We start from the raw sequence: 144,179 nt of genomic DNA, 5'->3' as shown, positions 1-144,179 counted from the left end.
GGATTATTTTCTTGGTCACCAAAAATACTTAACAGGGAGGAAATGTTAATATAAGTGTGAAAATCTGGAACTGAAGTAAGAAAACAGATGTAACTCAAATTAGCAAATTATTATTAAAGTATTGGTTAATAACTAGTTGTAATTGTTCAATGATTAGTCACAGTGCTGCCAGCTGAAAACAACAAAGAAATGTAAATACAATGACAGAAAAAAAAAAAAAAACTAGAAAACAAAAAGCTAACAGCATAAGTATATTGATCAGACAGGATCTGGCACTATAGCTTCCTAAGACACTCTAACTAGCGTTTCCTACCATTTCATAAGGAAATTTAAGTTTGTTAAATTTATCCTGTGAATCTAACATCGTGACTTAATTCCTGTTTTCTGCAGTAGAAATTCTCTATGGGCAAGAACAGGACTGCAAAATTAGATTTTAAAAAAAGAAAACCAGGGAGAGCACAGAGTTTGAACCTATAGTAGTGACCGGGACGTTTGGGTTCTTAACTTGCCTTTCTGTCAAGGACACCCAGCTATTCTGGGATCTTCATCCTCTTTAACTGAGCCGATACAATATTTACGCAGGCATGACACCAAAATACGTTTCAATAAAAATATATTTGAACTAGCAAAGCAAAATTGCTTTAAGCTTTTGATCTGCCTCAGGGCTCACATCTCTGAAAGTCTTTTCCTTTCAACAGTTGCATTCAAAAAGGCAAAGATATACAGTTGACGATTCAAGCTGAATGACACCACGATAAACTATGGTTTCTTGTGCAGATAAAATACATCATAAATCGGTGCAACACTTACCTCATTTTAAATATTACTGTCTCCTTTTATCAGGTAACACTATATGACCTCCCCTTACCTCCCTTCTTCCCATATTTTACATGGGATTTTAATTCGGTACAATGATCACAACCAGAAATTTTTCTTAAATTAAAATAGGATATATGGCTTTAAAGGCTTAGGTTATCTGATAGACAGATTTAATTAAAAAAATAATAATAACAAGGGCAGACTGACTTCGGATACCCAGTAAAATGTGGCAATGACAGAGTTACGTCTATTTTCTTTTAAGCTGCACTAAAACTCTTTTTACTCAACTGCAATTTATCGCATGATTTAAAATGATTTTTCTCAGTTAAACTGATAAAGTGGAACTATATTTCCAAAAAGGAGATATTTTTGTAGGGAGTGTACGGCAACATAATACGTACCAGTGAACTGCTTGATTTACACCGCCAAGTCTCTAGCCAGAAGTTATCCTTTTTCTGGATACTAAATTTGGATTACACTCCCCAAACTATTAAATGCATTAAATGGACTAGTATAAAGCCCGATTATCAACTACGCAGTTTTGGATTCCTATCCTGCATCCCCCCAGGCCTGTGGTAGCTGGCTGAGGCAGAGGAAGCAGGGACTCCCCCTGGCCAGCAGACAGCCGCGGGGACTGAGGCGCCTGCGTTCCTCCGGCTTCCCAGAACCTGGCCGCCCGGCTGCTCTTGCTTCCACAGCGGCCCCTGAGCAGGCTTACTGCTGCCATTCCAGCTACATCTGTCTTGTCTATCCCCGGGGCCGATCACTCACGCAGGCTCTTTCCCGTTTGTCAGTTGCTTTTATCTGAAACTGGCCTTGGGAATAGAAACCTGTGGACTCAGCCCCCTGACTCCGGCCCACCATCACGCCTTCTTCTGGGTCCTTCTCCTTCCAAAACACCTCAGCTAGAAGCAACACAAAGACTCTTAACCAGTTCCTTTCCTCCCGAGGTCCCTGGCCACCGAGATCTGAAGATTATTTCACACAAGCTTTGGAGGAATCGCATCTAGCTGAAAATCTCTTTATTACTTCAATCATATTATTGTTATTCCACACAAGGTCTGCTTACTCATGTATCCTATTTTCGTGTACTCTTTAAAGTAAAAATAAAATGTCATTTATACACTCCTATTTGGAGACCCTGGGGGCGTAGTGGTTAAGCTCTATGGCTGCTCACCAAAAAGTAGGCAGTTCAAATCCTTGAGGTGCTCCTTGGAAACCCTACGGGGCAGTTCTACTCTGCCCTATAGGGTCACTATGAGTCGGAATCCACTCGATGGCAATGGGTTTGGTTTTTGGCTTACTGATTTTAAGGAGCCCTGGAGGTGCAGTGGTTAAGAGCTCGGCTAATAACCAAAAAGTCGGCAGTTGGAATCCACCAGCCGCTCCTTGGAAACTCTGTGGAGCAGTTCTCAGTCCTACAGGATCGCTATGAATCGGAATGGACTTGGCGGCAACAGGTTTTTTGTTTTGGAAGTAGGGCATGCTTTGGGAGGATTTTTCTAATTAGCGGTGATGGATTTGTGTTAGTATATAGCAAGTTCTATTTCACCACCCCAGGCTCTATGTAACCATACCATACCTGCCTTGAGTTGACGTTGGGTTAGTAGTGCTATGTGTATCCTTGAAACAGAATGAAGCTAACTAGTCCTAACATACTCCTCTAACAGCTATTCCAAACCTGTATTTTTCAAGTCCCAACTTGACTCAAATGTTGATGCCCAGGCTTGAACACTCCAGCTGGTCCTTCCCCCAACTGCTAATCAGCATTATCTCTACACTATAGTTTTTCTTCCTTTCTGCCTCAAAAATATCAGTCCTTTTTTTCACACAAATACATCTCTCCACCTGTGCTTCCTTCCTTCCCGCCCCTACCTCCCCCAGGACTTTGTATCATCCATCATCTGCTCGGGTGCTCTCCACTGAGTCCTTCCACTATGCCTTCAAATACACATGGATCTAGTTGGGGAAAAAATTGCTTCACGTGTCCCTACCACACTCTTCCAGCTCCTTTTCCATTTCTATCCTTTTCACTCCTGTAAACTCCCTGAGCACCCATTCCTCTCCTTCTCGGGCATATAACTCACTCATCACAGGAGATCTGTAAACCCCACAAAAGCAGGGATTGAGTCTGCCTCATTCCAGGCTGGATTCCCAGAGCCTAATACAGTTTCTGGCACATATTAGGTATTCAACAGTATTGAGTGGATTGGATAGTTTAACTTAATACATGTTTCTTTTATTCTCTTACCGCTTTCACTCCTAATAATCTGGTTTCCACCCTTCCACTCTCATGAAAATGTGCACTCATCCAAAATACATGCATGCTATGTACTTTCTCAAGAATTACTTACAAATCAATAAATAACTAACTAGTTTAAAGAAAAAGATCTGCCTTGAGCATTGTACTCTTTTAAGAACTACCTATATGGAATCAAATTGACAACAGAAACTCGAAAAATCAGACAGGAACCTTAGGTGGCAATGACTTTGTGTTAATGAAGGAGAAACAATTCAGAAAAGGAGGGTGAGAATGGTTACACAACTCAAGAAATGTAATCAATGTTCCTAAATGTACATATAGAAACTGTTGGATTGGTGTATGTTTTGCTGTGTATAACAACGACAGCAAAATAAATAAAATTTGGGAAAAAATATGCTAATAATTTTGCAGCAGTTACTTACAAACCAATAAATATTTTCTCAGCCCCCGATCTATCTGACTCTTAAGAATCTGATGCTGATGATGACCCTTTCCTTGGGAACCCTCCAGAATTTTGGTTCTCCTCCTGCTCTACCCACATTGTCTGCATCTCATCTCTCCAGCTAAACTAACCCCACCGTGTACACTCGAACTTCCTTGCCTGGAGTGTTACGTTAATCTCCCATCTGTGCCATCCCAAGGCACATTGAACATTATCAAGACACTAATTTCCTCTGTTCAGAAATCTCCAAAGCTTCTCACTGCTGGTATTATTAAGCCTAAACTGCTTATTCTGGTATTCAACGCCTTCAAATCTGTACCCTAATTTCTCCAGCCATGCCTCCCAAATTGCTTACAGTCAGTCTTATCTACTTACTAAGACCACAAATGTCTTATATTTTTTTACCTCAAATTTTTGCTTAATGTTAGTCACCTTGCCTAGAATGCTTGCCCTTCCTTTCAGTCTATGCAAATTTTATCTTTTAATATTCAGTCCAGATTACGGTTTCTTCATTAAGGGCCCCGCAGAATTCCAAAGTACAATGATGTCCATTTGAACCATCACTTTAAAAACTAATCATATACTTATTTTATTTTGTTAGTTTTAGAATAGGTAATACATTCTCAGTGTTCAAAATTCAAGGGTCACAAACATGTATACAAAAAAAAAAAAAAAAAACTCCCTCCCAACTATGTACTCCAACCACCAAGTTTCCCTCCTGGAAACAACAAATTTATCAGGTTCTCGTGTATTTTTCCAGAGATATTTTATTAGAAGCAAATACAACTAATTGTAATATATTTAGCATTTGTAACAAACAGTGTGTATGTATCTAGCTCTCCATAAGTATTTAACATTTTATGTACTTACATAGTATCTTCTATTTATGGAGACTATGCTTTTGGCTTCTACACATAAATGTCTGTTACACAAGCATCTGTAGGCTGATCGTACAATTCTTTTAAGTTTGGGATAGACTGTTCAATGGAAGACTGAATTTCTACCACCTTCCCTCTCAATTAAGAAGGCTAAAAAAACAAGCAGTACTTTTTTTTAAACACTTCCTCCACCTACGAAGCTATTAAAGGATGAGATCACATATGCAGATGTGCCTTATTTTACTACTATAGTTTAATGTGTTCCAGATACAAGCTCGCATTACCATATTTCCTTTGGTTCTGATGCATGTGCTGATAGAAAGCTTAACAGAATCACTGATTTGTCATGTATGATTTTGTTTCGTTTTAGGAACCTCCCATTCCTGCAGCATTCCAAGTTCACTGAAGGCATGTTTTGCTTGGAAAGTGTTTGTCATAATGGCACCCGTCTCCATTTCACATTGCATCTATTAGAAATGACAAGAGAGCCCACCTATCTTGTCACTGTTGCCTAAATCCCTTAGTTTCCTGTAATCATTTAGATGTGTATACCAAACTGTGAAATGGTAAAGCCTTAATATGATTTCTATATGAAGCATTAATACCTAAAAGAAGCCAAGGACTAAATGCAGGGTAAGTTTCACTTAGAGTTAATCACTGTGCCCAGCAGCACTACTTTAAAGTATTCTAGAGGACATGATAGAGTAGATAATTTTAGAATCAAGTGTTTTATTTGATCAATAGTGAGCCAAATCAGGTAAACTAGAATCTCTCAAAATGCATTCATTAAAGAGTCTTTAACTATCAGAGTAATGGTTCTCAACGGACCAGACTAAGTGGACAGGTGCCAGGTTCCCCTCCCCCGCCTTAAGAGAATCTTAATATACATGCCATGCACTTCCCTTGAAATAGGATATTTCTTTCCAATTAATCATGTTTTATGTGTAAATCAATGCCCAAGGTTTAAATATTACTTACAAAGGACCAATTTCCCTTAGGAAAAAATTATCTTGTTGCAATAAATAAAATTCTAGTTTTTAAAAATTCAACTAGATTATTTTCATCTATGATCAGACCACACCAGACCCATTGCAATCGAGTTGATTCCACCTCCTAGCTACCCCATAGGACATAGTAGAGCTGCCCCATAGGGTTTCTAAGGAGCAAGCTAGTGGATTCGAACTTCGGACCTTTTGGTTAGCAGCTGAGCTCTTAATCATATCAGTACTGATACTAATTAGTATTTTAGGCTTAAGAATTAGTAATTCTTTAAATCACCAGAAGAGTAACATAGTTTCTAATTGCTATTTTCTTTAATTAAGGACATTTCCTTCCCACTTAAGCACTATCTTAGTTATCTAGCACTTCCGTAACAGAAATTCCACAAGTGGGTGCCTTTAACAAACAAATTGATTTTCTCACAGCTTAGGAGGTTAGAAGTATGAATTCAGAGTGTCACCTCTAGGGGACTGCTTTCTCTCTCTGTTGGCTCTGGAGGAAGGTCCTTGTCTCTTCAGTTTCTGGTCCCTGGTTCCTTGGAGATCTCCATGTGTCTTAGGTTCCATCTTACCCCATCTCTGCTTTTCTCACTAGTTTAATCTCTTTTATATCTCAAAAGAGACTGACTCAAAATACTGCCTACACTAATCCTGCCTCATCAACATAACAAAGATAACCCATTCCCAAAATGGATTATAACCACAGGCATTACCCCACATATTTTGGGGGGACGTAATTCAGTTCATAACAAACACACAAAAAATACTTTTCATAAAATTTACTTTTACTCCTGTGGACCTTTCGCCCAGAAGAGCTTCATAAGCATAAAATCCATAGTAAATTACAAAGAATTCAAGTGAGAGTGAGGTGAAGTAGGAATCAATTATTCTAGATTAAGTTTATTTTATATCCTCAATATTGATAAATTCCGTCTGGAATTTTTTTTTTTCAGACTTTGGGTATATATTATCATAAAAGATTTGAATATTTACCAACAGAGAAATTAAGCTACATTTAACCATTAAACACATTGTTCGAGTGAGCTGTTAAGACACTCTTGAGGTAGGTTGGAAGCATTTCGTTTTGATGGGTATGATATATAGCTAGGGAAATACGTGTACCCAAATAATTACTCTGTCTTTGAAAGAGTGGCCTATTTCGAAGTAGAATGGCCAATGAGACTGGGGTTGTCAAATGTGCAGGAAGTAATTAAAACAGCAGAGAGTCCCTTCTTTACTGGCTGTTTCTGGATTACATAGAGATTATGAAGAGAGACGAGAAAAATGACAGAGCAGTCTGAACAGCCCGTCAAACTTTCTGCTAAGAAAATTGTTTTTCTCCATGGGTAAACTTTCTCACGTACACTTACTGTTGTTCTTTTATAGTGCATCCGTTACAATTTTGGGAAAAAAAAATACCTGATTTCTACATTTTAACAAAAATATAGAGAGAGAGAGATGCTTGGTCCCCAAAGGACCTGTTCCTTGTTTCACTGGCATTTAGTAATCCTCTCCAGCCTCAGTTCCTTTGGTTGGTTGCCATCTGGCATTTTGCCTTTGATTTTATGAAGAAAACCCCCAATTGTTTCTGCAGCTGTTATCAGTGCAGTCTGACCTGTTGTGAATGGGGATAACAGGGGAAATACCTCCATGACTTTCACAGCATTGCATTCGCGTAGCTCTCTTCCCAGACTCCGCATTGTGATTTTCCTAGTATACATTCTTCAACACAGATGGTGACATTATTAGACCTTTGGTTCAAGGAAATATAAAATAAGCAAACTCTTTCCCTCAATGATTGTTTATACATACCATTGTGAGTCTAAGAAGGTGGGACCTATTAATTCTGTACATATTACATACATATATGATTGTTCTTTTTTGTGGTTGCTGGCACTGCTTCTAATTATACAATTTTCCTCTACCTCAAACTAACTGTTTTTTCTATCTACAGTCATGTCTATATCTTCTGCACGACCTCATGCAAAACGATAATTTTTGCACTGTACTCCCAGCAACCCAGAGGGAAGAAATGGGAAAGATGGAGGGTGGGTGTTGTTATGGGTCTAGTTTCCAGAGCTCTGTATCTATCACCCTCCCTTCAACCAGGGCAGCTTTTCTTTAATTGGTTTCATAGACTGGGTAGCCGATAACATTCCACTTGAAGAAGGGATTTCACTACTGCATCAAACCATGAGCAGAGGTGGTGGTAGGCCAGTTCAGCCCATCGGTAGCTGAGACATTGTAGCTGAACGGGCCTTTATAAGCTATCTCACCTCAAAAATAACCCCCCTTGTGAAAAACTGACTGCAGTTTCCACTTCTAGCTCTACCTTCTTTTTTTTTTTTTTTTTTTAAAGAAAAAGCATTGAGAACATCAGTTTTAGGCAGCTATAATAGTGTGGAAGGGAGAACACACTAAGCCATCCATTAGCAATTCATGCGAATGAATTTATCTACTGCTCAGGGGACTTAGTGATGCCTGGAGAAAACCCAGTAAGCTTGGTTAGGAGAAGGGCATAGAGTAATGATCTCTGAGTCACCATTTCAGGGCAAATCACTCTGTGGCTGGGGAGTGGAACAGAGGAGCCTGGAAGAGAAGGAACGAACCCTGAGTGGTAGAAGGCAATGACAGAAAACCCAGACTCTGGTAGCTGAAGTTGGTTGGCCAACAGAGCAGTGGCTGATGTCTACTAAAGATGGGGAACACTTCATCAGACCCTTCCCTTGACCAGCCTGTAACGGCCCTTCCTTCAGACCAACACAGATTTTATATATATATATATATATATATATATATATATATATATATATATATAATTCTTTATTCTTCTGGTCATGTCAACTGTGAATATTATAGTTCTAATTGATTTTTCCTCTGAGTTTTCAGTTGTGGCTAATACAAATATTACTGCCAAAATGTATTCATCTTGAGTCCTGACTCTTTTATGAATCCTGTCCATTCTTTCCCCAAAGTCAGGCAGGATCATTCTCAAATCTCTGCACAAAATCTGTTTTACATATTGACCTTTAGTACTCCTATTTTTGCACAGAAAGTTACCACTAAAGGGCCATCTAGGGAGTTAGAATAGAATGTAATGCTGTAAATCCTTCATTATATTCTCTGTACAGCAAGGTAAGGTCAGAGAATTCGCATAATGTCCACAATTTGTAAAACGAAGTCATTTATCATTACATTAAAGTGATAAGTAAGCTTGAGTCATGGCCATGGCTCACTGTGTGCAAATTGTTATTCCACATCTCCAGGCCTGCGCTGGAAGAAGTTTCCTTTAACCACACCCCCATACACACAGTAATTCTGTGCTCCTGAAATGAGGGTGAGCCTCGGTTAATTTGAAAGCCAGGTCTGCAGACAGCTTAACTTTCCAAAAGAAGAAAGTAACAAGACTGTGTGCTTTATAAGTAAAGTTACAGTAAATGTCAATGAGAGTAGGAGCTAAAGGACAGGTGGCAGAGAATTTGAGTAAAAGGAAACCGCAACTCTATCTATCATTTTCTAACCAATTGTTCCTGCGTTTATATATGAAATTCTCAGCTATGCATAGTAAAGTTATCTAATCCGTTACAGTTGGTAAAATGCTTCCACATGCATGTTTTCCTTTCTGCAGGCCGTGATTCCTGAACATTCTCAGACCCATCCTAGAGGGACCCAGGATGGTATTTGAGGCTGAAGAATGGCCCTTGAGCTTCCAACACTGCAGGCGCCACCTCCTGAGGAACCGGCCCTCCCAGACGCCTACAGCCGCGCAGGTCCCCGGCGGTGCGTGTTTCCGAGCGCACACGGTGTCTACTGCGTCTAGCAAGGTCAAGTCCACACAGGGAGCCGCTGTATAGTCCGGCAGGTAAGAATCTTCTCTCCCACCCAGTCTACTGTCTGTCACGTTCACAAGAAGCTACCCCGGCATGCAAACACCTTTCTAAAGTTCCCAGCGCTTTCTTGGTGCAGGCATCCGATGCCTTGCTGAGTGTTCTATTCCCTTGATAATCAAATACAATTAAGGCCAGCTCTCCGCTGTGGCTGTGCGCCTCCGTCCGGCTCTGGTCGCGGCTTCCCGAGGCCACGGCGTCCGCGCTGACCCTGGCTCCCGGCTCCCCAGTCCCTGCGCGTCTGCCAAGGGACCGACGGTCGCCGTAGCCTTTTCCGGCGCGTTGTTTCTTTCTTTTTTTTTTCCCCCCTTCATTAAGTAACCAGGATTTATTTTCTTTTCTCTATCAACCGCGCACACACCCAGAGCTGTAGACCCTGTCAACCTTCTGTGTTCTCATGTATTTCTGATGGGACAGGTTCAAATAAAACGACAAAGTCAGAGAAAACAAACAGCTCGGGGCGGGCTATTAGTCTTTTTTTTTTTTTTTCCTTTGCTGGTGGTTGTAATTCTCTTCTTGCTGGGGGTGGGTATTATATTAGCAGTTTTGTTTGTTCTGTTTTGTTTTGTGCCCAGTGAGCGTGAAGGTGGCAGCAAGGAAGCCCGAGCAAAACCGCTCCGACTCTGAAGGAGTCCCTGTCCCGGTGTTAACTTGTCAGCTTCCTTTCCTTCCCAGTGAGAAGAAGAGGGGGTTTTCAGGAGATAGAGGGAGATCGAGAGAGAGAGAACTGAAAAGAGCTTCCGCCAAAAATCAGTCACTGCCTGGAGAGAATGAGCACTCCTAGGTTCTAGTTCTTCCCCCGGAAAACTCCTAAGTCCCCAGACTGAGACCAAGAAATGTAATATCCCGGGAAGGTCAAGGCTCCAGAGGCACCACTGACGGAGGGACAAACGCCCTCTCTCCGTGAGACACCCAACCTGCTTTCTGTTCCGAAGTTGGCTCGGCGTCCCTAAAGATCCGTGGGGCCAAGATTCCTTGGAAGACACTAATGGTATTGAATTGTTGGCTCCATGGGTTGAATAATGACCAACATCAATTGAGAGTGGCATGGAGCGCCCCTTTCCCGACCCCCACAGATAAAAATTGGCTGCGGGAGGCAAAGGAGATGGAGGGTATCGTGAGCTGCAAAGTGCATCAGGTACTTCGTGGAAAGGTTGCAAGAAAGGAAGGCAGTGTGGTTAAAGCCATTCATAATAAAGAAATCTCTTAGGTGACAAGGAGACAGAGGTTTCAAACCAGTGGCTGCAAGTACACCTTATGCTTCTATTAAAAATAATTTTATCATCTCAACACCCAACCCAAAGTGAGCCCCAGTGTAGGTGCAATCCTCCCCTCTAGAGTGGAAGACCTAGGAGAGGCTTTGTTTTTTACCGCTGTGTCTCCCATGTCCAGAACAGTGGGCACTAAACAAACAGTTGCTGTTGGGTCTATTCTAACTCACTGAGACTCCATGTGTTACAGAGTTTACAAGGCTGTGACCTTTCAGAAGCAGATAGCCAGGCCTTTCCTCCGAGGAGCCTCTGGATGGATTCCAACCACCAGCCTTTTGGTCAGAAGTCTAACACCAGTTTTTGATGCCCAGTGACTCTGGCACTAAACAAATACTTGTTAATTTAATGATAGAAAGTTAGAAACCCTTCCCCTCCCATGGCCACTATGAAACAATGGAATTACAAACCAAGACAAATGAAAGCAGGGATTGTCAGACAGGGATTAAAACAATGTTTACCCACAGCTCCGGAAAGAACTATGGACCCAGGAAAATAGGGGCCCAACATCTTCACCTAGAGCAAAATCACACCTGGATTGGTGGGTGGGTTCTTCCAACGACCCTTAGGCTCCCGGAGAGAAGTGATACTGGGGAGGTAAGGCTCAACTGGAAGGTGACATAAATAGCAATTTCTAAAATTAAATTTCTAATCCCAAACTGCAGAACTTTCAAACTACTTGTTTAGGTATTGGACGTCTAGAGGATTTAAAACACAGCCAACAATTAAAAGGGTTTTGGAAACGGATCTAGTAGGAGAACTGACGATCTCAGAGCTTTGGGTTCAGACTCCCACTGGGCTTCCAAGCTCTGGGTCCCTACTGGCAGGGGAGGCCCCCAGGCGAACACCCACGTTCTCTCTGTCTCTCTTAAACTAGGTTAGACAGTAGACTCCCTCCGCGAAATTCGTGTGCCTTTCCGAGGCCCCTCCCGACCCCAGTCCGCATCGTCACACCCGTCACACAGCCTACCCCGGCTACTGACCAAGGGCCTGTGCAACTGCCAAAACGTGTATAAAAGAAGCTCTCCCAGAAGTGGGTTTCTTCTGTTCTCGCAATGCTTTTGGCAGATCCTCCACGTTTTCCAGGACACTTGGGAGTTTGGATGTACATTTTCCTTTTTTGCCAACTAAATTCGAACCTGTTAACTGGGTTATGCACTTCCCACTCCCGGTCCTCCCTCCCAGCCCAGAGCGCTTCCTTCTCAGTCGTCGGGGAGGAGGGATGCCCGCCTTTGCAAATGTCAGCCTTTCCGATCCCACGCGGGCGGAACTGCCACCTAGGGTGTGTGTTGCAGAAGCGCTGAGAGGCAGGTTGGGACAAAGGAGGAGCTGCGCCAGGCACCCGCTTTGGCCTGTCACCGGCAGTGCCCGGTCCTTGTGCGCGAGCGGGCCTCGCAGGGCTGCGCGCCCAGACTCGGGACTGACCACCTCCCATTTCTAGACCTCGAGAAAAGCACCTTGGAACTCATCCCTTCGACCCGAGGCCCTGGACGGCGGCTAGGAGCCGGTGGGTCTGAGCCCAGGTTGAGGGTGGGGAGCCCCGGGGGAGAGGAGCTGGAAAATGGGAAATCCGTGTCTGCTGACCTTGAGTTATTCCACTGTGATTTTAAGCCGCAGCGAAGTTGGGTGGTTCCGACCCCCCTAGTCGTTGGCTCGGACTGCTGCTGGAGCGAGTTATGGGTGTTAAACAGGTAGGTACACGGGTAGGGCAATTCATTAGGCAAGAAATGGGTTAGTTGTTTATTATCCATAAACATTCTAACCACAGCAACCAATCATAAAACCGCGGAAGGGCCTATAAAGTAAAGCAGCAAGGAAGCCTCCGTGGGAAGGGAGGTCTTAGCAATTGTTCCCGGGTGATAAAGGCTCCAGCAGAGCAGAGGCAGAGAAGCGGGGAGCAGTAATAAAGAGATACATCGGGAAATCATTTCCTAGGTGGGGATCACGATGTCTCTAACTTGGACTGGGAAGAGAAAGTTGGGGGTGATTTGGAAGGGGGTGAGGAGAGAAAGGAGGAAATAAGGACTAAGGCGTGGAGGGTAACAGTGGGGTCACTAGCTAGGTTGATGCCAGCAATAAAAGCTCTTGATTAAATGAGGAAAACAATTTTGCCCTTGGATTTTTGGCAGAATACTTAGTAACTTACCATGAAAGCAGCCTAATATTTTATTGAGGAGAAGAAAAGTCCAAAACTGGCATCATTCGAGTAGCAAAAAAAAAAAAAAAAAAAAAAGACTTTACCTTATGGCTAAGGTGCTTTTTAAAATTCTCATTTGAAAGAAACCATTAGGAGTTAGTCTCAAACAATTTTTTTTAAGGTACAAAATCTGGGGTTTTTGGGGGGATGTTTCTTAAAACAAGCTTTAAATGGTCATTGCTTATTTGATATTTTAATATATTAAAAATGATTCAGTATTTATGCTCACTTCTGAAAAACTAATTCAAGTATATTGTTTTCAATTCGCTTCAGAATCTATCACCCAGAAATCAAGTTATTGGTAAATCTCTTAAATGGAATTTAATAAATACATTGGTTTGGAAATTTATTAGGAATAGTACATTTATAAGATAGTGGTATGTATATTAATGTCTATCTCAGAGGTTTCCTATTTCTCAGATTTTTAAAACCTTTTTATTGAAGTTTAACAATTTAAAAAGGGACACAACTCATAAGTGAAAAATCTTGATAAATTATCAAAAGTAAAACTATGCATAACTACCTGCAAGAAAGAGAGCATTACTAGCACCTCAGAAGTCTGCCTTCATGAGACAGATGTTTTTAAAATCCATTTATTGGATTTTTGTTTTTTGGAGGAGTTACTTAAATTTTTTTTTTTTTTTTGAGTACTGAGATTTCTTTCCAGTATTGGTATTGTGTGTGTTTCCCCCCCTTTGGGATTATCTTCTCAAAAATAAAAATAAAATGTTTTGAGCTTTCCTGTGCTAAGAAAGGAACAAAAACAGCCTGGAAACCAATTTTTTTCTTCCTCTGACAACCCAGCACCCCTTCCCCCAGCTTTCCTTATGCCATTCCGGGAGACATAACAAACAAACGATTACATGTTGGAAAACACATCTGAAAACAGAAAGGGTCACGTTACCACCGAGTCCTGGGGAACATTAATCTGGTGTTTGGAAAACAGTTGACAGTTGAAGGTTGGAGTTTCTCTCTTTTCTACTCTTGGACTAAGACACACACACACACAGAATGAGAGAGAGAGATCATTCCAGTAAGAATACAAGGATGAGACCACTTGGTGGCCTTTTTGCTTCAGAAATACACTTCGGAGGCTACCAATTTTCTAATCCTGATTTTAAAACAAACAAAGAAAACTACAAGGACTACCAGAGACCCTTCAATGGCTTGAGTTCGCTTTGACCTAAGTATGGAGAGGTGTGTGTGGTGTTCGAAAATAATTAATATGAATAGTGTGAAATGACCACCATAACGCCATGCTCCTACCGCCTGAGGGGAGAGTTTGCTGGACGAAAACCAGTCCCTTTTTTAAAAGCTAGGAGAAGGTGAAAGTTGATCGCCTGACCATTTGCTTCACTACAACATTATCCTAACAGCCCCCCCCCCCCAGTACCCCGGGTTTGCGCGATACTCCTTTCCCTGACTAGGTTAGGTGCCAGGAACCCACGGAAGTAGCTGTGAGGTGAGCTGGGTGTCTAGCACCCCGATATTTGCCAGGTAGGATGAACGCGAAACGAGACCTGAAGCGCATACCTAGGACCGCCAGCTGGAAATGCCACACTGAAAACGATGATGATAAATTACAATGGTAACTGCAATAGCGAACATTTCTAAAGAAACTCCCAGATCCTGGTGTCTCTAAAACAGAATGAAGTTGTGAGGCTGGAGGGTGGAGGAGGGAGAAGGCTGGGAGGCGGGGGCGGGGGGTGGTGCGGATAAAGACGTTTAGAATCAAGCAACAGTTTTCCAGAGTTTTAAAAGGCCTGGCTAGCTACTTCCGAAAATCAGACAACAAACCCTCCGACTCACAATGGGCCTGGGCCTGCGGGCAGCCGATTATGGGGATGTCGTAGCCCCGGGCAGCGTTTAGTTGTGCGTCGCCTCGCCGTGAGCCTGGGGCAGACTCGATGGCAGCTAACAACAAGGTCACCTGACCTTGAGCGTGCCACTGTAACCTGGGTGGGATTCAGTTTCCCCAACCACAGAATGAGACCGGATGCGCTGCTCTGGCTTTCTCTGATCCGTGTGCCACAATTAAATCATCGCTGGGTGACGCGATCGTTCTTCTCCCCCGGCGCCCCTTGCTTGTCTGTTAAAAGTGCAAGCGTGGATTTGCATCTCGCGAGGGGACTCGGGTGGCAAATACTCCTGGCTGGGAGATTTCGCGCCAGGCGCCCGCAGTTAGCCTGCCTGGGGCCTGCGTGGCAAGGGCGAGCGGGCGAGCTCTGCGCCCCGCTGTCTGGGCTGACGGTGATTGATGCGCTGGTGTAGGAGTCGGCTGCAAATCCCGGTTGTTAAATTATGCCGGGAGCTGCGGCAGGGTTAACGCGGGACTGCCCAGTCCAGAGGATCGGTCTTGCCCCAGCCGTCCTACTCGGTGCTCTACAGCTCCAGGGCACTGGGATTGCCTCGTTGGATTCAATTTCAAACCCCTTGGTTAACTGAAAAGCGTATCCTCTCTGTCCAGGCTGCAGGCCCCTAGGGGCTCTAGACCGCCTTCTGCTGCGGGTCCTGGCGCCCCCGTACCCAGCAGAGCTCCGGCCTTCCCGGGGGCACGGGGTGCCAATTCTCGGCCTCGCCCGGCCCCGCGCAAGGACAGTGGCGACCACCTGCCTTAGAGTTCAACAGCAATTGCTTTGATTGTAGGGGGTGGGGGAAAGGGTGTTTGCCTCGGGGAATTATCCCTGATCACGTACATTAAAACGTGAACTTCTCCAGGACCCGGCAACGGCTGCGGTCAAAGCCCCCAGCGCCAGGCAAGCGGCCAAACTGGGCTTCCTATGAAGGAGTGGGACTGGCTTCATCCGGTTACAATATGCTTTTTTCTTTTAAGCAATGAGATCCTTGAAGCGCTTCTCTTGCCATTCACTGTTTTCACCAGGCTGCTGCACCAAAACCTGCGAAGGCCTCACTGAGCCGAGCCGACGCCTCCACCAGCCAGGCCTCCGAGCGAGTTCCTGCCGTGGGACCTCTAATGTGCTGGGTGGATGCAGAGTGGTCCTTGTAGGTACCTTCCCGGTTCATTTCTCAACCCAGCAGTTCGAAAGTTCCTTTTATAACTCTCTCCAAAGAAAAACACACGACTAAGAAAGATTGCAAAGCAGTAAACTTGAAATCAGGCACCAAAGTTTGGAAAAAATTTCCCTTGAGACTAGGGGAGGGTGAAACACCCCCCTATAATTTCTTACAACTTTGTCATTGAGTCATCGTGTATGCTTCCCCTAGCCGGAATTCCTGGCTGACTTGGATCTGTAAAGGGACTTGAACATGGCCTTGAAACTGAATGGGACAAAATGGGCCGTCCTTCCCCTCCCTCCAGCGTTAAATCCTCCCCTCCCCCACGCCATTCAGCACAGACGCTGGAAAAGCTGCCAAGCTCTAGGCACCAGGCAGGCAGTAGGAACGGCGAGATAAAGGATGTGGTGGTAAGGTCTTAAGTGTTAGGCAGAGATAAAGTCCCGGAATCTTGGGGGGATTTAGCTCGGCTCCACTGCTACAGCAAGTTGCTTCTTGTTTCTATCATCCCCGCTTCCCACCCACACACGTACCTGCAGGGAGAGGAAGTGGGCGGGAGGGGGAGTTGGAGAAAAAAGTGAACCCCACCCCTTGCGGTTAAAATCTTCTGAGGCCCGGCGATTTGCTCGGTTCTTTTTTTTTTTCCCTGAAGAAAGAGTGGTGAAAGCCACCAAAAATCAAAAAACCAAACCCAGTGCCGTCGAGTCAATTCCAACTCATAGCTACCCTATAGGACAGAGTAGAACTGCCCCCATAGAGTCCCCAAAGAGCGCCTGGCGGATTTGAACTGCCAACCCTTTGGTTAGCAGCCGTAGCATTTAACCACTGCGCCACCAGGGTTTCCTGAAAGCAACAGAAGATGCTAATGAGAAGGTCCGGGGCTACAAAGCTGCCTTTTTCAATCCTCCCTTACTGGTATATTTTTACTCCCAAAGTGGTAACGACTTCAAATGATTTTTCTGTAGTTTGCTCTCTTCAGAACTACATGTAAGATCATTAAAGGAATCAGGTATGGTTTGTGCTAACCACTTCCCAGAACACTGTTAAAGGAAAAAAACCCAGAAAACCCAGTAAAGGAAAAAGGGAACTAAAAATTTTCTTAGCGGACACATAAAATTTGAGATAACCATCTACAAAACTCTCAGGTTCTTTTTATTAGAGCAATTACAGTGAAGATTAAATTGCCAATTAAAAAAAGATTTATCTTTGTGTTTTGCAACAGTTTTTCTAAACTGATGGCGCTTGATTATGAAATTTTGCAGAAAAATATTGCTCTATCAAATAATAGCTGACATGACAGCAAATAACATGTCTGGCTTTTACCCAAACACAATGTTGTTTTGAAACAAAGCGTTTTTAACGACTTAGTAGCATATGCAAAGCAGCAAATAACACAGCTATATTTTGAAATAATCTGAACACATTCCCTTCTGTGAAATGAGAATTCACCCCCATTTAAGCCAAGAAAGAACAGTCAACTCTTTGGGTTAAACAACTTTTTCTTCCGAATTCCCAGATGTGAATTGGAAAGTAATAAATGTACATTTGCAAGACATCATTAAAAATTGAGATTAAAAAATGGTGCATAATCTTCCTGGTAAAACACAATTTATGTACATTTCATATCTGACCATATGAAACTGTCATTTATAAATTACACACTTTTATAAAAGAACATCACTTACAGGATACGTATTTTTAGCAAATTGGAAGCATTATGCTTAGTTTAAGCACATATTGTAATATCGCTTACCTTATTTTTTTCTTTTAAAACCTTCTAAAAAAAATTAGGGATCTTTTTGTTTAAACAACAAATTGGATCAAAATATAAAATCTGAAGGAGTGAGCTATTTGAAAATCTCTTGGAAACTTTGGAGGTTATATTCGTTGGCATTTTTTTCTCACTCTTATTTTGGTATTTAAAAAAAAATTACGTGTGAATATTTGGGTGACCCTCACTATGGATTTTTCATGCAAGCAATATACATTAAAATAAAAAAGAAAACCCAACCTGCTGCTGTCGAGTCAATTCTGACTTATAGCGACCTTTTATACATTAACCGCCCCCCCCCCAAAAGAAACCCCAGTGCCCTAGAGTCGATTCCGACTCGTAGTGACCCTACAGGACAGAGTAGCGCCTGGAGGATTTGAACTTCCGACCCTTTGGTTAGCAGCCATAGCACTTAACCACTACGCCACCAGGGTTCCCCATTCTACGCATTATTTATACATTAAAACATTAGGCAGAGAAAAATTAATTTCAAAACTTAATTATTTTAAAAATGTTATAAATTGGTACCCAAATATTCACACGTAATTTTTTTTAAGCTAAATGTAGATTTATTTTTGTCAGAAGGATAGAACAAGTGTGATTAGTACTATATTGTTGATGCTAAAAGGCAAAAGCCTTTTACCTGTGAAAATCACCTATTTATCTTCTCTCAATTTTGTTAAAAAATATTTTGAACATAAGACTGTGTGGTAAATATTAATATTGAGATCTTCTGAACAAGACAATCTTACAAGGGAAGAGACACCCCCCTACATATTCACACCCCAAACATCCAATTCCCAGGACACTAGGAATAATCTTTTTATTCCATTAAAATGGCCACTAACCTTATTAAAAAAAAAAAAAAAAAGTTTTAATCTCTTACCTGAAGGAGGCTTGACAAGGTATCAGGAATGGAAATTGTGACTGTTCCCTGTTGTCTATTACAGTACAAGGTTCTGTGCTGTGTCGCCTTGGTGAAGGCTGAGGTAACCATGTCTGACTATTGCCTCGGGGGACCCTTACGAAAATGAGACATATAGCTGGTCCAAGGAAATGCTGTAGACCTTAACTCGGGAGATATAGTTGAGAAAAGAAAATTCTTTTACAAATGCTAAAAATAATTACAATGGCACTCTATAGTTTTTGTGTGTTTGTTGTATGTCCATATTAATGTTACACTCAGTCATACACATACGGAAGAAATTATTGTATTTGTACAAATGTTACCTAAACTTTTTTGAAAAGGGACAAAAATCACCTTAGGAAACAATTACATTGCAACTTCCACTTTCAAAATCTGTGTGACTTGAATATTTTAATTCATAACTTAGACCTTTCTCAGCCTGAGAAATTTTAGGCTTCTTCAAAGCTGGCATTTTAATGTTTTCTGTTGTTCTGTGGGCCGTGTATGTAAGGCTGCATTTCCATTGATTCTGTCAAAGTCAAGTCATTATTTGTTTGGATTTAATTTTTATTTGGGTGTGTGTGTGTGTTTTGTTTAAAAGTATGAGCTCTGGAGAAGTTTCGATTCTATGCAACATAAATGAGTTTTATGCAGTGGATATATATAGTTTCAACTAATAAAAAACAAGATCTGTGTCTCAGCAATATATTGTTAAAACATGTTAGGTATTGTCACCCTAAGATCAGCTTGATTTGAAAACTAAGTTCTTTCATCAAAATGCTGGCCTACTGTTTATATGTGTATTTATTTTGCTGATTTTAGAATGGAAAATAACCATCCTGAGAGAGAAATTTGAAGCAGATTACCTAGTGATTTTTTTTTTCCAGCTTTTAACCTTTGAGGTGCTAAAACATAGTAATGTGTTTGGCTTTTTAAAATGTAATTTTCGAAAGAAAGTCTCAAGAATCAAAAAGACATTGGAATACTCTCCTTTAAAAATGTGATATAATCATTTTTTCATCACCACCCTTAACATCCAGAGAAATGTTTGAGTCATCAACATTCGAGGCTCCCTGAAGCAGAAACATGAAATATAATTTTGGAAAAGCAAGCAAGAAAAAAAAAATGTATTCATGCCAATGCATACGCATATTCTTTTTAAAAAGAGGGTTAATACAGATTCATAATTTGGGCTGCAGAGAAAGAGAATAGCAAGCATCACAGCCCAAAGCAAGAGGAAAGCTAGTAATGAGTTTTTAGACAAAGTGGAGAAGGTATTTTCCAGGGTAGATTTAGTTTTGTGTGGGGTAGTTGGGCTGAAGGAGGCAGGCTCTCAATTATCTAAATTAAATCACCTGGATTATCTGTCTACAAAGAGCAATAATGACGTTTCCTCTTAATTAGCTATGTAGATACGTCTCTAAATGAGAAAATACACCCACCATGTACTTTTGAAATAATTCACAACCTTCATTTTAGTTAAGAAAAATGTTTTGTTAACACTGTATTATGACTGCATTTTCCATTACATTCTCTCTAATAACAGCCTTTAAAAGGAATGTATCCAGGCTCAGTTCATTGTTCACTTAACAACTATCTATTGACCACTCACTAAGTGCCAGCCACTGTTCTAGGTGCATCAATGAACAAAACAAAGTACCAGCAGTCGCTGGGTGGCTGGGTGGGACAAACAGTTAAGCGCTTAATTACTAGCCAAAGGCTTGGCATCTTGGAAGACAGGCCTGGCAATTGGCTTCTGAAAGCTCACAGCCTTGAAAACCCTACGGAGCAGTTCTACTCTGCTCACGTGAGGTTGCCATGAGTTGGAGGCAACTAACAGCAAGGTGGAGTTAGGGCAATTCTTTCAGAAGAGTATGGAAATTAATCATGGAAAAAAAAAAAAAAATCATTAGGGGGGAAAAAAATCTTGTACTTTTCAAGTTGTCCACAAGGTGGCGAAGTGTTTAAAAGTGGCAGCTTAGTGTGGAGCAAAATTTGGTGCGAAAAAGACTATTATTATGAACTTTTCTGCCATATTTTGTTGTAAGTGTCTCTTTCTGGGTGCTACAGCTAATAGCTAATAGTCAGAAGGCACCCTGCCCCCAGTTTTACAAACCGTTCTCCCTTGCCAGAGGCCCAGCTCTTCAAGGAAAAGAGAGAGCCAGCTGCATTTCACAGGGGCCTGTCTACGAGATCCCAAGTTTATCTCATGAAAATTCCCTCTTTTCCTCCCCATACTTCTCTGGGACCCCAGTTGTGTGAACTATAGAGATCTCTCTAACGGCCTGAACATCTGGGTCTGCACAGGCCCCCACAAAGCCTTGGGTGGATTTTATTCAATTTGCCTACTTAAGTGTAGGTGTCACACTACAATTTGCTTTATCGTTACTGTTTTTTGTTGTTCAAAACACTAACATCTTAGAATAACATCCATGTACCAACATACGCATACATGCAGTCATGCATATGTTTTGTTTTCAGGGACCCCTGAAGTGAGACCTAACACATTCAAAAATAAAATTACTTAATTTAACCAGATCTCTTCTTTGGAATAGAATTGCTCTATTATTCCCGCTTGAAACTGGAATATTATTCAATTGTTTTATATACCAAAGAGATACAAAAAGTCTTTCCTTCTTCGAAAAGTGGTTTGTACAGGAGGTAGTATTTTTTGCTGGACAATTTAGAGTTTAAGAATTTGGTGTGTGCTTTTTGAGGTTCGAACCTACCCAGTGAATCCATGTGAGAAAGACCTGGTGACCTGTTCCCGTAAAGGGTACAGCCAAGAAAACCCTATAGGGCAGTTCTATTTGGTCACATGTGGTCACCACGAGTCAAAATCAACTTGATGGCATCCAAAAACAACATCTACCATATGGAGTCAGGATCTTTGTTTCCAGATGGGTGTTCTTTAATGTAAAAGTGAATGTTAGAGGTAAATATTTCTCTATGTGAAAATGCTCTCTCCAACAGGACTGTGTGTTCTTTTCCAATGTTAATAGGACATTAACATTTTAATATGTGTAAGATATAGTGGAAAATTGTCCCCTTACAAGTTCCTTTTGGTCATTGTAAAAAAAAAAAAAATAGTTCCCAGTATATTTGAAATGAATGGATCACAGAAGAGTTGCTCTTTTTGGCCTCCGAGCTGGGTATCAGTTATGAATAAACAAAGAAAAGATTACTTTATACATAACTTCGAAATCTCGGTATGTCTTCTGGTAGGCGCAGTTGTTTTAGTTATCAGAATTCTAGGGTAACTGTTGTTTGCTGGAAAGAGAAGATTTAAGTGGAGCTCCTCAAAATAGAATCGGGAACCTGTTCATATCTGCTGTGCTTAGCTCAGGGCCCCCTACACATAGTTGAATTGTAGTAACTGTAATGATGAGTAACAGTGATTTATTTCATGGAGAAATCATTTATACAAAAATTAATTTTAGATCTTATGTAATTGAGTCAAGGTTGTGGTATGGTTTTACTCATGAAATATCCATTGTTAATATGCTTTTAATTGTAAACAATTCTCCCTGTAGTTAATTCGAACAGAAAGGGACAACTTAAAGACGTCCAAGAATATAAAGAGCTCTTCAAGTGAAGACGGCAGTTGGCTGGTATTCATCCGCAGTGAGGGCAAAACAAGAAGAAGCCTCAGAATGAAGCACAGGGAGACTTGGGGACTTTGTGTTAGAGAAAGAGAAAAGAATTTTAAAGGAATAAAATGTGTGAACTGATGGAATAGATTATAATGGGAGCTCATGGAATCTCCTACTCTTGTCTTTAATAATAGAATGGAAAATCAACAGTCTGGGTTTGAGATCTTTACTCTTCCTTTCTTTCTTTCCTCCCCCTCCCTCCGCTCCCAATTAACTGTGCTTTGGATTGCATAACCTAGGAATATAGCTTTGTTGATGTCAGGTGCCCTTGAGCTGGTTCGGACTCATAGTGACCCTGTGCACAACAGAACGAAATACTGCCTGGTTCTGTGCCATCCTCACAATTGTTACTATGCTTGAGCCCGTTGTTGCAGCCACCGTATCAATCCATCTTGTTGAGGGTCTTCCTCTATTTCGCTGACCCTGTACTCTACCAAGCATGATGTCCTTCTCCAGGGACTGGTCCCTCCTGATAACATGTCCAAAGTATGTGAGATGTAGCCTCGCCATCCTTGCTTCTAAGGAGCATTCTGGTTGTACTTTTTCCAAGACGGATTTGTTTGTTCTTCTGGCAGTCCATGGTATATTAAGTATTCTTCTCCAGCACCACAACTCAAAGGTGTCAATTCTTCAATTTTCCTCATTCATTGCCCAGCTCTCCCATGCATATGAGGCGATTGAGAACACAATGGCTTGGGTCAGGAGCACCTTAGCCTCAAGGTAACATCTTTGCTTTTCAGTACATTAAAGAGGTCTTTTGCAGCAGATTTGCCCAATGCAACGCATCTTTTGATTTCTTGACTGTTGCTTCCACGCCTATTGATTGCGGGTTCAAAAAACGTGAAATCCTTGACGACCTCAATCTTTTCTCCATTTATGATGATGTGGCTTCTTGGTCCGGTTGTAAGGATTTTTGTTTTCTTTACGTTGAGGTGTTATCCACACTGAAGGCTGTGGTCTTTGTTTGCTGAAAGTGAAGAGGACTTGCAGGAATATAGCTTTAGTGGTTTTAAAGTAATTCCATGACAAAATAATGTCAATTCTCTAATGAATGTATTATAATGAAATTCTATTCTAGACTGCAATCATTTTTTGTCACTAACTTATTTCCTTTTATTAAAATTTTACTTTTTATCTCACAAACATTATAACCACAAGAGCAGAACTCATTAAATTTTTTTAAGACTCACAAAATCTCAAATTCTCAGTGAACCCAGGTTTTCATCGTATTTTCTACTCATCCTACTCAATATACAAACATACTTTCTTCGTAATTATAATTATTCTATACATCCTATTTAGGTTTTTTCCCCTCAATATTTTATTATAAATAGCTCCCTCTATTCTTGAATAGTTTTTATATTTATCTATTTTAATGGCTAAACTCCCTTAGATTCTGTCCTTAAACATATTCCTGCCCAGTGTTTCTCATCTCAGTAAGCAGGACCACCATCTGCCTAGTTCTTAAAGAAAAAATCTAGGAGCATTCAATTTTCTGTATCTCTACTGCCACCACCCTTTCCTAAGCCTTCACGATCTTTTACTTGAATAACCCCCTAAATCTTGCTAACTGGTCTCCCTACTTTTCACTCTCGCCCCAGCTTACCAACCTGTTCTTCACACAGCAGTCAGAATGATTGCTTTTAAAACACAAACCACATCACATCATTCCTCTTTTAAAAACCCTGCTATGACGTCTCATCTCACTAGAACTAACATCCAAACACCTTATTACCACCTTCTAGGTCCTACAAGATATGGCCTATGCCTTCTTCTCTAAAGCCTTTCCCATCTATGGTTTCTCTCATTCATTCATTCATCAAATATTTACTGAAATTTTCTTATGTTTTAGTGAGTCTTCCTTCATGGAGCTGGCATTCTATTGTATATGGGCCAACCTTGTTTAGGCCTCACAGTCTTTGCATTTGATGTTCCCTCTGGGTTAAAATGGAGTCCCTGGGGGGTGCAAACCATTAACACACTTGGATGCTAATTGAAAGGTTCAAGTCCACCCAGAGGCACCTCGGAAAAAAGGCCTGGCAATCTACTTTAAAAAAAATCAACCATCGAATATCTTATGGAGCACAGTTCTACTCTGACACACACGGAGTCACCAGGGAGTTGGAAGTGACTGACAGCAACAGGCCTGGTTTTCTTGTTTCTTCATTAAAACACTCTTGTCCAGATCCTCCCATTGACTGAAGCTCCTTCTTGTCCTTCAAACCTCAGTACAAATGTCACCTCCAGTTTATCCTCTGAGGGAAATTGTTAGGTCACTCTAAAAAAGTTAACCTGAGAACTTTATTTGATTCTTACATTTTCTTTACATAAGACAAGGAATTTGAATGCCTGTCAAAGAAATATAATTTCATAATTTCAGAGAAATTAGTCATATATTGACAGTATCCTTAATAATATTCTTGTCATCAGCAGCATGCCTAAACTGAGTCCTAAGCCAGGAAAGATACTGAGTGGAGAACCTTTGGATTGTTTATATTTTTCATTGCTCTTTGTGCTCTAAAATCATACAAAGGTCCTTTTTTTTTTTTAATAAGAGGTGTTAAGAAGCAAAGCATTTCTGATGTCACCATATTTTTCCTGAACTGCAAATCCCTATTTCCAAACCCTTTGCCTGCAGCTCATGACTGGGCCGTTTGTCCCTCAGATTCAACGTGTCCAAAGCGGAGCTCCGTGCCCCGGCCTCCTCAGCATGTTCTTCCTTCCGCAGCCTGCCGGGCGTCCACCTCCCTCTTCATTTCCTCTCTCCTCTTCATTCCACTTACCAGCTGAGAACTTCTGAAGCTTATATCCACGGCATTTACTAAGTCTTTTGGCTTTTGGATAGACCTGGGTCCAGTGCTTTTTTTTTTTTTTTTTTTTCAAAAACTAACATTCCTATAAAATAAGGTACAATCGAAATGATTGTGCTATCCATACTGAAATTTTTTTAAAAAGGAGATTAGTCTGGGATTTACTCATTTTTAAATGTAAGATTAATATCCTTTACCTCTTCTTTGCTTGAAGCAAGATTCAGCCAGACCACCAGCACTGAAATAATAGTAGACTATATTTTTAGTTTTGTTTTTTGTATGTCAACAGAGCTGTTCTAGTCTGAGGGCTTTTAAGATAACAAGTAACTTGACAGCACCTAACAACAAAAAGCTATTATTTAAATGAATATTCTTATTCCCACTGTTCCCCCTCTCCACATGTACTTACCCACACCCACACTTATGTATCTATCTGTATCTGGAGACCTGGCGGCCTAGTGGTTAAGAGCTTGGCTGTTAGCGAAAAAGGTCTGCAGTTCAAATCTACCAGTTGCTCCTTGGAAACCGTATGGGGCAGTTCTACTCTGTTCTATTAGGGTTGCTATGAGTCGAAAATGACTTGACGGCCCCTAACAACAACAACATCCATATCTATCTGTAAACAGGTATACATATACATATGCATACATTACTGACAGAATATCCAGGTGTCTCTAGCCTGTGACCCTTGAAGAAATCACGTCTGCTTCCTCACAGGATAATTGTGAAGATTAAGTGAATGAAGATAAAGCTCTTGGCAGAGTAAAGGCAATAGACGAGTAAGAGAAATGGTAATTTTGATTTTATTATCTTTACTGTCCATCGGGAAACCCTGGGGGTGCAGTGGCTAAGTGCTATGGCTGCTAACCAAAAAGATCAGCAGTTCAAATCTACCAGGAGCTACTTGGAAACTCTATGGGGCAGTTCTACTCTGCCCTATAGGGTCGCTATGAATAGGAATCAACTGGATGGCAGTGGGCTTGGTTTTTTGGTTTTATTGTCCATCAAATATCACCCAAATCTTCCATTGATTTCTGAAACTCAGTTCCCTATGGTGTTGACCAAACTGCAATACGAGTTCTTCTACAAGCATCCTGAGTCACCAAATACACTTTTAAGCTGCAGAAAGATTGTTTCCTCCTGGAGCCAGTGCTCTGCTGTGCAGCAGGGTGCAAATATCCTCAGTCTCGCAGAATGGTTTTCATCACAGATACCAACTGGAAAATAATTTAGAGATGTTTTTGATTGGAAACAAATTTTGACCCTTGGTGCATTACATGCAAAATGTTTCCACTGCAAAGTGTTTAAACTTTTACTACAGCGTTTATCACGTTGTATTACAGTCACCAATAGGGTGACCACACATTCTGGTTTACGCCTGTTGTCCTGAAGTACCATCTGGTTTAGCATTTTAGCACTCTCTGAAGTGTCCTGGTTTAAACAATAAACTCTATAGTCACCCAAGTTATGAGGCAGGTGCTTGGCTGGAGAGACTGAGGAGCACTGGGTGGTCCTCAGCTGACTGTGGGCCTGTTTGAGCAGTCGTGAGGTAGTCGTGAGGTGGTCAACCCAGTGGCCTCTGGCTGATCTGCATGCAGATATGGGGCCCTGGTGGCACAGTGGTTAAGAGCCACAGCTGCTCACCAAAAGCCGCTCCTTGGAAACCTTATGGAGCAGGTCTACTCTGTCCTTTAAAAAAAAAAAAAAAAAAAAAGTTGGCATTGACTTGACAGCAACAGGTTTGGGTTGGTTTGTGGTTTAAGGGCTGTGAGGGGAAACTTAGGTGCTGAGGGCCGAGGGCGGAATCAGTAGAGGAAAGTAAGGAGGACCTCGGAGACTATGGCTCAGCCCTGTGAGGAGAGATTTCCTCTTCTCAACTCTGTGAAGAGTACAAAATATTCTAAGACAGTGAGGACTGAGGAGAATTAGCACCATTTTTGCTCTTTTAGGGCTTGTGGTTATAAGCATATTAAGAGATGGTGCCCTGGGGAAGGAAGCGAGGGCAATGAGACACAACTTAAAAGAGGCTTTGCAAACCTAAACCTCAGAGAAGTGAGGAAGCAGCTAAACCTGAGTTTCTGAGAACTCCAAGAAATATTCAGCTGGGGAATTCGCCTGGATCTTAATCAGCAATGCAAAATGTAATTTGGTTTAGCAAAATTCTAGTTTTGAGTATTCCATTTACAGGGCCAATTACAAGCCATCCATTAAATTGGAATTTTTGGTAAGCAGAACACCTCCTGTCCGGGCAACAACAGGAACTGGCAAGAAGAAAGTTTTCTGAACAGACAGTACCTTGATTTTTAGCTGAAAATTTTTATTGTGAAAGATTCTTTCAATTTAAATGGGATGGTATCTTCTTACAGCCAAGGTGTGTTACTTTGACATTTTTGAATATTTGGTTTGAGAACACTTGCCAATGTCAGTTTATTCATTCCACAAATATTTATTTGACCCTACTATTTTCCATGCAAGGGGCCCTGGAGGCGCAGTGTTAATTGCTGGGCAGCCATCCGAAAGGTCAGTGGTTTGAACCCACCAGCAGCTTAGTGGGAGAAAGATGTGGCAGCCTTCTTCTATAAAGATTTACAGCCTTGGAAACCCTATGGGGAAGTTCTACTCTGACCTATATGGGGTTGCTATGAGTCGGAATCTAGTGGCAGACAATGGGTAACAGGGGTATTTGTCATGCGTTGTGCTGAGTGTTCACTGCAATGTCAATACACACATCTGCTCCCATGGTTTCTTCTATCATTTCTACGCTGAGGACTTTCCCACAATATTATCTCTAACCCTTGTCTCCCATCTCAGTATTGTATTACATTTCTAAAGTGACTGCAGAATGCCTTCCCATATTTATCCTATCTGTACATTAAATTTAACCGGATTGAAAGGAAATCCGTTATCTTCTGCCCATAACTTCCCTTTCACCACCGCGTTCCTCCCAACCTAACCAAACTTGTCCTTCGTCTGGATGCCCTTTATCTATAGTGGCAACACCTTTTTCAGACTCTTCTGAGTAATTTTTAACTACCCCTCACTGCCCCACAGGCAGTGGTGTATCAAGATGATTTACTTCCAAAATGTCTGTCAAACATCTCTTCTGTAACTTCCATTACGAATGACAATGCAGAGTTCAGATTTCTGTCATGTTTTACTTACAGAATCACAGTAGCCTCCTCACTAATTCCCTTAAAGTACTTTCAGGTGCATCTCTATATTTTAGTTTGGCATTAGAAAGATATTACCAAAACACAGATCAGAAACTACAGTTTTCTCCTCAAAGATCTCCAATTGCCTATAAAATGAAGTACGAACTCCCTCTTTTAGTGTGCTCTGTCTCCAACCTACATTTCTCAGTCTTTCATTCCACTACATCCTTGCTCCCACTTTACCCTCCAACTCTACCCAGACCCACCCAGTGCCGTCGAGTCGATTCCGACTCTAGTAGGTTTTTTCCTATCCCATGGCCCCATGCACTTTATTTCCATGGCTTTAATCATGCATTTTCCTTACCCAGTAATGCATCTATTGACAAAAAATTCATCTTTCCACACTCAGTTAGTCTTAACAGCTTGCTCTTTCCTACAAGGAAAACCTGGTGGGGTAGTGGTTTAGAGTTCAGCTGCTAACAAAATGTTTGGCAGTTTGAATCCACCAACTGCTCTTTGGGAACCGTATGGGGCAGTTCTACTCTGTCCTATAGGGTCACTATGAGTCGAAACTGACTTCATGGCAATGGGTTTTTGTTTTTTCCTACTAGGCTTTTTTTTTTTTTTTTAAGTTCTTTCAACACATTTTCTTCTGTTATTCATTAAGGTTAGTAATTGTTATGGATTGACTTGTGTCTCCCAAAAAGATACACTGAAGTTCTAGCCCCTGTGTTTGTGACTGTGACCTTGTTTGGGGGCATAGGGTTGTCCTTTGGAGATCTTAGGCTCCTTCTTGTAGTGTCTTATAAAAGGGGAGGACACGGAAACAAAGTCACGCACAGGGGAAAGACATCATGTCTACGAGCCAGGGGAGCTAAGAAATGCCTGGGACCACAAGGAAGGACCTTCCACTACAGAAGATAGAGAGTACAGCCCTGCCGAGGTCCTAAATTTGGGATTCCAGCCTCCAGAAATGTGAGAAGATAAATTTCTGTTCTTTAAAGTCACCCATGTTGTGGTTTCTGTTACTGTGGTCCTAGGAAACTAAGACAGTAATATACAAAAATACTTGGTAATCGTTGTCTCTTTTGGTTCCCACTAATGGTCTTGTGATCCTCCAAAAGCCACGTACCTTCTCTAGGCCTCTGTAAAATTGTGGTGATATATAAAAAGCATACTTTGTCTCACACACTTTGAACATGTTATCGGGAAGGACCAGTCTCTGGAGAAGGATGTCATGCTTGGTAGAGTAGAGGGTCAGTGAAAAAGAAGGCCCTCAACCAGATGGATTGATACAGTGCCTGCAACAATGGGCTCCAGCATAACGATTGTGAGGATGGTACAGGTCTGGGCAGTGTTTTGTGCCGTTGAATGTTGGGTTGCGATGAGTTGGAACCGCCTTGACGCAATCTAACATCAACAACAATATAAAGCATTATAGAGTTGTATGTGACTACGGCTGAATTTCGCCCACCAAACCCTTGAGGACAGGAGGCAGTTTTCATCATTTTTGTCTCTTTCACTGTACCTAGTAAATTTCTTCCTTGTACAAACAGGGCCCTCTTTAAGTGCTTGCTGATGTGAATACTTCAGGAATTAAAACTTCACTGTGATGCAAAATCATGCCCTAATTTCAGGTCATGTTTTAGGTACTTGGGGGCTATACTAAAGCCTGTTGCCACTGAGCGACCCTATAGGACAGAGTAGAGCTGCCCCACAGGGTTTCCAAGGAGCAGCTGGTAGATTCAAATTGCTGACCTTTTGGTGTGCAGCTGAGCTCTTAAGCATTGTGCCACTAGGGCTCCTTGGGGGCTATAGTGAACTCGAATATGTATAGGAAAATATGCATGGCAGAACTTGAATGTGTGAGGAATGAGATTTCCCTTAAAGTTCAATGGTGAGGAAGCACAAAATGGATCAGAATGGCTTTAGGAGAGCAGATCTCCACTGTGATGTGATTGGCTATATTAAGGCTTTAATAAGTTGATATAATTACAATAGAAAGTATTACAGACATTCTGAGTCAACGAAAAAGGAAAACAGTAAGGAGGGGTAAAAGTTTTTCCATTTAACAGTACAGGATAGCAAATGTTGGCAATATCTAGGGGAGAGTGATCTTAGCTATCAGAACTTAAATGTGCAAAGGCGCCTCTAGCGTGAGATGGATGCATTTGGCTATTTCAGTCTGATACAAAACATCAAGCATTTGATTCAGGCAACTTCCCTTGCTCTGATTCCATAATCATCAAACAACTTTCTGTAGGCTGGTGAAGAGGAAAATGTAATGATCACATCCATAGTTATCACTGAAACATTTCCTTTGGCTCTGGATTTAAAAATCAATCTCATGGAAAGTGCATTTCCTTGAGGTGTGTTGACAAAACCAGATTTCTGAGTCTTCATGGCTGTGAACCAGACCCAAGACCAACAGAAATCTGTCATGGTAATAAACGCCACCCTGTGAGTGCTGTTACAAGGCTTTTTCACCTGATCCAATATGACCTTGGCCTCATTTCTCCGCGTTATTATTGAAATGACCATAATCTTTTTTGGATGGCGTTTTGGAAAATACTACGAATTATTTTCTTTGTTCCAACATTAATTAAGGAAATTAATTATACGGTAGGAACGGGAAACTCTAAAATGAGATAAAATGAATAACCAAATTCCTTCCTAAACATGATGGCCCCGAATGCATTTTGCAATATAAAAATATTTTAAAATTTTATATATATATATATTTTTTTTTTTAGGAAAAATGGTGTAATGAAGCAGCTAAATTGCAGTAATACTAAAATTTGCACACATTGAAAATAGAGACAACGACATGGAAATTATTTAACATGAAAGCACTCGTTGTACATTTTTTTGTTTTGATAAACATAGGCAAATCTATTGTTCGATTTTTATAAATGTCATCTTTGGATGTTTATTATACCTTCAAGAACATTTCTGTGATGCTTTTGTTGGAAGAAATTCCTTTTTTCCTGAACTCTTCTGGACAGGTTTTTTAATAAGATGATAAGCATTGGTACTGCTGTCTGAGGTGGTTAATTAAACACAGAAGCAAAATATGTACTGTATTCACCACCTAGTAGCTAGTGATATTCAGTAATTTGGTTTTAGCTAAACATGCCATTGATTATTTTAAAATATAAGTACACGATTAAGTTTTAAAAAGGTATATTAAGTTGGACTGCAAACTTGTAGTTTAATTTAAAAACTCAATTGCAAATTAGGTCATGCTAAAGATTTAAGAAGTGTTTTTTCAAAATCAAAAAATGGTTTTACTTTTTAAAAGAGCTTCATCTTAATTTTTTAAGTTAAAAACAGAAAAACAAAAAGTAACCTGAGATCCCAGAATTCTTTTTTTGATTATTGTAATTTTTGAAATACATTAGGGAGAGGAGACATTAGTAAAACAATTTCTTCCAATAGCTTCCTTTGGAAAATGTCAACAATTTAAATATTTAAAAAATGATTAACTACTTGCAAAGAGACTGAAAACAATATCTTAGGTAAGTGTGTCCGCAAAACATACATATTTCTGATTCAGACTTTTAAGCTGTCAATACTCGAGAGACAATGCCATTGACGTGTACCTGGCCCTAGTCCTGCCGGTTAATTTTGTCCCTGGAGAGTGGTCTTAGGCGACAGAGTGGCGTCCGGGCTTCCCAGGTTGTTGTACTGACAAACTGCAGTGGTGGTAAAGTCAAGGATCCTGACAAAATCTCATTAATCATTTTAAATTAAACCCAACCTTCCTGTCCAACCATGCCAAGAAGAAAGCCATTTTTTTAAAAAACAAATGGAAATTTTCCCAGTAAGGATTTGGTATCTCTCTCTCATTGGTCTTTAATTCAATTAAAAAAAAAAAAAAATTAGACAGAGATAAAATAAAACAACCCACTTCTGTAAGCTTGAAAACAAAACATTTGTCCAGTTTTGAGTTAACTGACTGACCAAGTATCTTTTAAAAAAACAAAACAATTTCGAAATAACATACATGGAAACATTCTGGGAGGAAATTTTACTAGTTAAAGTAGGGACACAATTCTTCTGAATAGGTTCTTGAATTCATTTTGTTATATCTAAAATATACAGCCCTTAATAATATTTTAAAGAAGAAAAAAAATTCATTATCCATAATATTTAGTATATTTTGTTCCAGCCTTTTCCTTCCATGCATAGGCTTTTCCTTTGTTTTATATAGTGATGATTGTAATCTGCTCACACACACACGCACACGCACGTATGTGTATGTATATATATGTACAAAATACATATATATATATATATATATATACCTAAATATGCACACTTGGATATCCTTTTTAATATTTATTACTAGTATGAGTGTTTTCCCGTTTTATTCACAAACATCATGGCTTCATAGTAGCATATCTTGAGGACGTAGCCTTGTCTACTTGAGCAATGCCTAGCTTAGTGTCTGGTGCGTGGTGTGCAGTCAAATATTTATTGATTATTTCTTAGAACAGTTGTAAGATTGGGGCATTTCAGTTGTTTCCACGTTTTCTTTTTAACTAAAAACAATGACCTGATTAAGGATGTAATATGATCTATTCCTTATTTTGGGTAATTTTTTTAGGATGGGTTCTCAGAAGTGGACACATTCACTTAAGAACGCTTAAAAAGAGACTGTAGGCAGTTGTGTTGTTAATAGTGGCATTTAAGAAAAAGTTCACTGGAAACATAGGGTAGGTAACAAACTTTGATTAGAATAAATATGTTGCTACTTTCAATATTAAAACTTCTGAATAGGGGTGCTTTCATTGAGCACCATAAAAATAACATTGTAAAAAATTTAAAAGGCTAATTCAGAGAATAACAAAATCAATGACAAACTCTTGAAGAAAAACAAACTTAGACAATCTTAAAGTAGCAGTGATTCATCCAGCTATGTAAAATTGGAAATGCTGGAGAGATGAATTTATATCTAGAATACTGCATAAGTTGAATCTGTCTTAATGTATACTTTGGTCGGGACACATTTTCTTAAAGATGGAAATAGTAAAGGCGTCTTTCTATATGCTTGTACAGAAAATGAACCAGAACTTAAATAACTCCATTAGATTTATTGAGAAAAGTTGTGGGCCAAGATCTCAGAGGAACTGAGAAGGGTTAAAAAAAAAAGGGATATTTCCACCTGCAAGAACTGAGAAAGTGGCCCTGAAGGAAAAAGAACCTGAGAGGACTTTGAAGGATGAATACACACATTTCAACAGGTAAATACAGGGGAGGGGTTAAGAACATTCCAGAAGAAAAAAAAAGAGCAAACGAATGGAAAGGTGAAAATACAGGGTGCGTCTAGTAAATATCGAGATTAACCTGTTGCCATCGATCAACCTGTTGCCATCCAGTCAAATCCGGCTCATTTAGAAAGTGTTAATTTTCACAGCATGTACTCAAGAAAAACTCTGTAGTGATAAATTTAGAGGGCTCTAAAAGTTTTAAGCAATTTTCTCCTTTCCTTCCTTCATTTTTAAATACAATCTATACCTTAGAAAACTAACTGGTGACTGTGTATAGGAAGGACTTACTAGCAGTACCCAGCTGGTACGTTTTTTTCTGGGCTTGAAACAGCACAGCCCTTAGTGGGGAAAGAAGGTGCAAGCAGGTCTGAGTTGCAAGGAACCATAAGTACTCTCGTGAGTTGCAGTAGAGCTCAGATTTCACATTGGGCATGAAAGTATTTAGCTAGAGACAATGTCAAAACCATTAGCATTACTGTAATTTTATAGCCTCCAAGGAACTCAGTCCTAAGTAGAAAAGTTAGACTCAGAAAGGCTTGAATATAGATAAGAAAAAGTGTTTACATAAAAAAAAAAAATGGGCTGCAGTAAATACAAGCTCAGCATTCTCTTGAAACTCTCCTTTAGCTCTTGGGATTCCTTTCTTCTCTGATCTTAGAATTTTGATGAATCCTCTTTTTAAGTCTTATCTTTCTCTACCAAAACCTAAAATGTTATGCTTCCCAGCTATTTCTTTTATTTTACTTACTCCCTAGGGGAGTTTACTTTTCCCATGCTTCAAAAAAAAAAAAAAATCTTTTTTTTTTCACTCTGCATAATAAACTTCAGCTACTAATATGATCCCTGTTACCTGATTAGGGTCCGTGCCCTGGAGCAGTCGAGCCAATGAAACATACTCCAAGTCAGAAAGAGTGAGCAAGTTTATTAAGGGGATGGATACATTACCAGGGACTCAGCAGCAACACAGGCTGTCTCTGTGGAGTCCCAAAGAGCAGTTCTACATTAGAGCTTATATAGACTCTTACAAGGGTTACAAGTGTCTTTGTAGTCCCCTGCCAGACATTTCTTTGTTATGCTAAAGATATACATATCTGATACCTGGGCTCCAACTTTCCTGTGGGAGGTCGTATGCCACAGGTAGTCCCGCCAGAACAAAAGGTTATTCACATCAGTTTAAAACAAAGAACAAAGTCATTAACATTTTGTCAAAACAAAGTCATTAACAGAGGTATGTGAGGAGGCAGGCAGAGCAAGAACAATTTATAGGTTTATCATGGCCTTAGTTAAGCTCTCAGTTGCCCATTTTGAAAAAGGAGAAAACATGCTGGGTGGTATTGGGGTCACATCCCCAAACTTACATATCCAGGCTTCACCTTTTTTTTTTTTTTTGAACTCTATACTTACTCTCCAGCTGCTCTCAATGAATGTTCTATTGCCACTTTAAAATTGAAAATATGCAAAATTGGGATTATTATCATTCCCATTTCATTCCACTGGTTGCTTCTCCTACTAGGTATCTTTGATAACAAGATCACCATCCTCTCAGGTCCTTGTATTATTCATTAAACCCTGCCAATTTCCAGTGTTTTTTTTTAAAAATTCATTCCTCTTCTAAAACTTCAGCCTCTTCCCTAGTGTAGGCTTTCCAATAGACCTAGCAGGCTGGGAGCAGTCCTTGGCCTTAATAAGATCACATTCTGATGAAAGTGATGGGCATGTAGAAAATTATAGTAGAGTTATTATAATAAAGATACAAAAAAGTGCTGTGGTTCACAGAAGCAACAGCAATTAACACTCATGGTATGTATGATAGAAATTACATTTGAGGCAGATCTTAGATGATGAGTAGGAGAACTTTAGATACAGAAGTGAGAGAAGGATATTCCAGAAAGAAAGAACAGCTGTGCAAAGACAAAGACAGACCGGATCGCACTGAGAAATGTTGTTACGGATGAGGCTTTAAAGATAAGACGAGGCCAGGCTGTGAAGATTCTTGTACACCATGCTAAGGAGGCTATATCTCATTTTGTAGGCAGAAAAGAGACATCAAAAGACTTTAAAGAGATAAGTGTCAACAGAAGATGTGTGTTTTAAAAGAGAAATCTGATGTACCTGAAAGAAGATCCAGTAGTTCCCAACCTCAGGTGTGTCTTAGGCTGGGTTTTTAGAGAAGCAAAACCAGTGAAGCATATATATATATATATATATATATGCATGTGTGTGTGTGTGTGGAGAGAGATTTTTATCAAGGAAATGGCTCATGCGGTTGTAGAGGTGGGAAAATCTCAAGTCTGTAGGTCAGGCTGGAGGTTTCTCCTGACTCACATAGCTGCAGAGGATGACAAATTGCAAGATTGGAAGGTAAGACAACAGGCCACTGGCTCACAGGCTGCTAAGGGTGATGAATCTGAAGACTGGCAGGTAAGCTGCTAGCTCAGTTCCCAAAAACCAGAGGTCAGATGGTGAGCCAGATACAGCCAGTGAGCTTTGCCAGAAAGCCCACATATATTGGATGCAGGCCACACCCTCAAGGAAACGCCCTTTGAATTGATTGGCTACTTATAGCAGATCACATCATTGCATAGCTGCCAAACTACATTGTAACTGCCAAACCACTGAGAATCAGGGCCCAGCCAAGTTAATATACAACCTTGACCATCATAAGGTGATAACTGCCTCCCCAGCAGGCACTTGGAAATATGTGGGAACATCATTTGTACATCATGATGACTTGGGAGTGGTACTGGCATCTAGTAGGCAGAATCCAGGCATGCTTATGTCCTACCTTGCATGGGCAGTCTCCTGTAATGAAGAACATACTTCCCAAAATGTCAGTAGCATCCTCACTGAGAAACACTGAATTGCCAATTTACTATATAAATATTTACTATTAAGTCTTTTCGGAGACAGAATATTAAAAAATTTCTACTTAGCTAGTTTTACAAATAACCAGGACTAAATCTCTATTCATTAGGCATAAGAAATAGTAAAAAGAATACTGCTCAATCAGGGGGTGGTGTTTCTACTTCAAGTCATGACCAGGTAGATCTTTCAGACCGACCCTCCAACAGATAAAACCATAAGCTCTGGATGAAATATAAAAATCAACTACCTGAAAATAAGGGAAAGCAATCAAAGGAAGGCTGATTCTGTAAGGGAGAGAACACTTGGAAGAAAGGAGAGCATCAGTTGAGTTTCCCACTTTTATAGCTTTTAGCCAGAGGGTAGTGCCAAGTCTGCACCACGTAGAGACCTATAGTTTTGTTGGCTTAAAGAACCATAGAACAGAGTTTGGGGCAATGACAGCTGCTAGAAAATGCAAGGGGGAAACCCTGGCAAGGAGAGAACCAGAGAAGAGTACATGCACAAGACAGACTCCAAGTAGAGGAGCCAGGTTATAGAACTGAACTGAAATTTCAGTGGCCACCAGATACAGGGGAGCCAGAGCTTGCAGCCAAAGTTCAGCCAAACTAACTACCTGTTTTTTTCTTTCTTTTTTTAAGTGTTTGGAGGAACATATCAGAATTTAGGGCTTCTACATTTCATTCACTAGGTTCAAGACACAATATAAGTTACTCAGCATACAAAGGAACAGGAAAATGTGACCAAATCTCAAAAGACAATCAAAGAAGACTGACACTGAGATGGTCCAGATATTGGAATTAGAAGATAAGGATTTTTAAGCAGTTATTTTAACTATGACCAAGGATATAAAGGAAAATGTGCTTCTAATGGATGTAAAGGTAGAAATCTTAGCATAAAAAGAAATATAAAAATCAACTAAGTGGAACTTCCAGAACTAAAAAACAGAATAATTGAAATAAAAAATTAATTGAATGGGCTTAAAAGAGAGTTATAAAATTGTCAGTGAACTTGAATATGGATCAAGAGAAATAATTCAATCCAAAGATAAAAAAAGATTCAAAAAAAGAAATCAACAGGGCCTCACAGACCTGTAGAACAGTATCAAGAGGTCTAGTATATGTGTAATTGGAGTCCCAGAAGGAGAAAAAGGAGAAAATGGGGCTGAAAAAAATATCTGAAGAAACAAAGCAGCCAGAGAAAAATTACATTATTATATACATGGGAGAACAATTTGAATAACTACTGACTTTTCATTGGAAACAATGGAGTGAGAAGACCCTGGAACATCTTTAAAGTGCCAAAAGGAAAAAAGAAACAAAAACAGTCAATGAAAATCCTCAAAATATTCAAGAAGGAAAACTAAATATTTTCAGATAAAAGAGAACTAATTACTTAATTTCCAGCAGACTGGAACTGTAATAATTTTTTTTTTTTTTAAGTTCTTCAGGTTGAAAGGATTGATACTAGAAAGAAACCTGAATTTTTAGGAAGGCATAAGGGCATTATAAATGATAATGTGAATAAAAATAAAATAGTACTTCTTCCTTAATCTACTTAAAAATGCATATGACTGTTTAAAGCAAATTATAACATTATATTTTGGAGTTTAGAAAATATATGTAATAAGAATTGTAAGATAAAGGATGAGGGGAGAAGGTAAATAGGACTATACAGTTACAAGATCTCTGTATTTTATGTGAAGTGGTGCAACAGTAACTGCAAAAAGGCTGCATAAAGTTATATAATAGTGGCTTGGTTTACATAACTATGCATTTGTGAGGATTTGTTATACTACTTAAGCATACTAAAGATTTATATTTACTGTATGCAAATTTTACCCCCCCAACCCCCCCCCCAAATCTCTAGTTAATGCTATGCAAATTGAAGTCTTTAGGAAAGCCATGTACTGATGTTGACCTATATCAACGTAACGTGGGGTTGATGGATGGGTAGATACATGATGAAGCAAATACAGTAAAATTTTAATTATAGAATCTAGGTGGTGAGTATATAGGTACTATTTGTAAAATCTCAATTTTTCTATGTGTTTGAAATTTTTCATAAGAAAATGTGGGAAAAAAGAATATTACCAATATATTTGTAATGAGATCAGGGTGGGGGGAAGAAAGGAAAATAAATTAGGGAATAAGGGATACAAAAAACAAGAGAGATAGTCAAACTAAAACAGAAAGGCAGAGAGACAAGGATGGAAAAAAACGCAGAAAAGATAGGAGAGAGTAAGCAAAGGGAGAGGGCAAGTTCCCATTCACAGGACAACAGGAGCCACAATAAATAATACCACTACTCTTTGTCTTTGAAATTTAATCAGTTTTTAAGTTAAAAATTAGATTTTGTCATAGAATTCAAATTTATGCACATATGAAAATTATTTAAATATATGCTTTAGAATATTAGAAACTCTATTGTCAGCCTAAAAGTCCCTTTTAGACTTTGTCAGTCTAAAAGAAGGATGTCATGCTTGGTAACGTAGAGGGTCAGTGAAAAAGAGGAAGACCCTCAACAAAATGGACTGACACAGTGGCTGCAACAATGGGCTCAAGCACAGCGATCATTGTGAGGATGGGTGTTTTGTTCTGTTGAACAAGGCGTCACTATGAGTCAGAACTGACTCGATGGCACTTAACAAAAACAAAAAGCCTGTTTAACATTAAAAAATTGTTTGGTTACCTTACGTTTTATCCCTGAAAAATCTGTACTGCATCATTCCATCGTAATATTACCAACCACTACTGACTTAGGGCCAAATCTTAAAGGAAGCCTGAGAAAGAGAGGGTTAACTGTGCTGGCAGCTGAACAAAAGATGTGTTAAAAGATTACTATCTAGAAGTTGACATGAGGAAAGACTGAAACAACCCATGAATTACAATCTCCTTCTTGGTGTTTTTCTAGTCCCCTGCTCCTTTGCAGTCACAGCATGTACAGAGGAGCAGAGCGTAACTGCTGTTTGACCTTCCTTAGCCCTCCAAAGACGGCGATGTAGTGCTGAAGATCAAGTGCTCTTGTGCTATATCCCATAATAAGTGATGCCAAGGGCTGCCGAGAGGACTCCATCTTGAATATCAGCAGGTTCCATCTTAGGTTCCAGATGCCCGTGCAATCTAATTAACATACACTGCCATTCTGAGAAGTACCCTCCCCTTGAACGAAGCCCACCAAATATTCATTACTCTACTGTCTCCACTGAGCCCATATAAGCCCTAGCCTTGCTTCCCTTTTGGAGAGGCTTAGATCCCCGCTGACTCCTTTTGCTTGACTCAAGCAAAATAAAGCTTGCTGAAGTTTGTCTTTCGCGCGTATTCTTACTCGGGAAAAGACAAGAACCCTTTGTGTCAGACTGGCAATTGGTAACAAGCCTCTGGTACAGAGTTTCTATATTCCTCAGTCCCCTCCCCCCCATAAATAGCAGCTATGCCCATAACATAGTGTTTAATTCTAAAGCTGATGTTTTTTACTTAGAGGTATTTCCAGGGAATTTCTGAATTATGATATAAACTCATTGCTACCTATTGTTCTAACGCTTTGTATTTTAATTATTAAATAATTGCTAGTTAAGATATGGAAACCCTGGTGGTGTAGTAGTTACGTGCTACGGCTGCTAACCAAGAGGTCTGCAGTTCGAATCCACCAGGTGCTCCTTGGAGACTCTATGAGGCAGTTCTACTGCGTCCTCTAGGGTTGCTATGAGTCGGAATCGACTCGACGGCAGTGGGTTTTAGTGGGTTAGTTAAGATATACTTGATACATTTGCTCTTCATTAAGCAGTACCCTTCCTCTCATTACCAATCACATGACACCTGTGAAGGCAGAGCCCATGTCTAGGCATCCCTGGTACGTAGCACAGTGCTTAACACATGGTAGGTCCTTCACAGATACTTAATGAATGAATGCAGAATGCTTTCACAATAGCCCTTTCTCAACTGATTCTGTACAGAGATCATCAGGATTGGGAGAATGGTAAAGTCTGACTCATTACTTGGATACAAGTAAGAAAAGATTTACTAAAGCTCTGATAACGTTTTGTTCTTGTTATGCAAATTCTAGATTTTAACATATTTTGCTATCCTAAATGGTTTAAGGACTAATCAAGACCTGACTAAAGCAGAAGTTTTAAGAATAAAAAATCAAATGATATAAAAATAAGTGCTAATTTGCAAAGTCATATAGTAACAAATAAATACCCTTTTCAAAGTTCAAAGAAAAAGGAAGTTGGTATTGCAGTCTATCTGAAGTCAGATCCAACTTTTACACAGACAATAACCTCAGATCAGAATCAAATAAATACGGAAGTCAGTTTGAGAGAAAAGGAAAAACTTTAGTTAAAATCTTTACAATAAAATAATTATGATTATAAATCTCTTTAGTTAAATATGTACACATTACATGGTATTTTAAAAAAGAATGGAACTGGGCATAGTTTTTCAGGCAAATCTAATGCACAAATACACCGTCTTCTAAACTAGTGTCAGTTTTACATTCTTAAATAGTTATGTCAGACAATGGCTCTGCTTTGTGCAAAACATGATAAGCAAAATTAAGAAAAATTCTGCAAAATTCTTTAGTTTCCCAAGGAAATTACTAAAAAAGAAAGTAGTAAAAGAAAAACAAAAAGGTTGTACACTCAAGCTTGATTGTATACAGAGGCTAGAATGACCAGCACTCCCCTAACTCCCGTACCTGCCAGATAAGTCCTGCAGCAGTTTTAGTTTGAAGTTAAAGGTCGAAGTCCTAGCAATTGTGCTTTTATGCGGCCACGTGGCCAATTAGGTAGATGTTGTCATAAAGGTGCCCTACAAAATCTTCACTGATGTTTTGAGCAGCACGACGGGTGTTTCGGATAAATTCTCTTTTTGACATTTTATTCTTCACATGAGGGCTAGTGAGGTCAATGGAAAGGAGAATCAGAGAGTAGCACAGCACATAGACTGCATCTAGAAGGAAAAAGAAACACTTCAAATTATCAGCTGGTTTAAAAAATACAGTCCCCAATGGGGTTATATAAAGCAAAAATGTTCAAAATTCCAAGTGATCAAGACCAGAGCATAACCGAGCAGAGGGTAACCACCCCATCCAGTCTGCCTGGGAGTTTCCCGGCACTGGCACTGAAAGCCCTGTGTCCTGAGACAGCTCTGGGCGCACAGGGATGGATGGCCATCCTAACTAAACACACATTCAGTTATATCCAGAATTATGAAATTCAGCAAACATTTTCTTCAATTAAAAAAAAAAAATCTAAAAAAACTTGAGGAGTTTATAGTGAAAAGTCATTCTATATTTAAAAATTTCAGAATTGGCTTTATTCGTATTTTTGATTTCAAATGTGATATTCCATTCAACTATCCATAAAATACATCTGTACTGTCACTATATTTATCTTCCCATTCTAAAAAATAGTCACAGATTTGTTTACATAGAATGTTTTTACAGAAAACTAATTTAATTTGAAAGTATTTTTGATAATTTAAGAAGAGACTAACTTGGAACTAGAAAATTAAATATAAACAACTTACAAGATTATTGAATATTCTCATTTGAGAAATGCATTTTAATGGCCTACAGGATTTACATATTCATTTCAAAAGTAAATATTTGGTGAAAAGATTGCTATATCTGGGTACCATGCATCAAAACAATTTTCTTCTTTACATAGTCTCAGGGTAATATTGGATGTTTAATACCAAAACAGTATCAAACATCACGATGTTCGCTACTACTTCTGATAATTACCTGATACTTGGCTACCACTATGGTGTTTACATCCGGAATCCTATAGTCTTAAGAAAACTAAGTTAAACATTATGTCTTGTAAAACATGTTGAACATATTTTGTAATCTCTGCTTAATAAGATGAAAAAAAAACCCAGTGCCGTTGAGTCGATTCCGACTCATAGCGACCCTAATAGGATAAAAAAAAAAAATAGGATAAGCACAATAAAATTTTTCAGATGAAGAGATGTGAACTTGTATCAAATGAAAAATATGTAGGAGACTCAGGCTACACGCACATACACAAACACACACACATACATAATGAAAACTATTGGCATTAAAAAAAAAACTTAGTAGAGAAATTCCAGGTGTTACCTAGGCAATATGTGGATTACTAAAAGCTTTAAAATTTTTTTTCAAGTTTTCAATTAGACTAGTATAAATATCCAAATTTCAAACATGAATCATTTTAAAGAATTTACATAGCTAAGTCTACCTTTCTTCCTAAAACAGCATATTTACTATATAAAAAACAACAGCTAGGCGTACTAACGTACTCCTTCTACACTCCCATACATGATGTACTCTGTAGAGTCACTGCTACAACCAGGAAAACAAGTATCAGGAATTATCACAAGTACTCTTCTCTATGGTGAGAAAAATGTCTCATACTCTACTGTTTTTACCTGGAGACGGGCAGAAAGGAAGTATTTCACTCTGATATTCTTACCAGGACTAAGGCCAAGTTCTCGCATTAAATCAGGGTTACAAGCACAGAACCTATGTGAGAACTTTGTTATAAGAGTTTCAAGATACTCCCCACGCTCTTCAGGGGCATGGATATGACGAAAGAATTCTCTCAGTGCATTTGGCAAGAATTGGTTTCTAAAATTATGCAGTGTCACAAGGTCATCCAAGACATCTCTCCTGGTAGAAAGAAAAGAAGACATGGCTTCAGTTAACATTTTTCTACTAAAAAAAAGAAAGTGTTGAAAAATCATAAATTATCATTTTTAAATGAATACACTTTATTATTGATTACCAGATCAGCTAATCCTGTAATACAGATGTAAGTCTTAAAACTAAAAAAAAAGAATTTAAGTATGATCATTTAAGAAATTAAAAATTTTTTAAATCTTTTAGGGATAGATTATAACAAAACAAGGTAAAGCTAGTGATTTAATTATAAAGTGAACAAAGGAATTTTGCAGTATTAAAAAGGCATCTTCAAGTGCTTTCTTGGCTAAATCCATATAGCAACAGAATTCTTTAATTAAGAAAATAATGAGATTCTCCATCTTCCATACCAATCCATATCATCCAAGGTAACAAGTGTTTGTCTATCTTTTATGTTAACATATATGCAGTGTCTACCACTTGTCTGCCAGTTTGTTGTACTGTGGTGGCTTGTGTGTTGCTGTGATGATGGAAACTATGCTGCTGGGATTTCAAATGCCTGCAGGGTCACCCAGCGTGGACAGGTTTCAGCAGAGCTTCCAGACTAAGACAGACTAGAAAGAAAAAATTGGCCAGTGAAAATCTTAAGAATAGCAGCAGAACATTGTCTGATACAGAGCTGGAAGATGAGCCCCTCAGGTTGGAAGGCACTCAAAATGTTACTGGGGAAGAGCTGCTTCCTTAGAGTTCATCTTAATGATGGGGATGGAGTAAAGCTTTTGATTCATTTGCTGATGTGGCATGACTCAAAATGAGAAGAAACAACTGCAAATATCCATGAACAATCAGAACGTGGAGTGTATGAAGTATGAATCTAGAAAAACTGGATGTCATTAAAAATGAAATGAAATGCTTGAAGATCGACACCCTAGACCCGGGTGAGCTGAAATGGACTGGTACTGGCCATTCTGAATCAGACAATCACATGGTCTACTATGCAGGGAATGACAAATTGAAGAGGAATGGCATCGTGTTCATTCTCAAAAAGAACGTTTCAAGATCCGTCCTGAAGTACAACACTGTCAGTGATAGGATAATATCCATACGCCTACCAGGAAGACCAGTTAACACGACTATTATTCAAATTTACTCAACAACCACTGATACCAAAGATGAAGAAATTGAAGATTTCTATCAACTTCTGCAGCCTGAAACTGATCAAACATGCAATCAAGATGCACTGATAATTACTGGTAATTGGAACATGAAAGTTGGAAACACGTAAGGACTGGTAGTTGGAACATATGGCATCGGTGACAAAAATGACACTGGAGACTGCATGATAGAATTGTGCAGGACCAATGACTTCTTCATTGCAAATACCTTTTTTCAACAACATAAAATGGTAACTATACATGTGGACCTCACCAGGTGGAATCAAATCAGCTCCATTTGTGCAAAGAGACAATGCAGAAGCTCAATGTCATCAGTCAGAACAAGGCCAGGGGCTGACTACAAAATAAACCATCAATTGCTCATATGCAAGTTCAAGTTGAAGCTGAAGAAAATTAAAACTTGTCCATGAAAGCCAAAGTATGACCTTGAGTATGTCCTACCTGAATTTAGAGAATATGTCAAGAATGGATTTGATGCATTGAACACTAATGACCGAAGACCATACGAGTTATGGAATGACATCAAAGACATCATAAATGAATAAAGCAAAAGGTCTTTCAGGAGGGTAGCATATGATCAAGAACTGATGGTACTGAAGGAAGAAGTCCAAGCTGCACTCAAGGCATTGGGGAAAAACAAGGCTCCAGAATTGATGGAATGCCAACTGAGGTATTTCAACAAACAGATGCAACTCTGGAGGTGCTCACTCATTGTCATGGATTGAACTGTGTCTCCCCAAAACATGTATCAATTTGGTTAGGCCATGATTCCCAGCATGTGTGGTTGTCCTCCATTTTGTGATTTTCCTACGTGTTATAAATCATAATCTCTGCTTGTGGTTAAAGGGGATTAGGGTGGGATATAACACCCTTGTTCAGGTCACATCCCTGATCCAATGTAAAGGAAGTTTCCCTGGGGTGTGGCCTGTACCACCTTTTATCTTACAAGAGATAAAAGGAAAGGGAAGCAAACAGAGAGTTAGGCAGAGAGTTGGGGGACCTCATACCACCAAGAAAGCAGTGCCAGAAGCAGAGTGTGTCCTTTGGAGTTGGGGTCCCTGCGCGGAGAAGCTCCTAGTCCTGGGGAAGACTGAGGAGGCCAACAGACAGAGAAAGCCTTCTCCTGGAGCTGATGCCCTGAGTTCAGACTTCTAGCCTACTGAACTGTGAGAGAATAAACTTCTCTTTGTTAAAGCCATCCACTTGTGGTATTTCTGTTATAGCAGCACTAGATGACTAAGACAATCTTCTATGCCAAGAAATTTGGAAAATAGTCAACCAAGTGGAAGAGATCCATGTTTGTGCCCATTTCAAAGAAAGGTGATCCAACAGAATGTGGAAATTATCAAACAATATCATTAATATCACACATAAGTAAAATTTTGCTGAAGATAATTAAAAAATGGTTGCAGTAGTATATCGACAGGTAACTGTCAGAGATTCAAACTGGATTCAGAAGAGGATGTGGAATGAGGGATAGCACTGCTGATGTCAGATGGATCTTGGATGAAAGCAAAGAATACCAGAAAGATATTTACCTGTGTTTTATTGACTACGCAAAGGCATTCGACTGTGTGATCATAACAAATTATGCATAACATTGTAAAGAATGAGAATTCCAGAACACTTAAGCTCATGGAGAACCTGTACATAGACCAAGAAGCAGTCATTTGAACAGAACAAGGAGATTTGCATGGTTTAAAGTCAGGAAAGGTGTGCATCAGGGTTGTATCCTTTCACAATACTTATTCAATCTGTATGCTAAATATATAATCCGAGAAACTGAACTATGTGAAGAAGAATGCGGGATGTAGATGACATAACCTTGCTTGCTGAAAGTGAAGAGGATTTAAAGCACTTACTGATGAAGATTAAAGACTGCAGCCTTCAGAGTGAATTACACCTCAGCATAAAGAAAACAAACATCCTCACAACTGGACCAATAAGCAACATCATGATAAGTGGACAAAAGATTAAAGTCGTCAAGGATTTCATTTCATTTGGATCCACAATCAATGCCACTGGAAACAGCAGTCAAGAAATCAAACGATGTACTGCATCAGGAAAATCCTTTGCAGAAGATCACTTTAAAGTATTAAAAAGCAAAAATGTCACTTTGAGGACTACGGTGGCCTGATCCAAGCGGTTGTATTTTCATTCACCTCATATGCACGTGAAACCCGGACAATGAATAAGGAAGATGGAAAAAGAATTGATGCATTTGAATTATGGTGTTGGCGAAGAATATGGACCATGCCACGGACTACCAGGAGAATGAACAAATCTGTCTCGGAAGAAGTATAGCCAGAATGCTCTTTAGAAGCAAGGATGGCAAGATTCTATCTCACATACTTTGGACATGTTATCAGGAGGGACCTGTCCCTGGAGAAGGACATCATGCTTGGTAAAGTAGAGGGTCAGTGATAAAAAGGAAGACCCTCAATGAGACAGACTGACACAGTGGCTGCAACAACGGGCTCAAGTGTAATGATTGTGAGGATGGCGTAGGGCTACGCAGTGTTTCATTCAGTTGCACATAGGATCGCTATGAGTTGGTACTGACTGGGTGGCATCTAACAACAACAAAAAAAAAGCCCAAACCAGTTGCCGTCGAGTCGATTCTGACTCATAGCAATCCTATAGGACAGGGTAGAACTGCCCCAGAGAGCTTCCAAGGAGCAGCCGGTGGATTCAAACTGCTGACTTTTTGGTTAGCAGCGTAGCTCTTAACCACTACGCTACCACAGTTTCCAAATAGCTATCTAAATACTTGCACCTTATGGTTCACAATAATGAAAAAGTGAAGGCTGCAGCTTCCAGAAAAAATATTTGGCTTTGGTTTGCTATTACTAAGATGTTGGCTTTCCATTTTTTTTGTATGTGTGCAGGTTTAGATTTTCTTTTTCCAACTTTTACAATAGCAACTTTCTCATTAGCAAGTTAAAGCTCATAACAGAGATGATGTGGAAAATATAGAAATCTTTTCATTTATTCAATTTTGCAACTAGACGGTTGCTATGTAGTATAGTTTTTAAAGTAAAACTTAATTATTAAAAGCATTACTTGATTCATTTCTAATGGATACTTAAGCTTTTTTTCTTTTTTATTTTACCTTTCATCAAGATAAATTCTCAGTTTTTTCCAATTTAATGTTCTTGTACAGAAGATAAACTTTGCTATTTCTTTTGGCGAATCATCTAGGATACCCTTGGACATAAAGTAGTTCACTCCCTAAGGCAGAAAGACAAACATATATAAACAAAATTAGTCTTTATTTATCAACTTCAACAATTAGGCAACAGTGGAACAATAACCATAAATTCTTTCCAGCATAAATAGACTTTTTATAGCTTTTACATGCAAAATACAAGCTAGGACTTGAACTGAAATTATTATTTATGGTTGATATTTTACATGCCATGAAAAGTAGGAAATTCAAAGTTAAGACTCCTAAAGAAATCTTAGTTCAATTTTCTGGCTCATGTCAGTTAAAACTAACTATACAGAAATATGGCGAGGGGGGTGGGGAAGAAGCCACTATACATACTTTAAAATAAGCCTTTCAACAAACACTTCCTCTGTCTAATAGAAAACATGACTTCTTAAAGCTCAGATACGTATCCTAGTACACTTTTTAAGGAAATAGCTTCTTGAGAAAAAAACAAAAACCCATTGCTGTTGAGTCGATTCCAACTCATAGTGACCCTATAGGACAGAGGAGAACTGCCCCATAGGGCTTCCAAGGAGCGGCTGGTGGATTGGAACTGTCAACCTTTTGGTTAGCAGCCAAGCTCTTAACCACTGTTCCTCCAGGGGTCTTTGAGAAAAGAGAGATTCTCCAAATGAAAGGCTAATGTAATTTTATTCTAGAAAGAAAAATAATTAAACTATTTAACTTTAAGTAGGCACATCCCCAGGCTAGTTTATGGGTTATACATACTTTGACTTAAAGCACTGCTACATTCTGTAAGTATTTAGCTACAACAAACATTGAGGCAAGACTTAAGACAAAATGATTTTAATGTTTTTCATAGAATTTATCTTTGAATTTCCTTTTCTCTGCATGCAAAGTTTTCCAGAGAAGCATCACCCAGAAGTTTATACCTACATTAGATTTAAACCGACAACAACAAAACATCAACAACAAAATCAAACGCTGAAACCACTGTTCTCTCCTGTATGTGGAGGTCACATTCAAAGAAATGCCTTCTGTGGATCTGAATGTGGAGTGACTAAAATAAAAGGCAGGTGTGTTTATCTCAACTAGCAGCTATCCAGATACACGCATTCCCATGAATGCTTATGTCTGGATACTAGCACATTGTGTGCGGTTAATTGGTAGAGAAAATGACGTATTATATACATGCGACGTACTGTTTTCACACATAAATTCCTTCAGCATTTCTTCACTTAACAAACACTTACATAATTCCCATAAGTATTGCACACATTAAGAATTCAGAGTTGGGAGAATTTTTTTATAAAAGACTCTTCAAGATAGCAACTTTCTCATAAAAATTTTATATTAAAAAACTTAAAAAGCAATTTGGTACAATGAGGTAATAGGGCTTTTGAAAAGTTTTAATTATCTGTAAACTGTAATTTAAAGATAAGACTTTTTATATACAACTAATTTTAAGATCCATCAGGATACTTTCCTAATAGCAATCCTATCAAATTCTCACGTGAATTTTATTAGTACAAAAGCAATGCTAAGGCACTAAAAAAAAAAAAAAAAAAAAAAGTGTATATATAGAAGAGCAGAGTACGAAACTTTCTTGTCAACTCAATCTTAAGTCATATTTCAGACTGAATCCTGGATACAAGGGCTAGAAAATGTAACATGATCAAGGTGGAAAGCCAAAAAATTTGTTTGGAATGAGGTTCTCAGCAGTTGTCTGAGGGGGCAGGAACTAGAGAAATATTAATGCCTGTTTCCATCCTCTCCTCCATTAGTTTGAATACCCGAGAGTTGACTGTATATTTGCTTGATCTGCCTGTTCAAAAAAATAACAATATTTCAGAAGTATTTCCAATGCTTAATTTTAATCTAAATGATTCAAAGGAATGCCAATGAAGTATTATTATTTGATAGATCTTTTATTCACACCTACTTATACATAAATATGAAAGAGGTGTAAAACTCATTCTAATGTGCTTCAAACATGTTTTAAATAAACTCACTAATATGATCCATTATTATAGAATTCTCTATTATATGTGTCACTTTAATATCATTTGATGCTACTTATTTGTAAAGTAACAGTATTTATCTCATGTAAATATCATAAAAATACACCGTTGGCTATTTCCTTTTTAATGGAATATGTGCTTTAAGAATATCTGACTTCAGTTCTCCAAAATCAATCACATATAGAGGAGTAAATGCATACACGGTCAAACAGTTTTAAGTCCAAGGTTGGTAACTGGGAACACAACTTGAAATAAGCCTCCTCTGTTGGTTTTATGGGGGAAGGCGGGCATCACTGTCAAGCCCAGGGTTCCTCTCCAGAGGAAGATTACATTAGAAGGGATATTAAAATGAATAGTAAAGGACGATAAATAGAAAATGGCATGGAACCAGATTATAAATGTCTTCAATAAGCAAGCTGGCAAACATCCCAATACTTATCTTTTTATGTAAGCAATGAAATACAAAAGTTACTAGAACGTGAATAACTGCATATTTCTTTAATAACTAGTATATTTTTGTCTTTTAATAAAGCTTTGAAAGGGAACAGAAAGGTCGCTAGACCACATAGCATATTACTAATTAGTCAGGATTAGAACTCTCAGCAGTGTGTGTCTATGTGTGTGTGTGTCTCCATGTGTGTGTGTCTCATAGGCAAAGGAAATCATGAGCATTAAGATTAGTCTAAATTAATATAAATAAAGTTTCCAGGAAAAGGAAAGTTGTAGTTCACTGTAGTCTACATAAGTCACTATGTTGTTAGTGTCGTTTACCACTGAGTCAATTTTTGATTTATAGTGACCCCGTGTCACAGGGTGGAACTGCCCCATAGGATTATTTTAGGCTGTAATCTTTATGGGAGCATATTGCCAGGTCTTTCTTCTATGGAGCTACTGGGTGGGTTCAAACTGCCAACTTTTGGTTAGCAGCCGAGTACGTAACCACTGCATCACCAGGGCTCCTTCATAATTCACTATGAAAGTGTCCAATTCTGGATGTCACATTTTACGAGGCATATTGATAAAGCAGAAATGTGGCTTTACGGCATCTGAAAGGCTGTGTTACGAGGAAAAAGGAATAGACTTATTGTGTGTAATTCAAGTGAAGATCTTACACTATTTTTAGGGTCACAGCCCCCTTTAAGTATGATCAAAACTAGAGAACTTCCTCCTGGAATAACGCAGATACACATTTAAAAAATATAAATTAAATGGTTAAAGCCCGTCTACAGACTGCAGGACAGGAATCCCCTCCAGATGAGGGCAGGCTGTCAGCGGCTGTCAGTTACAGGTGGGCAGGTTAGTGCTCCACACAGAAGGGCATGCTTGCAACTACAGCTAGATGAGTTGTTCAAAAGCCAACAGATTATCAAGGGCTTGACTTTTTTTTTCTTTTTTGGTTACATTTCTAAAACAAGCTTAAGCTTAAAATTTATTACTATGCACTTTAATTTCATTGCTTAATCTATATAAATTGTAACTCCATTATACAGATGCTATTGTGTTTAACTTTTAGAATTATCTAAACTGTTACATAGTGTGGTTCCTCAGGGACTATCTTGATGTGGAGAGAATTCTAAGACTTTTTTGTCCAATAACTCTGAGAAAATCATGATGGTGTCGGTCCTATAACAGGCTGCTCTATTGCATAAAGGTGGGCTCTTGTCAGCTGAAAGGAAATTAGTAGCCAACACTGATTTTATTAAAAAAAAAAAAAAGTTTTAGAGGAGCATAGCAGAGGGATAAATTTATATTTTGACAATAGACTATTCACATGTATTGTTGCTATTGTTGTTAGCTGCCAAGTCAGCCCCCAACTCATGCTAAACCCATGTGTTACAGAGTAGAACTGCTCCATAAGATTTTCTAGACTGTAATCTTTTTTTTTTTTTTTTAAATCTTTAGGGCAGCAGATTGCCAGGCCTATGCCCTGTGGATGGGTTTGAACCACCAACCTTTGGGTTAGCAGCCGACTGCAAACCTCTTGTACCACTCAAGCTCCTGCTTATATACAGTATTAGGCTTTATGTACCTCTGCAAAATGATAAACTGGTAAATCATACTTAAAAACTAACAAATCTTCAATTAGTAATTTGGTATTTTAAACAGTACCCATTTAACTTAAGATTTAGATATAAAGACCAACAAAGACTACTTTGCAAAATAGATATACTTTTATCTGTATATACACACACACATATACACATACCAGTTTTAAAACACACATATTAAAAATGTCTACATCTTCACTTAAAAATGTGTTAAGGACAAAGTACTATATGTAAGGTACTCAATGAGAGACACTAAGAAGTATAAAACAATTTTGCCCTAAGGAAATCCATAGTCTATTTGGGCAGATCGGATGGGTACACAAATAACAAACACACACATGTGACAAATCAATGATATAAGGATCTTGACCACTATGCCACCAGCTCTTCCTACAGAAGTCTAATAAGGCCTAAATGAAGGGGTATGAAAATATAAGTGTTTTAGTAGTTCAAATGAAAGGAAAAAAATCACCTAGGAGAAATCAGATTTGAGTAGATGTTTTAGATAGCTCAGAAGTAGGGGAAATACTGGAGAAGAATAGTTCAGTCAATATGGTATTAGACAAGCAATAAGCATTATAAGACAAAAACTCAGGCTATTTTTAGGAAAGAAGGGAGAACTATCTAGGATTTAAGAACAAGTCTGGAACCACACTGTAGGAATAGTGCTGAATTTTGGGGTAAGAAGTTTCTTCTCTACCCCATATGCAACTGGAAGCCTCAGAAAGGTTGTTAACATGACAAAGCAATGGCCTGCAATATGAATTTGACAGTGATATAAAGAGACATAATGGAAGGAAAATTACACAGGAGGGTACTATAACTGTCCAGGCTCGAATATGTGGAAAAGCAGTAGAGATGGAAAGAAAAAAAAAAATATCCTAAAAATGAATGTAAAAAATAAATAACCAATCAAACAACAACAAAAAAACCATATGCTACATATATGAAAATAAGAAGCAAGAGCAACTGAAAAACATGCTGGCTCAGGCCAAGGGAGAATGAAAAGAAAAAAAGAAAAGGATACTATGTTTCTGGCTTAGCTGAAGAGGAAAATGACTGACAGTAAAAACATGGAGTGATAGGAAATGGAGATCAGTTTGGTCTTGGAAATGTTGAATTTCAGGTGATGACAGATAAAACCAGAAAGGCGTGGTAGATAGTTGGCAATGGAATAGAGTAAAAATAAAACTAAAGTCTGGATTGGAGACACTGATTAGGGATCTCGAATAAGAATCAGTAAGGGAGCAGGTAACGGAGAGGACAAGGATAGAATAACGTTCCAGAGGCCGAGAGCCTTTGCAACTTAAAGAATAAAAGCGTGTGTAATGCAATCACACAGAATAGCTGAAAGAGCAAATTTTTTCAGAAGAGGGACCGAATCACGGCTCTGCCACTTAATGGCTATGTGAATGTAAACAATTTCCTCAACCTTTCTGAGCCTCAGTTTCCTCATCAGTAAAAATCTCAGATGGCTATTGTGATTGTGAAGATATGAAAGTGTCTATCATAGAACAGAGGTTTCCAGTTGGGGCAAACAGTTTGCCTTCAACTACTAAACCGAAGGTTCGTAGTTTGAATCCACCTGGTAGTGCTGCGCAAGAAGGGCCTGGCCTTCTGCTTCCATAAAAAAACCCTACGGAGCAGTTCTACTCTGTAACGTGTGGGGTTGCCATGAGTTGGAACTGACTTGACAGCAATGAATTAAAAAAAAATTTTTTTAGTGTGGAACATGGCTGGTTTCCTTTTTCTTTTAGGCAGTTCAAAACAAAACACAAAAACCTGTTGCCACCGAGTCGACTCGGACTCACAGTGACCCTACAGGAGAGAGCAGAACTGCCCCATAGGGTTTCCAAGGCTGCAAGGAGACTAAAATGGGAAAAGAAGCCACTGGATTTGGTGACTGGAAAACAAGTAGTAACTTTCAAGGTATCTGTTCCCAAAGAGTAGTGGGGGTTTAAGTATAGAAGGCTACGGAATAAGCCCAAGGTAAGGGAAGTGAATATGGTATAAAGCAGGAAAAAAGATAAATGGCAAAGTTAAAGGGCAAACAAATTTTTTCAAGATAATTTAGACCTATGAATGTCAGAAGACAAAGGAGAGAGTCAACTGAGAGAGAAAAAGGTTGAAATGCAGGAGAAAGAGGAGATAAGCAGCCAGGCAAGGAAAAGGAAGCAGGGACTAGGCGGGATTTATAATGCTTTCTACGCCTAAAACATCCACTGCTGTAGAGTCAATTTCCACTCACAGTGACTCTAGAGGTCAGAGTAGAACCGCCCCACAAGGTTTCCAATCTTTATGGAAGCAGGCTGCCACATTTTTCCCCCACAGATCTGCAGGTGGGTTCAAACCGCTAACCCTTCAGTTAGCAGCTGAGAGCTTAACCACTGTACCACCAGGATCTCTTTTTCTAAGCCTAGAGGCCAAGCTAGTTTAAAGGCAGCTGTATTAAGAAAGTGAGAAAATCAGAAAGCATGGCCCACGTTGCTCTCTTTCTCAGGAAGGAGGAACGATTTGGGAAGAGCTAGAAAAGAGAGCTGATTTGTATCCTAGAGGAAACTGGTGAACATCTCTACAAGCAATTGCGTGGGTTACAGCTGAGAACCCACCAGGAGTAAAAAAAAGAGTGCCAAGGTGCATTGAGAGCTTGGTGAAGTTAACGAGAACTCATCCCATCTCCTGGTCAGGTTTTCTTTAATAGAACAGTTGTTTCCAGCGATTTAAGGAGGGAAAAAAATGAAGAACATTTGTAAAGCAGTTTCCACAGGACATGTCACTAAGATTTGTTACGCAAATGCTGCACCACATGAAATTGGCCTGATGACTGGATTTGTTTTGGTAGTAAACACAAGCAATTCAACAGAACATAGACAAATTGCTTAAACCACTATTAACGAGAAATTCAGATCAAAGAAAAAGATTACTGGAGCTTAATTACCCACATAATGCACATCTTAGTCTCATTTCTGTAAGAATGCATCTTTTCACATTATAACTCATGTTTTCAGATATCTGTACTCGGTAGCTTTTCTCCTATTACATAAATATCTGTATTTTCTCTCTTTTGAAGAAAGCCTTATTTTTTAAATCAAATCATTATCACCCACAGTGAGCTCCAAAAGCAAAATCTGCCATATTTGTTCAGCACCAGAAAAACTATATTTGGGAATAGAGTGAATGCCAGAAAACTGGGCACATAAAGCCAAATGAAAAAGTACTGACAACTGTACTGAAAGTACTGTCAGCATAGACAGAAATCTGGCAAAACATCGTGTAACCGTTGGTTTGCAGCAAAGAAATCCCTAATGAAACGAAGCTGCAACATCTTAGGGAGTACCTTCCTCTGTTTTCCTGAGGAACGGCTCTAGTAAAGAAATTTAGAAAAAAACTGGAATTTAGCAAGATTTGTTCAAATGTGCCCTTGTATGCAATGTAAAATCCAGTACCATGGCTACTAATAAACCTTGTCCACAGCATTATAAAATGGAAAACAAACAGGAGACTGTGCGTCACTGTTTTAAAGGGACATTTTGAAGACTTAAAAAAAAAAATCCTTAAATTTTAGAAATAAAATTTGTTCAAAAAAATTTAGTAATAAAATACTTCAAGCCCGATTCCTAATTTTGTTTTCAAGAGAACTGATATGTTCATTTTCAAGTATACATTTTCAAGCCTTCTGAAACAAAGAATTGAAATTTAAAAGGAAATGCAGCACTGTCACACTAAAAGCAATATAAATATTAGGAGATACAAATATATATTATGAAAAATATACTTTCTGGATGAAAAAAATAAACAAAAAAACCCCAAACCTGTCGCCATGGAGTTGATTTCGACTCATAGTGACCCTGCAGGACAGCGTAGAACTGCCTCACAGGGTTTCCAAGGAGTGGCTGGTGGATTAGAACTGCTGGCCTTTTGGTTAGCAGCCTGAGCCCTTAACCACTGCTAAGCACATCAGAGGCAGCCCTCTACAGGCCAAACGGGAGTATTCTCATTGTCTTGTTTGAAAATTGCAGTAATGGTTAAGACTACTGCTTTCATGCTGCAGTGTTTTCAAAACTGCTAAGAAAAATGTAAAATCCACTAATTTTTCTTCAGCCTAGCAATCCTCACTCTCCCTATTTAATAAGAAAACATGTCCTCTGCAGTTAAGGAAAATCACAACATAGGCTTGAATAGGGAATAATTTATATAGGGATATTTATTCCGCAAAGAAATTGACACCTTGCTTTTTAGTTGAAGTAAAATAAATCCAGCAGATTACTTAATGGGCAAAGTTTATGAATAGATATCCACGTTTTTACCCTGTCATTTAATTTCACTCTACCCACTAAGTGTTGCAATAAATGTTCTCTTGCCTTCTGTACACTTTTCTATGTGTAATACTTCAGAAATGTTGCACCTTGATTTTATTCATGGTAGTTTCAACTACTCAAACATATTATAATTGTTCTTCCTATCTAGTCACTAGATTCAAAGACAAAAGTAAAACCTATGTTCAGTTTTTAAAGCTGTCTTATGTAGAAAGATTACGTAAATGAGTAACAAGCAATGCTATCCTCTTACTGAGGTACTCATGATTATCCTATTCACCAGAAGGCTCTGCGTTACTCACAATAAGAGCAAAGACAGTAATTAAAATAGAGAAGGAAATATGAAGATAGTTTTGATGTCAGTTTGCAATCTGGACTGTGATTTCAATCTCTTCCCTTCCCTAGGAAGAAGAGAGAGTACTCATGTGGGAGAAGCGACAGTTGTGAGGAGAGAGTGTGAATATCCTGTAGCCAGTTCCCTCTGATACGTACAGCCACTGAAATAAATGGTGAGAACATCACATTTGTATGGAGGATAATGGAAGAGTCACACTGTTCTGTTCTGAGTATGAGATGGGGGATGAAATCAGTTTATTTACAGACCTTGTTTGAAATGGCAAGGATTGGCTTCCAAGCAAAATTTATGGAGACTTTCCAATATACTGAAGTACAGGATACTGAGGAATTGCTAAGGACAGTCGCACACACACCTTAAATTATTTGTAGCCACCCACTTGCCATGAGTTGATTCCAACTCACGGTGACCCGATGGGTGTCAGAGTAGAATTTTCAGTGCGTGATTTTTCAGAAGTAGACCACCAGGCCTGTCTTCCAAGATGTCTCTGGGTGGACCTGAACTGCCAACCTATCAGTTAGCAGCCAAATGCATTAACTGTCTGTACCACCCAGGGATCCCATTTGTACACAGAAGCTGCTAATAGTGAAGTTCACATGTTAAAAGAAAATCAAAGGAAAAATAGAAAATTCCCTCTAATAGGGACCCAGTAAAATGGAGGGGAGGTATAGAACAGATCTTTCTTCTTCGTTTTCATGGGAAAGCAACGATATCAGACTAAATTACATGAAACCTCGTTATCTAAGATTTTAAATAAATAACAATTTTATTTACTTAAATGACTCAGTTAGTTTTTCAGCTCCAAATAGTAAAATAACACATCGGTGACTAGGATGGCTCAATAAGATGATGCACACAAAGGCATTTTTTAAATGATAAATTGCTACTGACAAGTTAGTTATAAACATCATTACTGTAATTACAGCAAACGTTGGTAGCTACGGCAAACTTCCTAGAAAAGCCCCTTTTATCTCTAACCTGTCTCTACACTGGAAAAAGAAAGCATTCTAATCAAATATGGAGATAAAACTCTGTCAGGTTAAGGGATGAGAAAATGACACATTTGATCTTTGATGTTTGCTTATTTAGAATTCCTGTTTTATAAAAATCACAAATATTGCCTTTGTTACATGCAACTATTTAAATAATTCTACTTTTGTAAATAAGTAAAAACTCTAGTTTTGTAACGTAGCTTTTAAGATGTATGTTTATAAATGTTTTAACAATTCTGAAACAATTTGAAATAAATAAAAAAAAAACTCAATAGCAGACAAGCAGAGAAGTGAGTTGGGATTAGCACCTGTGTATACTTAGTTATTCAAGTAATGAAAATATCTGTTCATTCTACCAGCATTTCAGCTCAGGTATTTAAATAGCACCAAGGTACTTGTTTTAATTGCAAAGTTATTTTGGACCCCTAGTTACTGTTTGGAGTCCCTGGGTGGCACAAACGGTTAAGCACTCAACTACTAGTGGAAAGGCTGACGGTTCGAATCTGAGGCACCTCAGAAAACAGACCTGGCGATCTGCTTCGAAAAGGTGACAGCCTTGAAAACCTTATGGGGTAGTTGTATTCTGCACACATGGGGTCACTATGAGTCAGAATCAACTTGACAGCAATCAACAACAGTATTAGTTGTTGCTGAAAATGTCTTCAAAAAAGATTAAACTAAGCAGTACCATTGAAACAAAAAGTCACTATATATGCAAAAGACTGCTTATCACACGTCAAAAAAAAAAAAAAAAAGGTTGCCATCAAGTCGATTCTGACTCATAGCGACCCTACAGGAGAGAGTAGAACTGCCCACAGAGTTTCCAAGGAGCGACTGGTGGATTCAAACTGCTGACTTTTGGTTAGGAGCCGTAGCTCTTAACCACTGAGCCACTGGGGCTCCTCATCACATGCCAGGAAATGCAACTAAAGGCAAAGAGTAGCACTAAAACTAGAAGATGCTGGTGTGGCTGATAGACACTTCAAGGACTATTACTCAACTGTCAAACACAGCTACCTACTAAAATCTGAAAGTTCCAGGAAAGGAAGAACCACAAGGCCTACTAGCTCTTATATGTTGTTATAGTTGTACCCGTAGTACAAACACATGCAGTGAGTGTTTAACATATGTTATTTCGTTTAATCTTCACAACACCATCATTAGATAGGTACTATCATTATCCCCATTTTACAGATGGGGAGGAAGCACAGAGAGTTAAGTAATTTGCCCAAGACCAAAATCACATAATTAGTAAGTGCCAGAGATACTTAATGAATATCTGAGTCTATCTGTACAAAGCTTTCAGTTGACTTTCAAGAGAAGCTGTTAACATTTAAGGATAATTCAACTAAGGGAAAAAGTAAAAACCAAACCAAACCAAACTATGAGTTGAACCAAATAAGAAGTGCAGATAAAACCTCAGTATAGTTTGAAATGCCTCAAATTATAAACTCTCAAAGGCTGAAGTCACCAGTCCACATGATGAAAAGCACCATGTCACTGTGATGCTGTATTTAACTGACAATGGCCAAAAGTGTTTCACAAAAACCTTTAGGCTTTGATTATGATGAAGTCATTGTCTAAAAACTTTATTTATGATACAAAAGAAGAAAGTGTTACATAATCTTATGGATAAAGGTACACTACAGTTAGTTGGTTAAAAAAAATTCTATTTCATGCAGTGTTTCCTTCATGCTTCCATGCTTTAAAAGCAGCAGTCAAACAGATGGATGCCTTAATTGATGACACCCAAAAATGGAGGAGATGTCTTTCGGATTTCAGATGGAGAGCTCATATTTTGGAGTGACATCTACTGTGACTCTGGTAGCAACAATTGCTAAATTCAGGAAAGACATGTAGGAGAGACAACTACCTTGGACATTAAAGCTGAAAATGTAAACCTAAAAAGTGGCATCAAGTTCCAATGAAACCCTGGACACATAAGGTAAGGAAAAACGCTTTGGAGGTATCATGGTGGTCAGGCAGAGTGTAATAAGGAAATAAAAAGCAAACAGATTTTCCTTTAAAATTAAAACAATATAACATTGCAAAGACTCTAGGTACATTTTTCTAAACTGGTAACAAAAATAAAATTCAAACAAAGAAGAAAAAATCTTGCTCATTTTAGCATTTCACTTTTTTATTACTTGGGATTGGTGGTACAAGTGGTGTGGGTGGAGAAGGTGCTGAAATATTCTAATTTTATCATTTCCTCTAGTTTAAAATTCTAAACGAGTACATTGCCCATTAATTCCAGTTTACTCTTACCCAAATGAGATAACAAATTAGTATCTCAATAATGAGATAACAAATCAGTGTCTCCCATAGCACAGTCCACCACTTGTCTGTCAGTTTGTCATGCTTTGGTGGCCTGCATGTTGCTGTGATTCTGGAAGCTATACCACTGATATTTCAAATACCAGCAGGGTCACCCATGGTAGACAGGTTTCAGTGGAGCTTCCAGGCTAGGAAGAAAGACTTGGTGATCTACTTCCTAAATTAACCAATGAAAACCTTATGGATCACAACAGGACACCATCTGACTCTTGCTTTGGACACATCATCAGAAGGGATCAATTGCTGGAGGACGACACCAAGTTTGGTGAAGTAGAGGGCCAGTGACGGTGAGGGAGACCCATGGTGAGATAGGCTGGCACAACAGCCACAATGATGGACTCGAATACGCTGGAGATCATGAGGATGACTCAGGACCGGACAACTTTTTGTTCTGTTGTACATAATGTCACCATGAGTCAGAGTTGACTCAATGGTAGCCATCTATCTATCACAGCATATAAAGGAAAATAGGAGCAAAATGTGTCAGGTGGTTTGCTGTATGAACGAACGAAGGAATAATTTAGACTTGATCTCTTTTCTAATAGATTCAGGCTAGAAGAGGGTTCTGGCAATTTGTTTCTCTTTGAAGCTTCTAAAAGCCTTACCCTGAGTCTACGAACCTCCTTCTGTGCAATGATTCTTAACTACACGCTAGAATGACTCTTGGAAAAAATGAGGGTCAGCTTGCAGCATGGTTAAGTCAGGTATAAAATGAAGCTGACCCAGGATAAAGTTGCCTTCTTAAACTATGAAATCTACATATGATGGATGATTAAAAATAAGTATCTATTTATATATATATAAATATAAATACACACACACACCAGGTTGCCCTTGAGAAAAGTGAATGGCCTCCTGTTTAGTAGGTCTTGACTGGCTATAACCAGAATTGAAGGTATTAACTTGACTAGACAGAGAATGCAATTCAGTGTCTGAGAGCCATAATTTTGCACTTTGACTCCAATGCTGATCAAGAGAAGAAGACTTTGACAATGAACTTCAGCATTCCAGCTCCTTCGGGAAAACAATCTTTACAGAGAGGATAGCGGTTTAAGCTACATTCCATGAGGGAACTCCTCTCCTTTTGCTCTAACTACATTCTCATCAACAAATTTGGGAACAACACTTAATTGCTCTACTAAAGAGAATTAGGAACATTTATTTTTATAAAAAGTAATTGTGTTCAGGATTACATATCAAACTCATATGAGTTTGGTAATAGCACTAATAATAACAATAAGAAGAATACATCAAGATGAGTAAAGAATGTCTGCCTTGAGCATTATGTTCTTTAAAAATCTATCTATATGGGATCAAACTGACAGCAGCAACTTGAAAGATTAGACAGGAAACTTTGGGGATGGGCAGTTTATATTAATGGGGGAACAACAACTCAGAAGAGAAGGATGAGAACAGTTAACACAACTTGAAGACTAATCAATGCCATGGAACTGTACATGTAGAAACAGTTGAATTGGTATATGTTCGCTGTGTATATTCTCAATAACAATGAAAATAAAATTGATCATTAAAAAAGACAATAAATCAGGATGTTTTGGGTGGCAAACAATAGAAACTCCAATTCAAAATAACCTAAAGGGATTTATTAACTTATTTTTTTTTTATAACAGGAAGTTCCAAACTAATATGGCTCCAAGGTTGTTAGCCTCACAGATGGCATAATACGCCCAATTCTTTCTTTCTTTCCAATTTGCGATTCTCAGTGTGTGGCTAAAACCCTTCATAACGGCAAGATGGTTGCAGGTGGCCGTCATGACATCCTCATACGCCAATGTCCAGAGGGAAACACAAACACACACAAAGCATTACTTCCTTTTGCCTCTTTCTAAAACCTAAAAAAAAAAAAATCTTTTCCCACACATGTCTCCTCCCATCTTCTAGTCAGAACTGGATTACATCAAAGCCATGGAAGCAAAGAGGCATATTAACATGATTTAGCTTGGACGAATCTACATTCAATTCTTGGGGCTGGGAATGGAGCCAGCCTCTCAGATGGTTGAGGTTTTTTAGTGAGAAGTCTGAGTAATGGGATCTAAGCCCTGCCCATACAGGGCTACTGTGATCTTTTCAGTACTCTTATCATAGGATATTGTGGTGTTAGAAGGAACTCTAAGACATCCTGTGAGTTCTACCTATGGCCTCCTCTTTTTCTCAATGGTGCAGTAATAACTACTTCCCTCTTTTAATTAGGCTTACTCACCCCAACCACAACATAACTACCTCCTCTTGTTTTTTGGTCTGTTGGCTTAGTGGGAAAAAAAAAATATGTATGTTTTTTGGTCTGTTGGCTTAGTGGAAAGAGGACCTAAAATGGGAAGAAAGTAGTCTCAGTTTTCAATTCAAATTGTTGTGTCTCTGGTGTCAATATTCTTCCTTTGGGTACTAAGGGCTCTAAACTAGCAGAGACAAGAAACGAGAAGCCAAATTACAAACTTTGCAAGTGGGTCACTAGTTAAGATAGTAGGGCAGACACTGGAGTACCTGCCCAAAGGCTATTCCCTTCTCTCTGTTGCTTTTAGCATCTCAGCTTCAGTTGTGAATCATGGTACATCTAAGCCAACCATGCAATCCTTCCAGTTTTGTTCTACTGGTCAAGGGGTGCTCGTGTAATACAGTTCTGACCAATAAGAAATTAGCAGATGTATACTGAAGGCTTCTGATAATGATTTTTTTTCACCTAATAAGGGTAAGGAATATGAGGAGTGAGTTTTTTCTGCCCTCTCACCCTTCTTTGCACAGGGGGCACTATCATGTGAGAATGTAATACTCTGAGCTATGAGAGGTATCTTGTGATCGAGAGGACAAAAGCCAATACCCTGAGGGCCAATGATAAGATCACTGAATCACTGAAATAATTCTGGGAGACCTATCTTTAGGATTCTTTTTAAATAAGTAAGTGTATATAGTTTAAGTCACTATTAGTTAGGCTCTCTGTTTCTTGCAGCCAAAAAACATCCTAGCTGATACATCCAGGGCATTACAAGTAGCAGATGATAAAATGTAGAATTAGCTGAGTGGATCAGCATAGTGAAGGGCAGTGAGGACCCAATTATTTTCAGGTAGATTTTAGTTTATACCATGAGCCAAGAACCTAGGAATCTGAGTTTATCTTTCTCTTTCCTTATGCGATCAGCCATTGTTCAAAGCATACATGTCTTATTGTCCGCTCAGCTTAGGTTCTTACTCACTGCCCTCTAAAGTAAGTTGATTCAAGAGAAACTGATGCACTTTCATCAGAAAGATAAAGTCAAATTTTTAGGCCTATAGAACTAAAGATAAGATAAAACCTCAGAAGGCAAAACTAAAAGCACCTTAGTGGCCTGCCAGCCTTCAATGAGAGCATCTGTGTGTTTCAAGAGAAACCAAGATGTAATAGAGTTAGTGTAGAGAAGCAGACACCAAGAATATAACAACTATAATGTTAATTTAGCAAATTATTTGGCATGGATACTTACATCAATGTAAATTCAATAGTACTCTCAGGTTAGTGCTCTTACCCTTATTTTCCAAATTGGTACTGTCCTTAACATATTAGATGAAAATCAACATACATAACATGGAAAAACCTTCCAGTCTATGAAGACTGAACTCTCAATATTTTTGTAATAAAAACTATAAAACCAAAGGAAACAAAAAAATAATTACAAATCTGTAATTTTTAATAAAAGCAAAGACTAGACTATAGGTAAAATAAGCGTTAGATAACTGTTAGGGAACAACCTTTCAATCTAGATGTCTATTCTTTAAGAATACATATTTATTTATACATAGTACAATTACAGAAATCTTATACTAGTGTATCTCAAAATGTGCCCCCTGCAATATTTTTTTACCAAAAAAAAAAAAAGATACCATGGTCAAATGAAGTTGGAAAACACTGCATAAAACATCCTCCTCTTAGATATTCACAATGTATATTAATGTACAAAAGGGTCTGAAAAGTTTTAAAATAAGTTGACTCCTCATAACCTATCACTGCCCAAATTTGTAAGACTTGGGAACCCCTTTAACTATGTCTATTTATCCTGTGGAAAAATTGATCTAAAGAATATATCTCATAATAGATTTGATCCAAGACAAATTTAGTAAAATACATAAAATTGTATGCATGTGAGTCTTTCTGTATGAACACAGGAAAAAAGTGCTTACATAGTTTTAAAAAATTTCTTTTATCCAACTCCATTAGTTTTTATTGAGGCTACTATAAAACACACACACACACCACACACACACACACACAAAACCTCCTTTTAAAAATATATTTTACACAAACAAAAATAAGCCTATAATAGATTAATGTTAAACTATGTTCACTACCAATTTTTCAGGGTCTGAATTAAAAAAAAATTATGTCAATAAAGTGTTTTACATACTAAATGCAACACAAGGAATATAGCTTATGGGTTGGTAAGTAAAATTACTTTATTATAAAACTGCTAATGGAATAAAGATGACACACACGACTTGTACATGCAGAAGAAATACAGCCTAATACACATTGACAGCTTTCAGCACATTCCTTTATTAGAATGTGGGCACCTGCCACCAAGTGAGCAAGCTCATGCAGAAGATCAGGACGTTACACACAGCTGAGATCACAACGCCATGCATAGAACAAGAGCGTGCCAGATAATCGTACCACAAACTGTGCAGGTGTTCTCCCCCACCCCATGAGCCACTGCCAGCAGGTGCTGTGGAGTTTGGTTACCCACATCCATGACATGAACGGTGTCCTTTGGAGAATCTTGTTCCCTGTGGCTGTAAGTATTCTTATTTTTATAATATTTTAATGATGCTTGCTATCAAAATCTTAAGTACAGAACTAGAAATTATGAAAAAGACTTTTTACAATACTGAACAATTGTATACATCTCATCTCAGGCACTTGTAATGAACACCACTTATATTTAAATATACTGTTAAAACTAATTTACTTCTCAGGCTTAGAAGAACCCAAAATAATACGTCCCAATGACTGTGCTCCAGTAGGAGGAAGTAAATCAATCTCCAACAAGTACTCCCTTATTTCTACTACTCAACACTTGGCAAGAGCCACTCTACTGATGGCTAAAGTGTGACTCATACAGACAAGTTGTTTGTAATAACATCTATCAGGATAACTATTTTACTTACATGATTTCAATTTGGAAGACTTGGCTTGGTTAACAATTAACCAAATTGACAGTAATTATTTATATTAGTCAATGAAAGAAAATACAGAATTTAGACAATTAAAGTGATTTCCCTCACTTCTCCGCACCTATCAAGTGTATTCCAATGTCTTTCTCTGCCTATTTATGGTCTAAGTGCATTCTGACAAAGAATTCTATTCTGGTATTCGGTTGACACCTGCTAAATTACTGGTGTTCGAAAAAGTACAGAATCAGAATTCTGGAGCTACTTGACACTTTGAGTGGTTCAGCTCTGTGCCTCTCAGCTCTATGCCCTTCCTTTCAGACTGGCAAATTCAATACTTCTGGAATGCCCCAGGACAGCTTTAAATCAATCCAGGAAGTAAAGAAAAAGAAAATACAGCCAACTCTCAATGATAATGGCAGGTAGGATGGATAAGTAAAATTGGAAGATCAAAAAAATCTTATTTTTTAACTAATAACTTCAATCCTCTCTTTTAGCAATCACTGGGTTAAATATAAAAAAGAAAAATTTGTCAGATAAAAAAAGGAATTAAATTTCTCTCTTTTCTCTGTCTACCTCCAAACACTCTAGAGGAGGTACTAGCAACAACTCTAGAGTCTGGTATATGTAGCTACAAAGGTGGAAACATATTTTTACATCTCATTTTTTCAATTCATATATTTAAAACTACTCATCTAGTATATGAGGCCCAATATATATTTTCATCTTTGCATAAGAAGGATGGCTTTATAATTTGTTTAAACTGGTATTCCTTTAGCGAGCGAGAAATGACTACTTACCATAATCAGTATCAGCAGTTATACCTATATTTTCTGACTTTGTAAATCAACAGTTGTAAATACTTACCAAGTTATGTTTTCTAAGAATATAAGATTTCCAAGTGATATGAATAGAAGACAGCAGTTTTACTAAAATCAGTATAATTCATGACGGGAGCCAGTATGTTGATTAAAAAAAAAAAAAAAAGACTGGGCAAAAGACTGGGGCTTGCAATAGTTGCCTTTCCTGATTCTTACATGTCTAGAATAAAACATCGTACTATTCTGCCTCAGTTCTTTTCCAGTAATCATCTTATTTCATAAGACTATGGTAAAATATAGATTTTATTATAAAGCTCTTCATATAAATTGTTTTAGTTAGCAACAACTAACATCTAATTCTAACAGAATTAAGAATAACGGAGGCCCTGAAACCATGCCACTCTTCAAATACATAAGTGCAGTAGGATCTGTTGTAGAGAGCTAGCATGCCACAGTGCAAGATCGGAAAGCTGACATGCTCACTGTTGCTATGTATTTATAAGGAAGATACCTGGGATTTAACTGAGAACAAAGTAAAAACAAGCATATAGTATAATAAAAGACATCAGAAAAAATCTGCGATAAAGAAATAAGTAGCAAAACCTAAGCTTATGATAAATAGCTTGTCTTCTAAGGACAGACCATGAGATTCTAATACTGGTTTCCAATATATAATTTGAACTTTAACTTCCTATAAATCATTCTATTTTCATTTAGAGCATCAGTCTTCTATTCATTGAAAGTAAAACCCCTTTAAACAGTGGAGAAGAGAAAGGGAACATATATCTAAACTGAAACATTCTACAAGGCTTTATTTTATACACATATACAGTTTGTTATATTTCTGAGGCTAAGGCAACTGATAATGAGCATGTGTATCCGTGAACTTTCGCAAAGGAGTTTATTTCTTATTTATGTACATAAAAATTTTAGCACAGGAAGAAGTCATATATAACAAGTGAAAATCAATTCACTTTTTGAAATATGATGTTATTTGTATTATATACACATATTTACAAAATGAGTACTTCTGTTTGATATTCAAGTATTTTACATGGTAGATACACTTCCTTAATTATAACATGGCAAAAGATACTTTTAGAAAATATTTGACCACATGATTTACGTAGTGCTTACTATCTCTACAACAAATGAAAAAAAAAAAAAAGCTTTTGAAAATTAAGTAAATTAAAGCAACTGTCGGTTAAATTTTTCCATAGGAAAATAATGCATCAAAAAAGTAGTTGCTCTGAGTGTTGTATATTACCCATTAGATCTGTAAGAATAAGTCTAGGAGATATTTAAACATTTCTGAAAATCTGAAATTTTCCAGAATATGTTGAAATAAAAATCGGAACACAAAAAATCAGTGAAAGAATGGTCTTCACATTTTGATCATTTCTACGCATTAGTTTGAGAAAGAATAATTAATACAAAGTAGTTCAATTTTATAACAGAATCTTGAGTTTCTATGTCCACATGGCATTATATTGGTAAAGGTATTATTTAAAAACAGCATTTTGATGTCAGAAACTAGAACCATGTCCTCTGTGATTATCTCTGATAAAAGGAACATTTTTACTAAGTAGAAACAATAAAACAGGAAGGAAATACTGCAGACAGAATGTAACGAACACAGTCTACATTCTGATTATCAGAATTCTGTGCTGTCCAATTATACTGTCCTAACACCTCAGTCAGGTCCAGAAGGGGACTCCATAAATGTCATGGAAGCTGCCACACAGAGTGTGCGCCCTGAAAGGGTAGAACATGACACTCCAGTGAAAATTACTGTGTCATGTTGCAATAACTTCAGATACTGGGCTTCTGAGTGATGGAACAGGTATGTTCAATGGCTTGTTACTCTACTTGTAATTTTTTTATACCGGAAAGCTGCAGCAAAACAGTAAAAGGCTTCAACTATTACAAATGTTTAAGTACTTCACCTACCTCCTCTGGGCTGGCATTAAACGTGAGACTGCCTTCATCCAGCTGCATATACAATTTTCTAAAAGAAAACCCTAGAGGTGGGCTCTTATTGTATATGGAACAGTGACCCCAAGTGGATTTGCACAACCTGTAAAAATAAGAGTAAATGAGGCAAGAAAACATTACTGTATTTAACTTCCTAGGTTAAACATGAATACACATGACAAAATAGTACCGTGAAATGACAGACTATTAGCTCTTATAGCTCTAAGGTTTAAAATGCTTAATTTTTTACTTACTTTTTATTTGTTTTCTAGAGTATGACAGGTAGGCGATGGAAATTTAGCAATTTTGATAGCACTTAATTGAAAGTAATGAAGATTAAGGATACTTATGAGTACTACCTAAAGTTAAATATAAACTATTGATAATAATAGTAATAACAGCTAACATTTACTGTTTACTAAATGCCAGGTCCTATTTTAAGCATTTTAATTGTACTAACTTGCTTAATCCTTATAACAATCCTATGATGTTGGTGCTACAAAGAAGGAAACAAACACAGAGGTGTTAAATAAGTTGCCCAAGGTTACACACCTAATATGTGTACAGGCAGAATTTGAACCCATGAAGTCTTACTCCAGAGCTTGCAATCTTAATAAGCGAATAAGCTAAACTTTCATTAATAAGCTAAATCGGGTCTATTAAGTGAGCTATGTATTCCACTGTGATTTACTCTCTAAATTGGATGCAGGAAAAGATTGCTGGGTGGGGGTGGGGTGGGAAGAACTTTCTACTTTCTAACAATACACATATTAACAAACATATTAAGCATAGAAATTATTTTTAACGCCACAACTTCAACATATACATCAAAAGCTATGATGTCAAGCAGAGCTGTTTTTAAGATATTGCTTCAAGACACTGATTTTTTTCCATCACATTGATACATTACTGTGTAAAAATTCTATAAAACCTAAAATGCTACGAGTTTGTAAATCAAAACACTATTTTCTAAATATTGGGAGAATTGTTTCCAGATTTGTTCTGAGGCATTAGTTACTGGCTATTAGTGGAAAGTTAAAATTTATCTTATTATAATGCCTGGAGTCCTGGTGGTGCAGTGGTAAAGGGCTACGGCTGCCAATCAAAAGGTTGGCAGTTCGAATCCACCAGCAGCTCCTTGGAAACCCTGTGAGGCAGTTCTATTCTGTCCTATATGGTCGCTATGAGTCGGAACTGACTCGAAGGCAACAGGTTTGGTTCTGGTTCATTATAATGCCTGGAAATTCTTATAACTTAGATGCTTAAGCCAATAAGCGCATTCTCTAAGACATACTGAACACTGAAACTATATTTTGATACACCTTTAATGAGTCTTTGCCTCAAAATTCTCTGATTTCTTTTGTGTGTTTTCAAAAACAGCTGCTACTTGTAGAGATAAACATATTCAAATAGTTTCTCTTCCTGGCATTCATTATTGACTTTCGCCTGAAAATTCCTTCTTTTCCCCCTCCACAAAGTACAGGAAAATAAGAAAAAGTTATTGTCTCAACCTGTAACACCAAAAATTGTGAGGGTTTAATATGAGAACATCCTTTTCTTGGTTAATTTAGACCTTTGTATTATTTTTACCAACCAATGAGATCATTAATTCTAAAACTAAGTATAATAGCTTGCTTAGAAAATTATCAATATTTCAGCAGTGTCTCCAATCCAGTCCTATAACTTTTAGCTTTATTACTAAACTATGTGAAAGCAACAGAACCTCCCAACATTAATAAGTATTCAACACATGCAAAGTTAAAAGCTAAAAAAAAAAGCTAAGCCAGCCTTTTATTTCGAGCACAAGCAATTTACCCTTAAGGAAAAAAAAAATCCGAGTATCACAAGAACAGGCATCATTACATGATAAACAATAAAGGAAACATTTCTTTCAGAAGTGAATAAATCCAGGTTTAAATACCAAATGAAGAATACATTCTGATTTAGTTCAGGTAAGCCTGGAAATAAACTTTTTTTTTTTTTTTAGTAAATTCAGCTGTAAGAACACAAATTATGTTTGTTGGGAATACTAAAATGTAGGACAGAGATTACAAACAAAGAATGAGCCAGTTTTAAAGTACTTTCATTTTCTCTTATGCTCACATAATAATTAAAAAATTAATAATGGCAATTCACTGTAAGCACGATTAGTTAACAGGATTCCCTCTCACTTCTGCAGTTATCTTCACTATGACAAAGCAATGAAGGAATAAGGTGATAATGATACTTTCACCTGTTCAGAGGTTAAGAAATGAACTTATATTTAATACTGTAATTCTGTGGCATTGGAAAGCCTAAAATGTGGATGTCATTAATGACAGAACATTTTTAATAAAGCTTGTCAATTTATTAATTCTCTTAAGTTTTATTATTTAAGTCTAAAAAGACTTTTTTTTTTAGGTATGGTGTATATCTTGGTGAAATCCCATTTTGAAATAATAAAACTTAAATATACTTTGGTCACGAATGCTAGAAAATCCCTGCTCCAGTAATTCTTCAGGACTCAAAAAGACAAAAAAGAAAAGAAATCACGTGCCCATAATTACATGATGCAATTTAAGGAGTAGCTTAGATTCAATACAACAGATTCTATTCTGCCAAACTTTCTCAGATTTAGAGTTTAAATTTAAACTGGTACAAGAGCTGCTAAATTTTGATGCTATACTTCTAGTTCAGCAGGTAGATTGATTATTCTACCTAATGTTACCACAGTAGATAAAGTTTTCACTAGTTAATGTTCTGGCACCTTTGACAGAAAGAAGTACCTGGTAAATTAAAATAAAAAACACGTATCTACTCCATTCGTAACCAATGAAAACAATAAGACTTGGGAAATGTTTATGGATTTTTAAGTATGGTTACCTGTCAGACAGGACGCATACACGGGAGACACAAACGATACCAGCCGAGTGAACAGTCTAAGTTTCGGATTATAAATTCTCATTTCACGATTCTGCTGTATTTTTAGAATAAACTGACAATTTCTGATTTACAATAAACTAATACATTTTGATTGGTAACCTGACTGTAAAGCGATTAGAATACTCATAATCAGAATATATTCCTTTATACTGTCTTTCTGTTCCCAGTATCACCTTTGAATGTGATAACTGTAATCCTTATTTTTCCAGGTTTTAATGACAAACAACTCAAAGTACAAACACAAGTTAAAAATAAATATTTCATTATACATATATACCTATTCTAAAAGGAACACTTAAACGTGATTCTTCGTAAAGCTATATCTGAATCAAACCTCGGTGGGTTGGACTCACCCTTGCCAGAGAAGCTCGTCATTGGCCAGGTCCCGCCAAACACACGAAGCCAAGCAAAGGTCAGTTGCGTTCAGGTAGGACAAGATGGTAAAGCTTAGCTCGGGAGGCAACATTTCCAAGTTAATGAATCCTTCCCGTTCTTTAGACTTCCTTGTCTTCAGAAGATGATATATGTCGATGCCGCCTTGGACTTGTTTACGAGGATTGGCATTAGAGATGTTGCTCACAGCCATGCTCCTGCTCTGCTCTCTGGTGAGGTAGCCTTGCTCACTATAGCCTTCCTGTTGCAGCTGCTGGTTTCTGGCCACTCTCCACAGCCCCTGACCCATCTGCAAGACTGGGAGAAAGCCAGAGTGTAACAAGAGGCTCACATTAAAAAAGTAACCCATCTTTCTCAGTGATATAACAAATCTGACACGAAGCATTCATTAATCGGAATTAAAATTCCTCATTAAGGCATGTTAAAAGTAGTAGTATGTTACAATGAATAGTTGGAACACTGTAAGTTCAAAACTGAGACAGAAAATTTCAAAAATATTTGGTTTGATTGTCATCTTTATCTCAGTTGGCTAGCTACTTTTAAAGTCCACAGGTGACATAATCATTTTTCACCTGGTAAGACTTAAAAGTTACTGATGTCCTAAAGACTCTTACAAATTATAATTATGTAGACTTATGGGCCAGTATTAAATATAGCTCTGATCAGAGCACTGGACTTTAGTTAAAAGGTCTCTAGACCCTGCTTTTTATCACAACTCAGGCTAAGCTTAGCAAGACCCTTTTAACCAAACTCCCAGATGCATAACAGCTGTGAAACAGGCTTTTAGTTTAATTCTTGCCAGTGTACACTTACGCTGTAGACTATAATAAAATGTAACATGGGCCCTGAAGTCTAATTCAGAAACTTTATAAATTAGACACCTAGAACTCCATGAAAAATAGATCAGTAATAACTGACTGGTTTTGTTGTTCCTTTAAATTAAAAAGCATACTGTTGACTAATTTTTGAATTATTCTCCATACAGCCCTATGGATTTCTCAGAGGTGCCAGGGAGGGTGTATTCAGTCTCTCCCACCTCTACGTGACCTTTAACCACAGCAGCTATATTCATTTATCTGTTACACTGACCTTCAACTAGATGAGCTATACTCTTATCTATTATGTATACTGGACTTTAAGTATAAAAATATTTAGAAAACAACTGGCCAAGACTTCCTATTTGGTGTTGGCTTTAAAATATGCAGCCTTTTTCTGGACAAATTCACCGAGAAAAACTAAACCAGAAAAAATTCTTAACTAATACAAATAATTATTTTCATGATCTGTCCTCCAAATAAATTTTTATTTTATAAACCCAAGTTGACTACTGACATGTATTTTTCAAAAATTTAGAAAAATACTGATTCCCACACAAAAATCATATATATATATATATCAAATAACTTCCATGACCATAAGCATGACCTGAACTTAAAACATGGTTTTAATTAGCTGTTTACAATAAGGACTCACAAAACTGTGACCAGGAATTCTGAAATTAGGAATAATTTCAAATTTGAGTAGAACTTAAAAGAATGTCAAAGATTGTTTTTTAAGGCTGAAAAAAAGGCATGAGCCTCTTATATATTTACTGAGTTACTGGCTCTTGTTTGGATAATGGCCACTATAATGGGTCACTTGGTCAAAACAGAAAAAACAGTCCAGTATAATTTCTAACTCGTCCTTTACAAAGAACTGCATGGAATTCCAAAAGCTTAAGCTATAAAACGATAGGAGCAGAAAAAGAAGGAATAGAATCAATACTTAAATAATTTAAAGATGTGGGGAAATTTAGTAAAAAAGCCCCCAAAGATGCCTCCCTCACCTATGACACATACCACAATAATAGTATCAGTTCCTAAATGTATGGCTAAACTATAAAAATTAAATTCTTAAAAATACAGATTATCAACAAAATTTATAAGGAGCTTTTTTTTTTTTTTATGTTTGCTTAATGTTTGAATGTGCCATGTCATATTACAACATAAGTAAAACTTAATTTTGAGTTTAAGACTCCCAGTCAAAAAGAAAGGTATTTTATTTTCATCAGGGCTATTCGTATTTAACTTTGCAAGAAAATGCCTAGAAACTGCATTAATTGTCAAGCTCATCTAGCCTATATGCTGTCATTTTAACCACAAAATTTATTCTTCTCTTTTGCCTTTGCACAACGAAAGGTAAATAATCAAACATGGTAACTATCATGTTTGAATTTTAAGATTTCAGGCATTTAACATAAATTTCTGTATAGTTCTACTATAACATCTTTCTAGTGACATATGGTTAAGCAGCTGTTGTTACTCTCAGGGTTGTTGCTAGGGAACAGAGAATCCTGGTGATTTCCCTAGGCTCTGGACTTTAATGGGGACCACTTAAATTGAGCACTGAATACTGTGATTCAGAAAGCATCCGGCAGGTAGAAAGAGGTAAAGCTAGCAGCTGGTTCTTTAAAAAAAAAAAAGAAAAATGCTGGAGAGGTTGGAGGGTTGAGGCTCATGTACACATAATTCAAAGAAAACTGGGCAAGGTTATATTTCATTTTCACATGTTCAGACAACGAAAACTGCAAGCTTATACCTCACAGTCTATTCTGCTGCTAAGCAATACTGCAAGTTGCCGTTTCGGGACTTCTTTTTCCCTTTACAGCAGTCCTTGATACTGGCTAAGAACACTGGATGATTTCGTCTGGGCCATAAATCACCCTGAGGAAGATTAATGTCATAAGTCTAGCATTTGGAGAAAGGAAAGGGTATCAACAGTGTTTCATTCCCAAACTCAATTCTTCTTTAGGGTGGTAGGTATGTGGAATGTAGGTTGTGACTGTCAGAAATGTGACACAATTCTCAAAAAGGGCATGCCGTCCATTGCATAAGTTGTGGAGCAACTCACGGAAGCAGCACAGTTTTGTGGGCTCTGAATTCAGACAGACCTGAGTTTGAATCCTGGTTCTACCAGTCATTAACTATAGGAACTTGGGTGAGTGACTTTATCACTCTAAGCTTTAATTTCTTCACCTGTAATGTGGAAAAATAATAATGATAATGCCTAATACCTATAGCTTGAAAGGCCATTGTGAGTATTAAACAAGATAATGTAAATATAGTTCATTCCATGGCTAACGATCAATATGTGTTAGCTATCACTTTGTTTGGACAAAACCATATTTTCATTAAGAGAAATATATATGAAGATGATGAGCACTTTGGTAAAACTTATTTACTGGTATTTCAACTATCCTGATTTCTAAGTGCCACGAGAACCTAGTTCCTCACATTGTTATTTGTACAACTGTGTAGGCTTTGGTACACAATTCTTTGTCTCCTTTAAAAAAAACCTGTTATTTCAAACATGGTTCTTTTACTGTAAATGCAATTCTTTTATATCCATGACCAAATCAAGAAAAACCAAAAGACAAAACAACAACAAAACCTGGATTATCTTAAAAAAAAATTTTAATACATTCACTCAGCATGCTCAACAATAGTGCCAATAACAGTGGCATGAAAGAGGCTATTCTGTTATCATGAACAATCTGGCTCTAATAAAGACATAAAATATGATACAGTTTCATGCTGGCTTCTTGCATGATTTCAAGTTCCTTATAGTTCAAGTGAATTTGAGTAAAGATTTTAGCTAAAGACATCCTTGCTGAAGTCCCTGTATTCAACGATGTTGCAGATTGAGACTATTTTACATAACATTAAAAAAACATACCTGATATTTAAATAAAGCATGCGATTGAGTTTACAATGCTGCCATTGACTTGAGAAAGACAAATTTTGACTTGAGAAAAGCCAACAACTTAATGTAAATCTTTTAAATTTAGTATCAATGAAGTTTTATGAAAACTAAAATAACTCAAATGCTTTCAGTACTATGGATGTCTACTATATGTATATGTAAAAAGATTGGTAATTACTTTAAAAATTAATATGTAAGAAGCTATACAATTTACACAAAAATACTAAATATATGCCAATTATAACTGAAGCACCTCCTGAGATTATTGTCACATAAGGAGGTGCTTGAAACAATTCTTCAAATGCATCGTAGGGTTGTATAGGTCTACTTTGTTGCATAATCAAAACCAAAAAACCAGTTGCCATCTAATTAATTCTGACTCATAGTGACCTCCTTTGTATCAGAGTAGAACTGTGCTCCTTACGGTTTTTCAACGCCTGATCTTTTGGAGGAGCCCTGGTGGTGCAGTGGTTAAGAGTTATGGCTGTGTCATGGACTGAATTATGTGTGTATCAATTTGACTGGGCCATGATTTCCAGCATTGTGTGGTTTTCCTTTTTGTGATTGTAATTTTATGTTAAAAGGGTTAGGGTGGGATTGTAACACCACTCTTACCCAGGTCGCATCCCTGATCCAATGTAAAGGGAGCTTCCCTGAGATGTGGCCTGTACCACCTTTTGTCTTTCAAGAGATAAAAAGGAAAGGGAAGCAAGGAGAGTTGGGGACCTCATACCACTAAGAAAGAAGCACCGGGATCAGAGTGCATCCTTTGGACTTGGGGTCCCAGCATGAAGAAGCCCCTAGTCTGGGGGGAACACTGATGAGAAGGCCAACACAGAGAGAATGTCTTCCCCTGGAGCTGATGCTCTGAATTTGGACTTTTCACCTACTTTACTGTGAGGAAATAAATTTATCTTTGTTAAAGCCATCCACTTGTGGTACTTCTGTTACAGCAGCACTAGATGACTAAGACAGGCTGCTAACCAAAAGGCGGGCAGTTTGAATCCACCACCTGCTCCTTGGAAACCCTATGGGGGCAGTTTTGCTTTGTCCTATAGGGTTGCTATGAGTTGGAAATAACATGATAGCAAAAGATTTGGTTTTGGGTTTGATGTTTTGGAAGTAGATGGCTATGCTTTTCTTCTGAGAGCGTCTGGGCAAGCTTGAACCGACAACCTTTTGGTTAGCAGCTAAGCATGTTAACCTTTGTACCACCCTAGGACTGCAGCTTCAAAAATCTAAGTGGTTTAGAATATGTCTGCTGCCATAGGTTATCTGTGTGTATGCTTCACTTTGTTTTAGTGTCTTCTTATCCAGGACCCAGGTTGATGAAACGGCCCTTACATGGGACATTCCCAGTCTCATAATAGAGGGGAAGGAAAGACAAAGTTCAAGCTAAAACCTACACAATCTCATTTAAAACTTCTGCTTGAAAAAGGTTTATGTTGTTTACTAATATATCACTGGTCAAAGACTATTACATGATCAAGCCCAGAGTCAATAAGACTCAACAAGTTGTATCAGAATATCAACAGATACATAATCCTCTTACAGGAAGGAGTGAATAATTGTGAAAAGTAATATAACTTTACAATGTGATTGGTAAATTAACTCATTTATTCACCTTAATTTGAATTTATTTCGTTTAAAGTTTCTTTATCCTGTGCAGAGGATTTTTAAACTTCTTTCTAAGGAGCCTCAGAATGAAACCAAATGTATTTTCTCTTGATCTCCAAAAGTAGAAACATTACTTCATTATTTACCATCTGACAGGAATAAACAAAAACTTCTAAATTACTTAGGTTACAGAGGAGAAATTATGCTAACAAAAAAAATCTGTAGAAGATTTCAAAGTTGAAAATCTTCCTTTCAGAGAAGAAAAAAAAAAATTATTGGGAAAAAATTCAAGGCAATAAGAATATTATATTTTCTCCTTATTTGTCAGAATGGTAATAAAATTAATATCTGTTTGGAGGATGGTCTGTTGTATGGCCTTGCAACAGTCACCCGAGCCACCTTATCAGAAGCCTTGGGGCCAGAACATTCCCTGATAATGGACGCTGGGAACTGTGTCTCCCTCTGTGCTGGTTTCTTCTTCCTTATTAGGGGAAGTCCTTCCCTGTTACAGGCCTAATGAGTACATCTTTGTTCTGCTTATAAATGTGGTGTCACATGGCACCTGGTCAACCCCACTGCTCCTGGCAGGGAAGGAATGGTGTTTCTCAACTGCAGCACAAGGGGGATGCATGCAGTCCACTAGACCTGTGTCAGCTGCGGGGAGTGACCTGCTAGCTATGGGAACCAGGGCCCACTACGGAAGCTGACCTTGCTCTGCCCCTTCTCTATGTGAGTAAATGTTGTTCTATCCACTGCCTGTGTTTAAGTTATGTCTTTCTTTGTAACCTTGGACATCGGCTGGATAATATTTATAAACAAAGATATCGATACCAAAAAAACAAACCCCTTGCCGTCGACTTGATTCAGACTCACAGAGACCCTATACGAGAGAGTAGAACTGCCCCATAGGATAAGGTTTCCAAGGAGTGGCTGGTGGATTTGAAATTCCCATCTTTTGGTTAACAGTCATAGCTCTTAATCACTGTACCATCAGTGCTCCTAAAGATACTAATACTGTTTACTAAATTTAAATTTACACTTTACAGACAATGATTAGCACAAAATAAATCCCAGAACTACTTTTTAAATTTTATGACAAACGAAATGAAACAAGGATCAAACAGGCAAATGAATACGATTTAAATATTTTTATTTTCCTGGAGTTACACAAACATAGCTATCAATTTAATTAATCTTGACTGTTTATTAAATCACTGTCAGTGAAATGTTTAATTTAATAAAAGTGAATCTTGACTGTTTACTAAGCTACTGCTTATTATTACAGTAGTCAAGTAATACTCCTGTGTCTCAGAGCTATTATATTCTTCTTTGGTTTAAGGCCAAAATACTCAGTTTCAATTCCCAATTGCTCTCAAATGCACTCACGTAGCATGGTAGTGACCAGGAGACTCAGAAGACTGGCACTGATGGCTATTGAATAGGGATTGGTAACCAAACTGAGAAACCTCGAAGGCTCAGGGGTACTGTGGATAAACCTGTCACATCAGCTGAGAGACAGCTATCTTACTTATTTAATTTTACATATAAGAATTTCATATTTTGGTTTATATATTATCATATCTTGGAGTCCCTGGGTGGTACAAATGGGTAAACATGTGGATACTAACTAAGAGTTTGGCAGTCCAAACTCACCCAGAGGCATGACAATCTGCCCCTGAAAAGTCACAGCCACAAAAATGCTCTGATGCGGACTAAGAAAGTCTTGGCAATCTACTACCAAAAATTAGCTAATGGAAACCTCATGAATCCCAATAGATCACGGCCATACTCGCTTGCTTTGGACCAAGCATACCTTCCTTCAGCGACTGATGCTTGGTGAAGCAGAGGGCCAACAAGGGTGAGGGAGACGCTAGGTGAGACAGATGTGCATAATACCCACAATGATGGATGTGAGGATGACACAGGATTGGGCAATGTTGTTTTTGTCATACATAGGGTTACCCTGAGTCAGTCTACTCAACGGCTGCTATCTATCTAATTGATTTTAGGAAGATTCCAGCATTATTCAGAAATACAAAAAGCCTTTGAAAAATATCTACTTAAAAGTGTGCACACAGCTTCTTGCTTAAAGGTCCATTTACAGAGCAAATAGCCACTACCACTTCTAAATAATCTACTGTACCCCCATCTGACAACATTCTAACCAAGTTACAGCAAGGGTTATTACGCATATATAGAGAGAGAGCGTTTTCTCTTCCAAAAAACTTTTCTGGTATTACACACAGCTTAGTTTTAATGTTCTAAACTCTAATGTTATTTCTATTCATGGTAACATGGTTTTAAGAGTAGGTTTTAAACCAGGACCAGGAAAAATATAAATGGGGTAGGGTATCATCTCATCAATAATTTGTGGTTTATAAAAAGTAGCAGTTGAAAAGAAGAAACAATGTTCTGATACCCTTTTGAAAATAACTTTTACACTTAATTCTTAGATTCTTGTTAAAGATGTAAGACTGAGTACATGTATTTATCACCTTTCCCTCCCACTAAAACAGTAGAAAAGGAATAAAAAGATAGAAACAACCTAGAAGAGAATGAAAACAGGACATTCAGTGGACTTGAGATTTGAACAGATTTTTATAACATGAAAAGTGGAAAGAGGAGTGGTTAACGATGAGGCTGTGTAGGGAAAGAAGGAAAATAGTCTGGAATAGTGCAGAGAGGAAACCAGAAGCTTATATACCTGCAGAACCTACTTAAAGAAGATACCTAGAGTAAAATGAGCAACAAAATTCAGGAGCCTAATATCTCTGGGTCACTGCGTCCTTGCCTAGGTGATAAAGATAATTTCCTCCTCTTACAATTTTTGTGAGAATTAAATGAGATGATGTGTGTATACAGGACAGCAGACCGCTACCTCTCCCCTGTGCTCATAAACTCACCTGTGCAAGATGAAAACGTGATTTCTCTTAAATAGAGAAAGGTGTGGCCAAGATGGTAGAGTAGTTAGGCACTCCCTGTAGTCCCTCTTACAGCGAAGACCCGAAAAAACAAGTGAATTGATTATATATGACAATCTAGGAGCCCTGAATATCAAAGGCAAAGTTGAGGAGTCAGACTGAGTGGTGGGTGGGGGAAAGACAGTTCAGAAGCAGCAAGGATTTGCCACACCTGACCTGGTCAGGACCCTGTAGGTTGGATTGGCTGATGTGCTCAGGCTGAGGCAAGCAGTAGTGCTTAGGATGCGTTTTCTATACTGAGAGAAACTGAGCGGCAGAGATTCTGCACAAGCTCCTGGACTGGAAGCGGGACCCATCACACACCCCGAGCCATTCTTCCAACTTTGGAAAGTGGGCAAATTAACATATAAGTAACAAACAGAAAAAATAATCCGTCTGCTCCCCTAAAGCTCAGGGCAGGCACAGTCCCTTTGCCTACGCACAGGCATAAGGGGTCCACGGACTCTGAATGCCTTTCGCTCCTGTCTAGACCTGTGTGGGCCCATTTCAACAGCATAGGCCCTCATTAGTATAGTACAAAAGCATACATATCTGAAGCCTATTTTCAACTGCAACAGCTAAGGGGGAGTGACAGATTTGTGACATCAGACACAGTCCTACCCGTTAAGCAGGGCCCTTGCCTACCCACATCAGGGGCCTGAGGAGTGGTGGCTCCACCTAGCTACCCGAGACAGGGGTCCAAGAATAAGTGGTACCTCCCAGTCCTTGCAGCCATCATCACTGGGTGCCCAAAGTCCAGCTGCAAAACCCACCCACCTACGTGCTCTAGGGAACAGGGACACGCCTTCCACCCAGGCACTCAGGGGCAGCCATCAGCCCCCTACCTTGCTCAGCACATAACCCCTTACTGCAGCCAGGTACCTGTGCCTGTTCTAATCGCCCTTATGTACCTTGCCCATCTAGGACTGTAGGAGACAGGCTGTACCACACACATGGTGATTGACAACCTGGACACCTGAGCTGAATCCACACAAAAGTAAATGGACTACTGGACTCACATACCTAGTAGCAGCTCTAACCACCTAGTGACAAGACGAGAGAACTTCAAAGATGCCAATAATCAAAGTAGCTCAAACGACCAGCCTATTTGGGCATATCAAAGCAAAACAAAACAACAAGTGAGGACGCAGTATGCAAACATAAAATAAATAACCATAATAATTTATTGATGGCTCAGAGACAACAGTCAATAACAAATTACATAAAGAGGCAGACCATGATGGCTTCAGCAAGTGACCAAAACAAAGAACCAGGAAACCTCCTGGAGGAAGAGAAGGTCTTACAATTATTACTGGAAGCAGATTTCAAAAGATTAATATACAGAGTTAGTCAAGAGATCAGGAAGGAGATCAGGCAAAACACAGACTAAGCCAGGAACACATGGACAAAGCAATGAAGGAACATAAGAAGGTTATACAAGAGCATAATGACAAATTTAACAGGCTGCAAGAATCCACAGAGAAACAACAAATAGAAATTCAAAAGGTTAACAATAAAATTTCAGAATTAGACAACTCAGTAGAAAGTCAGAGGAACAGAATTGAGGTAACAGAAGTCAGAATTAGTGAGATTGAGGATAAAGCACTTAACACCAATTTATTTGAGGAAAAATCAGATAAGAGAATTTAAAAAAATGATAAAACCCCTAAGAATTATGTGGGACTCAATCAAGAGAATAACCCGTGAGTGACTGGAGTACCAAAAGAGGGGGGGATAACAGTAAACACAGAGGGAATTGTTGAAGATTTGTTTGGCAGAAAACTTCCCTGATATCATGAAAGATGAGAAGGTATCGGTCGAAACTCACACAGGGTAAATCCCAAAAGAAAGTAACCAAGACATAATCAAACTTGCCAAAACCAAACATAAAGAGAGAATTTTAAGAGCAGCTAGGGATAAATGAAGTCACCTACAAAGGAGAGTTGATAAGACTAAGCTCAGACTACTCAGCAGAAACTATGCAGGCAAGAAGGCAATGGGATGACATATATATAGTCTTGAAGGTAAAAAATTGCCAGCCAACAATTATATTTCCAGCAAAACTGTCTCTCAAATATCATGGCGAAATTAGGGCATTTCCAGATAAACAGAAATTTAGGGAACTTAAAAAAGTCAAACTAAAATTATAAGAAACACTAAAGAGAGTCCTCCAGTTAGAGAATCAATATCAGATAACAACCCATGACTAGAACACAGGACAGAACAACCAGACATCAACATAGATAGGGAAGTAACAAAAATAAATCAAAGCTAGAACACTGAAAGTAGGGAAACAGAGACATCACTACGTAAAAGATGACAACATTAAAACAAAAAAAAAGAGGGACTAAATGATGTAGTCATAAAACTTTCACATGCAGAAGTAGTCAAGGTGATATCAAAAAATAAAACATTGGTTTAAACTCAGAAAAACTGAGGTAAATTTTAACGTAACCACAAAGGAAACTAACAATCCTCCACATCAAAATAAAAAAGAAAAACATAAAGACTCAGCAAATACAAAATCAACAACAATGAAAAAGATGAAAAGAAAATACATGAAGGAAAATAGCACAGGTAATTAAGTGGAACAAAGAAACTGTCAATAACACACACAAAAATACATCAAAACGACAGCAATAAACTCATACTAATTACGCTGAACGTAAATGGACTAAATGCACCAATAAAGAGACAGAAAGTGGCAGGATGAATTAAAAAGCACCATCATCTATACGCTGCCCACAAGAGACACACCTTAAACTCAAAGACACAAACAAATTAACACCCAAAGGATGGAAAAAAATATATAGCAAACAACAATCAAAAAAGAGGAGTGGCAATATTAATCTCTCACAAAACAGACTTTAAAGCAAAATTAACCACAAAGGATAAGGAGGGACACTATATAATGATTAAAGGGCCAACACACTAGGAAGACATAACCATAATAAATATTTACACACCCTATGACAGAGCTCCAAAACACATAAAACAAACTCTAAAAGCATTGATAAGTGAGATAGACAGCTTCGCAATAATAGTAGGAGCCTTCAACACAACAATTTTGGTGAAGAACAGAACATTCAGAAAGAAGCTCAATAAAGACACAGAAGATCTAAATGCTACGTATCAACCAACTTGATCTCATAAACATATACAGAACGCTCCACCCAACTGCAGCCAAGTATACTTTCTTTTCCAACGCACATGGAACATTCTCCAGAACAGACCACATATTAGGCCACAAAGCAAGCCTTAACAGAATCCAAAACATCGAAACATTACAAAGCATCTTTTCTGACCATAAAGCCATAAAAGTAGAAATCAATAACAGAAAAAGGAAAAAAAAACAAACAAAAAACCTGAAATACATGGAAACTGAATAACACCTTGTTCAAAACTACTGGGTTATAGAAGAAATCAAGGACAGAATAAACAACTTCACAGAATCAAGTGAGAATGAAAACACATCCTATCAGAACCTTTGGGACACAGCAAAAGCAGTGCTCAGAGGTCAATTTATAGCACTAAATGCAAACATCCAGAAAGAAAAAGGGGCCACAATCAAAACATTAACCCTACAACTCGAACATATAGAAGAGAGCAGCAAAAGAAGCTCACAGGCACCAGAAGGAAATAATAAAAATTAGAGCAGAAATAAATGAATCAGAGGATAGAAAAATAATTTAAAGAGTTAATAAAACCAAAAGTTGTTTTTTTGAAAAGATCAACAAAATTGATAAACCATTGGCCAAACTGACAAAAGAAAAACAGAAAAGGCAGCAAATAACCCGAATAAGAAATGAGTTGGGCGGTATTACAACAGACCTAACTGAAATTAAAAGAATCATAACAGAAAAATTGTACTCAAACCAATTTGAAAACTTAGAAGAAATGACAAATTTCTAGGAACACACTACCTACCCAAACTAACATAAACTAAGGTAGAAAAACTAAACTAACTTATAACAAGAAGAGACTGAAGAGGTAATTTAAAAACTCCCCAAAAGAACAAAACAACAAAAAAACCCTGGCCCCAACAGCTTCACTGGAGAATTCCACCAAACTTTCAGGGAAGAGTTAACACCACTACTATTAAAGGTATTTCAGAGCACAGAAAAGGATGGCATACTCCCAAACTCATTCTATGAAGCCAGAATAACCCTGATACCAAAACCAGGTAAAGAAAAAAAAGACACCACAAAAAAAGAAAAATTACAGACCAGTATCCCTCATGAACATGGACACAAAAATGTTCAACAAAATTCTAGCCAATGGAATTCAACAACATATCAAAAAAATAATTCACCATGACCAAATGGGATTCACACCAGGTATGCAGGGGTAGCTCAACATTAGAAAAACAATTAAAGTAATTGTTTTAAAGTATAAATAAAACAAAAGAAAAGAATCACATGATTTTATCAATTGATGCAGAAAAGGCATTTGACAATGTTCAACACTCATTCATGATAAAAACTCTCAGCAAAATAGAAGGGAAATTCCTGAACATAACAAAGGGCATTTATACAAAGCCAACAGTCAACATCATTCTAAATGGAGAGAGCCTGAAAGTATTCCTCTTAAGAACTAGAACCAGACAAGGATGCCCATTATTACCACTCTTATTCAACATTGCTCTGGAGGTCCAAGCCAGAGCAATTAGGCTAGAAAAACAAAGGGCATTTGAAATTGGCAAGGAAGAAGTAAAAGTATCCCTATTTGCAGATGACACGATCTTATACACAGAAAACCTCAAAGAATCCACAAGAAAACTACTGGAACTACAGAAGATTTCAGCAAAGTATCAGGATACAAGATAAGCATACAAAAATCAGTTCGATTCCTCTATGCCAACAAAGAGAACTTTGAAGAAGAAATCACCAAATCAATACCATTTAGAAGAGCCCCCCAGAAGATAAAATACTTTGGAATAAATCTAACCAGAGACGTAAAAGACCTATACAAAGAAAACTATAAGACGCTACTGCAAGAAACCAAAAGAGACCTACCTAAGTGGAAAAACATACCTTGCTCATGGATAGGAAGACTGAACATTGTGAAAATATCAATTCTACCCAAAGTGATCTACAGATGCAATGCAATCCTGATCCAAATTCCAATGACATTTTTTAACGAGATGGAGAAACAAATCACCAACTTCATACGGAAAGGGAAGAGGCCTTGGATAAGCAAAGCATTACTGAAGAAGAAGAACAAAGTGGGAGGCCTCGCACTCCCTGATTTTAGAAGCTATTATACTACCACTATAGTCAAAACAACAGATGCATAGATCACTGGAACAGAATTGAGAATCCAGACATAAATTCATCCACCTAGGAGCAGCTGATATTTGACAAAGGCCCAAAATCCATTAAATGGGGGAAAAGACAGTCTTCTTTAACAAATGGTACTGGCAGAACTGGATATCCATCTGCAAAAAAATGAAACAAGATCCATACCTCACACCATGTACAAAAACTAAATCAAAATGGATCAAAGACCTAAATATAAAATTTAAACGATACAGATCATGGAAGAAAAACATAGGGACAATGCTAGGAGCCCTAATACATGGCATAAACAGAATACAAAACATTACTAACAATGCACAAACACAAGAAGAGAAACTAGATAACTGGGAGCTTCTAAAAATCAATCACTTATGCTCATCAAAAGACTTCACCAAAAGAGTTAAGAGACAACCTACAGACTGGGAAAAAAATTTTGACTACAACATATCCAATCAGGGTCTAATCTCTAAAATCTATGACACTACAAATCCTAAACAACAAAAAGACGAACAACCCAATTAAAAAATGGGCAAAGGATATGAATAGAGGCTTCACCAAAGTAGATATTCAGGCAGCTAACAGATACATGAGGAAATGCTCATGATCATTAGCCATTAGAGAAATGCAAATCAAAACGACAGTAAGATACCATCTCACCCCAACAAGGCTAGTATTATTAAAAAAAAACACAAAATAATAAATGTTGGAGAGGTTGTGTAGAGACTGGAACACTTACACACTGCTGGTGGGAATGGAAAATGGTATAATCACTTTGGAAATCAATTTGGCACTTCCTTAAAAAGCTAGAAATAGAACTACCATACAATCCAGCAATTGCACTCCTTGGAATATATCCTAGAGAAATAAGAGCTATCACACGAACAGATACATGCATGCCCACGTTCACTGCAGCAGTGTTCACAATAGCAAAAAGATGGAAACAACCTAGGTGCCCACCAATGGATGAATGGATAAACAAATTATGGTATATTCACACAATGGAATACTACACAGTGATAATGAACAATGATGAATCTGCAAAACATCTCACAACGTGGATGAATCTAGAAATTATCATGCTGAGTGAAATGAGTCAGTTGCAAAAGGGCACATATTGTATGAGACCGCTATCATAAGTACTCAAGAAAAGGTTTAAATACAGGAGAAAACATTCTTTGATGATTGCAAGGATGGTGAGGGAGGGAAAGAGTAATTCACGGACTAGACAGCCGACGAGAATTATTTTAGGTGAAGGGAAGGACAACACACAATACAGAGGAAGTCAGCATAACTGGACTAAATCAAAAGCTAAGAAGTTTCCTGAACACAACCAATCACTTCGATGGACAGAGTAGCAGAGACTCGAGACTGGGGACCATGGTTTCAGGGGACATCTAGGTGAACTGGCATAACAAAGTTTATTAGGAAAATGTTCTGGATCCCACTTTGGTGAATGGTGTCTGGGGTCTTAAAAGCTTGTGAGTGTCCATCTAAGATGTATTAACTGGTCCCAATTCACCTGGAGCAAAGGAGAATGAAGATCACCGAAAATACTGGCCCGAGAGACAAAAGGGTCACATAAACCAGGGACTCCATCAGGCTGAGACCAGAAGAACCAGATGGTGCCTGGCTACTACCAATGAGCACCCTGTCTGGGAACACAACAGAGAGTCCCTGAGGGAGCAGGAGACAAGTATGGTGCAGAACTCAAGTTCACGTAAAAAGGTCAGAAATAATGGACTCACTGAGACTAGAAGAACCCTAGAAGACATGGCCCCGGGCTCTCTGTTAACCCAGAACTAAAATCATTCCTAAAGTCAATTCGTCAAAGATTAGAGTGTACTATAAAACATAAAGTAATACTTGTGAAAAGTATGCTTCTTAGTTCAAGTAGGTACATGAGACTAAATGGGCAGCTCCTGTCCGGAGGCTGGATGAGAAGGCAGAGAGGGACAGGAGCTGGTTAAATGCACAAGGGAAACCCAGGGTGGAAAAGGGGAGTGTACGGTCACATTATAGGGACTGCAACCCGGATCACATAACAATATGTGTATAAATTTTTGTATGAGAAATTAACGTGAGCTGTAAACTTCCACCTAAAGCACAATAAATAAAAAGAAATCGAATGCTCCTAGAGAAAAGGTCACCCTCTCCAGCTTCATCCCAGCACTTGCAAATAGCCCAGTATAATGGCCATTCTCACACCAATCATCCCAAAGCAAGAGTCACAAGCTCGATATATGTGTATATATCGGTAAATAAATCAATTTTTTCTTGCCTCATAGATCCAATGTTCAGTCATTAAAGTATGGCTGAAACATGCCACAATCTTTTTTCCTGATTTCAACCAGTGACTCTTCAGTAAAAGTTTATTTTAATCTTAACATAAATAGACAAAATTATGAAATCATGTAATTTACACACTACATACTTTGAGAGTTTGTCTATATAGTACGTACCCATCAAAGCTCTGCTATATACAGTTATCGTGAAACGGTAATCTTTCTCTTTCACCCTTCCAGTCCACTTTGGACCTCCTTAAAGTCTACCAAGAAACTCCTAAGGTGGTGTTTCTTAAACAGATTATGAGCAGCCACTAAGTAAAAAAAAAAAAAAAAATCAAAAACAATGAGATAAGGTTGAAAGGGACACTAGGACAAGTTTGGAGTTTCTATTGCCCAAACCTGGGGCAATTTGGGAATCAAAATAAAAATAAGGAGTTTTATACAATGGGTTACAATTTATTTTATAAAATAAGAATCCATGAGTCCATAAAGATGGTCAAATAAATATGTAAATAAAAGCTCTGATGTGAAAAAGACCTTGGTTCAAACCCTTAACACAGAATCTGATTAGTTATAAGCTCTGTTCCTCAATTTTCTTATCAATAAAATAATGGATAATAATTTTTAAGAATAATTCTTTTCTTCCTCTAAATTTTATTTTGTTGTTGTTGAGAATATACACAGCAAAACATACACTAATTCAACAGTTTCTACAATGTACAATTTAGTGACACTGATTACATTGCTCGAGTTGTGCAACCATTCTCACCCACCCCTTCTGAGTTTTTTCTCCCTCGTCAACAAACACTCAGTGCCCCCTGAGGTTCCTATGCAATCATTTGAGCTGGTGCTGTCAACTAATAGATAGTTCTAAAAAGAGCAAAATGCGCAAGACAGACATTTTTTATTAGTTAAGCTAAATGACTGTTCAATTTCAAGGTGACTTCAGGGAATATTTTTGGTTTAAGGTTTAAAGGTTATCTCAGGGCAATAATTACAGGGGTTCATCCACCCTCCATGGCTGCAGAAAGTCTACTGTCCATGAGAATCTGAGATTCTGTTTTACAGGATCCTTTTTTGAATAAAAGTACAATATGGAAGGTTGTTTCCAAAGTTATCACTGTCTCAAGGAACATACGTTTGAGTAAACACATCTTGAAACTGAATGGTCGCACAGCTCAAGGACTGTAAACTAAAACTGGGAAAATCTGAATAAGCAAGGCAATTTTAGTAGTCTGCTTGTGATATTATAGTTTTCCAAAATGTTACCATCTGGGGAAACTGGGCGAAATGTACAAGGGATTTCTCTGTATATTTCCTGAAACTGCACGTGCATCTACAATTATCTCAAAGAAGAAAAAGAAAAAAAAAGATATGGAATTGGGCACTTAATGGGTGAATTTTCTGCTATGTAAATGATAACTCAAAGCTGTTGAAAAAAATTCAGAAGAACTATATAATGAGTGCCTTGAGGGTGACCAACCACACACCAAATTTAGTGTTACTTGATAAAGAGTAACCATTTTAGATTTTAGGAAACCCAACTAATGATCAAAAACCTGTGACCTATGAATCATTTCTGACTTCATGGAATTTATTATAGGTCAAAAGAAGGTACAATCAAGGAATACCCTTAAAAAATTTAACAATGTTTTGACTATTTACATAGGATGTACCAATGACTGGGTTAAGGTATAGAAACAAAAGGGCTGATACTTATGTGACTTATATTTAGTCTAACAAAAAAGGGAATATAAATGCAAAATATCGTAAAGAGAAATTTGTCATAATTATTAAGGAAAACAAAGTACATAATTTAGTGTGAATTAACACAGATTTGCTTCTAATAATATTGTTTTATTTCTAAATTTACAGAAATAATGAGGATTTTATTTATTTAAAATATTCTAAAAATCAGAGTAAGTTTTGTCTAAATCTCCTAAATTCTTATATTTCCTTGTTTCTATTAAAATGATAACCACAATATTAATACTTTTATTATGAATTTACTCAATGACTATCTGGAAGAGCCTACTTTTTAAGAAAATATAAATGTTTAGGGTTTTTATATTAAATTTCAGTTTTATTATACTGTGATTAGAGAATGGAAGCAATATAATGACTGCTTTAGAGAAATGTACTGACGTGTTGCTGACACTGTTTATTTAGAGGATGAATTTAAAATTGGAGCTCCAGTTATGCTATACTTACTGTGTGACCTTAGGTGTTATAAACAAAGTTTCTGAGCCTCTGTTTCCTGTAAATGGGGAAAGTCACTCTTATCTGTATTACAAGGTTGCTCTGAGCTTCAACTGAGACAACATCTATGAAACCCAAAAAACCCCCTGCTGTTCAGTTGATTCCTACTCAAAGGAACCCTGTAGGACAGAGTAGAACTGCCCCACAGGGTTTCCAAGGCTGTAATCTTTATGGAAGCAGAATTCCACATTCTTCTCCTGTCGAACAGCTGGTGGGTTCGAACCACTGGCCTTTCAGTTTGCACTGAGGCCACCACTGTGCCACCGGGGCTCCTCAACGTATTTGAAAGCATCTATTAACTGGTAAGGCAATATGTAGTTCCTGGCTCAATTTCTTTTTTTACCAGTGCAAAAATCTGAGAAACAAGCTATACTTTTCTGACATGATTTTGGATGAAGTTTTCTCACTAAAAAAAAAAATTAAAGTTTAGCCTAAAATTTCTTGTAACAGGGCATAAAGAAACTTCTACCTAGAAGGCAGTACCAATTAAAAGATTAATTACCAATAACTATAAACTCTTTGTCGTCGAGTCTATTCCGACTCATAGTGACCCTACGGACAGAGCAGAACTACCTTATAGGGTTTACAAGTCTGTAATCTTTACAGCAGCAGACTGCCACCTTTTTCATGCAGAGCGGCTGGTGGACTCAAACTGCCCACCTTTTGGTTGGCGGTCGAGCACTTAACCACTCCACCAACAGGGCTTCTTCACTATAAAAAACAAAACCAAACTCATTGCCACTGAGTCGATTCTGACTCATAGCGAACCTATAGGACAGAGTAGAGCTGCCCTCTAGGATTTCCAAGGAGTGGCTGGTGCATTTGAACTGCCAACCTTTTGTTTAGCAGCTGAGCTCTTAACCACTGTGCAACAGGGCTCCTCCTTCACTACATCAGTTACTAATTTATTAAAGTTTATAAGAACAATAAGTTTTCTATACTGTTTGAGTAGATGGCTACATTTATAAAAGAGATGGTATTTTTGACTAACTGTATTTATAAAGTTCTTGTTCTCTTTTCAAAAGAGTAGAGTATTTCCACAAAAGAAATACAAACTATTTTATTAATAGCTGTTGGTATATCTGATATAAAGCCTATTTGTAAAACATCAAGTAGCTCTAATCAAAATATCCCTATGCACATCAAATAAAGTAATATTAGTATACAAAAAAGGTAACTCTGCTAATGCTTTTACTAATTCATGGCACTGAGTATTCAGACAGCACATGCTGCGTAAACCACCACACGCAGCAAAGAGTAGTTTATACACCACTTAGCTAGACAGTGCAGAGTGGAGGACAGGGAAAATAAAAAGGAGTCTGGGGGGTCTCCAAGAAGTCGCTGGTTTTAACACTTTTATTTGAAGCAAATCAATTCCATAAATCTCTTCCTGAGCAAACAGTGTTAAATCGTTGGTTTGGGATGACTGACACATGAGCAGTCTCATTTAAATACTCAATATACATGGTTAGTTTTCTTCCATATTTTTTATGCACCAAAATAGTGGAATTTATAATCAATAAAAGTCCTAATTCTGATAAGGTTCTAAAAGGCATACTAAAAGAGTTACTATTAATATCAAAATTCTATTAAGACTTAAAGATGAGGAAGTTCACTTTTTTGTATCTTTTTAGAAATTTTTAATTTTTTTTTCAAGTAGACAGTAACAACTAGATTGTTGGTTATTTTAAGTTTCAGAAATCTTTAAATTATATCATGTTGTATTATTCAACGGCATAAGAACATGGGAGATTCTATGAGAAAATATTTTATATGAGCCATTAAGAAACAAATTGGCAGCCCGGCATTTTACTTCTCTACTTCCAAAAGGACAGACCACCAAAGTAGTTTAGAACAGACTGGGCAGAAATTAAAAAAAAGAAAAAAACCTGATCATCAATCCTACCCCTAAGACTTTAGGCAACAATTGTAGAGAAATGAAAGAAAGGTAAGTCCACAAGGAGGTCTTTCTAAGGAGAAAAGGGAAATAGCTAAGTACTAAGAGGTCACAAGGTACATTAAACACATAAAAAGAAAAAAAAAATCCATTAAATCTAAAGATCTGGTTCTGCAAGAGCAGTTTTTGTTACTAAAAGGCATACCATTTGTAGTTTTTTTTTTAATTCAAAAAGATTTACAATATTACTTTTTTTTTCTGAAGGTTTTTTTCTTGTTCTTTAATTTTACTCTATATAAGCCCTACCAAAATGAATCTAAAGTAAAAGTAAAAATTAATATGTATCATTTAAATATAAGCAAAAAACCTGGGGATTTTAGGCTTATTTCATTTCTTCAGTTTGTTTTGTGAGAAATGTTCCATGGTCTGTTTTAACTTTTAAGTGAAATAAATTTATCATATTTATCATCAGCATTACTGTATTGTATATCAGCAGTTAATTGTACTGGTTCTTATTTAACCTCACTATTAATTACGCTACATGACTGTAATCGGCAGCAACCATGCCAACACACCCCAACCCACCTCCTTGGTGCCTATCACACTCCATGCCCACTAACCACACGGCTGTTCCTATGAGTGCTGTGGAATTAAAAAAAAAAAAAAAAAAGCAAAAACTATAATTCTCACTGAACTGCCTACTGCCTTTATACAAATGAAGCAAGATACTAAAATAAATATTGAGAGCAACACGGAACGAGACAAAGTCAGAAATGAGAGGAGAAAACATCCAATAATGAAAAGAGACTGGAAGAAAACATGGATTTGATTAAGCTTTCTTCTTTGGCTAGTTGTGAGCAATGGGAAATTCACTTAAATTTTGAAGTCTGTTCCCTCCCCTGTAAACAAGGGGTTTGAACTTGACCTCTAAGGTTGCCTTTACCTATAAAATTCTATGACTCTAGAAAAATAAAAGGAGAGGTGATAGAGACGGATGTGTATGTATTTAGCATCTGTCCTATTCATTCCTTCTTTCCCCCATACTCATGACTTCTACAAACCACTACATGGAAGAGCAGATAGGGGTTCTCCAAGCTTGACTCTCTTGTTAAAATCTGGTTCTTTCATTCAAACACCTTATGAAATCCTATGCAATCTATTCTTGAAGAATAAACAAACTGCTGATCACAAAGCTAAGCTCCCTAAGCCTGATGCCTAAACTTGAAATCGTAAATATCTTTCCTCATCTCTATATCGCTAAAGTACTTGCCCCAAATAGGATGTAAACTTACTCAAGTAAGCTAAGGCTCTTTCAGTTTACTTTAGAGTGTATGTCAAGAAATTTGTCAGAAAAATAAATTAATGAGAAAGAAAAGAAACATGAACATAAAGGTACAGAACTAGATGTATTTCATTAAATTGTTTAAAATTACTAAGTAAAATAATAAAGCAACATGAGCTAGATGTATATTTCACAGACTTCAGTTTTAATGATTTCAATGCATTATCAGGGGCCAGCCAATGGAATAGCTTCAGTTTCCAAATACGAATGGAGACACAGAAAAAAATAAAATAGTTGTACACTAGTAGTTTTCTAAGCAGTAGACTAGAAAACCATAAACTTGAATGACTAATTTCATAGCACTGAGAGCAAAGAACAGCTCAATCTCTTGGTAATTCATGTTTGTATACTGTGAAATGGAAAAAATAATATTTTTAACCTACACAAAAGCCCAGTGAACACATAAAATAGCCCCCACTAATCTGATCATATATAATAAACTATGATGTATGTTTTGGCTTATCTAGTAGTTATTACCATAACATATTTTGTGATTGAAAGTATTTAACTATGTTATTTTTCTTGATTATCTGTTTAAAATTTTGCAGACACTGAAGGGCCCAGAACAATATCAATAAATTGGCTGCAATTTACTATAAATGAAGTGTGTTTACCTGAAAGGGAGCCCAATATTTAAAAGCCAAATTTACATTTTGAGAACTGTTAGTGTTTAGCACCTCAGGTATCAGAGACAAACCTGAATAGTACTTTACTGTTAACGATTTACAACATCTTTCAAACGGGGAAGACATGTAAGCAATCTTACATTGGGTGACAGCCAAAATGGTGACACTCCAACAAACCCTTGAAACCACTGTACTTTTTATCTCCCTAAGTTTACAGTTCATTGACAAAAGCTGTGCTGGAGATACACAGACAAGTAATGAGGAAAGAAGGTGCTATGTACCAACTAATAATGTTTAAAAAGGAGGCATCCAAGATACCTTTCTATTCTAAGACACTCCTCCTCCACCCCTTCTTTGATCTCACACCAACACAAAGGCCGCCGCTGACAGGCATTCTTTCAACACTTACCTCAAAATCTTTCCTAACTTCTGTCCCTCTTAAAGCTATCTTGGCTCATATTAACTTAGACTCAATTTCAACCATATAAAATGGCAGTCGGTAAGGAGCACATATTTTCCAGCTGTCATATACCCTCCAGTGTGTGATTCCTCTATCATATATCATTCCTCAAGCAAAGATTCCCAAAGAAAATAAGGAGTAAGACCCTCTTCAAATAATTAATAATAATCAAAAAGGCAAAACATGTTTTTTTCAAGAGAGGTAATGCTTGTACAAATCTATTTCTTAAAAGTCTCACATTTCTCCTTGTCTGATTGCATTTCTCTGGAACATTTTTGTTAAATTATTCCTACCTACTACCTCCTAATTTTTTTTTTTTTATTACCTCCTAAAAGTCATCAGCCGGGGTACCTGGTAGGCAGCCTCTAAGATAGTCCCAATGATCTCTGCCTTCTGGGACTCATGCCCTTGTGTCAGATTTTACCCTTCTGTTTGCGTTGGACTTACTGACTCACTTGAAACACATACAGCATGGCAGTAGTGATGGGATGTCACTTCTGAGAACAGGTTATACAAGACTGTGGGATCCGTTTTAGGTGCTCTCTCTTAGATCACTCTCCCTAGGGAAACCCTATTGCCACATTGTAAGGCAACCCTATAGAGAGGCCCATGTGATGAGGGACCTATGCCCTCACAAAAACTGAAATAATAAATGTTTGTTACTTTAAGCTGCTAAATTTGGGGGTACTTCGTTACTCAGCAGTAGATAACTAACATAGTACCTTATCAGACAAACTGTCAGGTTAACTGGATAAAAACGGTAATCTTCCTATTCAACCTGTAAAACATAATAAAATTTATTCCTTATCTTGAGACCTGCTCTATCTTGTAAGTCATTTTCTTAGGAAAAACGAAGACAAAATCCCTCCTATCTCAGAAATATGGTTATCAAACTCCAAAGATGAAAAGAAGGGGAAGGAAGGCTAAAATGAAAAGTCATGATATAATGATTTGGGAAGAAACACTTAGGATCCTTAAAATAAAAATTTCACTTTTAAAACAAGTAGACGCAATTGTTAAATTGCTACATACAGAACCTAAAAAATAAACACAATCTTACATCACTGAGGATCACGATTCATTTACGCTGTTTTACCTAATGAGTAATGTTTACTGAGTACCCACTATGAAAGGGCGATTAGATTCCAGTCGCAGAGAAACAAATAAGAAAAAATTAATAATAGTTTCCCAGATTTTAACCAAAAAATTTGACGGATGAAGCAACTGCAATCCACCGTAACCCTAACTTTTAAAATATTTTTTAGACCTTAACTTTTTGTGTTTACATTAATACATAATGGAAAGTAAGGAACCAAAACATATGCATAGGCATCAAAATAAAACTCTAATTTCCTGAAAAGCAACAATCGGCCCAGAAGAAAGTAACTCTTGTCATATCTCGGCTTTATTTCAGAATGATGTTGGGTCACACTACCTGGGGACCCACGCTGACCTATACCCCAATGGCCTAGAAACACGGACCACACCCCGCTCCCGCCTCCTGACTCCGATTCCTTACTTTAACAAGCTATCACAGCTGTCACTCAACATGCTTTGCGTTGTCATTGGTCCCAAACTCCTGTTGGTCGGCAAGTTTCTGCCAACTGACAAGTACCGGCTGTCTATTTCCGAGAAGAAAAGTGGAGGTTGTGAGGGAAAAAGAGACAAGACCTTTGTACCTGAGCGACCTGCGATCTCCACCGCCGCCGCGACGAATCGGCCTCTGGGCGGGGGCTGTTAGCCAAAAGGAAAATGCCTCAGCCGGGAACTGGCACCCAGGCCATGGAGAAGCCGGTTCAAACTTAACTTGCTCGCGTCGGTGGAGGTGACGGTGCCAAGAGTACCAGCAGCAGCGCCAGGCTCCTCTGAACTCAGCCTACTTCAACCTGCAGCGGCCAGAGGCGCAGACGGCCCGAGTTTTGACGTTTCCTATTGTTGCCGGAAGTGACGTTGCAGGTTCTGGTCCTTAAAGAAAAAGTATTTTTATCCCCGTTGTTTACGATTCGCTATAGATTCCTTGCTTTTCACTTCGCAGCTCGAGACGCTCTGACCATCTAAACTATGAAAATTTCTTACGTGCAATTTGGGATCGGACTGGTCACTGAGAAGGCTCTCAGCAGAGTCAGTCTTCTCAGGGTCTAGATGAACGAGGTGTGGAATCTGCAGGGAGGAATCCCGGAGCGCTGACGAGCCGGCAGCTTTGAAGCTCTTGCCGCGGAGAGTGGCGCGCTTCAACCCGCGGTTCCGAATAGAAACGGTCGGCGCGAGAAGCAGCCGAAGCGCAGGTGCCGGAGCGCAGGTGCCCGGTCGCAGGTGCCGGGTCGCAGGAAGTCGTTGCGGGAAGCTGGGCGTCGGTGTCTCTCTGGTTCCATACGCTCCTGCCCCCTTCCCTTGTCCTGCTGGTCCAGGGGCCCTCGAAGCCCCCTTCCCCGCCCAGCGGCCGCTAGGAACACCCGGGGGAGGCGGAGAAGCTGCGCCCTAGGTTGGACAGAGGTCGCCTCTTTCCGCTACCCTTACCCAGGCCCTGGAGGGTGGCTGAGGACCAGGTCTGCCTTTTCATCCTTTTAAATCAGGTGAAGGGAGGGAAGCCCTAGGTAATGCCCCAACTGGTATATCTCTTGATAGCAGAGAAGTAGGAAGAGTGGTGCCAGCGAATCCTTTCAGACTAGGTTGCGATTTAGGGTTGGGAAGTTATAGCCGGATTGATTGCTTCTATGGGGTCATCTGAGCTGAGGAGCGATTCGACTCTTCGGAAATACTGCCCAGAAGGAAGAGATGAGAGTAGTCTTTTTTTTTTTTTTTCTTTGCTTGCACTTCACTAGAGGACGACAGGTTTTCCCTTCATTCTGAAGAATCTAGGCGCCCTGGTGGCGCAGTGGTTAAGGCTCTTTTGCTATCCGAAGGGTTAGCGGTTCAAACCCACCAGCTGCGCTAAGAGAGGAAGATGTGGTAGTCTGCTTCCGTAAAGATTTACAGCCTTGGAAACCCCATGAGGCAGTTTTATTCTGTCTTATAGGGTCGCTATTAGTCGGAATTGACTCGTAGGCAATGGGTTTTTTAATTAAAAATCCATCTTGAGATTTTTATTATCCTTTTTTTATCCTGGAATTATGTCAATAGTAGACTTTTTCTTAAATTATCCACAAAATGTTTAACAGTTTTGTATGTGAAAACAGCAGTCCCACAGAGCTCTATACTTGTTCCTTACTCCCTTTGTTTCTTTTCAGTTTTTTCAGCCTTTCTCAGACTTGTCTTCCTATTCCTTAGAGCAGTATTTCCCGAATATCTTTTGCGAAAATCTTCATAAACTACAATTTCTCTCATCTTTACTCCTTTCTTAATTTCTTGTGCACGGTTTTTAGGGATTCTTGAGTGTCATGGGCTATGTCATAAACCCTTAGTCATAGACTATAATAGCTTCAGGGCAGTTGGCTTCACTCTGAAAAAATCACTTTGAATCCAATGGCATTCCATTGGGAGCATCATTTTAATCACCTCTAAAGAGCAGATTAAAAAATCTTAACGTGCAGTGGTATCCATTTTCACCACCTCTCCCTAATAAATTAAGTTGGGCAGATCTGACTTGTAGGCAGAACCCTTGGGAGGAAGTTAGAAAGCAATATGGTGAGACCTTGTTGTTGGTTTAATCTGTAATATAAGCTGAGTAATATCTTCTTTCTGCTTGTAATTTTATTGCTAAGTGTTATAAAGTGGAAATGTCAATTATTTTAAAAGTAAGTTATTTTTCGTCTTCTCTGAAAGTACTGTGTTAAGATGTGCATAAGCAGAAGATTGGCTTTTTGAATATTTTAATTTTTAAAAAAATTTTATAAGAGACTTACTCAAGCCTTTCATGATAACGTAGGCCAGTAGCTGTAATTTTTTCCCCTTATATTTGGGGGATTTTTTTTTCTGTATAGTACACATTTTTGATTGCTTTATTTTTTCTATCCTGTTTTATCACTTATCTCCTTCACCTACAGATCCAAGCTGTACTTGTATCTCACTCTTCTTCAAAATATTTATTCTGCTGTTAATGAAGAGGATGTGTTCCAGGGACATACTTTGTTGTCAGAAATTCCATTACCAGAGGTAGACACAACATAAGTGATTGTAATGTGTTACAGGAAATCAGAAAAAGGAAAAATGGAAAGACACTATGAAGTATTAAACAAAATTACATATACTGGAAAGATGGAATACACATCTGGAAAATTAAAGGAAGTCTTTGGGGGAGAGATACAGTTTGTATAAAGTTTTAGAATGCCATAGGGGAAGAAAACACCTTTAGAAAATTGTGTTAAGATAGATGGATCTGGAAACTAGAAGAAGCTGGCCAATGGCAACAGCCAAGAAGGTTTCTTGTAGCTAAGGCCAGATTAGCTAATTCTTTGTCTTTCCCAGGAAAGTAAAGACCAGTTTTGGGAAGTCATCTCTGTTATCCTTTGTGTACATCTGTCCCCAGTCATCCTAGAAGATGTTAAATATAGTTTACCTTCTTTGCCAGTGTTTTGTATAATGTGATTTCTGGATCATTTCTCTTTATTTGGTTATCTCCCATTTGACTATACCTGCAATTCCTATGCCTAAAGTTATGAAATTAAACTGATAAAATGTAAAGTTGAGATAACTGATTGTAAAATAGTGACCAAAACTTATGCACAAATATATAAAAGTATACTCAATAACTTATTTTTTACTGCATTGATAAAGCAGAGGAGGCTAGCAACAGGAAGTTACTGTGTCCCTAAATAGAGGGAACAGTCACTGTTCCCTGGGGAAAACAATACGGAAACAGGACACTAGACACTTAAAATAGAAAGCTTACTAAATTTAGGCTTTTGCAAATTACTAGCGTTATTATCTATTAGTTATGAGTAGACACAGAGAAGGTGTGTCAGGAAATGATTTGTGTTCTGGGCAACTACTTGAATGCTGTTTTGGGAGAAAACATCATACTAACTTTACTTAACCTGATTTCTGAATTTTTCTCTTTTGTTTTTAATATCAATGACTTCATTTTAAAGGAGCTTCATTTCCAGAGGATTCAATAATCAAGGTATTGTTATATATTATTTTCCTTCTATGGCATGTCCATGTACAGTTAAAATAGATATTTTTGAGTGTGTCATTGAGCCTCGCCTTACTGGTTTGAGTTGACTAGACTTGTAGTTCAGAAACTTTTCATCGTCTCTTCCAGCAAAGGTTCTTTTTATTATTTTAAATTGTAAAAATATAGATAACACAACATTTGTCGATTTAACATTTTTCGAGTGTACAATTCAGTGAGACCAATTACGTCAATTATATGTACAAACATCACCAATATCCATTGTCAAGTTTCACGTCACCATAAACAGAAACTCAGCGCTTCCTAAACAATGATTTCATCTTTTCTCACGCTCTCCTTCCACTGGGAACTACGATTAAACTCTGATCTCTATACCTTTGCGTACTCTAGGTTTTTCATATTAGTGAGATCATACAATATTTGTCCTTTTGTGATTGACATATTCCACTGGGCGGAATGTTTTTAAGGTTCATTCCTGTTGTGGCATGTATCAGGACTTCGTTTCTCTTGATGGCAGGGTAGTATTGTATGTATATACTACATTTTGTTTATCCATTCATTTGTTGATGAACATTTGGATTATTTCCACCCTTTGGCTATTGTGCGTAGTGCTGCAGTGAACATTGGTGTACATGTGTCTGTTTGCGTGGCAGCTTTCAAGCCCCTTGGGTATATGTGCATGAGAGTGGAATTGCCAGCTCATGTGGCTGCTCTGTGTTTCACTTTTTGAGAAAGCACCAAACTTTTCTGCAGCAGCTGTACCATTTTGCATTCCCACTGACAGTGGATGAGGGTTACAATTTTTCCACATCCTTGCCAACATTTGTTATTTTCCTTTTTTTTAAGTCTTAGCATTACTAAAGGGAGGAGAAGTGGTATCTCACTGTGGTTGTGATTTGCATCTCCCTGATGGCTAATGGGGGCCCTGGTGGTGCAGTGTTTAAGCGTTTGGCTGCTAACAAAAGGTCAGCAGTTTGAATCCACCAGCTGCTCCTCGGAAACCTTATGGGGCAGCTCTCACTATGATTTGGAATTGACAGCAGTGGGTTTGGGTTTTTTTTTTTTTTTGGAATGGCTAACAACTATGACTATCTTTTCATGTGCTTATTGGCCATTTGTATATCCTCTTTGGTGAAACGTCTGTTCAGGTCCTTCGCCTATTTTTTGAGTGGGCTGTTTGTCGTTTTGCAAAGTTTTACTTCTTTATATATTCTGGATATCCGTCTCTTATTTGATATATGGTTCCCCCCAAATTTTCTCCCAGCAAAGTTTCTTAATGACTGATTGATTTCACATCTCTTTTGAGAATAACTTCTTTGAGAGTCCATTGAAAGTCCAGTCCTATTGCTGTTAGTTACCATTGAGTCAATTCTGACTCATGGTGATATCATGTGTTCACAGTGTAATTGCTCCCTAGGGTTGTCAAGACTGACCTTTTGGGAGCAACTCTCCAGGACTGTCTCCCAAGGCACCTCTGGGTGGGTTCGAACTGCCAGCCTTTCAGTTCGTAGTCAAGCCCTTAACCATCTGCATGACCCGAAGACTCCATATAAAAGCCCTACTCCATACAGTAAAGTGAGTCATTTAAATATAACTACGTGGCATTATTTATCTGGGGGTTTAAAAAGACTGTTTTATTTAAAAATCCCAAATATTGTACATGTGTTTTGGTGTACATGTACATGTATTTTTGCTGTGCATTGTCTTGGTTATCTATTGCTGCTGTAGCAGAAATACCATAAGTGGGTAGCTTTAACAAACAGAAGTTTATTTTCTCATAGTTTAGGAGGCTAGAAGTCCAAATTCAGGGCACCATCTCTAAGGGAAAGCTTTTTTTCTCTCTCTGCTGGGGAGGAAAGTCCTGATCTCTTTTCAACTTCTATTCCCTGCCTCCTTGGTGATCTTCATGTGGCATGGCATCTGTCTTCACCCATCTCTGCTTCCTTACCTGTTTAATCTGCTCTTTTATATCTCAAAAGACATTGACTTATCCTCTACACTAATGCTATCTCATTAATATAACAAAGAAAACCCATTCCCAACTGAGATTTTAACCACAGGTTTAGGGGTTAAGATTTATAACACATAATTTGAGGGGACTTAATTCGGTCTATAACGTGTATTTATAGGCATTGTGTTCTTTTTTACAGGCTTTATGTATATCACGTTTAGTAAATATTGCCAGTTTTCTAAAGTAATCGTACCAGTTTACCCTTTCACAGCTTTGTGTGAGAGTTTCAGATGCACTGCAGCCTTGCATTTTGAATTTACTTTGTAATTTCCTAATGACTAATAAAATGAGTATCTTTTTAAATGTTTACTCTTTTGTAAAGTTCCCATTCAAGTCTCTTGCCCATTTTTCTATTGAGTTGTCTTTCTTTTTCTTATTGCTTAGTAAGATGTTCTTTACATATTCTAGTTCTGAGTCCTTTATTGATTGTGTATGTTGCCAACATCATCTTTCACTCAATGGCTTATCTTTTCACTCTCTTGTTTTACCATTCACACTAAGGTCTTCAGTAAGTATGGAATTAATTTTGTGACTGGTGTGATGTAGGGGGTCAAGTGTCATCCCATAAAGGAGGTTTTTTCAGGTTGATATGTTTTCCGAAGTGATACATTTCTGTTCAAGATGAAGTTTTGGGGAGAGCTTTAAAATATGAGACACATTGTAATAACATGAATATAAAGAAAAAAACTTGGGAGAAAAAATTTCACCTTATATTCAGGCATATATAGTAGATACAAGGCAGTACTAGACCAATACCAAAAAAAAAACCAAACCAAACCCAATGCCATTGAGTCGATTCTGACTCATAGCGACCCTATAGGACAGAGTAGAACTGCCCCACAGAGTTTCCAAGGAGCACCTGGTGGATTCGAACTGCTGATCTTTTGGTTAGCAGCCCTAGCACTTAAGCTCTACACCACCAGGGTTTCCACAAGACCAATGTAGAAGATAAATTAGGTAAAAATAGTATAACTATGATAAGTGTCAGCAGAGATATAAACAGAATAGAGAAACTTGGAAAAATAAACACTTAAAATCAGTGTTATGGATTTTTATTTTTAGGTAAAATACTAAGTTTTTTCAAGAGCTGGAGGTGAATCTAGCGTTAAATAATGGCAACAGGTGACTTAAAAAGAAGCTTACGGAACCTGGAACAAGTACTTCGCTCACTAAATTATCCTAAGGAGGTGGATTGTATAGGGTAAGGTATACTTTCAAACTTATTTGTGTTCTTTTTGGTAATGATTTGAGATGATATTGGACATGGGGGGCAGTATCTGCAAAGATACCAATTTATCAGCATGCTGTTTAAATTTATCTTGAAATGATGAAAGCATTTATTTAGTAAGCAGGGAATTATAGGACTTTGTTTTTAGGTACATAGGAATTAATGAAAAATTAAACCCAAGAGATTTAAAACACCTTTCAGAGGTACAGCCCAGTGGGTGTGGTTGCTGTACAACTTTTAAACTCATAGAAGTATAGTGGATTTCATTAGTTATGTATTCTACCCCCCTCTCACGTTCAGTTAGATGATAGAGCAGAATTTGCAGTCATTTCTTGCCAGCCTAATTCTTTGTTTATTCCTTTTTATGGAGAACAGGTTTTATACAAGACTGTTTTCTTTTGGATACGAAAAATTACTGTCAATAGATTTCTTATGGCAACCTATACCATGCTTGAAGATTATTATTATCACTAAGCTATCCCATTTAACAGGTCCCACTTTTTAAAATATATTTTTTGTATTTCTGGCGAAAGTATACACAGCAAAACAGGTTCCCATTCAATTTCTACGCATACAGTTCAGTGACATTGGTTACATCCTTCACGTTGTATCAGCCCTCTCATTGTTTCCATTCTGATTGTTCCATTCCCATTAGCTTAGTCTTACTATCTCCCGGCCTTCTCATCTCTGCTTTAGGGTAGTGGTTGTCCATTTGGTCTCATGTAGATAATTTTTTAATAGAGTGCAGCACTTAAGGGAAATATCCTTTACTTTTTGAGCTAACCTGCTATTTAGTTAAAAGGTGACTTCAGGAGATAGTTTTGGTTCAAAGTTTAAAGAGTATCTCAGGGCAATGGTCTCAGGGATTCTTCCAGTCTTGGTGAGTCTGGTAAGTCTGGATTCTTTGCGCATTTGAAGTTCCTTTTTTTTTTTTCATTTCTGTCAGGATCCATCTATTGTAACCCTAATCAGAACATTCTGTAGTGGTAACTGGGTACCATCTAGTTCTGTTCTCAAGGTAGAGGAGGTTCATGGAGATAGTTAGTCCTGTATTCCAGTTCCTTCTCTGATTCTTAGATTTTCTTCATTCTTTCTTGCTCGAGACCAATAGTTGTATCTTAGATGGCCGTTTGCAAGCTTTTAAGACTGCAGATGCTGCTTACCAAACTAGGATATAGGACATGTACCTTATGAACTGTGTTATGCCAATTGACTGAGTTGACCCATGAGACTATGACCCTAAGTCTTCAAGAAAACTAATCCTGTGAGGTGACTGGTTATGTCTAAAAAGTGTCAGCTTCTGTAGCTCCTATTTGATTTTTGATATGTATCTATCTATATAGGTTGCTGTTGCAAAACTATGTATAACACTATGTCACCAGGGTTTCCATGTATAACATAGCATTTACCAATTCATCTTTTTTCTTACCGACAACTTAATGATACCAGTTATACTGTGCAAACTTCACTCACATTCAGTGCTACCTTTCCCTATACCATAAACAAAAAGTGACTGCTCTCTAGAAATGGTTCCCCATCCTCCCCACTTCTGCTAACCACCAATGGACATCAGTCTCTGTATATCCACCTATCCTTGTCATTTCATAAAAGTGAGATCATTCAGTGTTTGTCCTTATTTCACGCAGTGTAATGTCCTCCAGGTTCCTACACGTTTCAAGACTATCCGGGTACTCATTTTTCTTTATGGCTGCATGGTATTCCATCATATGTATGTACCACATTTTATTTATCTGTTCATCCATTGATGGTCACTTAGGTTGTTTCCGTCTTTTTGCTATTGTGAATCATGCTGCAGTGAACATAGGTGTACACAGTCTGTATCTCTTCTGTTAGATCTCTACGGTATATATCTAGGAGTGGAATTGCTGCAGCCCTCACATTTTTTAAAGGTTTTTAAACCCTTTAGTTTTCTTTTTCCAAATATGAATTACTCGCTTTTGTAGAAAGCAATACATTTCTTCTGTATTCATGTCCATCCAAAATCCTACATACTCTTGTCATTCTCTATCCCTTAATCCTCCCGTTTTCTTCCTAGCAATCTTATCCTTACCTGATATGATCGACTGATCGTTTGAATATTTTTTCATCCTAGAATGTAAGCTGATGTCTGGGACTTTGTTTTTTTCACTGCAGTATCTTCGTATCGAGAATTGTGCCTGGTGCATACTAAGAGTTAATTAGACATTTATTGAATAAATGAGTGTCAAGGGACAGGTCAGGCATATGTTCAAGTTCTGTAGTAAAACTTGATTAAACCAACTACTGAGTAAAATCCTTGATAATGAGCTTTGTATTGTACATTAGGGAAAGCTAACCCCCCCCTTTTTTTTTTTTTACCCCGTTGAGAAAATGGAAAATTTAAGAGAATGAAACAATAATGAGGAACGTAAGGAAAACATGTAGCAGGAAATATGAAACAAATCCCACAGTATGTACCAATCATAATTTAGAGTTCCTCAAAACACATGACAATCTGAACTATACAGAATTTGCAGAGACTTAGCCAGTTTGAGTAGTTGAATTTTCTGCTTATCACTTTAAGTTTCAACATTTTTATAAAAGATATTTTATTAAAGATAATTTAAAATATAGTGATTATTCTTGTGTCTTCTGAGTAGAACATGTGAACATTAAATTTTCTTATTGACCAAGTGCATCATTAAGAACGATAACTTTTAGATTATTCTGTAACATAGTACACCCACTCCTTATCCACACGGTGAGGTTGCGAAGACCAGGTTGTGGTGGAAAATCAATTACGCAAAAATGGAGGATTTTTTTTTTTCTGTTTTCAGACCATCCGTTTGTCTGATTTTTTTTATTTAGAAAAGATGGTCATAGAAATAATAACAGCTAAGATTTACTGATGTGCTCCTTACTTTGATGAGTTCAGTTATAGAGTATTCCTCCACAGAGAGGGAAGTTTGGAGGAGAGAAAGCTGGATAAAGCTGGGCTGTGTAATTGGACAGCCTATGGCTTGACCACTTTACCTTCCTCCTGTGCTGGGTCACAGCTTCCCTCATGGAGCAGCCTCTAGAACTTCACTCCCATCCCTGCAAGCCCTGTGTTCGCGATCCTGGAGCCTGTTCTGCAGTCTGTCTTGGCGAGCCACTGAGGCTTGGGGCTTCCTGCAGGGGTGCTGAGAGCCAGGCCGAGCACCGGGCCCCATCACGGTAGAGGTGTCAGGCACAGTTCGACTCACTTTGGGATGTCATTAAACTTCCACACATTTCTTCCGGACATCCTTTCCGATGCCTGTTTCTTTACTCCCTTCCCGCCAACAGCGATTTTGAGCTGCAGGGCCTTGGGCTGCACAGGAGCTGAGAACCCAGAACAGGTGCGAGCTGGCTCACAGCCGCCTCTGTGTCTACCCAGAGGCTGTGGCCACGGAGGAGGCTGGCCCGCAAGGCAGCTGGACTCAGTGCCCCACCAGCAGGAGGGAACAGAAGGCATAGGCAGTGCAGCCCAGCTTCCCAGAGGCTACCTGGAGACCCTCATCGAGGAAGGGGGTGTTCCGCACCTTTTGTCAATATGCCCACCACCTCATTAAAGCGCAAAATAGTCGGATAGTAGGTTTTTTTACTACTGTCATAAATACTAAATGTCGGGTGAGGAGATAGTAAGTGAGGAGTAGGTGTAATTTCTTCAGAGTCTGTTGAGGTGTAGGTAAGGCTTCTTTCACAGAGAGGCTTGAATTGCTACCCATACACATACACACAGCATATTTTGATTGTTTTATCACTTTTTTTTTCTTTTTTCTTGCCATCTTTTTTCTTTTGCTGTCCACATGCCAGTTTATAATACCAGTTTTTCTTAGTGTTTTTAATCTGGCAAGTCTTTAGAAGCCAGATAACCACGCTTTTTGAGGTGATTTAACAAAAGAGGTGTTAAAAGTAGCCTGGCTGTCTTCTATTTGTAATGTGCATAAAATGGACTGTTTTGCCTCTCAACGGCATTTTTTTTATTTCCTGTTTTTGGTTTATATCCAGATAAACAAGGTTGCCAGAGCTGTTTTCTCATTGGGTGAAATATTACTGCACTCACAGAAAAAAAAAAAATTTTTTTTTTTCACAGACAAACTTAAAAGGGAAACAATTCATATTTGTCCCGAAAAACAAAATGTAATGTTGTCATCATAGTGTTGTTCTCTGTCTTATCAAAAAAAAAAAATGTGGGGGGATGAGGAAATTTATATACGTGTCTTCAACATGTTTTATGTAAGTACAATATTACGTGCATTGAACAAATGTGATTGATTAATTGAACAGATGTCTCCTGTGTGGTGTTGTGGGAGAATCTGAGGATACTTCATATGGAGAAAATGAGATCCGTATGTGTAGAAATTAGAAAATAGTGCAAGACAGAATGAGTTAACAGATCCTGAGTACCTGGGAGTCATTCTGGGAAACCTCATTGAGGGTGGCTTCATGGAAGGCTTGAGGGTTTTTTTTTTTTTTTTTTTTTAATTGTGCTTTAGGTGAAAGTTTACAGCACAAATTAGTTTCTCATTCAAAAATGTATACACAAATTGTTTTGTGACATTGGTTGCAATCCCATAATGTGTCAGCGCTCTCTCGGTTTCTGCCCCGGGTTCCCCATGTCCATTTTCCAGTTTTCCTGTACCTTCTGCCTTCTCATCTGCATTTGGGCAGGTGTTGCCCATTTGGTCTCCTATACTTGATTAAACTAAGAAGCAGGTTCCTCACATGTGTTCTTGATTGTTTCATAGGCCTGTCTAATCTTTGGCTGAAAGGTGGACTTTGGAAGTGGCTTCAGTTCTGAGTCAGTAGGGTGTCCGAGGGCCATAGTCTTGGAGGTTCCTCCAGTCTCTGTCAGACCAATAAGTCTGGTCTTTTTTCAGTGCATTAAAAAATTTTTTTTTCTACATTTTTTTCCTACTCTGTGCAGTACCTTCTATTATGATCCCTGTCAGAGCAGTTGGTGGTGGTAGCTAGAAACCATCTAGTTCTTCTGGGCTCTGGCTGGTGGAGACTGTGGTTCATGTGGTCATATGTTCTTTGGACTAATATTTTCCTTGTGTCTTTGGTTTTCTTTATTCTCCTTTGCTCCAGATGGGATGGGACCAATAGATATATCTTAAATGGCCGCTTTCAAGCTTTTAATGTCCTAGACGCTACTCACCAAAGTAGGATGTAGAACATTTTCTTTATGAACTTGCACAGTTGACCTAGATGTTCCCTGAGGCCTTGCTCTCCAGGTCTCAGTCCCAGTAACTCAGTCCTTCAAGGTGTTTGGCTATGTCTGGAAGCTTGTATGACTTTGCCTTGGTCAAGTTGTACTGACTTCACCTATATTGTGTTTTGTATTTCTCTTCACCTAAATTAACACTTGTCTACTATCTAGTTAGTGATTTCCCTTACCTACTCCTTTCTTCCCTTGTAACCATCAAAGATTTTTTTTTCTGTATATAGACCTTTTCTTGAGTTTTTGTAATAGTGATGTCATACGGTATTTGTACTTTTGTGATTGATTTATTTCACTCAGCATAATGCCATCCAGATTCATCCATGTGGAGAGGTGTTTCATGGATTCATCGTTGTTTTTTATCATTGTATTCTATTGTATGCATGTACCATAATTTGTTTATGTATTCGTATGTTGATGGGCACTTAGGTTGTTTCCATCTTTTTGCTATTGTGAATAATGCTGCAATGAACATGAATGTGCATATGTGTATTGGTGCAATGACTCTTATTTCTTTAGGATATATTCCTAGGAGTGGGATTGCTGGAACGTATGGTATTTCTATTTCTAGCTTTTTAAGGAAGCACCATATCGTTTTCCATAGTGGTTTTACCATTTTACATTCCCTCCAGCAGTGCATAAGAGTTCCAGTCTTCTCATAACCTCTCCAGTGTTTGTTATTTTCCATTTTTTTCATTAGTGACCGTATAGGACAGAGTAGAACTGCCCCATAGGGTTTCCAAGGAGTGGCTGGTGGATTTGAACTGCTCACCTTTTGGTTAGCAGCGAAGCTCTTAACAACTGCACCACCAGGGCTCCATTTTTTTGGTTAGTGCCAGTAATGTTGGGGTGAAATGGTATCTCATTGTAGTTTTGATTTGCATTTCTCTAATGGCTAATGACTGCGAGCATTTCCTCATGTGCCTGTTAGTCACCTGACTGTCTTCTTTCATAGAAAGGCTTGAGATTTCACAAATGATTTGTAATGAATAGCAGTCAGATAGGCAGAGAAGAAGGAGATGACTTTCAAGACTAGAGGAATTAATGTAAGCAAAGATTTAGAATAAGCCTAATGTAAATAGAAGATAGTGAACTGGCAAGCCTAGTCACAGTAGGTGCTTTTTCCAGCCGTGCTTTCCTCATTTGTAACTTAGAAGTCATCATATTTACCTTTGTAGATTTTTGTGAAGAGTAAATGAGGTAATGTAACAAGTGTTCGCAAAGCCATCAAATGCACTTGACCACTGTAACACGGTCCATTTGTTTTCTTAATAGAAAATGGACTAGATCAAGTAAGGCTAAATTTGAGAAAATACATACTATGGTAGACTGTTGGTGCAGGAGAGCTAAGGTAAAAACAGTTTTTTTTACTGGCTTTTTTTATTTTTGTGTGGTATTTGTCTGTTAAAAAAAACTGTAATTAGTTGATACTTTTTCTTATCCTAGATAAATATTCACTTTCACAACTACTTTTGTATTCTTTCTTTATTTTTTAGTAATATTTTGTTGTGTTTTCAGTGAACGTTTATACAGCAAATTAGGTTCCCATTTGACAATTTCTACACAAATTGTTCAGTGGTATTAGTTCTTAAGGTAAAAAAAAAATTTTTTTTACTCTATTTTAGATCACAGTTTACGGAGCAAATTAGTTTCTCGTTAAGCAATTAACACACATACTGTTTTGTGACATTGGTTGCCAACCTTAGAATGGGTCAACGCCCTGGGTTTCCCCATTACCAGCTTTCCTGTCCCCTCCTGCCTTCTTGTCCTTGCCCTTGGGTTGGTGTGCCCATTTAGTCTCATTTTATTTTATGAGCCTGTCTTATCTTCGGGTGAAGGGTGAACCTCAGGAGTGACTTCAGCACTGAGTTAAAAGGGTGTCCAGAGGCCGTACTCTTGGAGTTTCTCCAGTCCGTGTCAGGCCAGTAAGTCTGGTCATTTGACACTTAGGGTTCTAGGATTGACGTTTGTACCTGTTTTATTTATTTTTCCAGGGGTTTGCTGTAGAGGGATGGCGTGGTGCTTCTGTCTGTAGCGCCATGTTGGCTCCACCCTTCCACTAGGGTAAATTTTTGAGCTGATGAGAAATATTCTACAGTAATCTAATAATAGACCAGTTTAGAGTAGGAGATGGAATCTAGAAAATCCTACACATCAGCTAATAGTTATGGTTTTCATTATAAATTATTGACAACATTTCTCATATTTACCTGATTGTCCAACTTTGTGGAATTATGCTCATTAAAATCTTTTCTTTTTTTCCCCTTACAGTTTGATAAAGGGAGACACAGCAGCCAGTTTGCCAATCATCAGCTATTCTCTTACTTCATATTCGCCTTATGTAGCAGAACTTCTGATGGAATCCAACGTAGAACTCATAGCAAAGAATGACTTGCGCTTTATAGATGCTGTCTATAAGGTATTAGTTTATGAAATGTAATTATTTTAGAAGTTATTGGTTGGCTTGTGAAAATTAAGTGTATGTAGCACACACATTTCATAGTATTTGTGTATATATTTATCTCATTTAAATGTAGCCCCTTTTGAAATCAAGATGCAATTCAAGTTTGCTTTGTAAATGTTTTATAGTCTAATAAATGTGGCAATTGATAAGCATTTGTCATTGGCTATCATTTGCTCTTTTTGTATCAAATTTAATAAATCAGTAAAATTTGGTACACTGGCAGAAATTAGAAAGAAGTGTGATTTTATTGAATAATATTTGCAGTTCATAGGATTATGAGTTAATTTAGTTGTTTGTAAAAAGTAATTAAAACTTACTTATATGTAAAGTTTGCATCTTCTTTGAGGTCTGAGTCCCTGTCTTATATTGTTTCTACCCTAGTATCTATACTTGTCTACACGTTTGGTGAATACATTTAGTCTCATACTGATTAAAAAAGAATCGTATTTTTATTAATTTTTGCTCAAGTACTATGGCTTTCTAAAACTTTTTTTTTTTTTTTTAGTGATAAAGCCCATTTATCAAATCCAATCTTTTTTAAAAAAAAAGTAGAGTTGCACTGGATGAAATGGGAATTTTTATATGTAGGGTCTTTGCTTAATCTTCCCTTTCTTTGCCTCTAGTCCCTGGAAACCTCCCATGGAAGCCTAAGATGTACTTGCGAAAAATCCCAGGATTCCACAGAGTATATTTTAAAAACTATGGGTCTAAATCTCATTTTCTTATTTCACAAATGAGGAGCTGAGACTCAGAGGCCAACTGACTTTTCTTAAAAAATTACATAGTGGATGAATTACCAACAGATAGAATTATAGTTTTCTGATATATCTGGTATAGCATTCTTTCTTCATTAGTGAGTTAAGGAGTTTTTCTAGTACCTATGAGGATATTTGGGCTTTTTAATGATGATCTGCAATGAAACCTGTGAGAGCTGGAACTTGACAGGACTGCCTTGGATTTCTGGGTCTCACATTTTCCACCTTCGACAGGGTGCAGTCTTAACGCTTTTCCATTGCTCGTTTTCTTTTTCTGACTGGTTTCTGCCTCATACAGGTTCTGGCTTTTGTAGGTTTTACTGTATAACTTTCCATGTCTCTTGGTAGCCATCTATTCTCTGGTAGACCCCTAGCTACCTGTTTTTTTCCCGGCTATCTCTTCTTCCTGGTCGTGGCTCACACCATCCCTGTGAACGTCTTCAGTATCCTTTAGTTAATAGCTCAGTGCTCCTTTTCCTTTCAAAGATGGCATTTGCCAGGTGGCTGTTTATCATTTTGGATTTTAGAAAGAAATTGTACCTAGTTATTACATCAGTCTGTTCCCTCTTTACAGCTTCTTCGTGATCAATTTAATTACAAGCCAATTTTGACAAAAAAGCAATTTCTTCAGTGTGGGTTTGCGGAATGGAAAATACAAATTATTTGTGATATTTTGAATTTTGTGATGAAAAAGCACAAGGAGTTGAGTAGTCTTGAGAAGGTAATTCTGTGAATAGATTTTAATAGTAACTTAAGCTAAGTGGCCCACTATTTTAATGTATAAAACCAGTACCCTACACAGAAAATTCACAGATTTGGGTAACCTGACAAAGCTTGATGTTTGCTTTAAACACTAGTGGCTTGTTTTTACACATCTGTGCCTTGGAGCTGCTAGTCCTTAAATAACAGTTCAAACATAATACATTTTCAGCACTTCTTAGTTTTCAGAAGCCATACAGTGTCATTATTGTCTCATTACTTGATAGTCATGAGCATGTAAATGGTAGTAGAATTTAATGTCCCTCATGTCTTCACACAAGAGTTGTTATTCTAATACATTTTTTTTTTTTAGACTCCATCACAACAGAGAAAGAAGATTAGTTTTGGTAAGTCAGAGCCTTTGGATAGTGAAAAAACAGCTACAGAACCTGTCGGCATTGATGTCACTGGAAGGTTTATGACTTCAGGAAAGGTATGGGAAAAAGAAAACGTGTCATGCAGTTTGAGGAAGAGTTATCTATCAATTAATCCAGTATACAAGCTTCACATTGCTGACTGGCACCTGGCAGAACAGTCTAGTCAGACATTAGAGTGTAGAGACTTTTTAAAGATGTAGGCCATATATTTTTCTGGAGAACGTTCCTGAAGTTATAAGAAGAGGGTAGAGATGTAAAATTGATCTGGCTTTCTCTTTGTATTTCTAATTCCTAATTCTGCCTCATTTCTCAGAACGACAGTGACTTAGGAAGGTTATGCTGTGCGGTCATTTACATTTGCTGTTAATGACATATCTGGTCTTCGTAATAGGTAGGAACGTAGGAAGAACCTACCGTTAATAATGGTAATAGGTTATGATGATTCATTTACATACATTCATATTTCTATAACCAGGAATATGAATTATGCGATAACTGATAGTGCCTAAACCTGTAATCTGGTTTTGGATTAATGTTTTAGGTATTTTCTCTCATGCTGATAGACAGATATGCTGTGATCATCTGTGGCCAAATGCATCCAGTGCGTTTAGAGATACAGTTTGTCTACCTCCAAAGGAGACTGAAGTCAAAAATACTATTTTATAATCATAAATGGACTTTCAGCTGCCTTCCATCTGGAGTAAACCCTTTCTGGAACTGAAAGATGGGACCAGATGAATAATCAGTGTGTAATTAGAGAAAAAATGTGAATAGTTTCTGGCTGAAGTAAAATATAGAGAATTATTTCTGCTTTAATTCAAAATACATGAGTTACGTTCTTACAATTATGAGTTGATATAACTAAATGTACTTTTCAATCTTTATTTCATATTGGGGCTGGAGGGTTATCTTTATTATCTTAACAAAGGGAGATTCAAAATTTGAAGATATTATACTTTATTATTTTAAAACTGGGTTTTTATTTTAAAACTGGGTTTTTATTTTAAAACAAAGAATTTTTTTGTTACCTATCAAAATGTAATGTTACGTCATGTTTGAACTATCAAAAATTTGAAAAACTATTACAAGTTCTCAGATTTAGAAACGTTTGAGTCAGTAAGTATATTTCTTTGCTTACAGGCAAAAGTTGAGATAATACTAAAGCAAATTGTCTGCCTTCCCAGTGCCTTCTGTGGAATACTGCCTATGACTTCTGTATCACGTATATTTTGATAGTGCATATGTGGGCTGTTTGTGGAACGGGAAGTAGGCAGTGGAGTCCTGCATAAATGCATAGTTTGACCTAATGCCTTATTGTAAAGACTTCCCCTTTGTCATTGTTAAGTATTTTTTCTAAATAGAAAAAATAAAATAAATGGGTCTTAAAGAGCGACTTGGTTATTTCTATGTGGATATTATTTCAGAAGCTTTTTTCCTAACTTTTTTATTATGGAAAAATTTCAGATACCACAAAAGTACCCCTCACCCAGTTTCAACAGCTTCTCAGCTTGTCGCTCATCGTGTTTCTTCTTTGTTCTAACCACCTCCCGTGATATTACCGCCCGGCACAAAACGGGAACATTTTGAAACAAATCCCACATATCATTGAATAAATATTTCAGTATTTTTTCTAAACTATAAGAATGCTTTTTAAAATTATATTATAATTTTATCACTGCATGTAAAACATAGTATTAATAACTTACCTATTAATATGTATATATATCATATGTGCTAATTTAAACATTTGTGAATCATAAAAGGCAGATGTTTCTTTTATGGAATTTACTACTTGTGTGTTTAAAATAATTGTGTGCAAAAAACATTGAAGCAGCTCTTACATATTTTTCTCCATGCAGAAAAAAGCTGTGGTGATTCGTCACCTGTATAACGAAGATAGTGCTGACACTCCTGAAGGTACATTAAGTACCGTGACAGATGCCAACGAAGCCTTTGATGTGTCTGACATAAAGCCTCCTGAAATAAAGATACCTGAAATGAAGGCCCCTGAAATCAAGTCCGAGCAACAAGTAAGAATTTTGGACTTCTTTAACAGATGGCCAGTATTTCTTACTTTGATGTGATTATTTTAGTATCTAAACTTTGGAATATTTCTAGCTCTCTCAATTATTTATCCTGACATATTACTTATGTTTCTGTTACTTCACAATCTGTGAATCTTCTTGAGTATAATTCAACAGAGATTCTTTGCCTCTTAGGTTACAATACCGGGCTAGGTGCTGTGGGTAATGCAAAGGCGAGTAGGACATGATGCTTGCCTTCAAGGAATTTAGTCTAGTAGGAAATAGTACCTGGCACAGTGGTTAAGAACTCGATTGCTAACCAAAAGATTGGCAGAGCTGTTGCCGTAGAGTCGATTTCAACCCATAGCGATTCTATAGGACGGAGTAGAACTGCCTCATAGGATTTCTAAGGAGTAGCTGGAGGATTTGAACTGCTGACCTTTTGGTTAGCAGCTGTAGCTCTTAACCAGTACGCCACCAGGGCTTCAACGTTCCGTATATTAATAAATGGAAAAATATGCACACCGCTGCTTTTTTTTTTTTCCTTTTTGGGTCCTTCTTTTCTGTCTCTTTTAAAATACTGTTTCTATTAATCTTTATTGTTACAGACCCCGTTATAGTGTTTACTCTCTAGTGCTTCTCTTACACCTGCTGCTTCTGTCTTTCTCCTATGTCTGACTTCTCTATATCTCTTTATACAGTCGGCATTTATCAAAACTACTGCATGGCCATTGGGCTTATTTCCTGTGAGAAGGCCAAATGAGAAATCTCAGTGCATTTTTTGGTCATTTCCTTTTAGCTTTGTGCTAGGTGTCATCACAAGAAGGCAGCTAGTGCCAGTTTTATCGTACCACCTGCTGTTGTTCCAAGGGCGTTTGCAGATTAACTCACTCACTCCTCAGAAGGAGTGCATGAAGGCCCAGAGCTTAGATGAGCTGGTTTACGCAGCCAGCAGTCTGCCTCCAGAGGCAGCACCCCCAGCTTCCGTACAGTACTGCCTCTTTTCACTATTGAAATAACACGACGGCAATGGGAATCCCTGGGTTTTAAGGATTTCAGTTTGTGTGTTATTGTCTTTAACCCTTCTGATCATTGTAGGATGTGAAACTCGATTCTGAGATTGCTGGACTACAGACTGTGCTTGCTGAATGTCAAGAAAAGCTGAAGCAGCTTAGTGGGCTAGAGAGTAGGATAGAGTGTTTAGAAGAAAAAATGAAAGGAAAAGTGACAGTAAATGAAAAGGCCTGGACCAATCTTCTAAGTCGTGTCACTCTTCTTGAAACAGAAATGCTTTTGTCTAAAAAGGTATTTTCCTGACAGTTATAGAATATCTTAGATACAATAAAGTATTTCCTTTATTCATTGTTATGTGTATATTCTTTTGGAAGTGCTAAATAAAAGAACATTCAGGAATGGGAGAGTTTCGTTAAAGTAACGTCCTGCTTACCTACAGCCTGTTTTGTTGTTGATGTGGCTGTTGTTTTTACTTTATGAAGGAAGACAACCTGCCACACCTGTAAATTGAGCATTTAGAGCTGTTAATACTACTTGAAAGTACTTAAAATGTTATAAGACAATGTTTGACTTTCTGTATGAAAATCTCGAAACTATTATTATTTTATATCCTTTATTAGTACAAATGGTATGTTTTACAGGGTAAGGGAAGACAAATATTGGCAGGAGAGGAAAAATTAAGATTATAACTCTTATCTCCTCTTCTCACTTGCCTCAGTTATATTGTGAATTACATAGAAACAGTTACTGAATTTGCTGTTGCGTTGTCAAATTTCTTTATTTACTCAGGATCGCAACATCTGGTTTACGTTTCCTTTCTAGAAAACAAAGTAGATTAAAAGAAAAACTTACTATCTGATTTCACATTTAAAAGATTGTTTCTTGTACATAGGAATATTTATGTATTGTTTAATAAATAAATTAATTAAACGTTATGCCATCTTTATACTTTATGCTTGGCAGTAATAATATTAAATGATATTTTTCTTATTTTATTCTAAATATTAATAAACTATATCATTCCAGAATGATGAATATATAGAGTTGAATGAAATGAGTGAGGACTCTGCTTCTAGTAGGCACATGGATCATCTGAGTTGTGGTAAGTTCTTAACAGTGTTGGTACTGGTGGTATAAGGAGTTTGCAGAGAAATGACTTTTATGGCTATGTAGTAATTTTAATATTCTCCATCCTGACTTTTTGGGGAAATTGCAAAACTCCAAGGAACAAAGAAGACATGAACCTACAGACTACTGAAGCCAAGGAAAGCTTAAGAAGCCAGCTCACATAGAGTGGTTGAATAAGTTAGGAACTTTTAGAGATGTTCTACTCTTTTAATCGCTCAATGGTCTACCGTAATACAAATAAACCTCCAAAATTTCTAATTTAAACTTAAGTAGTAACTTTTTCCAATATAAATATTAGAAGAAAGAGAAGAAAACACATTCGTCACTAAACTATAAAGTCTTATAAACCCCTTACATTTAAACAATTCATTGATCATGATAAAGTGAGCAAATCTGAAATTAGGCCGGACTTCTCCGTATCACTTGACTTCACTAGGGTATGGACCTTTTCAGTGTGACTGAGCAACAAGGATAAGAATTTCTGGTCTGTTTTTCAGTGGCAGCTTTTTTTTTTTTTTCCTCTCTTAAATAATTTATTCACTGTTTTTTTTTTTTTTTCCCCTCCCTATTAAAAAAAAAAAAATTTTTTTTTTTAAGTGTTCATTCCCAGAGATGAAATGAGTTTTAGGAACATAAGGTATCAGATACTGGCTTTTTGTTGTTGCTGTTGTGTTGAAATCTCTAAATTCATGACCCCTCTGGGTATTCTAAAAAAAAAAAAAATTCTAGGCATGGATAATATATAATTTACAGAGAGACCTGAAGCTTTCATCTTCTCTTCCTTCTAAGTTTCAGACCTTTTTGCCCTGAGGGGTGATTTGTTTGCTATGGTTTTATCACTCGTCTAGTCCAGAAGCCTAAGCAGACTTCTCCCTGTCTGGGTTACATGCTTCTGGGAGCCAGGCACATGGGCTCTTCTTGTCTTGGGGTGTTTTCTGCTGTTGCCCTGTACTAGAAGAAAGGGGAGAAGAGGGACCAAGACAGACCCAGCTGGTTATCTTAAGGCCAGAGGTTGAAGGCAAAGGCTTATAGACCAGGTGGGAAACTGAAAATTCTCATGTGCTAGTAAAAGTGGTGGTTGGATGAATGGGAATAAGGAAGTGGTGCAGTGAGAGGAGTTATACGTGTTAACCTCTCAAAGCTTCAAGGACAAAGGCACGGTTAGCCCAGGGATTGTTCACGAAAGACTGGATCAACAGTTAACCGAGCTATAACCATCCAACAGTAAATCAGCCATTGAAAACCCTACGGTTCTATTTTGACACCCAAGGGGTTGCCCCTGAAATTGACTTGATGGCAGCTGGTTTTTTCATTTTATGCAATACTCTACTGTGGTTTGTCTTTGAGTGTCTTTGGGTGGGTATGTCCTCTGAGATGGAACCAATTCACAGGGTCTCTGTGACTCCCCTATCTCTGTCTTTGTCTCTGTTTCTCTTTCTGAGGAAGGTGAGTCGAACTGTGAGTGGCCTAAGGAGAACTGGGGCTGTGGTTAGTTCTTTTTTGTGTGTGTTCTTTAGGTGAAAGTTCACAGCTCAAGTTAATTTCTCATACAAAAATTAATACACATATTGTTTTGTGACATTAGTTGCAATCCCGACAATGTGACAGGACATCTCCCCTTTCCACCCCAGATTTCCTCTGTTCATTCATCCAGTTTCGTCCGTTCCTGCTTTCTCATTCTGCCTCTGGACAGGAGCCACCCATTTGGTCTTGAGTACCTGATTGAACTAAGAAGCCCATTCCTCACATATGTTATTTTTTGTTCTATAGTCCTGACTAATCTTTGTCTGCATGGTTTCAGTTCTGGGTTAACAGAGCATTCGGGGAGCCATAGTTTTGGGGGTTCCTCCAGTCTCTGTCAGACTAGTAAGTCTGGTCTTTTTATGTGAATTTGAGTTCTGCTCCACACTTTTCCCCTGCTCTGTTCAGGACTCTCTGTTGTGTTCCCTGTCAGGGCAGTCACTGGTGGTAGCTGGGCACCATCTTGTTCTTCTGGTCTTAGGTTGATGGAGTCTCTGGTTTATGTGGTCTTTTAGTCTCTTGGGCTAATGTTTTCCTTGTATCTTTGGTTTTCTTCACTCTCCTTTGCTCCAGGTGGGATGGGACCAATTGATGCATCTTAGATGGCCGCTTGCAAGGTTTTAAGAACCCAGATGCCACTCATCAAAGTGAGATGCAGAACATTTTCTTGATAAATTTATTAGGCCACATGACTTAGATGCCCCCCAAACCGTGGTCCCCAGGCCCCAGCTACTCTGTCCTTCAAAGTATTTGGATGTGTCCAGGAAACTGCATAGCTTTTGCTTTGGTCCAGTTGTATTGACTTCCCCTGTATTGTGTCCTTCTCTTCACTGAAGTTGATCCTTGTATACTGTCTAGTTAGTGAATTTTCTTCCTTCTCCCTCCCCACCCGTGTAACTATCAAAGAATGCTTTTTTCTGTGTTTAAACTTTTTCTTGAGTTCTTATAATAGTGTTCTCATACAATATTTGTCCTTTCGTGACTGATTTCACTCAGCATAATGCCCTCGAGATTCATCCATGTCATGAGATGTTTCGCGGATTCATCATTATTCTTTATCATTGCACAGTATTCCATTGTGTGTATGCACCATAATTTGTTTAGCCATTTGTCTCTTGATGGGCACCTAAGTTGTTTCCATCTTTTTGCTATTGTGAACGATGCTGCAGTGAACATTGGTATGCATACTTTATGAATCTTGTATTTTTTTTATAAACAAAGCTCTGAATGAATTCTGCCTTGTATCTGTGCTTAAATCATATTTGTCCAGTTGAGAACTAATTAAAGTTTTAAATCTCTAGATGTTTAGCATCATTAAATCTTTCAGCCCTAATGTATGTAACAATTTAATGATAACAGTAACGACAGTACATTATAGTACTAACTGTATGCCTAGCACTTTTCTAAATGCTGTATTAACCGATTAATTCTCATAGCAACCCTGCAAGATAAGTATATCCGTACTTTACAAATGAGGAAACTGAAGTACAAAGAGTAACTATGACAAAGGCCACACAGCTGTTGAATGGTGGAGCAGGTTGGAATCCAGGCAACTTGGCTCTGAAGTATTCTCTCAGCCACTGCAGATTTAGTGCACATGCTGATTTCATTGTACGGAGAACAATTTCGGTGATTAGGTTATAAGATACAACCAGTGTTTCAGGCACTAAATTTAATGTAGACAGCAAAACTCGAATTTGGTAAAAGGTTGACTTTTCCCCCCCATTTATTATTCATTTATTCCACAAATAGAAACTAGACTCTAAGATCCTGGAGAGCAAGAGCTTTATTTTGTGGACTTATTTGTCAAGTACATCTGTATTTCACTGTGTCTTCACTACCTGCCTATGGTTGAGTTCAAATTTTTATACACTGAAAGAATGTTGAATGCTTATTATTTGCATAACATTGCCTTTTTCAGGCTTACTTTTGCATGTTTCAAGCCTAATATATTCCTTTTTTTTTTTTTATAATTGTGCTTTAGGTAAAAGTTTACAGGGAATATTAGTTTCCCATTTGGTAGTTCGTAGATAAAGTGTTCCATGACATTCTTTGCATTCCCCACAATGTGTCAGCACTTTCCCTGTTTCTGCCCTGGGTTTCCCATTTCCTTTTGTCCGGTTCTTATACCCCTTCCTGCATTCTCATCTTTGCTGTTGGGCAAATGTTGTCGTTTTGATCTTGTATAATTGATTGTTCGGAGGAGCACATTCCTCTCAGGTGTTACTGCTTATTTTATGGGCCTGTCTATTGTTTGGCTGAAAAGTGGTCACTGAGAATGATGTCGGTTCCAAGTCAGAAGGGTGTCTTAGGCCATAGTCTTGGGATTCCCCCGGTTTTGTGAATTTGATTTTTTGTGCTACATTTTTCTCCTGCTCAGTCCAGGACCCTCTGTTGTGATCCCAGTCAGAGCAGACAGTAGTGGCAGCCGGGCACCATCTAGTTCTTCTGTCTCAGGTTGTGTAGGCTGTGGCTCATGTGGCCCACTAGTCCTTTGGCCTAATTGTTCGCTTAAGCCTTTCATTTTCTTCACTCTCCTTTACTCTGGATGGGAAGAGACCAATAGTTGTATCATAGATTGCTCATCCCAAGCTTTTAAGATCTCAGATGCTACTCACCAAAGTAGGATGCAGAACATTGTCTTTATGAACTATGTTGTGCCAATTGATGTAGCTGTCCCCCGAGTCTATGGTCCTTTGATGGCACAATGGTTAAGCTTTTGGCTGCTAACCAAAAGGTTGGCAGTTCAAATCTACTAGGTGTTCCTTGGCAACCCTATGGGGTCACTGTGAGTTAGAATCAACTTGATGGCAGTGGGTTTGGTTTGTTGTGTTTTTTTTTCATCGGTGATAATACATATCTTCTATCTAGTTATTGATTTTCCTTCTCTTTTCCTCCCATTCCTGATAACCATCAAAGAATTTTTTTTTCTGTGTGTAAACATTTTCTTGTTTTTTTAAAAAAAGAGTGGTTTCATACAGTGTTTGTCCTATTGTGGTTGACTTATTTCCCTCAGCATAATGTCCTCCAAATTCATCTATGTTGTGAAATGCTTAGTGGATTCATTGTTATTCTTTATGGTTGCATAGCATTCCATTGTATGTATGTGCCACGATTTGTTTATCCATTCATCTGTTGATGGCCACTTAAGTTGTTTCCATCTTTTTGTTATTATGAATAATGCTGCAATGAACATGGGGGTGCCTGTGTCTATTTGTGTCAAAGCTCTTATTTCTTTACGGTATGTGTCTAGGAATGGAATTGCTGAATTATATGGTATTTCTATTTCTAGCTTTTTAAGGAAGCACCATACAGTTTTCCATAGTGGATGAACCATTTTACATTCCTTCCAGCATTGTATCAAAGTTCCAATCTCCCTACAACCTTGCCAACATTTGTCATTTATTTATTTATTTTTGATTAGTGCTAGTAATGTCGGGTGAGATGGTGTCATGGATTGAATTGTGTCCCCCCAAAATACATGTCAACTTGGTTAGGCCATGTTTCCCAGTATTTTGTGGTTGTCCCCCATTTTGTGATGATAATTTTATGTTTAAGAGGATTAGGGTAGGGATTATAACACCCTTACTAAGGTCATATCCTTGATCCAGTGTAGACTGTGAGAGAATAAATTTCTCTTTGTTAAAGCCATCCACTTATGGTATTTCTGTTACAGCAGCACTAGATGACTAAGAGAGGTGGTATCTCATTGTAGTTTTGATTTGCATTTCTCTAGTGGCTAATGAATGTGAGCATTTCTTCATGTGTTTGTTAACAATTTGAATGTGTTCTTTCATGGAATGTCTGTTCATATCCTTTGCCTGTTTTTTAATTGGATTGTTTGTCTTTCTGTTGTTGAGATATCGAAGTTTTCTATATATTTTAAAGATTAGACTTGTCTGATGTGACGTGGCCTGAATTTTTGTTCCCAGTCTAGGTTCTCGTTTTACTCTTTTGGAGCCTTTTGATGAGCATAAGTATTTAAATTTTAGGAGCTCCCATTTCTAGTTCATCTTCTGCTTTTTTGTGCTTTTTTAGTTTCATGTTTGGTATTCTGTTTATGCTGTATATTAGGGCTCATAGTATTGTCTCTATTTTTTCTTCCACAATCTTCATAGTTTTAGGTTTTATACTTAGGTCTTGATCCATTTTGAGTTAGTTTTTGTGTATGGTATGAGGTATGAGTCCTGTTTCATTTTTCTACAGATAAACGTCCAGTTTTGCCAACACCGTTTATTAGACTGTCTCTTCCTCATTTAATGGACTTTCGCTCTTTGTTGAAGATCAGCTGTATATAGATGGATGGGTTTACATCTGGATTCTCAATTCTGTTCCATTGGTTATGTGTCATTGTACAAGCACCAAGCTGTTTTGACTACTATGACTGAATGGTAAGTTCTGAGGTCAGATAGTAGGAGGCCTCTTCGTTCTTCTTCTTCAATAATGCTATATTTGTCTGGGGCCACTTTCCTTTCTGTATAAAGTTGGTCTTTAATTTTTCCATCTCATTAAAGAATGCTGTTGGAATTTGGATCAAGATTGCATTATATCTACGGATCAGTTTGGGTAGTACTGACTTTTTCATGATGTTAATTCTTCCTATCTGTGAGCATGGAGTATTTTGCCATTTATGTAGATCTCTTTTGGTTTCTTGCAGTAATGTTTTGTAGTTTTCTTTATATAGGTCTTTTACAACCCTGGTTGGATTTATTCCTAAGTATTTTATCTTTTGGGGGGCCATCGTAAGTGGTATTGTTTTCCTGATTTCTTTTTCAATGTTCTTTTTGTTAGTGTAGAGGAATCCAACTGATTTTTATATGTTGGTCTTGTATCCTGCTCCTTTGCCGAATCCTATTAGTTCCAGTAGCTTTCTTTTGAAATCTTTGGGGTTTTCTATGTATTTGATCATATCATCTGCAAATAGGGATAGTTTTACTTCTTCCTTACCAATTTGATTGTCCTTTATTTCCTTTTCTTGCCTTATTGCTCTAGCTAGGACTTTCAGTACAGTTTTGAATAAGAGTGGTGATAAAGGGCATCCTTGTCTGGTTTGCATTCTCCATGGGAATGCTTTCAGTCCTCTGTTTAGAATGGTGTTGGCAGTTGTTTTTGTGTAAATGCCCTTTTTTATGTTGAGGAATTTCCTTTGTATTCTTATTTTGCTGAGTTTTTTAATAAGGAATCGGTTTTGGACTTTATCAAAGCCTCTTCTGCATAGTTTGAGATGGTCATGTGATTCTTTTGTTTATGTGGTGGACTACCTTGATTTTCTAATGTTGAACCATCCTTGCATACTGATATGAACCCCACTTGGTCATGATTTTTTTTTTTTTTTGATATTCTGTTGAACTCTATTGGCTAGAATTTTGTTGAGAATTTCGGCGTCTGTATTCATGGTGCAGTGGTTAAGAGCTTGGCTGCTAACCAAAAGGTGGGCAGTTCAAATCCACCAGCCACTCCTTAGGAACCCTGTGGGGCATTTCTACTCTGTCCTATAGGGTTGCTGTGAGTCAGAATCGACTCAACGGCACCTAACAGCAACAATATTGGTCTATAATTTTTGTGTGTGGGTGTCGTGTTTTTGCCTGGCTTTGGTATCAGGGTAATGTTGGTTTCATAGAATGAATTCGGGAGTATTCCTTTTCTGCGCTCTGAAATAGCTTGACTAGTGCTGGTATGAGCTCTTCTCTGAATATTTGGTAGAATTCTCCAGTGAAGCTATTTGTGCGAGATCTCTTTCTTTTTTTTTGTTTGGAGTTTTTTTTAATTACTCTTCAATCTTTTCTTTTGTTATGGGCCTATTCAGTTTTTATACCTCAGTTTGTGTTAGTTTAGGTAGATATTATATTTCTAGAAAAATACCCATTTCCTCTAGGTTTTCAGATTTGTTGGAGTAGTTTTTCATAATGTTCTGTTATAATCCTTTTTATTTCAGTTGGTTCTGTTGTGATGTCACCCATCTTATTTCTTATTTGGGTTATTTGCTTCTTCTTCTGCTTTTCTTTTGTTAATTTAGACAGTGGTTTGTCGATTTTATTGATCCTTTCTAAGAACCAACTTCTCGTTGATTCTTTCTGTTGTTTTTCTGTTCCATTTATTTCTGTTCTAATCTTTATTATTTCATTTCTTCTCGTGGCTGTGGGCTTCTTTTGCTGCTCTCTTTCTGTTTGTTTGAGTTGTAGGGTTAATGTTTTGATTTTGTCCCTTTTTTGGTGTGTGTGTTTATTGCTGTAAATTGGGTCTGAGCACTGCTTTTGTTGTGTCCCAGAGGTTTTGGTATGTTGAGTTTTCCTTCTCATTTGATTCTAGGATTTTTTTAAATTTCATTTTTTATTTCTTCTGTTATCCAGTGGTTTTTAAGCAAGGTGTCATTCAGTTTCCATGTGTTTGATTCCCCCCCCGCCCCGCCCTTTCTCTTCCTGTTAATGATTTCTGGTTTTACAGTGTTGTGATCAGAGAAAATGCTTTGTATTATTTCAATGTTTTGGATTTTATTGAAGCTGGCTTCGTGGCCTGTAACATGGTCTATTCTGGAGAATGATCCATGTGGAGTGGTTGCTGCTGTTGATTGGCGTGTTCTCTATGTGTCTGTGAGGTCAAGTTGGTTGATTGTGCCATGTAGATCTCCTTTATCTTAGTGAAGTTTATTTCTAGTCATTCTGTCCTTCACCGAAAAATGGTGCATTAAGTTTCCTACTGTTATTGTGGAACCGTCTATTTTTCTTTTCAGTGCTGTTAGAGTTTATTTGGAGATTTGTCGCTGGATGGGTGTATATTTATTATGGTTATGTTCTCTTGGTGGATTCACCCTTTAATCATTATATAATGTCCTTTCTTACCTTCTATTGTAGATTTTGCCTTAAAGTGTATTTTATCAGAGATTAATATTGGCACTCCTGCTTTTTTTGGTTATTGTTTGTTTGATATGTTTTGTCCATCCTTTGAGTTTTAGTTTATTTATGTCTTAGTGTCTGAAGTGTATCTCTTGTAGACAGTGTTATAGATGGATCCTTTTTTTTTTTTTTTAATCCATTCTGCCACTGTCCGTCTCTTTGCTGGTGCATTTAAGCCAATTACATTCAGTATAATTAACTGTAGATATGAGTTTACTGCTTTCATTTTTTTGTAGTTTGTTCCACTTAATTTCCTGTGCTCTTGGCATGGGTGGCTGGATGGAGAATTGGGCACTGCCATTCCACAGGTCCCCAGCATCAGTGGCTGAGTGGAGAGGTGGGTGCCATTAGTCCACAGGTTTCCAATGTGAGTGGCTGAGTGAAGGGGCAGGCATCACTGGTCCATGGGCCCCTAGCTCAGGGGGCAGGGTGGTGGTGGGTGTCGCTGGACCACGGTGGCATGGGGTTGGGGATGGATTAGGGGGTTAGGGGGGCACTGCAGATTCATGGGCCTTCAGCATGGGGGGCGGCTGGAGGAGGCGTAGTGGGTGAGGTGAGTATGCTTAACTTTGGCAGGGTAGGGAGCACTGCTGCCTGGCCCTGGATGTGGGTACAGAGTTTCTCCTGCTTGGCTGCACCAGGTTATGGAGGCTTCGGCTGGGAACGCTGCCTGCCTTGTCTCAATAGGGCCACGTAGTTTCAGCTGTTATGGTGCGAGCAGTCTATAATCCTCTGTGTCCACTGTTTTTATACAGTCTCTCCTTCCACTTGGCACTTGGTCCCATTCTTCAGCTTTGCCTTTGATACTTAGGGTTCTAAAGTTGTCATTTATATCCAATTCACTTGTTTTCTTGGGTCTTTGTTATAAGAGGGATGTTATGAGGCATCTGACTATGCTGTCATCTTGGACCACCCCTCTTAATATATTCTTATGTTATTGTAGGACATGCTTTTAACCCACTTGTGTAAACATATAAATCAGCCACTCTGCTGGGACTTAGAGCGATGAGCAGATAGGGCATTACCGAAATGGAGTATAGATGACGAATAAGGTGAATGTCTTATAATCTGAACTGCATAAATTAAGAGTCAAATTTATAAAGCATTACATATGCATGCTACTTGGAGCCAGAGTTTGATTTCACTTGAATGCAGAGAGCATTACTTCACCACTTTAATTTTAGAAGGAGCCCTGGTGACACAACACTTAAGCCCTCAGTGGTTCTGTGGGAAGAAGAGCTGGCATTCTGCTTCTGTAAAGTTTATAGCCAAGAGTACCCTATGGGGCAGTTCTGCTCTGTCACATGGGCAGCTATGAGTCAAAAGTGACTCAACAGCACCTAAGAACAACACCTCCACCCCTATTTGACAGATGAGAATGCTGAGTTTGTTATTTTCCGAAGTCACATGTTTTTGTTCTGAAATAATGTAAGATCATATAGTTTAGTAGCAAAAATCTTTCACAATGTTGAGTATCTACAAAGGAGATATTCAGCAATTTAGGAAAGAGAACACTGTTTTTAGCCAGTTATTACCAGTTTCTCAGTAGGAAATTGTCAAAGTAGAATACGTATTTGAAAACCTGAGTTTAAAAGCAATGTTTTGACGTTAAATGCTACTCTTTACAGTTCCTTTGTAATAAGTATAATTGATCAACTACTCTGTGTACTTTTTGCAAGACTCTTAATTACATGATACAGTAGAGTTGTCTGATGGTGAATGTGACAGAATTTGAAGCTTTAGAATCATTATAGATATATGAATAGCTAGTGATGTTACTAGGTTTTGAAGTGAAGTGTTGTGTTTTGTAATTTAGCTGTAGAGGAAGATATGCCATCATTTCGCTGAATGTGTAAAATCAGGATGGTAGAAATGGAAAGCTGCTCAATTCTTTGGAAGTAGAAAACTGAATCCTAAATTCTAGGCATGATTTTTTACATATGTATCAACTCAGAATATTAAATGTTTCTTGATTTATAAGAAGTTTCCATAGTCAGTTTTAGGAAAAATTGCCAACTGACACAGAACAGTCTTGAAAAAGTTGTGAAATGCTTAGGCATTGCTGGATAAAAACATCTTGACAGATTTTTTGATATTCAGTGTTTAATATAAATGCCACCACTTTAAGAAAACAATATACATGCACCAGTAACTTATTTTTAAAATAAGCATATTATTGTTAACTTATCTCTTTTTTCAAACTGATTGCTGTCATGATAAAAATAATAATTGCCTTCAGTCATTTTTATTGGCCAATTTTTAACATCCAGGCCAGCATCTTAAAAGAATATTAAAAACTCATCTTGAATCTCTACCAGTAGCTATTGTATACTAAAATAGTACATTTTTCTTCCATGTATAAATAAAATTTTAAAATATTTGACTGCATCATGAAGGGAAAAGGTAAAAGTTATTTTCTCCACAGGTAGGAAAAGCACAGAGGAGAGGCCAGCAAGCCTTCCCCTGTCCTCTGGGTACAGTACATCATCATCAGATTCAACTCCCAGAACCCTGACTATCAATAACTGCGATCTGAAAGGTAATTCAGAGGTAAGGAAAGCTGGCAAGTGCTTAGATAGTTTCCTTTCTAAGGTCAGGAGAACAAGCAAGTATTAGTTTTAGTTGTATATACTACTGGCAAGAAAAATAGTGAAACTGTACATCTTAATCTCTCATAAAAATGCTTTCTGATGAGCAAACAGTACTTACTGTAATGTTTTAGACTGTGTTTTATGTGTTCAGGGTCCATCTTTGATAATGGTTGACTTTGAGAAATCGCCTAAATTTGTTGCTTTTTAAATTAAAGGAAACAACAATCCAGAAAATGGAAAGGATGAAAAAAATGTAAGTAACAGAAAGGGGCAACAGAAATTTATTTCTCCATAGGGAGTTGTATTGGATTGCAGTAAATATAGCATGTGCATATGTGTTTCAAACCTCAAAGGCCTCTCAATCAGGTGTGGAATTTCCCTCATGACCCCAGTGGATAATAAATCCACCTACAGTTTTGTGTTTGTGAGATGAGTCACTGTTTTGCTTTCTAACAAGTGATGTAAAACATTGTTAATGCAATTAACTGGGGATTAAAGAGTGCAGAGGTTTTTTTTTTTTTGGTTGATAATCCAAGAGTATTATCTATCTTTCATAACTTATTTATCAAAATATTAGTAATATATACTTAGAAATTTTAAATATCATTGATGTATTGCTAGTCTTTTTCGGCAAGTTACTGGTAATACTAAAAATGCTACTCCTATCTAATACAAATATGAAGTTACATATGATTTTTTTAAGGAGCAATTCAAAAGAAATACAAAACGAAAATTGTGTCAGGTTATTATGCAGCATAGTACTTAAAAAAACTAATATTCTTTTGAAATTTTAAAAGTACTGAAATAATTTATGCTTTAAAAACTAAAGGCTCATAATTGACTCTAGTTGTTTTCCCCCTTGGCCCATGGTATATTTAGTTTATTAGTAATAACTATACCTGTAAGTAAGAACAATATTCAAATTTGTTTTAGGCTCAAAAGCATAATTTCAGGAACTTAACTCAAATGTTTAATTATGAATTTCTTTTTACTTAACATGAGTTTTTACTATATTTCAGGTTTGAAGAAACTGCGGAGTTATTGAAATGTCCAGCTAACTAAATGGAGAATTATCTGCAGGACCTTCTCTAGGACGTTGACTGTTGTACATGTTATGTATTTTAAGAATTATATCTACAATTTTAATATACTGCAACATTTTGATTAAGAATTTGAATTCCATCTGGTTCATGAGTTTTGTCATTCAATAATGAATAAATAATTTTTTTTTTTATGACTATACTACTTTACTGTATTTTACTTTTCTTAGGAAAAACTTCTGTTCCAGTACATTTCTTTTACAGAGTGAAGTCATTACAGCACTGTATTTTTGTGTTGACATTTGTTGGCAGTGTGCTAAGTAATATGTTTTTTAAAGTACAGACTTGAGGACCATGGTTTACATCCTGTTGGAAATACTCCAACTGGGACTTGCATATTGTACCCAGGAGGCTCTCATACATACCATCTTGCCATCTGTACTTTTGAATGCATTGTAATGAAAAGTTAAATATGCTCATTGAAAATTAAATAAAACAAAAACACAGTTATTTCATGCTTTGTCAACAAGGAGCAACACATTTTCAGTTAACACTGAGAAAGTAAGGGTGTGATTCTCCTTTTGTGTTGGGAAGTACGTCTGAAAGTTCACAGTGAGAAACGTGTTGAGTATTTTAGTGCTCTATTCTGTGACACGTTTTAAGACCAGCAGCACAGACACAGATGGTTGCCGTCCAGTATTACTAGATACACAGGAAGATTTTTTTTTTTTTAATGATGGGAAGTTTTAAATTTTGGTGGGGGAGAAAAGAGATGCTTATGAAAGTCTTACATGAATTTAAATCAAAAGACAAAACATTAAAAAAAATTACTGGATAAATTATCTTTTTAATTTTATAAATAAAAAATAATAATGTTGACATGTTGGGTAATCATCAAGAAAAATTATTCCACTACTTGGAAGGAAAAAGAAGAGGTTTTTAAAATTCTGATACAGATCATCTGATTACATTTTATTTATTCATCTGTTTATATTATATTTATGATTATACATACATGTGTATAGTTGGGTAAGTGTGACTTTTAAATTCTGAACTTTTGGAAAGTTAGCATATAGAAGCATACAACCTTGAATTTTGTAGAATTTCAGTAAATATTTCTAGAGTGAGTGAATCTTGTCAGCATTATCTTTTCGTTTGCAAAAGAGGTACATTTATATAAATCGAGAGATTACAGTTAGAAAAATCATCAGTTAATGTCTAAGATGTCAGTACCAGCATGGAATTATAGCACCACCTTGTGGTTCACACGCCAGCATTTTACCTTTTATTAAAACAAGTGCTTTCCCGTAAAACACAGGAACATAGTTTTCATTTTGAAAAATTCAATTCTGATTTTAAAAAAGTTTTGAAGCTTTGTAGTGGGAGAAAAAAGAAAAAGTAAGTCTCCTTTTCTTTTCCTTTATATAATGTGCATATACACACAATAAGAATTTTGAATATTGCTAATCTAATTTATATTTAGTGTGCAAAATGTAGATTTTATTGAAAATATAGTAAAATATATCTTATATATGTTATCAGGAAATTTGGAGTCCAGATTTTCTTAAACTTTTCTAAAAACAATCTTTTATCTAACAACCAGGAACTAAATAAAAACAGCTCATAATAACATCTTACATTTACACTTACAAAGATTCTCACTGTTTTGACAACATAAACTTTGGAAAGATAAAGCAAATTTTGATTTTGTTGAAGTTATTGAAGGGCTAGCCAAATCATTTATTATTATCTTTTGTAAATAGTAGAAAAAATTATTTTATCTCTTACACAATGTGGTAAATGATTTATAACCATAAACTAGCCCTTCTTGATTAACTTGAAGGTCCTGAGAATGTGAGGCAGAGGTTTCATGGATAGAGTATCTGGAATTATATAATAAATCCTTAGTTAACTGCAATTTTCACTAGCTGCATCACCTTAATTCTCTTATAAACTGGATGAAAAAGTGTTTATCATATGACTAACAAAGGCATCAGCAGCTTATGTGGCCCTATTTGTATTATACGCTGTATAAGTCTTGATAGAAATCATATAGGAACACCGTTGGATAAAAGCTTAACCTTAAAATACTAATCCAACAAGGCTAAAAAGAAGTGATGTCAACTATATAAAACATTCTAGGCAAAGCTAAGGACTATTAAAAAAAATTCTGTTGTGTTGTCTGGTTTACTCTATCATTTTTAATGAAATGTTTTAATATATAAAATGTTCCCTAAAAAGAAAAAGACTTTGGAACTGTTTAATGCTATTTATTACATACAGCTTTATATCGTTGACAGGCACTTGGGGATGCATTAAGAAGTAAAAGAGCCTTGTCAATTTTACAAACTACAAGACTTTTGAGCTCAAATAACATTATAGCTTTCATTTTGCTTTTTAACAATCCCCAGGTTTGTCTCTCTCCTTTCTTTGAAGCTAAAGAGTTGGAGGTGGTATGAAACTTTAAAGCTACACTAAAAAATTAAAACTTTAATTGTTGTGTCACTGAGCTTTAGTAATGTTTCTAGAGAAAATGGCAGGTTTTTTATATTACCCAAAGAGTAAAGACAACAGGAAAACAAGTACTGATAGCAGAACAACACTGAAAACATGCAAATTTATTTGGAAAAGTCTTAAAAATATGTATTTTATTATAATTTATGTTTATTTTTAATACTTGTAGCAGGAATAGCAGGAATAAAAACCCATACCAAACCATCAAGTTGATTCCGAATCATAGCGACCCTATAAGACAGTAGAACTACCCCATAGGGTTTCCAGGGAGCATCTGGTAGATTCGAACTGCTGATCTTTTGGTTAGCAGCTGTAGTTTTAACCACTATGCCACCAGGGTTTCCTATAGCAGGAATGTTGTTGTTGTTAGGTGCCGTCAAGTTGGTTCCGACTCATAGCGACCCTGTGCACAACAGAGCGAAACACTGCCAGGTCCTGTGCCATCCTTACAATCGTAGTTATGCTTACTAGCAGGAATAGGTATATATATTTGTGTGTGTGTTTATCTTTTTTCTCAGAAGTCCACTAAGTCACTAATAAAAACTTTTAATTTGTTTCTTTTAATGTAAAATATTCAACTCAACATATTTAAGTTAATAAAAGAGGACTTAATAATTATCCAAAATACACAAATTATTTGAAGTTTATATTATTGATAGGTATTAAAAAGAAAGGAGGAGGAGAGAATCACAATATTAATTACCCAGGAAAGCTGAACAGTCTGGAAATTAGAGTGATGAGAAGAATGAATATTTTAGAATGAGTCCTAATTTGTAGATGAATCCTTCAGTTCACTTAAATTGATATGTACTTAAAGTGTATGTATCAATTTGTTAAATTATTGGGTGGTGGTGTGTATCATCAAGTTGATTCCAACTCGTAGTGACCCCATAGGACAGGATAGAACTGCCCCATAGGATTTAATGCTTACGGAAGCAGACTGTCACATCTTTCTCCCACTGAGCAGCTGGTGGGTTCAAACCCCTGACCTTTTGGTTAGCAGCCTAGTGCTTAATCATTGTGCCACTAGGATCCTTCACTGGGTGTAGCGCTTCAGTGTATTTGATGTTTAAATCTTGGGAGATACCTGTGGCAATACACCTGAATTGCACTATACCTGTCTCCTTATGTATTTTTTGGCTGGATTGGCCAACAAGCTCCCTCTACCACCACTTTTCACTTCTGTGGTTCACCAGTAGAATCTACCCAAAGGTGTTACTTTCTTTCTGGGTCCTCAGCAGACGGTGTTTCCACTTTTGTTGTTACCTTGCTGTCTCTGAAACCTCTGAGATTTTATAGTAATGTATCTCTAAAGAATTTCTTGGAAAAAAAAGTTTAAAGATAAGTTATGAAGTAATTACAGGTAATTGTAAATGTCAAACTCCATCAATGAGAATGGAGCCAGGATTGATTATTTTTACACCCATTCCTGGGTTTTTCTCTTTTCATTTTCCCCTTCATCCACTTGAATGAGGAAGCATTACCTCTCTAAATCCTAATCCAGGTGGTTTTGTTTAAGTGTCCTTTGCTATAAAGAACATGACACAGTATTCCACTCAGCCGGAGAAAACTCCTACTACTACTAATGCCTCTCCCCACAACCTAAGTCCTATTCTTTACGCTATCATACACTGCCCTTTAAGACCCCTGGTGGTGCAGTTCCAACCCACAAGCGCTCTGCAGGAGTAAGATGTGGCCGTCTGCTTCCGTACAGCCTTGGAAACCCTGGTGGCACGGGTCTCTGTTCTATAGGGTCACAATGAGTGGAAATCATCTTCACAGCGATGAGTTTATACTATCCTTTATCCTATTCCAGCCTTTTATCTCCTTACCCATTTTCACTGCATTGCATCACTTCTCATTCTTTGCTTACGCTATTCACTGGTCTCTCTACTTAGTACAGTCTTGCCTCCTTCAGTCTATCCACACTGCTACCAAAGTGCTTTCTGAAATGATTCTTTGAATATTGCCATGTCACTGCTTAAAATGTATCTTTGAGTTTCTCTTATCCCTACTGAGCAGAGTCCAGATTTCTTACCCTGGAGAACAAAGGCCTTTTTCTTTGAAGCCCTCGTCTACCTTTCCTGCATCATCTCCTACAATTTATGCAGAGTCTACACACAGTGCTCTTCTAAATCTTTGTGCCTTTGTACAATATCTCTCTTGTCTAGAATGACTTTGCCTTACATCTGGCAAATTCCTACTTATGCTCAAAGATGCCGTACCTTCCTTGAAAAGGTTTTTCCCAACTACAGAGGCCAAATCAAATGCTTCTGTCTCTTTGCTGTCTTAATGCTTTGTTTATACTTTTGCTTTTTACACTTAAAGCTTTTAAAACTTTGATCTTTGTTAGATAAAACACCGAAGGACAGGACTTCCTCCTTAAAAGTAAATGCTGAGTGCCTACTATTCCTTTATTTACTCATTTACTTATTTTTTCATTACCACCTAAGTGGTGCTTAATGATTGTTCATTGAATGAATATTGAATAAATTATAATCAAATTTCTGAGATAAGTGAGATCTTATCAAGTTAAATGCTAAGGCTTAATCATGTTCTATTTCTACAGAAGAAATGTATTGACAGAATAAGGATAAAATCAGCATGAATTTTAGAAAAGGGTCACGCGAAGAAGAGTCCTGATCAAAAAGGGGGGACATGCAGAACAGAATTTCAAGTTCTCAAAGGAATCCAGAATTTCTGGAGCCATTGGGGCTAGATGAACCCCCAGAACTATTGCCATGAGATAAACTTTAAGCCAAAACTATTCCCTGAAGTCTTTGAACCACAAAATAGCTTATCTTAATTAGTAAAGTACATCTACCTTGAGCATTGTGCCCTTTTAGACAATTATCTATGTGAGATCAAATTGACAATAGCAACTCAAAAAGTTGGATGGGAAGCTTAGGGGGCCGTGAGTTTAAGATAATGGTGGTGGAATAATTTGGAAAAGGATAGCAAGAACAATTTGAAGAATGTAATCAATGCCACAGAATTGTACATGTAGAAATTGTTGAAACGGTGTACCTTTAGCTATGTATACGTTCACCAAAAAGAAAAAAAAAAAAGACCAATACCTTGTGTCTTGATTATCTAGTGCTGCTATAACAGAAATACCACAAGTGGATTGCTTTAACGAAGAGAAATTTATTCTCTGACAGTCTAGTAGACTACAAATCCAAATTCAGGGCATCAACTCCAGGTGAAGGCTTTCTGTTTTCTGTCGGCTCTTGAGGAAGGTCCTGGCAACCAATCTTCCCCATTTGAGGCGCTTCGCAGTGCAGGGACTCTGGGTCCAAAGGGCACGCTTCTTTGGAGCTTCTTCCTTGGTGGTATGAGTTCCCAACTTTCTGCTTGCTTTCCTTTCCTTTTTATCTCTTTTAAGTTTAAAGCTGATGCAGGCCACACCCCAAGGAAACTCCCTTTACATTGGATTAGGGACGTGACCTAAGTAAGGGTGTTACATCTGACTCTAATCCTTTTTAACATAATCTAAACTTGCCTCATTAACCACACAGGCAGAGATTAGGATTCACAACACACAGGAAAATCAAATCAGATGACAAAATGGTGGACAGTCACACAGTACGGAAATCATGGCCCAGGCAAGTTAACAGATATTTTGGTGGGACAGAATTGAATCCATGATACCTTGTCAATATGTCAATGAAGGCATTTGGAATGAAAGTTAATTAAAGTGTTTACTATGTCAGTGTGCCAAGCACTAGATATAGGCAGAGAAAAAAATAGACAGGGTTGGGACTATGGCTTAAGGGGACTTCTAAATCAATTGGCAAAATAATTCTATTATGAAAACATTCTGCATCCCACTTTGAAATGAGGCATCTGAGGTCTTAAATGCTAACAAGCGGCCATCTAAGATGCATCAATTGGTCTCAACCCACCTGGATCAAAGGAGAATGAAGAACACCAAGGTCACACAATAACTATGGGCCCAAGAGACAGAAGGGGCCACATGAACCAGAGACTACATCATCCTGAGACCAGAAGAACTAGTTGGTGCCCGGCCACAACCGATGACTGCCCTGACAGGGAGCACAACAGAGAACCCCTGAGGGAGCAGGAGAACAATGAGATGCAGACCCCAAATTCTCATAAAAAGACCTGACTTAACAGTCTGACTGAGACTAGAGGAAACCCGGCGGTCATGGTCCCCAAACCTTCTGTTGGCCCAGGACAGGAACCATTCCCGAAGACAACTCATCAGACATGGAAGGGACTGGACAATGGGTTGGAGAGAGATGCTGATGAAGAGTGAGCTACTTGTATCAGGTGGACACTTGAGACTGTGTTGGCATCTCCCATCTGGAGGGGAGATGGGAGGGTAGAGAGGGTTAGAAACTGGCAAAATTGTCACGAAAGGAGAGACTGGAAGGGCTGACTCATTAGGGGGAGATTAAGCGGGAGTATGGAGTAAGGTGTGTATAAGCTTGTATGTGCCAGACTGACTTGATTTGTAAAAGTTCACTTAAAGCTCAATAAAAATTATTAAAAAAAAGAAAAAATAGGGTTACTTTAGTCACCAAGCCAATGGCTGAGCAGAAAAGTCAAATAAGCAATAACAATGTGGAGTAAGTACTATGATAATGGAAGTGCAGTGCATGTAACTAGTCTGGGGATGAATGGGGGCTAGCCAGGGCCTGGGAAGATGGTTTATGCAAAAGGACCACAATGAGCAAAGGTTTGAGAGGAAGGACATTTGAAAGTAATTCACTTGGGCTGGCATACTGAAGGAGTCCCTGGTGGTGCAAATTGTTAACACAGCTGCTAACCAAAGGTTGGAGGTTTGAGTCCACCCAGAGGCACATTGGAGGAAAGGCCTGGCAATCTATTTCTGAAAAAAACAACCATTGAAAACCTTTGGAGAATAGTCCTACTTTGATACACATAGGGTCGCAACGAGTCAGAATCAACTTGGTGGCAACTGATTTGAGTATGTGTAGGAAGGTGAGGTGGGCGTTGGCATAGTGGTATAAAATGGCTTGGGGGAAGTGTCTGACCTCTTCTAACTCCATAAGGGGGAAGGAGAATGAAGATCAATATACAGTTTAGTTGCCCTCAAGTTGCCTCCATCTCATGGCAACCCCATGTACAACAAAATGAAGTGCCCAGAGACAGGGCCCAAGATGGTGGCTTAGTCTCACATACACCATGCTGTTCACCTAAAGCAAAGAACCAAGAAACCAAGTGAAACAGACACAGATGACAATCTGGAAACCCAGGACAGCAAACAGAAGGATGAAGAATTAGAATGAACCCAGAAGGGAAGGAGAAACTGAATGAAAACAAAGAATGAGGAGATTTATAGACCGCAGGTGCCCTGCCAGTTGGCCTGGAGCAGCATGGCCATCTTGAGAAAAAGTGAACAGCATTACCTGGCGAGGAGCACAGAAAGGTAACTTCACAGAATCCTTAATAGGAGACAGAGATACTGTGTAGACAAACTTGGAGCGAAGCAAAGTGAGCAGAACATGTGCAAGGGAATGTGCAAGAAGGTGGGCAAGAGCCCTGGGGATCCAGGTGACCACAGAGCAGGGAGGAATCCAGGAAATAGGGACAGAATTACTTACCAGCAGCTGTTCCTGATCATTTGAGTCAGTGGTGCTCGTAGAGGATCTTCGGAGTGGTGGCTAGAGGTACCCACCCAACTAAACTCTGGACAGCTCCCCCTCCCCCCCCCCCGCCTTCGCATTTCTTCTAGGCTAGGTCCTGATCACTGGCTGTATTCTGTGGGGAGTGCTCTGCCTCTCATGCCATAGGCTGGGGGAACACGCTCCTCTCCTTCTCTTCCCTTGCCCTCCCGATGACCAGTGGTGTGCCTTCCTTCCCCACCCAAGCCCAGTGATCTGTGGCATGCACTCCTGCACCACTGGACCTGACTGAAGGTTCACATCTGCCCTCCTCAACCCTACACTGCCCTGCCTGCCCAGTGATCTGTGGCGCATGCTCCCATGCTGTCAGACCTGCCACTGAAGGCTCGTGCCTGTTCCGTTCACCCCCCCGCCACTCTACCCACCTGGCAATCAGTGGTGTGTGCTCCCATTGCCAGAGTTGTGACTGGAGTCACAAGACCCCCTTCTCCTCCACCCCTGCTGCCCTACCCACCTGGCAACCAACCCAGAATACATTCTGTGAAATAGGACGTTACATGATTTAGATGTGCCAACACTGTATTATGGATGAAGATTCTTCCAGGCATTTGCTTCCAGAATAAGAGGGTTTTATCTGTATGAAAATTTTGTTGGGGCAAATAACCTCCCTCTGCAATTAGTTTATCTAAGATTTCAACAAATCCTTCACATCAGCACTCACAGACTCACCACTCACTTTCACAATATACAGTGAAAAGTGTTGTTTTAAGTGCTTGAACCCTCCAGTGGTGGCACTATATTCAGTATTATAGTTTGATCCTTCTTTAAACATCTTGAATGAGCTTTGTACCTTAGCAGTGATCATCAATGTGCTGAGAAGAATTCACTTTTATGTTCGGTCCTCAGTCCACATCATTAGAAATTTCTCTATATCTGTTATCGATCCCTCTCATATTTTCATTAACCTTGTAGCTTTCAGTGGAGAAAGCTACAAGGTTAATGAAAATATGAGAGGGATCGATAACAGTCTTGAGATTTTTTCTTTGTTTTTAAGGATTGTTGTTATTGTTGAGCGTGACATGTCTAATTCCACTACATTCCATTCTCTGATCAGAATCTCCGAACTCTACCATAACTTCATGGGACCATGGATGTATATGTGGTCAGACGTTGCTCAAATGAATGTTATGTGGTACATGACTGTAAAATCAATGAATAAATATATAAATAAATAAATTAACACAGTATTGCCTCAGAGACAGCAGACAATAACAAATCATATGAAGGATAAGATGGCTGAAACAAGTGAGCAAAATAAAAGGGCAGAAAACCTTCCTGAGGAAGAAAAGGTAGTAGAACTACCTGATAAGGAATTCAAAAGACTTATATGTAGGCTACTCAAAGAGATCAAGGAAAACACAGGCAAAACCCTAGAAGAATTCAGGAAAACAATACAAGAACAAAATGACAAAACAGATAGACAATTAGAAATCATACAAAAACAGCAGCTAGAAATCCAAAAGATTAACAATAAAATATCAGGAACAGATAACTTGGTGGAAGGATGTAGAAGTAGGATTAAATCAATGGAAGAATCAGTGAAATAGAGGACAAATCCCTTGATGCTAATTTATTTCAGGAAAAATAATAAAAAAAAAAAATGAAGAAAAATAAAGAAAGCCTAAGAGTTATGTGGGATGATATCAAGAAGAATAATTTAGGCATAACAGGAATTCCAGAAGAGGAGGAGGAAAAAAAGTACAGAGAGAATTTTTGAAGATTTACTGGCAGAAAGCTCATCTAATATCATGAAAGACAGGAGAGTTTCCATCCAAGAAGCTCAATGAACCTCATACAGGATAGACCCCAAAAGGAAGTCACCAAGACATATCATAACCAAAATTTCCAAAACCAAAGACAAAGAATTCTGAGAGCAGCTTGTAAAACAGGAAATATTGCCTACAAAAGGGGACCAATAAGACTAAATGCTGATGTCTTGGCAAAAATCATGCAGGCAAGAAGCCAATGGAATGAAAAATATAAAATCCTGTAAGAAAAGATTTGCCAACCAAGACTCATATATCCAGCAAAATTGTCTTTCAAGTATGATGGCAAAACTAGCACATTTCTAGATAAACAGAAATTAAGGGAAATTGCAAAAACCAGGCCAATCTTACAAGAAATAGTAAAGGGAGTCCTTTGGACAGAGAACCAACAACATCAGACAACAGCCTGAGATGAAGCACATGACAGCATCACCCAGATAAAGACTTCTCAAAAGTAAAATAAACCTGTAAAACTAAAACAGGGAACCTGAGATGTCAATCTGCAAATGACAATAACTTCAAACCAAAAAGGGGAAATAAATAGTGTAGTTATAGAAATTCCATATGTAGAGGAACTCAAAGTGATATCAAGAGCCTATAAACTGGAAAATAAAGGTACGTTTCAGAGTAACCACAAGGAAAATTAATAAATCTATTCATCAAAATAAAAAAGAAGAAAATAAAAAAGGCTCAGTAAACCCAAAATCAACAACAAAGGATACAAAAAACTAAAATCCATAAACAAAAAGAACTCAGCTCAGAAAATTAAGCAAATCAAAGAAATCAAAAAAACATAAGAAAAAGGCAGAAGTAAATTCATGCCTACAGATAATTACAAATATAAATGGTATAAATGCACCAAAGACAGAGAGTGGCACAATGGATCAAAAAACTTGATTCATCAATATGTTGTCTATGAGAGACACACCTTAGAAACAAAGACATTAAAAAAAAAAAAAAAAAAAAAAACAAGCAAACAAACGCTTTACTGTCGAGTAGATTCCACTGAGCTCTTAACCATTGCACCACCAGGGCTTCACAAAGACATAAGTAGGTTAAAAATCAAAGGATGGAAAAAATATATCAAGCAAACAGTAACCAAAAGAGAGCAGGAGTGGCAATAATAATCTCTGATAAAATAGACTTTAAATCAAAATCCATTATAAGAGATAAACAAGGGCATTTTATAATGATTAAAGGGTCAATCCACCAAGAGGACATAGCTATGATATATATTCATGCACCCAATGACAGAGCTCCAAAATACATAAATCCAACTCTAATAGAACTGAAAAGAAAAATAGACATTTCTACAATAATAGTAAAAAAACAAAAAATTTTTTTTTTTTTTGTAGGAGACTTTAAAACACCACTTTTGATGATGGACAGAACAACTAGAAAGAAGCTCAACAAAGATACTGAAGATCTAAATAACAATCAACCAACTCGACCTCACGGACACATACAGAACATGCCACCCAACAGAGGCGCAGTACACATTCTCTCCAATGCATAGGGATCATTCTTCAAAATAGACCCTATTTTAGGCCATGAAGAAAGCCTCCATAAATTAAAAAAAAAATTGGAGTAGTACAAAACATCTTCTTTGATCATAATGCTGTAAAACTAGAAATCAATAACAGAAAGAACAATGAAAAAAAAATAAACGCGTGGAAATTGAATAACACCTTACTTAAAAACTATTTGGATAATAGAAGAAATTAATCATGAAGTTAAAAAATTCTTTGAATCAAATGAGAGTGGAAACACAACATACCAAAACTTTTAGGACACAGCAAAAGCAATGCTCAGAGGAGAATTTATAGCAATCAATGCACACATCAAAAAAAGAAGAAAGGGCCCAAATCAATAGCTTAACCCTACAACTTAAAAAAATAGAAAAGGAGCAGCAAAGTGAGTCCACAGTCACCAGAAGAAAGGAAATAATAAAGATCAGAGCAGAAATAAATGAAATAGAAAACCAAAAAGCAATAGAAAGAATCAACAAGAAGTTGGTTGTTTGAGAGAATCAATAAAATTGACAAAGCACTGCCCAAACTAACAATGAAAAAAAAAAGTGGGGGGGAGATGCAAATAAACAAAATAAGAAATGAAATGGGTGACATTACAACAGAACCAATTGAAATAAAAAAGATCGTAACAGAATATTATGAAAAATTGTATTCCAACAAATTGGAAAACCTAGAAGAAATGGACAAATTTCTAGAAACACACTACCTACGTAAACTAACACAAATAGAGGTAGAAAATTTGAACAGACCCGTAAGAAAAAAGTAAATTGAAGATGTCATAAGCCCCCTTCCCCCTCCCCCCCAAAAATCCACGCCCAAATGGCTTCACTGGAGAATTCTACCAAACATTCAGAGAAGAGTTGACACCAATTTTACTCAAACTATTCCAGAACACAGAAAAGGAAGGAATACTCTCTAATTCATTCTATGAAGCCAGCATAACCCTGATACCAAACCCAGGCAAAGACACTGCTAAAAAGAATATTACAGACCAATATCCTTCATGAATATAGAAGCAAAAATTCTCAACAAAATTCTAGCGAATAGAATTCAACAGATTATCAAAAAAATAATACATCATGATCAAGTGGGATTCATACCAGGAATGCAAGGATAGTTCAGCATTAGAAAATTATCAACATAATCACCACATAAATGAAAGAAAGGAAAAGAATCACATGATCATCTCAATCGATGCAGAAAAGGCATTTGATAAAATCCAACACTCTTTCCTGATAAAAACTCTCAGCAAAATAGAAATAGAAATAGAAGGGAAATTCCTCAACATAATTAAGGGCATATATGCAAAATCAAAAACAGCCAACATTCTTCACAACAGAGAAAGATTGAGAGCATTCCCCTTGCGAATGGGAATGAGACAAGGATGCCCTTTGTCCAACTCTTATTCAATACTGTACTAAAAGTCCTAGTTGGGGCAAAAAGGCAAGTAAGGGAAATTCAGAATATCCAAATTAGAAAGGAAAAAGTAAAGCTATTCTTATTTGCAGATGACATGATCCCATACATAGAAAAACCCAGAGATTTCACTAGAAAGTTTCCGGAACTGATAGCAGGATTCAGCAAAGTGGCAGGGTGTAAGATCAACATAAAAAATCAGTTGGGTTCTTCTACACTAACAAGAAGGACTCTGAAAAAGAAATCAAGAAAACAATACCATTTATAATAGCCCCGTAAAGGATAAAATAACTAGGAATAAACCTAACCAGGGACGTAAAAGACTTATACGAGGAAAACTATAAAATACTAATGAAGAAACTAAAGCGGATCTATGTACGTGGAAAAACATTCCACGCTCAAGGATTGGAACATTTAACATTGTGTAAATGTCAATACTACCAAAAGCAATACATAAAGCAAGACATAATGCAATATGATCCAAATCCCAACAATATTTAATGAAATGGAAAAACTAATCTCCAACTTTTTTGGAAAGGAAGGAGGCCTCAGATAGCTAATTCAACATTGATGAAGAAGAATGAAATAGGACGCCTCACAGTTCCTGATCTCAAAACTTATTGTACAACCACAGTAATCAAAACAGCCTCTCACTGGTTCAAGGACAGACACATAGACCAATGGAATAGAACTGAGAACCCAATAGTAAACCCATCTATCTACAGGCAACTGATCTTCAAGAAAGGGTCAAAGTCCATTTAATGGGGGAAGAAACGATCTCTTTAACATATGGTGCTGGCAAAACTGGATATCCATATGCAGAAAAGTGAATCAGGATTCATATCTCACACCATGCACAAAAACTAACTCAAAATGGATAAAAGACCTAATGGAAAATTGAATACTATAAAATTCCTGAAAGATAACATAGTGTCAAAACTAAGGGACTTAATTTTTGGCATATATCAAACACAACTAAAAATGCATGAACAACAGAAGATAAATTAGATAACCTCCTAAAAATTAAATACTGTAAAGACTTTATCAAAAGGCTAAAAAGAGAACCTACAAATTGGGAAAAAATCTTTGACAAGGACATATCTGATAGGGATCTAATCTCTAAAATGTACAGAAAACTTCAACAACAAAAAAACAAGCAGTCAAAACAAAAAATGGGCAAAGGATATGAACAGACATTTTACCAAAGAAGACATTCAGCTGGCCAAACAGATACATGAAAAGATGCTTGTGATCATAAGAGAGATGCAAATCTAAGCTACAATAAGATACCACCTCTGTCACTCCTGCAAAAATGTCAATGATCAAACAAACAGAAAACAACAAAAGCTGGAGAGGATGTGAGTGGATTGGAACTCTTATGCACTGGCAGTGAGATTGTAAAATGGTACAGTCACTATGGAAAACAGTATGGCGCTTCCTCAAAAAGCTAGAAATAGAAATACCTTATGATCCAGCAGTCTTGTTCATAGGTATGTATCCTAGACATACAAGAGCAATGGCATGAATAGACACATGCACATCTATGTTCACTGCAGCATTATTCACAATAGCAAAAAGGTGGAGACAACCTAAGGGCCCATCAGCAGATGAACAGATAAGCAAGTTGTGGTAATACATAAAAAGGAATACTACACAATTATAAAGAATAATGAGGAGCCTGCAAAACATAATGCAGATTAATTTGTAGGACATTATGCTGAGTAAAATAAGTCAATCACAAAAAGACAAATATTGTATGGTCCCACTATTATAAAAGTAAAAAAAAATACACTCAGAAAGCAAAGTTGATGGTTACCAGGAATAGGAAGGAGAGAGAGGGGAAACTTCTTCTAGGTAGTAAACACTTGTTACTGTTGTTGATAGGAAAGGCAATCTCAAATATGGGTGAAGTCAGCACAACTTCATCAATGTAAATAAAGACACTGAGAAGTACACGCGAAAAATGGACAATTTCAGTAAATGCTATAACATACAAAATTTTACAAGAGTAAAAACAATGAAAAATATGTGTGTGGTTAAGTAGATATAAATGCATATACATGTATAGGAAAGTACATGCGAGTAAATGCATGTGCAGATATAGGTGTACCTGTAGGCATATATATATACAAGTTTGTGTGTACTGTGTATTGTTGTTGTTAGGTGCTGTTGAGTCGGTTCCAACTCATAGCGACCCTATGCACAACACAGCGAAACACTGCCCGGTCCTGTGCCATCCTCACAATCGTTGTTATGGTTGAGCCCATTGTTGTAGCCACGGTGTCAATCCACCTCATTGAGGGTCTTCCTCTTTTCCGATGACCCTGTATTTTGCCTAGCATGGTGTCCTTCTCCAGAGACTGATCCCTCCTGAGAACATGTCCAAAATATGTAAGACGCAGTCTCACCATCCTTGCTTCTAAGGAGCATTCTGGTTGTACTTCTTAAAAGACAGATTTGTTCATTCTTCTGGCAGTCCATTGTATATTCAATATTCTTTGCCAACACCACCATTCAAAGGCACCAATTCTTCTTCAGTCTTCCTCATTCATTGTCCAGCTTTCACATGCATATGATGTGATTGAAAATACCATGGCTTGGGTCAGGTGCACCTTAGTCTTCAAGGTGACATCTTTGCTCTTCAACACTTTAAAGAGTTCCTTTGCAGAAGATTTACCCAATGCAATGTGTCTTTTGATTTCTTGACTGCTGCTTCATGGCTGTTGATTGTGGATCCAAGTAAAATGAAATCCTTGATGACTTCAATCTTTTCTCTGTTTATCATGATGTTGCTCATTGGTCCAGTTGTGAGGATTTTTGTTTTCTTTATGTTGAGGTGCAATCCACACTGAAGGCTGTGGTCTTTGATATTCATTAGTAAGTGCTTCAAGTCCTCTTCACTTTCAGCAAGCAAGATTGTGTCATCTGCATAATACAGGTTGTTAATGAGTCTTCCTCCAGTCCTGACGCCCCGTTCTTCTTCATATAGTCCAGCTTCTCAGATTATTTGCTCAGCATACAGATTGAATAGGTATGGTGAAAGAACACAACTCTGGCACACACCTTTCCTAACTCTAAACCAACCAGTATTCCCTTGCTCTATCCGAACAACTGCCTTTCGATCTATGTAAAGGCTCCTCATGACCACAATGAAGTGTTCTGGAATTCCCATTCTTCACAGTGTTATCCATAATTTGTTATGATACACACAGTTGAATGCCTTTGCATAGTCAATAAAACACACGAAGACATCCTTCTGGTATTCTCTGCTTTCACCCAGGATCCATTTGACATCAGCAATGATATCCCTGGTTCCACAGTATGGCACTTAATGGGGGAAAAGCTGTCTTCCATATTTCTTGGCATAGACAAGTGAGCACCTCCAGTGCTGCATCCTTTTGTTGATACATCTCAATTGATATTCCATCAATTCCTGGAGCCTTGTTTTTTACCAATGCCTTCAGAGTGGCTTGGACTTCTTCCTTCAGTACCATCAGTTCCTGTTCATATGCTACCTCTTGAAATGGTTGAACATCGACTAATTCTTTTTGGTATAATGACTCTGTGTAGTCCTTCCATCTTCTTTTGATGCTGCTTGTGTCATTGAATATTTTCCCCATAGAATCCATCACTACTGCAACTCGAGGCTTGAATTTTTTCTTCGGTTCTTTCAGCTTGAGAAACATTGAGCAGATTCTTCCCTTTTGGTTTTCCATTTCCAGCTCTTTGCTCGTGTCATTATAATACTTTACTTTGTCTTCTCGAGCTGCCCTTTGAAATCTTCTATTTGGTTCTTTCGCTTCATCAATTCTTCCTTTTGCTTTAACCGCTCGACTTTCAAGAGCAAGTTTCAGAGTCTCCTCTGACATCCATCTTGGTCTTTTTTTCTTTCCTGTCTTCTCAGTGACCTCTTGCTTTCTTCATGGATGATGTCCTTGATGTCATTCCACAACTCGTCTGGTCTTTGGTCACTAGTGTTCAATGTATCAAATATATTCTTGAGCTAGTCTCTAAATGCAGGTGGGATATACTCAAGGTCATATTTTGGCTCTCCTGGACTTGTTCTGATTTTCTTCAGTTTCAGCTTGAACTTGCATATGAGCAATTGATGATCTGTTCCACAGTTGGCCCCTGGCCTTGTTCTGACTGATGGTATTGAGCTTTTCCATCGTCTCTTTCCACAGATG

At 37.9% G+C, this 144,179-nt stretch overlaps 2 protein-coding genes across 21 annotated transcripts; one reads left to right on the top strand and one right to left on the bottom strand.

Annotated features, from left to right (window-relative positions):
- Nucleotides 1-26,646: 26,646 nt before the first annotated feature.
- FBXO8 (F-box protein 8) lies at nt 26,647-94,783 on the bottom strand. 2 transcript variants are annotated; one of them, XM_003415816.4, is made up of 6 exons: nt 86,580-86,689; nt 70,466-70,802; nt 67,167-67,293; nt 47,110-47,228; nt 42,656-42,852; nt 26,647-41,147 (listed from the first exon to the last, which is right to left on the bottom strand). In XM_003415816.4, exons 1-6 carry the CDS (start codon nt 86,581-86,583, stop codon nt 40,960-40,962), a joined length of 972 nt encoding a protein of 323 aa, XP_003415864.2. In that variant the 5' UTR covers nt 86,584-86,689; the 3' UTR covers nt 26,647-40,959. The 2 variants fall into 2 exon arrangements, with proteins under 2 accessions (XP_003415864.2, XP_010593926.1); XM_010595624.3 differs by lacking the exon at nt 86,580-86,689 and adding an exon at nt 94,669-94,783 and having other exon boundaries at nt 26,648-41,147.
- Nucleotides 94,784-94,831: 48 nt separating this feature from the next.
- On the top strand, nt 94,832-127,596 carry CEP44 (centrosomal protein 44). 19 transcript variants are annotated; one of them, XM_064273558.1, is made up of 14 exons: nt 94,832-94,945; nt 95,025-95,535; nt 96,973-98,048; nt 99,478-99,635; nt 101,134-101,272; nt 108,798-108,945; nt 110,320-110,466; nt 110,818-110,937; nt 112,741-112,911; nt 114,004-114,210; nt 114,946-115,021; nt 125,887-126,011; nt 126,268-126,305; nt 127,072-127,596. In XM_064273558.1, exons 5-14 carry the CDS (start codon nt 101,184-101,186, stop codon nt 127,112-127,114), a joined length of 1,164 nt encoding a protein of 387 aa, XP_064129628.1. In that variant the 5' UTR covers nt 94,832-94,945; nt 95,025-95,535; nt 96,973-98,048; nt 99,478-99,635; nt 101,134-101,183; the 3' UTR covers nt 127,115-127,596. The 19 variants fall into 19 exon arrangements, with proteins under 19 accessions (XP_064129628.1, XP_064129626.1, XP_064129629.1 ...); XM_064273556.1 differs by having other exon boundaries at nt 94,939-95,535; nt 96,973-97,081; nt 98,017-98,048; XM_064273559.1 differs by having other exon boundaries at nt 94,939-95,274.
- Nucleotides 127,597-144,179: the final 16,583 nt, after the last annotated feature.

The sequence above is a fragment of the Loxodonta africana genome, chromosome 21 (genome assembly GCF_030014295.1).
Source record: "Loxodonta africana isolate mLoxAfr1 chromosome 21, mLoxAfr1.hap2, whole genome shotgun sequence".
NCBI classification, from domain to species: Eukaryota; Metazoa; Chordata; class Mammalia; order Proboscidea; family Elephantidae; genus Loxodonta; species Loxodonta africana.
This window is presented reverse-complemented; position numbering and strand designations above follow the sequence as displayed.

Coding starts and splice junctions, on each gene's coding strand:
- FBXO8 (XM_003415816.4), bottom strand. Junction 67,294..70,465: donor GACGAGCTTCTCTGGCAAGG/GTGAGTCCAACC, acceptor TTATTTTTACAG/GTTGTGCAAATCCACTTGGG. Junction 41,148..42,655: donor AGAACTTGGCCTTAGTCCTG/GTAAGAATATCA, acceptor TTTTCCTTCTAG/ATGCAGTCTATGTGCTGTGC.
- CEP44 (XM_064273558.1), top strand. CDS start 101,184: ATGGCAACAGGTGACTTAAAAAGAAGCTTACGGAACCTGGAACAAGTA. Junction 112,912..114,003: donor AAATCAAGTCCGAGCAACAA/GTAAGAATTTTG, acceptor TGATCATTGTAG/GATGTGAAACTCGATTCTGA. Junction 114,211..114,945: donor AAATGCTTTTGTCTAAAAAG/GTATTTTCCTGA, acceptor ATATCATTCCAG/AATGATGAATATATAGAGTT.